The 144,179-nt window shown below is 37.6% G+C and overlaps 2 protein-coding genes across 4 annotated transcripts; both read left to right on the top strand.

Moving 5' to 3' along the window:
• The first annotated feature begins 23,133 nt into the window (after positions 1-23,133).
• On the top strand, positions 23,134-41,629 carry ZRANB2 (zinc finger RANBP2-type containing 2). Its single transcript, XM_060089964.1, is given in 12 exon segments — positions 23,134-23,379; positions 25,822-25,874; positions 25,965-26,073; positions 27,124-27,206; positions 32,548-32,624; positions 32,917-33,051; positions 34,220-34,389; positions 35,939-36,025; positions 37,977-37,992; positions 37,994-38,135; positions 39,192-39,265; positions 39,785-41,629. Coding segments are annotated over 11 exon segments (936 nt in total). The 5' UTR covers positions 23,134-23,323; the 3' UTR covers positions 39,200-39,265; positions 39,785-41,629.
• Positions 41,630-53,972: 12,343 nt separating this feature from the next.
• On the top strand, positions 53,973-136,100 carry PTGER3 (prostaglandin E receptor 3). 3 transcript variants are annotated; one of them, XM_060084512.1, is made up of 3 exons: positions 53,973-54,866; positions 96,961-97,140; positions 136,005-136,100. In XM_060084512.1, the coding sequence occupies exons 1-3, from the start codon at positions 53,973-53,975 to the stop codon at positions 136,098-136,100; spliced, it is 1,170 nt and encodes a 389-aa protein (XP_059940495.1). The 3 variants fall into 3 exon arrangements, with proteins under 3 accessions (XP_059940495.1, XP_059940485.1, XP_059940507.1); XM_060084502.1 differs by lacking the exon at positions 136,005-136,100 and adding an exon at positions 101,923-102,102; XM_060084524.1 differs by lacking the exon at positions 136,005-136,100 and adding an exon at positions 102,038-102,088.
• The last annotated feature ends 8,079 nt before the right edge of the window (positions 136,101-144,179 follow it).

Raw genomic sequence — 144,179 nt, 5'->3', positions numbered from 1 at the left:
TGCTGCAGCCACCAAGAAGCCTGTGTGCAAGCACAGGTCACTATCCACATCTCCCCTCCTGGGAGACTGTGCAGCCCGCCACTGCCAGGGTCCTGTGATGCAGGGACAACTTCCTTGGGAGAACACATGGCGCGCTTCAGGCTGGTGCAACGTCACACCGGCCTCTGCCGCTGCAGGCTCGCCTCACATTCCAATTATAACTACCTACATACCCCTCCCTCCCCCTGGCCTGAATGAGCCAGAGCCTCCTAATCAGCTGCCGCTTTAACCCCATCCTGGGTGGGTGGGAACATATGCCTGAGGGCGACCTACATGCAGAGGTGGGGCCAAACCCAAAGCTGAACCCCAGGAGCTGTGCGAACAAAGAAGAGAAAGGGAAATCTCTCCCCAGCCTCCGGAGCAGCGGATTAAATCCCCACAATCAACTTGCTGTACCTGCATCTTTGGAATACGTGAATAGACAATGAATCATCCCAAAATTAAGGAGGTGGACTTTGGGAACAACTGTAGACTTGGGGTTTGCTGTCTGTGACTGATTTGTTTCTGATTTTTATGTTTATCTCAGTGCAGTTTTTAGGGCCTATTATCATTGGTGGATTTGTTTATTGGTTTGGTTGCTCTCCTTTTTTTATTATTATTTTTTTATTTTAATATTAACTTTTAATTAATTTATTTATTTTTTCTTTTTTTTCTCCCTTTTCTTCTGAGCCGTATGGCTGACAGGGTCCTGGTGCTCCGGCCTAGTGTCAGGCCTGAGCCTCTGAGGTGCGAGAGCCGAATTCAGGACACTGGACCACCAGAGACTTCCCGGCCCCACATAATATCAATCGGTGAGAGCTCTCCCAGAGATCTCCATCTCAACACTAACACCCAGCTCCACCCAACGGCCAGCAAATTCAAGCACTGGATGCCGAATGCCAAACAACTAGCAAGACAGGAACACACCACCACCCATTAGCAGAGAAATTGCCTAAAATCATACTAAGTTCACAGACACCCCAAAACACACCACTGGACATGGCCCTGCCCACCAGAAAGACAACATCCAGCCCCACACACCAGAACACAGGCACCAGTCCCTTCCACCAGGAAGCCTACACAAGCCACTGAACCAACCTCATCCACTGGCGGCAGACAACAAAAACAATGGGAACTATGAATGTGCAGCCTGCGAAAAGGAGACCCCCAAACACAGCAAGTTAAACAAAATGAAAACACAGAGAAATATGCAGCAGATGAAGAAGCAAGGTAAAAACCCAGCACACAAAACAAATGAAGAGGAAATAGGCAGTCTACCTGAAAAAGAATTCAGAGTAATGATAGTGAAGATGATCCAAAATCTTGGAAATAGAATGGAAAAAATACAAGAAATGTTTAACAAGGACCTAGAAGAACTAAAGAGCAAATAAACAATGATGAACAACAAAATGAATGAAATTAAAAATTCTCTAGAAGGAATCAATAGCAGAATATCTGAACAGGTATTCAGATAGGAACAGAAGAACAGATAAGTGACCTGGAAGATAAAATAGTGGAAATAACTACTGCAGAGCAGAATAAAGAAAAAAGAATGAAAAGAATTGAGGACAGTCTCAGAGAACTCTGGGACAACATTAAACTCACCAACATTCGAATTATAGGGGTCCCAGAAGAAGAAGAGAACAAGAAAGGGACTGAGAAAATATTTGAAGAGATTATAGTTGAAAACTTCCCTAATATGGGAAAGGAAATAGTCAATCAAGTCCAGGAAGTGCAGAGTGTCCCATACAGGATAAATCCAAGGAGAAACACACCAAGACACATATTAATCAAACTATTAAAAATTAAATACAAAGAAAAAATATTAAAAGCAGCAAGGGAAAAGCAACAAATAACATACAAGGGAATCCAGATAAAGTTAACAGCTGATCTTCCAGCAGAAACTCTGCAAGCCAGAAGGGAGTGGCAGGACATATTTCAAGTGATGAAAGGGAAAAACGTACAACCAAGATTAATCTACCTAGCAAGGATCTCATTCAGATTTGACGGAGAACTTAAAACCTTTACAGACAAGCAAAAGCTAAGAGGATTCAGCACCACCAGACCAGCTTTACAATAAATGCTAAATGAACTTCTCTAGGCAGGAAACACAAGAGAAGGAAAAGACCTACAATAACAAACCCAAAACAATTAAGAAAATGGTAATAGGAACATACATATCGATAATTACCTTAAATGTAAATGGATTAAATGCTCCCACCAAAAGACAGAGACTGGCTAAATGGATACAAAAAGAAGACCCATATATATACTGTCTACAAGAGACCCACTTCAGACCTAGGGACACATACAGACTGAAAGTGAGGGGATGGAAAAAGATATTCCACGCAAATGGAAATCAAAAGAAAGCTGGAGTAGCAATTTTCATATCAGACAAAATAGACTTTAAAACAAAGACTTTTACAAGAGACAAAGAAGGACACTACATAATGATCAAGGAATCAATCCAACAAAAAGTGTAACAACTGTAAATATTTATGCACCCACCATTGGAGCACCTCAATACATAAGGCAAATGCTAACAGCCATAAAAGGGGAAATTGACAGTAACACAGTAATAGTAGGGGACTTTAACACCCCACTTTCACCAGTGGACAGAACATCCAAAATGAAAATGATCAAGTGGGATTTATCCCAGGAATGCAAGGATTCTTCAATATACACAAATCAATCAATGTGATACACCATATTAACAAATTGAATGACAAAAACCATATGATCATCTCAATAGATGCAGAAAAAGCTTTTGACCAAATTCAACACTCCTTTAGGATAAAAACTCTCCAGAAAGTAGGCACAGAGGGAATCTACCTCAACATAATAAAGCCCATATATGACAAACCCACAGCCAATATCATTCTCAATGGTGAAAAACTGAAACCATCTCCACTAAGATCAGGAACAAGACAAGGTTGCCCACTCTCACCACTATTATTCAATATAATTTTGGAAGTTTTAGCCACAGCAATCAGAGAAGAAAAAGAAATAAAAGGAATCCAAATCAGAAAAGAATAAGTAAAGCTGTCACTGTTTGCAGATGACATGATACTATACATGGAGACTCCTAAAGACACTAGCAGAAAAACCACTAGAGCTAATCAATGAATTTGATAAAGTAGGTTGCAGGATACAAAATTAATGCACAGAAATCTCTTGCCTTCCTATACGCTAATAATGAAAAATCTGAAAGTGAAATTAAGGAAACACTCCCACTTACAACCAAAAGAATAAAATACCTAGGAATAAACCTACCTAAGGGGACAAAAGACCTGTATGCAGAAAACTGTAATACACAGATGAAAGAAATTAAAGAAAACAAACAGATGGAGAGATATACCATGTTCTTGGATTGGAAGAATTAATACTGTGAAAATGACTATACTACCCAAATCAATCTACAGATCCAATGCAATCCCTATCAAACTACCAGTGGCGTTTTTCACAGAACTAGAAGAAAAAATTTCACAATTTGCATGGAAACACAGAAGACCCAAATAGCCAAAGCAGTCATGAGAAGGAGAAATGGTGCTAGAGGAATCAGGCTCCCTGACTTCAGACTATACTACAAAGCTACAGTAATCAAGACAGTATGCTACTGGCACAAAAACAGAAATACAGATCAATGGAACAGGATAGAAAGCCCAGAGATAAACCCATGAACAAATGGTCACCTTATCTTTGATAAGTGAGGCAAGAATATCCAATGGAGAGAAGACAGCCTCTTCAATAAGTGGTGTTGGGAAAACTGGACAGCTACATGTGAAAGAATGAAATTAGAACACTCCCTAACACCATATACAAAAATAAACTCAAAATGGATTAAACACCTAAATGTAAGGCCAGACACTATAAAACTCTTAGAGGAAAACATAGGCACAACACTCTATGACATAAATCACAGCAGGATCCTTTTGGACCCACCTCCTAGAGAAATGGAAATAAAAACAAAAATAAAGAAATGGTACCTAATGAAACACAAGCTTTTGCACAGCAAAGGAAACCAGAAACAAGACAAAAAGACAACCCTCAGAATGGGAGAAAATATTTTCAAATGAAGCAACTGCCAAAGGATTAATTTCCAAAACATACAAGAAGCTCACTCAGATCAATATCAAAAAACCAAACAACCCAATCCAAAAATGGGCAGAAGACCTAAATAGACATTTCTCCAAAGAAGATATACAGATTGCCAACAAACACATGAAAGGATGCTCAACATCACTAATCATTAGAGAAATGCAAACCAAAACTATAATGAGGTATCACCTCACACCAGTCAGAATGGCCATCATCAAAAAATCTACAAACAATAAATGCTGGAGAGGGTGTGGAGAAAAGGGAACCCTCCTACACTGTTGGTGGGAATGTAAATTGATACAGCCACTATGGAGAACTGTATGGAGGTTCCTTAAAAAACTGAAAATAGAACTACCATATGACCCAGCAATCCCACTACTGGTCATGTACCCTGAGAAAACTGTAATTCAGAGATTCATGTACCACTATGTTCATTGCAGCACTATTTACAATAGCTAGGACATGGAAGAAACCTAAGTGTCCGTTGACAGATGAATGGATAAAGAAGATGTGGCACATATATACAATGGAATATTACTCAGCCATAAAAAGAAATGAAATTGAGTTATTTGTAGTGAGGTGGATGGACCTAGAGACTGTCATACAGAGTGAAGTAAGTCAGAAAGAGAAAAACAAATACCATATGCTAACACATATATATGGAATCTAAAAAAAAAAATGGTTCTGAAGAACCTAGGGGTAGGACAGGAATAAAGAGCAGAAGTAGAGAAGGGACTTGAGGACACAGGGAGGGGGAAGGGTAAGCTGGGATGAAGTGAAAGAGTAGAATTGACATATATACACTACCAAATGTAAAATAGATAGCTAGTGGGAAGAAGCTGCATAGTACAGGAAGATCAGCTTGGTGCTTTGTGACCACCTAGAGGGGTGGGATAGGGAGGGTGGGAGGGTGATGCAAGAGGGAGGAGATATGGGGATATATGTATACATATAGCTGATTGATTTTATCATACAGCAGAAACTAACACAACATTGTTAAGCAATTATACTCCAATAAAGGTGTTTAAAAAATATTTAAGTAAAAAAAAACCCAAAACAATAGCAACAGTCACTTAGAATGTGTGAAAAGTCCAAGCCCTAACAATGGATGGTAATTTAATTTGAAATATCAGAAATACATTCTATGGTCACTTAGAAAATTGTGACTGGGTTACATAAAAGGAACATTCAACTATTCACTCCACAAAAATTTATTATCTATTATATGCCAGTAGACCATGGTTCCTGCCTGTGTAATAGTCTGTCTAGCATATGAGAAAGTGTTGTTGTTGTAAACATCTGTGATTATCATGTGTTAAATGGGCACCACACTTTAAGAAGAACATAATAAACATAATAATCATTTTTATTTAGTAATATAATTTCCAGAAAAGTTCATATATATATAATCAGTGATAGTATCCAATATATTTACTGACTGGTACAGCAAGGCTCCAACAAACCAAAATGGAAATAGAATAAGACTGATTTTGGATGAAATCTGTGGAGTACAGAATCTCAGCCATATGTCCACTTGTATGTGTGGTTTGAAAGTTTCCACAGAGCCAGGGACAGGACCTTAAAATGGAATGTGTCACCACACCATAAGCAAGATGAAGGCTAACAAGAATTCATAATATTGGCAAATAGAAATTGTTCATTAATTCGTATTTACTACATGTATACCATGTGTCAGAAACACATTTGGAGGTATAGAAGAAGTAAAATAAGTCCTAGGATGATGGCAGGAATTTGGAAGGAAAGAAACAGGATGATCCAGAAGGAGAAAGAATAAATGAACTTCAAGGAGATGTCATGAAGGAAATTTTTCACAACTATCACAGCTATTTCCTCTGTGAAATGTTCAAGGTAATCTGCTAAGAGAAAATAGTGCAGCATTAAGTGCAAAAGTTGTTAAGAGTAGTAAAAAATTACCAGCATAGGGAATGGGTAAGGATATGTTAAGATTTGCTAGACAATACTGAGAGTCAGTAGTTGGAAATCATAAATGTATAAGGCAGGCAATCGGCATGGTTATATGATTTGTTTCAGTATTATTCAATACCTAGTTCCAGGATCAGAACAAACAGATGGTTAGATTATTCTAGAATTGAGGATGAGGATAATGGAATAACAAGGTCACATGAGTGTTGAGAACTGAGAGTACTGGCGAGAGAGATTCAGCTGAAGTACCATGGGTTGACAGCTGGATTGAATAAGGAAATGAAGCCAAAGGAAGCTTATCGATCAAGAACATAGGAAGCAAACAAAGTAGAAGAATCAATGAGAGTGAAGAGCAGCTGCTTCCCAGCATAAAACCTGCAGAAGGGCATTCTGCAGCCTGGAAGAAGAGTTTAATTTACTTCTGATAACAAGGCTTTCTATAATCATGTTTGCCTAGCCAGTTCATTTCTTATTCCTTCTCCCAAATACTCCCAGGAATCCATGTGTCCTGGCATACCCAGTGACTAGGCTGCTTCCTGTTTTCAAGTCACTGCTGTTCTTTCTGAAGAGCTCCTTCTCTTCTCCTAAATCCCCATTCACCTGATGAACTTCTCAGCCTTCAAGACTCATCTCAAGAATCTTTTCCTTTGTAAAGTCTCCTGTGGTAATCTGTCTGCAAAAAAGAGCTACCAATTTTCATCCCATCCCAGTACACTCACGCCATTACTCCAATAAAAAACCCTTGATTATGGGCAAGCCAATAGAATGCTAAAGAACTGGCACTGTACCAGTTCCAGCTTAACACAACTACCATGCTATAAATTTCAGGCTATCCTGCATGGAGTATAAGATATCATGCAGAGAAGAAGGCCAAGGGAGGAGAGTTGACATATAGCACCCATACCCCCAGACATGTAAATAAGACCTTCCTGGCCCTTCCTGCCCGTTCCAGCCACCAGTTGAATGTAGGTGGAGCCCAGTCAACCCACAGAATGGTAAGAAATATATCAGTGCTATTTTAAGCCACTAAACGTGGGGTTTTAGTTATATAATTATAGATTAATGATATTCTCCCATTTTCAACTCAAGTGCAACTGCTCAAACTTTCCACTGTATCACACTACTGTACCTAAAATATACCTCTATTATTTTACATACCACACTAGGATTGCAAAAAATGTTTGCATACCCACTCCCTTCCTATTCTGTGAAATATCTCAGTGCAATTTTGTGTGTGTGTGTATATATATATATATATATATATATATAATCTCCTAAATCCTAGCACACAACATATGATAGATACTCAATAAATGATGTGAACTAAGTTGAATCTAAATTGAGTTAGTGGGAGGGAGAGAGGGAGAAATAAAGATGCTATGCTCAGTCATTGGAATTTCATGGTTAAATATTTCACAAGTGGAGCAGTTTCTAGAAAAATATGGAAACATGTTGGAGGTGAAGTTGGCTCAGGTACAATCTAGGAATTGAGGTAAGAGTGGGTGCATCATTGAGGATGTGGACTTGTGGCCTAGTATGGTGATGGAATTTGTGTAGAGTGGAAGATGGTGATCCTGAATGGGGAGAGATTGTGAACTTCAGAAAAGGAGAGGCTGTGAGTGACAGGTTTTCACAATTACAACAATGCTCTTAAAGCAACAGTGGACAATTAAGATGATGAGGGCCCAATCTTCTGCCCAACATACGCTCAAGAGAGAAAAAGTAAATCTGTACTCCGTAAGCGTACTATAAGTAAGTATATTATTCTGGTTTTCCAATAAGCCATTTGAGTGCACCTTCTCAGTCTCCTCCCCCTGAATCCTTTTGTTCCATAGCCACTGAAAGCTTTCTGCTCAATCCTCTTCCCTACACCTATTCTCTGGGCTATCTTGAGTCACTCTTGTGGCTTCAACCATCACTTAATCTGAACTTTCTCACCCCATATGTTTCATGAGCTTCAGGACTGTTATTTCCAATTCTCTTCTGAATATCTCCACTCTCTGGCCTTTCGGATATATCAAAGTCAAGATGTTAAAGCGCAAACTGATTATTTTCTATTCAAACCATTATTTTCCTCCTGTATTTCCCAGCCCAGTAAATGGCATCACTGCCCACTTGGTCAGTACAGAAAGAAACAGCACAATGTTGTTGTTTTATTTAACAACAAAAAATGATTTATTTGCAACACAGCCCAGTCCCCATCATTTCAATACAGCACAGGAATAGGAAAGAGTCACACTGCAAGCATCATTTAGTCCAAGGCAGAGCTCCATGCCTCCCAATACAGAAAGCCCACCTCCCCCAGAGACCCATGCCCGGAGCCCAGCTGAACACACAAACAGGCAAGCTCAGAATGAAGTTGGCCCCAGGCTTCCTAACTGCAGCCTTCTACCCCTCCACTTCCAACCAGGCCAAGTCCCAGCCTCCTAGCCACCAGGGAGCTTTCTTTGTGGGATCATTATCAGGGGTTTAAGGGTTACCTAAAATGAGAAAATACCCTGTGAAATCTATTGTTCCATAGAAAGTTTAAAACGACTCCCCCATACATAATCCTAATCAGCAATGACAGTTCTTCATCTCTTCACTATAGACACAGGCGATTTTGAAGTGATTGTCATCTCAGCTCCATACACATTTCCCTACTGGCCTTATTAAAGACTGCTCTCCTCATCCTAGGGTATAAAGGAAACCCAGGTATTTCCCCCAGGTTCAGAGTCTAAGAGGAAAAGCCCCGATGGCTTAGAAAAAGATTCCCTTCCTTCTGTTCCCCTCAAAAGATTTTTATGGAGATTATTGCCTAAAAGTTTTCTAGCTTGGGTTCTGGGATTAGTCAAATAGAATGTGCTTGAATCTGTCCTTCATAGATTACTACCCACATGATAACTGGCAAATTACTTAACTTTTCAAAGCTTCCATCTTTGTCATGTTATAATCCTCAAAAGCTTGTGAAAAGGATTAAATAAATGCCTATCCAAACCCTCATAACTAAACAGGCAAACTAGACCTCTTGAAGCCATCCTTAACTTTTTCCCCTTCCCTTAGCACCCACCTCTCCCAACAACTGACCACAAAGCTCTATTAATTGTTTCTAAAAGGTATCTTGGGACTTCCCTGGTGGTCGAGTAGGTAAGACTCCAAGCTCCCAACGCAGGGAACCTCGGTTCAATCCCTGGTCGGGAACTAGGTCCCGCATAAATGCCGCAACTAAGAGTCCGCATGCCGCAACAAAGATCCCGTGTGCCACAACTAAGACCTGGCACGGCCAAAATAAATAAATAAATAAACTTTTTTTTTTTTTAAAGGTATCTTAAAATATGCCTTTGTCCATTGTCACTTTCACTGCCCTAGCATAACACTGAAACGTACTTCAAATGTCCATTACTAATCTAGCCTAAACTGCCTTTCACACCAGTGTCAGAGATAGCTTTTCAAAAATACAAATCATATCACATCCTTGTCTTCACTTTCAATTTTTTTCAATTGTTCATTTCCCACAAAAGTAATGCCAAACAAACAAACAAAAAGTAATGCCAAACTCTTTAGAATCTTATATTTGCCATCTTTCCCTGATTTACCTTTACAGTCTAACTGTACATCATTTCTCACCATTCCCTAGATTTTACACTGTCATTCTCCAAACATACTCTTCTGCCTTCATGTCTATTTCCTTTCCTACATCCTCAGTCCTCACTTCTCCTCTGAGAATTCTTGCTCAGGCTCAAATATGATTCCCTCTGTGTTGTCTTCTCAAAACCCCCAAGGACATAGATTGCTCCCTCATCTGTTTTCCCATAGGACTGTATACAAACCTGTCATAGCCTTTATCACACTACAATATAGCTATTAATTTATTTGTCTATCTGTCCAGCTATACTCTGATCTCCTCCTCAGAGACAAGAATAGTGAAATATTTATTATGGCATTACCAATCTCTAACATAATTCCTGGAATATACCAGTACATGTGAGATGCTTGATAATTGTTGAGAGAATGGATGAATGAATGAATGAACAAAGAAACTATGTAGCCTGAATGGTTCTGACTCTACATTATTTAAATATGAATTAAATCCAAATAGTTCCAGTACATAAAAAGAGAAAATCCTGAAACTTAGGCACTAATTTGAAATACATGATCTACAAGTATTTTTTCCAACTCCAAAATTCTGTGATATTATCATAAACTGAGCTAAAGCTTTTCTCCAGGCAAGTAGGATTAGAATTTTGTCAGGGACACACAAATTTGTAGAATGAGATCTAGTGAGTTGTTTAGGGTGTGCTTCTAATTAATTCTATCATATTACCCTTAATAAATTATGTTTTGTGAAGTTTATACTTTTCAATTTAGCAAAATTGAATTATGCACAATAGTTGATCTTTCAAAATGATAACATAGGGAAGAAAGTGTTTTTTCCTAAAATCTTGTCAGTTTGAGTGACATGTGAGTAGCCAGCACTAAGCATCTGTTAGGGGAAGTCTTATTGTTCTGTGTCTGTCACTAGAAAATTGCAACAAACGTTGCAAGACCTAAACACTGAAAATGTTATGATGTGTTTTTAAAACTGCTTTCCACAGAAGGTCCTTTATTTTATTAGAAAATTATAAGCAAACAAGTCTTGTTTAATGGCTTTCAAAATATAAGCACATTTCATGTCAAAATTGTTTTACTCTCAACTCCTTACTTGTGTGAGAAATCTGTCAAGCCCTGGTGCCCAAGAAAATAGGGTACCATGGCAGAAGATTTTTTACTGAGGGAAATAATGTGTGCTCAATTAAACCAATACAGAGTGTGTAATGGTCTGATTCCATCTTAGGAAGAACTGTCAGCTTTCTGTTCTGGGATCAGAATTTTCCTAATGCCTGGACTTTTGGTGAATTCTATGTAACAAGAGACACAGTCTTGAACTTGTACCTCAGAGAAAGTTGGGCTTTTATTTTTTCTCCTTTCAATACTCAAATATTCTTGGGAATTTTACCTTTCTTCCTGATATCCTCTCTGTCTCTACTCCTTTTCCATACTGCTTTTAACTGGCTAAATATTTTAACAATTAAATATGCAGCCAGTTTTTCAGGGGAATCAACGGTTGGTTGTGGTGTTATTTTATTTGAGAGTCATTCCCAAGTGCTTTAGCTGTTCAAATATCAAAAAATGTGTGTTTCAAAATGAATAGATGCTAATAAAATATGGTGAAAAAAATCCTCGAGCACCCCAGTGTCCCCTTATAGTCTATGCTATTTGACAAGTTTACACCAATCTGTTTCTGTAAGCAGAGATCACTAACAGAACTTTCCCCCAAAAAAGATGACAATAAATATATAACACTTAAGATGCATGTTTTTCTAGATAGTCTTTAAAAAAGATGACTTCTAAACATAACATAATAATATTTTATGTTACTAAACTGCCATCTACTGTGCTTAATCACCCAGTACACAATACCATCTTTTACAGGCTTGTCTTTTCCAATGAATATGTGAATTTATCCTCCAGCTGTTTCTTGACATTCTTTCTTTCCCTTGTTCTAGCCATGTGTACTCCTTAAAGACCAGGAAAAAATTATTTCAACTAATTATAGTCCTACCAAAGCCTTTCACATCATTTAAGACTCTGATTATACACAGTGCCATGAAGACGTGTCAGTTTGAGACAAGAAGAGGTTTAGAGAGGTTTACACTCTGCAGAGTGCCACCTGTCTCCAAAGGGCACAGTCATTAAGAAGCTCCAGGTGCACGTTGTGGGAGCAAAACAGCATAATGAAGTCCTCTGCCTCCTTGTGCACCTTCTGATTAATAATGTTCCCCTTCAGTTGTAGCAGATTGTGCACCATGTTCACTGCAAGAAACCTGGAATACCAGTCTATTTTCCTATCTTTCTCTAAATAGAATAAATTGCCATTTATCTATGACATGAATCAGAAGAATATACAAAATAGGGTATTTCTGACACAATCTACTTTTATAAGAGCAGTTAATAAGCCAACTGAATGATATTTATTCAATAAGCAACATGTAATATGTATCACTGATCGAATTCTACCTAATCCTTTATATCTTATATCCACACGCATAGAAATATAATTGATATCTATACTGATAACCCGAAGGCATTGTAAAATTCCAAGTTGCTTCATGAATCATAGAAATGGGAAAGAAAACTGACATTTATCAAATACCTATTATTTACTAGGCATTTTCACTAGCACTATCACATTTTACCCACATAACAGCCTGGTCAGGTAAATATTGTTATCCTCATTTTCATGATTGAATGGGATTGAGGCTCAGAGAGATAATAAGAACCAACACTTATTGACTGCTTACTATTTTCCTGGCATTGTGTTTATGAATTTAAAGGTATTGCCTCAATTAATCCTCAGACCCACATTGTGGAGTAGATGCTATCATTATTCTCCTTTATTAGGGGTGCCTCAGAGAAGTTAAATAACTTGCCCAAGATCACACAAATAATATGTAGTAAAGCCAAGATCTGAACCCAGGCAAACTGTTTCCAATGCCTGTACCATTAACACCAACATTATGTGTGTGACTGTACTTTAACATTAAATGAGTTATATTATTATTTTGTTTTTGAAAATTGGGAATACATGTTTGGTACACGTGGTAACATTCAACTAATCTAACTCCTCTACTAATAGCTATTAATACTTGTTCCTTATTATGCATTTACCGTCAAGCATTTTACATGCGTCATCTTGTTTGAAATTCACACACATATGTAACATTATCCCCATTTGACTCTGATAAAACTGAAGTCTGGAGAATAACAATAAGAATAATCACAGCAGACACTTACATGGCACTTACAATGTGCTAGACACTCTTCTCTCAAAGAGTTTAAAATATAGTACTTATTTAATTCTGACAAGAACAAAATGATGTATTATTATTTCTACTATACAGATGAGGAAACTGAGAGGTAGCATTTTGACCTTTACTGTGAAAGTAAAGAATTGGTCCCGCTATGTTTTTTAAAATTACCTCTCCCGTATCCACCCTGAGGCCATGTCAGGTCGGGGAGGGGAAGCCATTGGTGCAGGGCCAGTTTTGTCAGCAGAGCAGAAATTCCAGTCCCCAAAGCAAATGATTTTAACCACTACTCTAAACTGTGGAACAATTTAAAGTAGTCATTCCTTGTTTATTGCAGCAAATGTTAGCAACATGCTTTAACTATAATAGCATTCATCACAATCAAACATTTTATTGCATACCCAGTAATATAAATTATGCACATTTGGTATGCAGTGGGAGGGAGTCAAGCCTGCACAATTTCACACTGGTCAGGCTTGTGCATAGTTTCAATGAGGGCAAAAAAAAAATTCCTTTCTTCATGTGTTCTACAAATATTGAGCGCTATGTTCCAGGTACTAACGTTAAAGAAATAAATAAGATTTATTCACTATCTATGAGGAATTTGGGACATATAAAACAAATAGGTAATTACAACCTAAAGGGATAGTTGCTAAAATAGAGTTTTGCTTTCTAAGCCAAAGCCAAAGCCACAAACCACTATGTGTTACCTTGCCACACAGCCCCAAAAGAGGTTACATACAGGATAGAGCTGACAGAAGAAGAGGAAGGTAGAAGAGCATTCCTTCTTACTGATAGGGAAAGATGGTTAAAAATACTGTTATAAAATGGTAGAGATGACCAGTTTGCAGGGCATAAATAGAGAACAAACGTATGGACGCCAAGGGGGGAAGGTGGCGGGGTGGGGGTGGGGTGGGGTGGGGGTGGGATGAACTGGGAGATTGGGATTGACATGTATACACTAATATGTATAAAATAGATAACTAACGAGAACCTGCTGTATAAAAAAATAAATACAATAAAATTCAAAAATTCAAAAAAATACTGTTATAACAGTTGCAATCATATTTAAAGTTCCAATAATGTTTATGTGTGAACAACTAGAGGTAGAATTCACTTTCTCTCCCCATCCCTTACCCACCCTGCCATCCCCAGCCCCAGCCCCCTTTAATTCCCTCCATCTATCAGCTCTCATTGTCTCTCCTTGACTTCTTTTTGTGAGTGGCTTCTCTCTCTATATTGGCTCTCACACTCCCATTTACCAGCTTCGAAACTCAAATGGAGAGAGAACTTCTCTCTCCCAACATTCCTAATCAAATCCTAGGTAATAATTCTGACTGGTCCTTCCTGACTCACATATTCATTCTTCAACCAATCACCATGACCAGGCAAGCTAACACACAGGATTGGATTATCAAATCAGACTCACAGAAATCAGAGATTTTTACCTAGCATCAAGCTTTACTAAAAATTCCAAGAGTACAGGCAATCAAGAGACAAAGATAAAGCAGTGAAAGGTCTGGGGCATTCTTGCCAGGTCCTTCCTATCCACTAGCCCAGAATAATAGACAAGACCTGTGTGAAGCTTTGCAGATTGTTATTTCACAGAGTGAAGCATGTAATTTCTAAAACATCTCCATTTTATACCTCAGAGAGTTGTGTAGCTTACATGACATTCTCTTGGGAGGCCATGTCCCATAAATCAATAGATTCCAGATCTACTTACTGTAAGCAATCCTTACCAAGGGAGAGCCTACTTAGGGCATTCTGCAGATAAGGCTCCTCCTCCTGTCTAAAATCATTACTCTATTTACCTGGAAGTCCAGTTGAGGAGATTAGACCAGATCACCTCCCTTCTTTGCTTTTTCCTAGTGCTATCTCTCAGGTAAAGTAAGGGAATGTCACAGGCCAGCTACTTTACTTCTTCCTCCCCTTCAGGAGACCAGGCATTCTGATTGGATGGCCTGGGACAAGAATCCCACACTGGGCTTGGGGTTAAGGGGAGCACCATGATTGACCTTCTCCCCCAGAAGCACCTGGAGTATGAGATTGCAACAGGAAAGCACATTAAGCTGATATAAACTGTGACTGCTTTGGTCCAGTCTACTATCTGTCCAGATAACAGACTTTTAAGATTTCTAGCAATGTACAACTTTCCTGATCCAAAACTTTATTTTTCTCTAGATTCTAGCTGTGAAAAACTCTCCAGTTATGTCCTGTGGCTCAATGAATGAAGGCAAAAGGACAAGTAGTGACAGCAAAGAATGGGAACAACTAGACCCAATCTTGTGGTCTGTGGGAAAGTCAAAGAAATGCCTAATAAAGCCTCAAAAGGAATCTTACAAAGAATATCTCAAGCAAGTATTTTCCATCCAATTCTCTTAATGTCCTCACATCCATTTGCCTACAGAAATTCTAATACAGCAACTGAATTTCTTTAACCTTAGGCAGGGGGCACAAACAGCTACCCTACTGACCTAATACTCCAACAGGCAATTTTTGTTTGGCTAAAACAGTATTTATTTTTAGGTTAAATTGGAATGTCTCTGAATAGTCTGTCACAGTCTCTTTCACTACCTAGTGTCTTTCACTGGCCTGCTCTACTCATTTATGCTACTGTCTTGTCCCTGTAAACATTTGAGGTTTTTGAGCCATGGTTTAAGGTCTTGACTTAGCTAAACTGAAAATTCCTTTGAAAAGAATGTATACTTAAATGGTTTTTAGTTATTTACATCAGTGTAATGTCCATAACACTCTCTAATTATGCCCATACTACACTTACAACACTACTTCCTATCTCTTTACACATCTGTATTCATTTGCAGTCTGTGAGTTCCTTAAAGAAAGAGGCTGTGATATCATCCTCTTTGTAGCTACATCTAGCCTTGCCTTGTTGAGTGAATGAATAAAGTAATGAATGAATATGCTGTTAGCATCAAGCATCCCATTCCTCCTGTGACATGGGACACCTGTGAAGTCCTGTGTCAGCTAAAACATCTTATCTTTGTCATAGATTGAGGGCAGACTTTAACAAATTTTTATTCTGATGTTTTTTCCCACAAATTTGCATGTAATCTCAGTAATTACCTACTTTTTTTTTAAAACACACGTGGTGTAGAAAGTACTGCATTAAACTTGCAACTGACACCTTATACTTGCTTTGCCTTTCAGCCTCCAGCAGGGCCAGCCTCCTTGACCTAATTAGATTTTCCACTCCCACATGGCTAGTAAATACTATAATTAATTTATAAAGGGCTCTGAAACACCAGCTGGCAATAATTTCCTATTGCACAGAACAAAAAGAGTATTTAAATTGTAGGATATCTGTGAAATGTATATGTGTGTATACTTACATGTTTTAATCCACTGAATTTCCAGGAATATCAAATTGTAAAGTGTACTAAGTAAACAGTGTTTAATAATTTCTTGTCATTTCTTTCAGCACATTAATTTTAAATTGTAGAAAGAAATCTGTGCAACCAAAAATTCCTAGAGACGTATGTTTGGCGCATGTGAGATTTGCATGTCTATGAATATTCACACACATCCCAAGCACTATAATAAACTATGTTGTTCTTAAAAGAATGTGAAGGAGAAAAAGGTGGACAGTTAGTTTAAGGATTTCTCAATGCTTTGAGATAGTGACAAGTGTAGAGACCATCTGCTGGAGTATTTGCCTATTCAAGAGCTGTGGTAGGCAGAATTTTTAAGATGGCTCCTAAGATTCTTGCTCCCTGGTACACATGCCCTGTATTATACCCTCCCTTTGAGAGTGGGCAGGACCCACTCTCAAAGGGAGTCACTCCTTTAATTAGGTATACTATAGAGCAAAGGTGATGGAATCATTTCTCCCAAGATTACATTATGTTATACAAGACTACATTTGTGGTGATGGTTGTAATAGTAATGGTAGTAGCAGGAGCTGCAGGAACAGACTGTAAAGAAATTCTCCTGCGGGCTTTGGTAAAGTAAGCTCCATGTTGCAAGAGGGCTGTGTGATCAGGGCCTGAGGGCCGTCTCTCAGAGCTGAGAGAAAATCCTGGCTGACATTTGGCAAGAAGACAGGGACCCCAGTCCTCTAGCTACTAGGAACTAAATTTTATCAACAACCTGAATGAGTTTGGGAGATGACCCTTAGCCTCAGATGAAACGGCACCCCCAGCTGATACCTTGATTACTATCTGGTGAGACCCGAAGCAAAAATAAGCCATACTCAGACTTGACTAACAGAAACTGACAGATAATGAACTGTGTTGCTTTAAGCTGCTAAATTTGTAATCTGTTAACATAGCACTAGAAAGCTGATATGAAAACCAACTGCCACCCCACAAGTGCAAGTCCCAGAGCTTCTCGGGGACCTGGTGGATCCCATGCACAGTGAGAGGGGGGTATTGTCGAGAGGGTCCTAAAAGGGAGAAAAAGGGACTGAGGCCAATAAAATCCTGGTACAGATTTAGGGTGTCCTGCCCAGAAGGGCCTGATAACTTGGCCAGTCCCCAGCAGACAATAGAACATTTTAGGGCTTCCATTTCCAGGACCCACACAAGACTAGGTTCTGCCTCCCAGGCCCTGCCAGATGGTCCCAGGCATCACAGAGGACTTAGAACATTTGGAGGAAGGTTCTCCAAAGTGTCCCCCACACCCCATCCCCCAGAGGTGTAGGGCTGGGTTAAATAGTCCCTATTGCTCAGGTCTAAGGGTGGTAACTGCATCTGTCTGTCCTGGAACTAAGTAGCAGGGGAAACTGGTCCGTAAAAAGAAAATTATGTGTAAGCAGAGACAGCGACAAGAGAGGAGAAAGCATGCTGCTTGGATGAGAGGTGACTTCTTTTAGTCTCCTTCTGAATCTGTGCTGTATTCTTGCCTTCCTATTCCATAAAACACCTTCTCTTTATAATATTAATTCCCTTTCCCCTTTCATGATTTAAGCCATTTTATTTTTATTTTTGTTACTTGCAAGCATACAGAGCTCTAACACAATATTCAAAGCCAGATTCTTAGCTTTGTAGATTTGGAAACTCAAGTTTATCATTTCCACCAGGGCACATTATTAACCTCTTGGGGATCAATACATTAAGAGGACCCATAAAAAACTAATATGCATCTCAGAATGTCAATTTATCAATCTATAAAGAGAGCTATATCTAGAAAGAAAAACTTGTATGGAGAATTCACTCTGGGTATTTCACCATGGTAGGTTAAATGCACTCAGGAGACGAAATTACCAATCACAGGGTTGTTTGGTGAGCATACACAGTTGTCCCCTGGTGCCCTCGGGGGTATTGGTTCCTGACCCCTAGGCAGATACTAAAATTGGTGGATGCTCAAGTTCAATAGTTGGCCTTCCCATCCACATCCGCAGATTCAACCAACCTGGGTTGTGTAGTAGTGCGTTTATTGAAAAAGAAAATTGTGTATAAGTAGGCCCATGCAGTCCAAATTCTTGTGTTCAAGGCTCAATGATAATTAGAAGAGAATGAGTAGTCTTGAGGGATTTTTCTTTCAAGTTAGGATAATTGAAATTCCTTCTCTACTCTAGGAATATTTTTCTTTGAAAAATTAGTTGTAGTCCTTGAACTCAAATACCTTTCTATTCTGGTCATTGCCAGATATATTCTTATATTTTGTCTACTGTTATCCTAGACTTATTTCAAGTCACCTTTCTGTTAACATATGATTCTCCCAGAAAAATTTTACTAACTATAGTTGATGAACTTTTTGGAACGTTAACTGCATGTTATTCACCACCTCTGGCTTCTATTGCCTGTGAGCCTTTAATTGAATAATAATAACCATTATTTATTGAGTTCTGTTTATCAGGCACCTAAGTGAGCTTTCTCACTTAATCCTTTTAGCAATTCTAAAATACTGACACTATTACCATTGTCTCTGTTTCCTAGATGAAGAAGCAAAATACAAATAGTTTAAGTGATTTGCCTAAGCTCACATAGTTAACAAGTAGTAGAGCTGAGATTTGAACCCAAGAAATCTGACTCCAGAGTCATCATATATTACAACTTATGGCCTTTCACAAGGTCCTTACAGTTTCTAAACCTTGATTTCTTATCTGTAAACAAAGCTAATAATATCTTTCCTAGGGGCTCCCCTGGCAGTCCAGTGGTTAGGATTCCATGCTTCCAAGGCGGGGGTGGGGTGGGGTCGGGGTGTGGGTTCCATCCCTGGTCGGCTGGTCAGGGAACTAGGGTCCCACAAGCCGTGCAGTGAGGCCAAAAAAAAAAAAAAAAAAAAAAAACTTTCCTAAAGACTGCTGGGAGTCTAAATGTGACAATGGATGTAAAGCTCTTAGCACACTACCAAATATACAGTAAACAGCTATTATTAAAATAATTCCCTCAGGAATATGGATTGGATTTGGGAGATTCCCGTTCACCTTAATATCACAAACACAAACCAGATTTTAGAGTGAGTTAATTCTATTTTCAGATGGCTGATCTAAACAATCACATGCTAATCCTTCCAACCTCAATTCTAAATGATACTTTATTACCCAATTTCTAATTCTGAGTGCCTTCTGAAGGCCACAGCCACCCAGCTCTCCATCTAGCACATATTGCTCTAAAACTCAGTCACAATTTCACACACTCCCCAACTTTGCCTAGGGTAACTGCTGTCCTAGTTACCCAAGAAGTGACTTTCACTTTCCACAAATTCCCAGATTAAAATTAGAGAATTACTTAGTTATGAGTATTAAGTTCACAGATTTATTTATTTATTTAAATTCCTTGTTCTTCTAAGACCTACTTATTTCAAGAACAAACATTTTATGGTTGCTTGTTAAGTTATAATTACAGATATTTTATAACACAAGGATTGATATATTATAAATTTTTAAAAAATTCTGGTCAGTTAAAAAAACATTATTTTAATATATTTCAATTGTAACTCATGCAGTGAATTTAAGATTTGGAACTTTATAAAGTTACTTTTCATTGGTTTTGAACAGTAGATTTTTTTCCTGCATGTGTCTGAATATACAAGAACAAAATCTGCTTGATTTTTCTGTATTTTAAGAAAATTCTCTTAGTTTAGAAATGTAAACCTCAGAAGTTAGATCATTGCCACCTCAAACCCCCAGTTAACTGTACAACTGAGAACAGATCTTTTCTTAATAGCTTTGTAACACATCTTAATATGAGTTATGGCGGATTCAACATCCCAACTGCAAGAAACCTCAATCGCCATTAGGGCCAGAAGTTATCCATGTATCAATCATACCCAGGATGTCACAGGGGGGTCTGTGATCATTCCCTTTGCCCCTAAAGTTAGTACAATATTTAGCCAGGATCTACTGAATGAGAAGGATAGGTGGGATATGTTGAAATGGGCAAACTTATTTGTTTACACTTATTGAAGTTTTAAGAAAATGCCTAAATCATAAGTGCCACAGTTAAATGAATTTTTATAAAATGAACATACCTATGGAACCAAAACCCAGATCATGACAAAGAATATTACCAGAACTCCAAAAAGCTCTTCATGTCCCCTTTCAGTCATTATCTCCTCCCCACTCCCTAGGGTAACCATCATCTTAGATTAGTCTGGCCTGCTTTTGAACTTCATGTTAATGGGTCATATAGCATGTGCTAGTGTGTATCTGGCTTTTCCAATTCAATATTTGTGTGTGTGTGTGTGTGTGTGTGTGTGTGTGTGTGTGTGTAACAGCCATACTCTTCAATGTGGTTGCGATTTGTTTATTGTCATTGCTGTATATAGAATTTCACTGTGTGAACATATAACAGTTTATTTACCCAGGCTACCATTCATAAGCAATTAGGAACTTCTAGTTTGGGGCTATTATGAATAGTGCAGCGATGAACTGCACTGCATTATATACATCTTTAGTGAACATATGTGCCTTTCCGTAGGGAATATACTTGGGAGTCGAATCTTATGGTCATAGGGTATGCATATGTTCAGACTTAATAGATTCTGACAAACATTTTCCAAAGTAAACGATCAACTGACACTTCCACTAGCAGTGTATAAGAATTCTATTTGTTCAACACCCTCTCTAACACTTGGTATTGTCTAAATTTTTCATTTTAATCATTCTGATGGATGCATAGTGGTAATTCGTATTTCCTTGACTTACAGTACCAGCCAAAATGGAGTAAGACCACTACCACCTATCTTTCCTACTGATTACAACTAAAAGTTCAGGGCAAAATACAAAAAGCAACTACCTGAGGACTCTGAAATGTAAACAAAAACAGGCAGATTGGGGAGGAGAGTGAAAACTTAGAAAAATGCCCTGTGTGGTTTTTTTTCTACTTTCTCTCACAGCTTTGACCTGAGGTCTGGCACCCAGTGAAACTGTGGTTTCACAAAGGAAGCAAAAACAGACAGAAATCCCATATTTCTAGCCAGATGAATGGGGAAAGGGAGCTTCTGTGAGCTGAAGTCTGTGGGGGAATACTTGGCTTTTTTCCTCCGTTTTTCCCTCTGGGCTTGACCTGAGAGTTAGGGCCTAGGCTTGGACAGCTACAACCCCAAGAAAAACCCTGTCTTTCTAGACAAGGAAACTGGGAACAGGAGCTTCTGTGGTCCAAAGAATTTGGAGGGAATTCATGTTTTGTTTTGTTTTGTTCTTTTCTCTCACCTCTTTGCTCCAGTGTGGGCCCTAGTCAGATGCTGTAGCTATGGCACAAAGCTAAAACTCCAAGAGAAACCTCATATTTCTAGCAGGAAAAGGAGACCCTTCAAAACAAAGAATATGAGAGGAATATCAAAAAGGGGCGAGCTGGAGAAGGGAACTCCTTAATTCTATGTATGAATCCACATAAGTCCTGTGCTCACACCTGAACTGACCATCTGCAGGGCAGACAAAAAGCTGCACAGCAAAAGATATGTTAACTGAACTACAATTCAAATTACTACCCAAGTTCCAAAATATTCCTGAGTGTTCTATGTATAGAACAGACTCAAAGAGCACAATAAAACCTTTGAAAACTGAACTGATATGGAACCAGCACCCACAAGTGAGACTCAACTTGAGATTCGAACTGAACTGGATTGACAGCCTCCTAAAACAAAACAAAACAAAAATCAACATTCCCCAAAGACTTTTATCAGGACCCAGAGTCTATGCAACATAAAATCAAAATGTTTTGGAGAAAAATCACAATTACTCGGGAATTCCCTGGCAGTCCAGTGGTTAGGACTCCGCACTTTCACTGCCAAGGGCCTGAGTTCAATCCCTGGTTGGGAAACTAAGATCCCCAAAGATGCGCGGCAGAGGGGTGGAGGATCACAATTTCTCAATATTTAAAGAACTGGAAAAATATGGCCAGCTTTTAAGGAAAAATCAACAGCTACCAACTGCTAAATAACCAAGATGTTAGCTACCAACTGCTAGATAACCAAGATGTTACAATTACCAAAGACTTTAAAGCAATTACAATTAGAGTAGATGAAGACATTGTCTCTAGATATATGCTGTACTCTAGAAAAATTCTTGCATTTTTGTGTCCGAATTAATGACAAAACCTGTGACCCAGAAGGGATAAACTGTCACAGAAAGTAACATTACCAGTGTAGACCAGTAAAAGTAAGTACAGCTACCTACAAATGTATGCAACAACCTAGGATGATTTAAAAGCACATTGCTGAACGAAAAAAAGTTGTAGACGATTACATAACAATAAACTATCCTTGTAAAGCTCAACCATTTATCAAAGTTAACATACATGTACACAAACTAAATTTTTAAAAGCAAAGGAATAAACCCAAAATACACGAGAGTGTTACCTCTGGAGGAAAGCAAGGGAACAGAATGGGAAAAGACAATTTTAACAATACTGGCAATATCCTAGTTCCAAAATTGCTGGTTGGTTCCCATGTGTACAATGCTTATCTGGTATACCTATTTACGTACCCCAAAACAATAAGTGTCTAAACGACATCCTGTGTCCATGGTGACAGAACAGAGTTCTCGAGCCTTTATTAAAATAACTTCTCCAGAAACACAAAAAGCCCACTACACCTCAACCTCTTAACGCAGGCAGAGAAACCCGCCTTTGCCAGCGGATTACCGTCACTTCCGCCCCCGCCTCCCTAGCTCCGCCCATCTGATCAGAAGTACTTTCCTTTCGGGTCCTCCCGCCTGTAGGGGGCTCTCGAGGCTCCTAGTGCCACGGAGGCCTCCCGCCTAGGCTGTCCCGGCGGCGCCTGTTAGTTTAGCTCAGAGAATTTATTTGCATTGTAAGTCTTTCGGCTAGGAAAAAATCTCACAGGCATATTTTTCTGGAAAATAACGTTCAAACTCAATCCCGGCCGAGTGTTCTCACTGTCAAACCTTGTCGCAGTGGTGGGAAGGAGTCAGGCAGCGTGGGGACAGCCCCGGAGTGCCAAAAGTCCCTGGCCCTCTTCCTCCTGTGAAGACGCAGCTGCGGGTGATTGTGGTGGCGGCGTCCAAGATGTCGACCAAGAATTTCCGAGTCAGTGACGGTGACTGGATTTGCCCTGACAAAAAGTGAGTTTATGAAGGTTTCCGAATTGGAACGGGGTTGATCGGTAGAGGCTTTCTCGAGTCGACTGGGCATCTTCCGTTTTTACGGTCTCTGGTACCACCAACCGGGTGGAGGCGGCGAATTGCTGGCTCCCGGGCGGGAAGGAGGCTCTTAGTCTCCTCACTATGAGGTCTTTCGGGAGCCTTTGTTTTGAGTATTTCTCCAGCGTTTCCTAGATCATGTCTCTCCAAGTCAGCCCGTCGTTTTCTGGAGGGAGATGGCCGCCCTTTTGCCCCACACTCCACCCCCCGCCCCCGGCCAAGTTTCAGCTGTAAGGAAATCTCCCTAACCGTGGCCACCTCGGTGTCTGATCTCCCCCACGTGACTTTTCCCTGCAGAACTTGACTCTTGTTCGCGGAAAGATTTCTTTTCTTGAACTCATGTTTTTGCTTCTCATAAATCACCTTTTTTTCCCTCCAATTTAAACTTTCCATACTGTTGATACTTTTTCCTCCCGAACACTATCCTCTTTTGGTTGGTGACATTCTGATTTTTTCTTTATTGACCTTTAATTACCCCACAAAAATTGGACCTTTCGCCTCGTTAGAGCCGAAACACATGAGGCTTGTGTTTTTGCCTGCTCAGCCCTGGAGAATGCCTGCTTCAAAGAAGCACGTGTTCTAGTAGCTCTGCTGAAACCAGTGTGCTTTGTTAAATCGTTAGTACTATTTTATTGACGGGTCCTCAAGTAGGTCTACCTATTTGGAGAGATACGAAAATTACTACGGAAGGTAATTGTCAAAAAAATGGAATGCACAACTCGTTCCAAAAAAAAAACATTTGATTTCTTGTCTCTAAGCTAGCCACAGATAGCATGTGGAGTTCATGGTAGTAAAGAAAAACTTTGAAGCAAATAAACCTAGGTTTAATTCCAGTCCTATTGCTTATGGATCATGGAACTTTAAATAGGTTATTTAACTTTGCTTTAAAAAAAAAAAGAAAAAAAACCTAGGGTGGAAGAGCTCCCTTATAGTGATATAACATAGACTGTATGTGTAGAGCAATAAAATGTAGCAAATACTGATTGATAGCTATGGATAGTAGTTTTAAAATCAAATGTCAAAGGAGAGTAAGTCCTTATTTCCCCAGCATTTGTCTTCTATTCATATTTTGAGGAGTTTAAGTGAAACATCATGTTTTTTTACATAAAAAATTGATGGCTCTCGAATGCATAAAGATTAAGATGACTTGAAGGGTCTCAAGTCTAACCATTTTGAATAGAACAAACAAGTGACTTTTGTGTTGTTGGTTACTTGTAGAATAATGTGCTTTTGACAGTGTCATTAATGACAGTATATTCAAATATTTGAGACAGGTTTTTGTAAGAGAGTGCATTTCAACTCAGTTACAAATATATGAACAGGGTAACTTCTACAATGTGTATAAATCCAGAAAACATTTTCAGAATATATTTTCAATGCTTATTGGAGTCATAAAGATATTCTTTAGGAGGAAAAAAACAACCTAAAAATTAATTGGAGTGCTTCAGTTTAGTGTCCATTCTATATTTCACAACTTTATTTCATGCTAGTATAACACCTAAAAAATAATCAACATTTTAAAATTTAATCTGTACATGTTATTCAGAGCATTTAGCATGCTTTTACTGACATGCAGATGCACTGTGAAGACCATGTTAGTGAACCCAGTAAGTTTTTTGGTTTTGTTCGTTAAATATCAGTATAAAGTGATAGGTCACTTGATGTGTTGAGATTATTGGTTGTAGTTTTTCAACCAGGTTTCAGAGGTTGATAAATATCCCCGAAAACTCAGTTTTCTTTTAATTATTGAACCTATTTATATTTTAATCAGTACAACCTATCTCCCTTTGTTTTTTACCATCCCACCTCCTATTTCTAACAAGAGTATTTTATTAAGATCTGTGAAGCCGTATCTGACTTAACTCATTTTCTCCCCCTTGGTTCACCCTTAGGATTTTGTATTTCTTATAATTCTTATTGTATAATCTTATTTTCTATACGAAGAATTACTTTAAAGTTTTTTTGAACCCCTGGTGCTTCATCAGTAATTGCTCAAGTGGACTCACATCTCACTTAAGCTTTGTGAGGGGATTTCATTATAATTAACGATATGTGCTAATAGGACACTGAGGCACAGAGATCCACAGTGACTTACCAGGATCACATAATTGGTAAGTGAAAGACTGGAGTTTCTTATTCTCGACTTGTGACTTCAAATCTTGTATTTTTTTCCACCTAAATTGTGAGGGTTGGTTTTTGGGGGTTTTTTTTTGTTAACATTGACATTAACATGAAAAGAGATGGTGGTAGAAGTTCTGGACCCAGGTATATAGCGAGGGCACATTAAAAAGTTGTGTAATAAGATTTTTAAAATTATATAAGTTTAGTAGATGTCTGTATAAATATTTTTTACTTTATTTTCAGATGTGGAAATGTAAACTTTGCTAGAAGAACTAGCTGTAATAGATGTGGTCGAGGTAAGCATTTAAGGAAGCTTCCTTTAAGACTGTGTATACAGATCATTTCTTTATTTTCCCAGATTCATACTTCATTTTTCTATTCTTCAGAGAAAACAACTGAGGCTAAGATGATGAAAGCTGGAGGCACTGAAATAGGAAAGACACTCGCAGAAAAGAGCCGAGGCTTGTTTAGTGCTAATGACTGGCAGTGTAAAACGTATGTGTTTCAAATTATCGTCCTCACTTTTTCCCATAATAATATATCTAGCCACTACTTGTAAATACTACCTACTCTCACTAGTCACATTGACAAGCCAAAGTAACCTTTAAATTAAAGGTCTGTTGATTATTATTAAGTCTATATCTGACATATAGTATAAAGAACTTTTAAATTCTATTGTTTAATGGTAATATCAGTTGTTACTAAGATGAATTATGTATACCAGTAAACAGATGCTTAAGGTGAGCTAACATTCAAAAAAAAAGAAGAAGAGAAGGGTATTTAAAAGCACTAAAACGTTTCTTTCTGTTAAAAAATCTCAAAAACTTTTAGCCTGTATCATTAGTGTGAAATATACCACAAAATTTATTTTGCCTGTTTGCACAGTAATTTTAGAATCATAAGTTGCATACCATAGATAATTATTCCTAATTAGGTAGGTTTCTTAATATTTCTGGTTTTCACATGCTGTATTGATTTTTCCAATATCCATCTTTTCTGTTAAGCAGATGAACCAAATACACATGAAAGAAGACTGAATCAGAAGAGGGTCTTACACAAATTTCTGGTCTTACAGATACTAAGTTAGTATTAGATAACTTTCCAGCAAGATTAGTTGCTGAATTTGGGATCCAGTGCTTGAACTCATTATGCAAAACAAAAATTTTTTAACATTATTTGGAAGGTATAACCTAACTCTTGAGGTGAATTTGGAGACTGGGAAATTAGTAGAACCTTTCGTTTAAAGTGGTATTTTTCCCCCCTATGATGGCAGACTCTCTATAGATATAATTAGTCATTGATTTCTCATAAAATGACAATGGCAGTCTTCATGCTGTGTAGGTTTTGCTTCTCTGCTTAAGTAGTTCAGTCTGTTGGAACCATACTCTCTCCAGAATCCGTACATTGGTACATTTTCTTTGTAGCATCCTTAGTACACATTCCTTTGTGATAGTGAGTTCACCCTACTTTTTATTTTAAAATTTAAAAAATTTACTATTTGTCTTATGTTATAGTCTACTAATTGGACATTTTTCACTTTTAAAGTTGCAGTAATGTGAATTGGGCCAGAAGATCAGAGTGTAACATGTGTAATACTCCAAAGTATGCTAAGCTGGAAGAAAGAACAGGTAATATTCAAACACAGTCCAACTAAATGATTTTAAAAGAACTAAACATTGAAATTAATAATTGTATCACTTCATAAGAGCACAGTAAATGAAGATTGTTTATTCTGCCCTTTTTTTCCGAGGGGGGGCCGCTGCGTTGGGTCTTCATTGCTGCATGCGGGCTTTCTCTAGTTGCGGCGAGCGGGGGCTACTCTTCGTTGCGGCGCACGGGCTTCTCATTGCGGTGGCTTCTCTTGTTGCAGAGCACAGGCTCTAGGCACACGGGCTTCAGTAGTTGTGGAGCATAGGCTCAGTGCTTGCCGCACGCAGGCCCTAGAGTGTACAAGCTTCAGTAGTTGCGGAGTGTGGGCTCAGTAGTTGTGGCTCGCGGGCTCTAGAGCGCAGGCTCAGTAGTTGTGGCGTGCAGGCTCAGTTGCTCGGCATGTGTGATCTTCCTGGACCAGAGGTCGAACCCGTGTCCCCTGCATTGGCAGGCAGGTTCTTAACCACTACGCTAGCAAGGAAGTCCCTGCCCTTATATTTTTTTACCTTGTTTTTTTTCCCCTCATCCACAAAGTCATCTTTTGTTTGATAATTTCACAATTTACAAAGTACAGTGTCAGGAGGCCTTATCCTTACAAGTAGTCGACATTAGGATAGTTTTAGAAATGCTTTATTCCTCACTCTTTCCTCTGCTGGTCTAAATGTTTGTTATTATCAATGATAGGGTAGTACCATTTTTTTAATTCATTTGATATCCTAGTATGACAAAAAAGAGCATGGGGCACCATTTAAAGTAATTGTCTAAAGTTTAGGCAATAATTATCAAATTTGGCTATACATTAGAATCATTTGAGAAACTCTAAAAATCCAGATTCCAAAACAGAGCTATCAAAGCTCTTTTGGGGTGAGTCCCAAAAATCTGCAGGTGATTCAGATAGTGTTTGGTAATCATTGGCCTAAATAATAACCTATCATTGGCTCTGTGTGTTGTCAGTGGTGGGGTGAAAATATTTGCTAAATAGAATATAGTTTTCCCATTATCATCAATTAGTGCAACCACATTATCAGTGTACTTCACATCCGATTTTATCATTCAGCAACTTGTACAATCAAAGGCTCCATTCTATATATATAGTCACCTTGTCAGACCTAGACTTAGTAAACTATTTCCCTGTTTTCTTTTCCTCTCTGACTTTGGACAATTCCATGCTCTGTATAGACTAAGACCTTTTAAATAAGGGTCTCCCTTTATTTCCTTCCCTTACCTCTTTAAGGTTTACATTTTTTTCCCCTGTATTTTTAATCTATCCCCCCCACCCCCTCTGGTTGTTTATTCTGTCTCCTTTTTGGTTTTATTTTCGTGGCCACAGAATGTTGGGGTTCTTCAAGGTCCAATTCCTGAGCTCTCTTTTTTGCTCTATATTTTCTAGGCATTTTCTTCTAAGCCCTAAGTTTAAGTGAGCATTGGCACACCAGTGAGAACCAAATTTATGTCTCTAGCTCAGACTTCTTTGACCTGTATATTCAGCTGCCTATTCAGCATCACCATGTAAATGTCAAACTCATTATATCCAAACTGAATTCATGATCTTCCCCCAGGACGTGGCCCTCTTTTAGTGATCTCTTTCTCATGATTAGTACCACCCACCATATGCTTGTTACATAAACCAGAAACTTAGGTGTCCTTCTTAATAACTCCTTCATCTCTCCTGTACCCCCAAAAGTCTTTTCCATCATTACCCTAGGCAGAGATACCACTATATCTTGTTTCTTGGAAAAAGAGCCATCTTGTTGGTGTCTGTACATACTCCCCTCCTGCTCAGTTGCAGCCAGGGGTTTTTTGTTCCAACCTAAAACTCCATTTGTGTAAAACCGTTTTGATTGCTTTTAGGATAAAGTCCAAAATCTTCTAACAGTTTTAAAAATTGTAATTCCTAAAGGCCTTTTATTTATTCACATTCTCTTTGACCTATTTTGTGACTCCTTTAAAAGTTTCACTAATGCAGGAGCTATAGTCTAACAACTAAAGTTGTCAAAGTTTGTTTGATAACCTCACTTTCCTTTACTCATTATCTTTTTTCTGTCATTCTGGTGTCTTGACTCTTTCCCATTTCCCCATATATAAGTAGTTGTCTTTTGCTGGTCACTGTTGAAGATGTGAGCTAATACATACTGTTGCTCTCTAGTTTCTCTTTACTATTTGTTCTGTTTACTAATTAATCAACATACAGAATAATAGAATTTTCAAGGTAGTATCTCAGTTCTTCCTTTGAAGTACATGTTATATTCATCCCCTTTTCTCTTTTCATTTCCATTGTCACAACCCTAATTCAGGCCAGTTTTAAATCTGTGTTTGATCCTTTACTGGTCCTTGCTCATATTTTTCATATTTTGAGACAAATTTTAAGATATGATTTTTATTTTAACACTTGCTAAAAACATACAGAGGTTCTTGGTTGCTTGTGTCATCTAAATTGTATTATTTTTTAAAAAAGCAAAACTCATTCTTTAAATGGTACCAGAATTGTGGCATTTCCTATACTAATATATTGAAGAAGTATTTTTTGGCCATTGGGCAAGGTTCTGGGGATACTTCAGTGAGCAAAACAGACATGTAAAGGCAAGGATTAATGAAGTCTTTGAGAGAGCAATGTTTAAGCTAAGAAGTGAAAGTAGCAAGTTGAGAGATCATTCTAAGCAAGAACAAACAGTTTGTGTGAATCAGGCCCTGAGACTTGAAAGAATTTAGCATATTGGATGAATTCCTAGGAGCTCCAGAAATCACTTCAGAAATAGGCAAAGGCCATGTAAATCATGGTAAGGAGTTTTATTTTGTTCTAAATATAATGGGAAGTAACTGAAGGATTTTTACCAGGGTGACACGTCTAATTTTCTTTAAACATTACTGGTTTATGGAAAAAGAATTAGGGGGTGGGAGTGGCAAGAGTGGAAGCAAGAAGACCAAGTTTTACAATATTCCCTGAAGAGCTTCAAACCAGTAGAATGAAGGAAACACACATAAAATTTAAGCCAGTTATTCCTGTAACTCACTTATTATTCAGTAGAAATGATGCTGAATTTTTTTTTATGATAGAGCTGCTATATTTCCCACGTATAGGGAAAGAGTTCGTGAGGTGTATTTGTTGTATGGGTTCAAACAGCATACCTTAATAATCTCTTTATTGTTAGCAGATTGTTTAGGTTCTTTTTCTATGGCCTATGTGAGAGAACATGAAAATAGCTTTGTATCTGCTATCAAACTCACTTTAAAGTAATTTTACTTACATACCTATGCAAAATCTACCTATATGAGTTACAGTTCACTTTCTAAATCTTGGTATAATTGATTCTTTAGCTCCCCATATTTGCCGTACCATTTTTTAGCTTTAGGTTACAGACTAAACAAAGACCTGTACTAAAAGCCTATTGATTTTAAATAAGATTGTTTTAATATGTTTACATTTCCACATATAAATATTTATATTTACATAAATATATATCCAGTTTATCAGGCATTTTTCTGCACTGGCCTTAAAAACAATCATTCTGTTGTATCGTATTTTTCCTTTTTTTTCTTATGTGAATCACTTTCCATCTAGATCCCATGCATTTTTTTGTCTTAATTTTTCACCAACTTCGAAGTATTTTGAGGTTTAGGTCTTTACTATTAGTCATCTCTTACAATTTGTTTATCAAATTACTCGTACCTTAGTCTCAGGACATACTGATATAATATTAAACATATATGTAGAGACAGGAAGTTATAATGTTGAATTATAACTTTCTACAGTGTTTATATTCCAAAATTAACATTGAATTTGAGCTGTTTTGAGGTGAACATATACCCAGTTGTACTTGTTTCTGTTTCTGTATATTTGATACTCTGAAAAACTAGAGCCACGATTTTACTAAGGAAAAGTTGTTATTGGTATTTAAGACACTTTTCATTTTTGTATCATATGCATAGAAACAAAAGGAAATTCTTGTGTATTACAGTTGGAGTCTGTTCTGTCTCCAGAACAAGGTAGGAGGAGGAGGAAAAAAGGGATGATATCAAGTGATATCCAAGGATAAACACTGATACATTGCAGTTTTCACTGGTACAAAGTACAGTGAAGAAAGGAAGGATTTTGTATTAATGTGATTTTTTTTTAAGAAAGTTAATTTTATTACATTATTTTATTGGGGCAATTACATGCTCTCTACTGTTTGTTTGTGGCTCTTTTACGAAATGATGAGAGGGTAAGTGATGAGTTTGTTTTTGTTTTTTTTTTTTTTTTTTTTCTTTTTGCGGTATGCGGGCCTCTCACTGTTGTGGCCTCTCCCGTTGCGGAGCACAGGCTCCGGATGCGCAGGCCCAGCGGCCATGGCTCACGGGCCCAGCCGCTCCGCGGCATATGGGATCCTCCCAGACCGGGGCACGAACCCGTATCCCCTGCATCGGCAGGCGGACTCTTAACCACTGCGCCACCAGGGAGGCCCGAGTTTTTTTTTTAATGTCCGTGATTGACAGATTTAAAGTCACAAATCTTGAATTTTTAAAAATACTTCTTTGTCTGTAAGTTTACTTAACGTTTTGCTGGTTCATTAAATCCAGGAATCACTCTTTATGTGCTGGTACTGTTCTGAAATATGAGGTAGTTAGATTACATTACTTTTAATCACATCTCGATCTGTCAGTCTAAATTGTAGATGTTAGTTGTGACAGCAAACAATAATGGTTTGCTGATCCTGATTGCTTTTTAGTAGCATATTTTCAGTTGAGAAGTTACTGGCTTCTTCAAAAACCTGAGTGACTTTTAACTGTATTTAAAACCAGTTTGGATGTCCTTTATTGTGTCATTATATTTGTCTATATAATTAAAAATTTTCCAAGCTCTAGCTACATTTTAGCCCAGCAAAATTTCAGTGTATCAAAAGATTTCAGACCATTTTCAACTAGCAAACAGTAAAATTTGCTAGTTGGTTCTTATTGAACCCTCTTTTCCCAGAATAATTAGGATAAACTACAGAGGAAAGTCCTTTTAAAACTTGGTTATAGCAGAGGTTTAAGGAGATGTTTTCCACCTATATGTTCCATGCATTACTAAAGTCATATAGGACATTTTGAAATTGAGAAGAGCTATAAGTGTAGCCACGGGACTTTTCCAGCTATGGTATGTAACTTTTAGACTGTTCTCTATAGTGATTTGGTGGTTTTTGGGGTTTTTTTTTTTTTTTGAGACCAGTAATTTATTAAAGGGTAGACAAATGTCTTTGATAAGATTTTCTTTTTTTCTGTTGCTTGTGATTCTGACATGTTTTTGTTACTTTGATGAATTGTTATAAGATAACAGTATATGCCCCCCCCCCTTTTTAGGATATGGTGGTGGTTTTAATGAAAGAGAAAATGTTGAATATATAGAAAGAGAAGAATCTGATGGTGAATATGATGAGGTAAGCATACATTAGTGTGCAGGTTGAAAGCAACTTAGAGAAACATGTTAGAAAATACCTTGCAAAAGGAAAACATTAAATGTATCTCATTTTTGTAAGTACACTTTGAGTCTTTTACAGCAGCTTACCATTTTGTAGGAAATCCTAATGGACTTAAACATATAATTGACATAAAAATGTATATTAACCAACATAAAAATGTATATTAACCTAAATATATAAAAGTAATTTCTTTGAAAAAAAGTATTTAACAGTTTCAGCTAACAGAAGTATTATGAAACTTTTTCTTTAGTTTGGACGCAAAAAGAAAAAATACAGAGGGAAGGCAGTTGGTCCTGCATCTATTTTAAAGGAAGTTGAAGATAAAGAATCTGAGGGAGAAGAAGAGGATGAGGATGAAGATCTTTCTAAATATAAATTAGATGAGGTAAATTATTTCCTTATATTTCCCCTTTGTCTTACTCAGGCTATGGGATAACATATGAATGTCTTTGACAACCTTTGGCCCATGGTGAAGATGTGTTCTCCAATGTAATCATTTGTTTTCACAAAGATTTTGAGCTTCTGCTCTGCCAGGCATTATTCTGACTCCGGAGATACAATAGTGACTGAGACACAACCACCCTTCTCTTAAGGGAACTTAAATTCCAGAGGGGGAAAGACATAAATGAACAAGATAATTTAGATAGCAGTACTGTGGTGTAGACACATGGTGTGATAGCAGAGCATTAGAAGAGCTACTTTGGTTTTAGTTGTTGGGGGATTTCTGAGGCAGTGGAATTTGAGCTGAAATTTGAGTGACAGAATGATATGAAGGAGCCTGCTGTAAGAGCTGGGGTCAGAGCACTTTTAAGGCAGGGAGAACAGCAAATAAAGTTTCCCCTAGCAGGAAACAAGCCAGCACCATCCAAAAAATCATACATAGGCTAGTGTGGTTAGAGCAGAGGGGAGAATGTAATGGGGGTGGGGGTCAGCAGCCACATTAGGTCTGGTGATGTTTTTTCTGTGGGGCCTGAGTGTAAAATTTTATGGATGAATAGATCCAGATTAAGGGTACTCTGGGGACTGAGCATAAGATGCCCTTGAATGCAGCTGAACAAATCAATGCGAAACAAGTTTTAAAAACAAACAAACAAATGTATATTTATCTGATCTGTGTTTTAGAGTGATGACTGTCAACATATTGAGATACTTGGGAGGCAGAATGGATTTGCAGTTAGGGAGACTACCTAAAAGGTTATGGTAGTATACTAAAGAATGAAGTTCTGAACTAAGACTAAGGGAGCTGGATTCAAGAACTTTTAAGGGAGTAAAACTGAAAATTCTTGACAGCTCATTTGGAAATACATTGTGATGAAAAAGAAAATGAGTATGACTTCTACATTTACTTCTTTTACTGTCTGAGACAGTCATTAAGTCTCTTTAGCTGAGGTGAGGAATTAGTAGTCAGATTTCAGGACTGAGAATGAATTTGCTGAGGTGTTAGCTATATAATAAATCCATATGGAGATGTCCAGTACACAGAACTATTCATCATTCCTAGATAGCATGGATATCTAAATGTCTAAATATAATTGACTCTGAGTTTTCGTTAGGATGAGGATGAAGATGATGCTGATCTCTCAAAGTATAATCTTGATGCCAGTGAAGAAGAAGATAGTAATAAAAAGAAATCTAATAGACGAAGTCGCTCAAAGTCTCGGTCTTCACATTCACGATCTTCATCACGCTCATCCTCCCCCTCCAGTTCAAGGTCTAGGTCCAGGTAAACGGGTACAGGTCAAGGGTAACACCAGTCAAAATGTCAGTATCTAACTTCTTTACTTATAAATTTTGTTTTTCTTGACTAAATAAGCTTTCCTTTTATTTCAGAGTTTTCATTCAAGTCATCTTTTTATAAGATAATTTTTTCTGTCTTAGTGCCATGAAGTTATTGTCCAGTATTTTCAGAAATACAAAATTTTAATATGAAACTACCTTAGTCCATTTTAACACCATGCCTTTTATTAAAATAGACTTTAAAATTCAATTAAATCATTATATATAGTGATATTGAGTTATCTAAGGAGATGGTTTACATTTAGAAATTTTAAAGTAAATAAAGTGAAGATTTATATTTCCACTGATGATTTTAAACACTAGTACAAAAATTTTCTAGGCATTTAAGTTGTTGCTTACTACACAGTGTTTTATTTGGTATATGTGTTCTGAATAAAGAAGCAAATTCAGCTGTATTCTATTGTCTTAATGCTCATACTTTAGAGCTGTCCAGGAATAAATCAGAAGACTTAATTTGTGTTGTACTTGAATATTATTTTGTTAGTAATGTAAAGTTTTAATTGAAAAGTCCCTCATTGTGCAAGCAACAATAAAAATGAAGTTTTGGTTGAGAAAAAGCAATACCTTATGTAAGCAATCTTCCCTTGAAGAACTCCTATTTAGTTAGGTGAAACTATGTGCAATGAATTTTAACTGTATTTGGGAATAACATTAGCTAATTGAGTAATTAATAATTAGATAATTGTTAATTGAGTACTGTAGAGCCTGAAAGCTTAAAAGAGTGATTATAAAGATAATTTTAAGGTAAAAATTATTGTTTTTCTGCAGATTATTATTTTCAGGGACAAATTAAGTGTATAAATTAAATGAAATTTATTTCATTTGTTGACTTTTTAAATTCACATGGACCATTATCTCCCCTATGTCGTTTTTCAGTAATATATTTATGTAAAACAGTGACAGGATTGTCAATACAGTTTCTCTTTAATTCTCTAACCTTTGAGTAGACAGAAAAACCTGTGGATTTAAAAACGTACACATATCAACATTTAAGCTTTATGCTAGATAGTGACTAAGAAAATAGAAGGATTTTTAAATTGGAAAAGCGAAATTGATGGAAATACTTCACAGAAGTTAAATATAAACTGCAACATCCAGTATTCCTGGATGTGTAAGTCCCGGGATACTTTTAAATATTTGTGAACATATAAAGTATTCAGTGTTAATAAAGTGATAATGCTGGACGTTTTTATTTGTACAATCTCGAATGATTTTTAGAGAAGTTTTGTCAAACTTGGAAAGTATTAGTTGATTATTTTAAAAAATTATCTATTACCTTAAGTTTTGGCATAAGTATTAATACAGAATAAAAGTTTAAAATAAACCTTAAAATACTGTATTTTGAAAATATATGTCCCAAATAGTATTCTTAGTATATGAAAATGAATTCTAATACATATTTTTCTTTCAGTGTTCGTATCACAAAGCTTAATTAAGTGGTCCTGGAAAAAAAAAATCCTTCCATGTTGTTCCAGGTCCCGTTCAAGAAGTTCTTCCAGTTCGCAGTCAAGATCTCGTTCCAGTTCCAGAGAACGTTCGAGATCTCGTGGGTCGAAATCAAGGTGAATGAGGTAGCATCTCTCTGTAAAGCAGAGAGAAAAAATATTTAAAGGCTGCAGAAGGCGTTGCTTTTTTTCCTCTTATTTTGCTTCTACTTGTCAATTTTATTTTAGCATTAGAAAACTAATGCACTTGCCTCAGCTTAATTTTCTCACCGTGAGACGTTTCCATTGCCAGCAGTGTGCCAAGACATTCCCATGATTGAATTAACATGGTTATTTTGCATTATGCAAGGTTTGCTATTTTTGTGCTAAACTGTGATGAAGTAGGAAGATGGAGCCAAGTCTTATCACCAAATGTCTGTTCATTAAAGTTATTTTGCAGTAGTAGTTAAATTGAGATATGCAAATAAAAACTTTACTCCATATTTTAAAAGGAAGAAAAATAACTGCCTCAAAACATTTTGTTTTGCATGGCAATTGTTTCAACATTTATAGAAACAATTTTGTCATTTATATTAGGTGAAGTTTCTGGAGGGTTTTATTTTCATTTATCTGTAATATAACACAGAATATTGTACACAGTATGTATAGTATGTAAGAAATATAGACACTTTTTAAATTCCACAAATTAAATCAAGAAGTTTGGTTGGTTAGTCTAGGTAGGGTGTGATGTTAAAGTAAGCATTCTTATTAACTTCAGGTTGCATTTAGTTAGACGTGCAGAGGGAAAATAATTTGTAGAGAAGCAAGTGAGGAACTAGCTTTTAGCCTCTTGAAGTTTTTTCTAGTCTTGGTCAAAATATACTGCCTTTCTTTTTAATTTAATTTGTTTATCTATTAAAGGCAGCTAACGTGAATAAGAGAACAACGAAAATTCCACTTGTGTGGAACTACACTGAAGTGTAGTGGTAGCTATTTTGGTAAAAATAATTGCTTAATAGCTTATTTTAGAGCCAATCTGTAGCATTAGAGGGCAACTGTAAGTTGAGAACATTAAGGAGAAAAGAATGATATGCACACTTGTATTAAGCCAATACAAAATAGAGAGCAAGTGAGATTATTGTTATTATTATGTATTATCAATGTTTCATTTCTTTTATTTGAGTGCTTCTTAGGTGAAGATCCTTAAGTCCTAGTTCCCTTTGGGAAGCACTTTAATTAAGGTTTACAGAACAGCCTTCATATTCTTTTCAAACATTTTTTTCATTGCTTGTAACTTTCCAAAGAATTCTCCTTTTGGGCTTTCTGATTTTATTTTAAGCCCAAAGGTGAATTTTTTGGGAAGTTTGAGCTAAATTACTTCAACCAAAATATGTAAATGAAGAAAAAAATTGTATTTAAACATTTGCGCATTTACCTCTGCCTGAAACATGTGAATGTCAACACTTCATACTTCATGGATAGTAATCCTTCATAAAAATAAATATTGTTAATATAAATCAAGTTTTAAAGTTATTCATTTTATTTTCCTTTGAATACTTAGCGATTTAATAGCTACTGTTCTTTGTCATTTTGTCCCCCTATTCCTGCTTTTTCTACAGCAGCTTAACTAATTAGTTGCATAATTCCACAGCGAATTGTTATGCTTACTTTCCTCAGGAAGTTGTATGATACATATTTTTTCCCCAAATGGAAGGATGTAGTTTCTAGACATAAAGTCATGCAAATGCCCACCTGTTAGCTTTGCTATTTATGTATACTTTAAAATGAAAGCCTTAAATTTTAAAAGAAGTATTTAATTCTACTTTAATACATTAAGCTGGTTTTTAATTGTAAGTAATGAGCACTTATCTTAGAATTTTTTAAAGTGATGAAATTAAAGTAAATTATTTAAGTAGAATTATTTCATGGTTGAACCAGAAGTCTTCTGTTGAGTAAGCAGTAAGTATTCTTTCTTATAAAATTTTTATAGTTATAAATTCTGTTTGTTTATTTTTGGAGCTATTAACTAAACCATCTGCCTGATTTCTTCTTTTAATGAAATGTTTGATTTGTTTCTCAATCAATGAAGATCCAGCTCCAGGTCCCACAGGGGCTCTTCTTCCCCACGAAAAAGATCTTACTCAAGTTCATCATCTTCTCCTGAGAGGAACAGAAAGAGAAGTCGTTCTAGATCTTCTTCATCTGGTGATCGCAAAAAAAGACGAACAAGATCACGGTCACCTGAAAGGTTTGGGTTTCTGTAGAAATAAGAATGGGTGTTCTTAAGTGTGTTTAATAGAGTAACTGAACTTCTCAGTCAAGGATTAGATTTTCATTATCTCCTTCGTTCCCACTTTAAATTATTCTTTTCAACTTTGGACTTCAAAAAACAGATAATTACTTTGTTTATCCTTTGTGCTTTGATCAGGTTGTTTAGAAAAGATCAAACCACTCTCTTCCACTATTTGATCATTTTGTTTCAATTTTTATTTTCATATATAATTATTATAGCCAACTCTCGGTTATTTCTGTCTCTTAAGATTTTAATTCAGAAGCTGTGTGTTGACGTAATTTAGAGGTTGATTTTTATCAGTATTTATGCTCTTGATTTTACATTAAATATTAGAAACCGTAGGATTCTAGGGCATCTAATAAGAAAATTAACTATTACAGATCATTGGAAATCTGTCCTAATTTAAATATGTATAAATGCATTTCCACAACAAATTATTGTTTTGTGACCTTTATAAGGAAATTGTTCTTGTAGCTAATACATTTTTCATCTTTCAGTCCAAATCCTTTTTTTTTTAGTAGAGAAAGACCTTTACTAGATTACTTAATCTGTGTTGACATTTTTAAAAGTGGGAAAGTGTGTCATCCGTCAGCCTTTTCTGCAGCAGGCTAATTAATTATTCGGATTTATTATTTTTCTCTTGGTTCTCAATGTCTACATAGTCATTTTAATGGCTTCCTTAATAATCTTTGCAAATTTTTATATCCTTTCAGCTTGTGAAAGTAAGGATTAGATAAAATCTGATTTTTGCTGTGTTCAGTGCTAGGATTACCTCTACTTGTACATAATGACTGGTTTTGCATCTTCCCATTTTGTAGTTTAGATATTAAGGTTACACACAAGTAGTCTAATTTCTGTGCATTTGTTCCTTTGTAAGAAAATTACTCCATACTTCAATGAAACTCATTCTGTTGCTTTTTTTCCACGTCTGCAAATTTTTATCTTAGCCACATATAATCCCCCTAGTTTGTTGTCATCTAAACTTAATGAACATGTTCTCTATTCCATAAGCCAGGTGATTGGTGAAAACACTAAACAACCCTGAGCCCAGGGCCAACCCCTCGGAACACCACTACTTTACCCAGGTTGATATATTGCCTTATTCATATTAGCTGCATGAATATAATCCTGTAACTAATTTGTACAATCATCTTGTGTGACCTAGATTTCCAAAACATAATTATTTATGGATATATATTTGCATACACAGAAGCCTTGCTATATCTGTTTTACATATAGATTACCACATTATATACAGTGTATCACAGAGAACGATTAAGTCACGCTGCCATCACCAAGTTTATATGTCTTTGTTGTAGTAATCTGTAGTTTTATACAATTTTGCAAGGCTTTCTTTCATTACCTTAAATAATTGAGAGGTGGCTATATTGAGAGATTTTTTAATTATGATTGCACTGCTACTGGGCTCATATCCAAGGTCTAAGTACTAGTTAATTTTATGTGTATAAGTTTATATCTCAGATTTTAATTATTCCTCTTACCAGTGTAATGAGGTTTAATTTTTCATATTCTCAAAGTCTTACGAATGCTGATATTCAGCTCCAGCTTACCAGATTACCTGCTTTCTCCATTATGTCTTACAGGCACCACAGGTCACCTTCTGGATCATCCCATTCTGGTTCCCGTTCAAGTTCAAAAAAGAAATAATGAATTAAAATTTACATCTTAAAAAAAAAAAAGTCTAGTACAGTGCATGAAGCGAAGCATATTTTTTAAGAAGTTGGTGTCTTACTTGGTCAGAAGTGCTAAATCTGCTAGTAGAGGTGCATGCCTTTCATTGCTTTTCAGAACAATACAGCTGTGTTTATTTGTGAAATTAAAAGTAAATGGTATTTTAAGCCATAATGTCCCAAAATAGATGCTTTGTTTATCATTTGTTATTTACAACCATCTCAGCTATAACAAAGTACTTTGTTTTTTAATTTGAACTCTTGTTTTTCTCATCTCCAAATATGAGCATTACCTAGGCTTGTCTGGACTTTGGGCACGGAAGCAAGACCGTGGTAAAGTAGTTGGAAACAATCTGTTTATGTTAATCCGGGAAAAGGAGTCAACCTGTTTATGTTAACCTATGTCGAAGTGATTCTTATTAACTAGTTGTAAAACAGCCAACTGGAAATGTCTTTATTTTGAAATTCCCTATGTTAAGGGTGCCTTAGAATCATTGTTTCTCTTTTATCCAGTTTTACTTTTTGCACCACCAAGTTTAATACAGAAAAGTTTTGTGAATTGGAGAGGAGAAAGGTGTTATTTATTTCTCCTTTTCTGACACGTAATTTTGAGCAAGAATGCCAAACAGTTCATCTCTACTAATATGGTTGATGAGAAAAACATCTTATTTTTAAATGTTTAATATTTTTAGGAGCTTTGTGTGATATCCTTTAAAAATCTAGTTATCACATTATAGGGTAGACAGTTAAATCATAGTTAACGAGGAACAAATTGAAGAAAGTTTTTGAAGTATATTTCTCTTTGGGTGAAAGACCAACAGACGTGAATTTAAGTGAACATTTGCTTTGAGATGTTTAACTTTAAACACATTGCGTAAAATTTTCTTCTGAGTTATAAATGAATGCTTATTTCCTCATGACAAGCAGGAATAATTGTTCCTATTCACTTGAAATTACTTATGGCTTAAAATACTTTCAAGGTTTATTTCTCAAAATTAAAATCTGGTCATTTGAGCTCTGTTCTGTCTTCTGGTTTTAAAAATGGTTTCTCTTAACAGTATCTTCAGTGACAATGCAAGGTAAGTATATTAAGGGAAGTTGACAATTGTGCTTGGGAACTTATTGTCATGGGGATCAGTATCAGTATCCACATTTTTTGTTTTGGGTGGGGGGTTTGTTTGTGTTTCCTTAATATTAATGTCTACTGCAACTAAAAATTAAAATGTTTTAAGGTACTTAGTAGACAGAACAAAATTATATTTGTTTTTTTATTTTGAAATGAGTGATTTTTCTCTTCAACTCATCTAAAGATGAAAGCGAAATAGCTTACCTAGAAATATTTTGATAATATTTTTACAATGAACTTCCCCTGCTTTTTTTATGTCTTAAAATTTTCTTTGCTACATTTACTGTAGGTTGCACAAGAACTTTACTCTCTTGTAATTGTGCCTCAGACTTCTTGAAAGTCCACCTTCTAAATTGCCCAGATGATCTTCTAGATTCTACATGTTATCGTTGGTTTATTCTTGTGCTTTCTGTATTTAAAACTTTGGCTGTACTAATAAGTAAATGCAAGGTTATAAATTTAGCTAATAGTAGTTTACAGACAATTCAAATGATGATGATTTTATTTGGTTTAACTAAGCTGTACTAGTTCATTTCATAAGGAAATGATGCTGTAGACAAATGTAAATAAAGCTTGTGAGTCAAGCATCAAGTGGTGTTTGTTAGAAATAAATTAGAATTTTTAAGCTCTGATTTAATGTTCATTTTTAAGCTTTTTACAGTCTGGTTTGTTACTTTTGATGGTGCATCTTAAACTCCCTATATTCACTTACCCTTTATGTAAGGTCGCCTTATTTTTATATATGAATGCTTGGTTTAAAACATTCCAAAGCCATGATCACTATAACCTTGGGCACTGAACAATTTTTGTGACTTTTTTAAACAGAAGAGTACCCAAATTTGTTGAATATTTTATACCAGAACATAACCTTTTTCCATGTGGCAAAAAACATGCCATAGTGTGCTTCCATTAAAACTGTCACTTTATAGCACTCAACAAGTATCCCTTTTAACTGCCAAGGGTTCTTAAATTTCCATGTGGAATCCTTCATCTAAACAACATTGAATGGTTGGTATCTGGTAACAAATGTCCAAGTTCAGAGCAAGCTCTTAGCATAAGACCATCTCTAGGCATACTTACCAAGGTAAAACTAATCTTCGATTTTTTTTTTTTTTTTCCTCATGTCTTCTTGACATTTGGCATCCACAGCTAGTGTTGTAGATGCTGGTGAGAAGGTAGGGAATTTCTCCCTTCTGCCCCACCTAACAATCTTGACATAATCGTTAGTTGTTTTGTTTTGTTTTTTAATAGAAATAGCATTATAGCTTTCCTGAACTGGAAATAGTTTTATTTCTGGAAAACAGTGGAGAGTTTTAATTTAAGGACAATTTAAGGTATATAATAGTGATTTGCAGGCTAATTCTTCCTGTCACCTTTACATACTGTAGTATATCATCCCCTGTTTTACAAAAAGGAAGATTATAGTTTAAGGAAATTAAAAACTTGCCCAAGGGAGCCATAGGAGTAGCATAATGGGGATTCAACCCCAAGTCTGATGGCAGATTTCAGTATTACCTCTAATAACAACCAAATAACATGTTTGAGAAGATAGATGTTAAGCCAAAATGGTCAGATGTTTTTTAATCTGATTTAGTAAGAAGGTGTTAATTTCAGTCATTTACAGGTAGGTAGATTGGTAGACAGGCATACTATTTTGAAATAACTTTAAATATACAGAAAAGTTGTGAAGGTTGTATGGGGAGTTCCCATATACTCCCACCCAGTTTCCACCATGGTTAGCTTATTACCCTGTGATTTTGTCAAAACTAAGAAACCAACATTCATGTATTACTATTACTTACAATCCAGATTTTGTTTGAATTTCAGCATTTTTCTGTTACTCTAATCCAGGATACCACATTACACTTTTTTGTCACATTTCTCCAGTCTCCTCTGGACAGTTTTTCATTCTTTCCTTGATTCTGATGACTTTGACAGTTATGAGGAGTACTGGCTGGGTATTCTTTAGAATGTCCCTCATTCTGGTTTTTCTTGTGATTAGACTGGAGTTGTGGGTTTTTAGAGCAAATACCACAGAGGAAAAGTGCCCTTCTCACCACATCATGTCAGGGATACATGATATTCATATGACATCACTGGGTATGTTAACCTTCATCACTTGATTAAGGTGGGAATTGCCTGAAATCACCATTGTAGTTCATTTTTTTCCCTTAATTTATTCCATTCTTTGGAAGCAAGTTACTAAGTGTAGCCCACCTTCAGAGTAGGGATAGGGAGAATTCAACTCTACCTCCTGTGGGGGAAGGCTGTCTACTCATATTTGTAATTCCTCTGTTACAAAGATTTGTCTCTTATTTATTTACATCTGTATGGACTTCCTCATATTTATCCTTTAAGTGAAAGTTCAATGCTATGTTATTTTATTGCTCAAACTGTTTCCAGCTTTGGCCATTGAGAGTCCTTTGACATGCCTCCATTCTCCAATCAAATGGAAGGAAGGAAAGGAAGAATTGTTAAGAGGGAGGTTTATCATCAAGTAGGTGAGGGAATAGAATCTAGACCTGTGGTGGTGGTAGTAATGATAGCTTTGACCTTATAGTATCAGGAAGGATGAATCCAGGTAGCATTAGAGCCAAGTTTATAGTCACTGAGAGTGACCAGTAAACACAGTTCTTTTTTTTTTTCCCCAGCCACATTGAACCACATGGATAACTTACAGGAGGGTAGAGGGTGTTGTAGCATTGCACACAGATAAAAGATGAACGTGTGATAACTCATAGTTCCCAAATGCCTGTATTTAGCAAAATAAAAGGTTCTAGCATAAGAAAAATATTTACAATAACTGGTAACTTCCTACGTACGTAAATGAATGATTAAAGTGTATCTAAGATGAAGAATGCTATACAGCATTATCCAAGAGAATAAGAAGACCTGGGGTTTGAAGCTAAACTATATATACGACAACCCCTTTCCCATAATCTCAAATCTAGTGGGGGAGTGCTCTTATAAAAATACTTCACGGTAGAAATAAAGTCTGCTAAAGTGGCAAGAAAATCAGTCTTGTCTGAATGAAGACGCAAACTCTTAAGGAATTGACTTGAGCAGTCTTGAAGGACAAGTTTATTGATGAATAAGGTGAACTTTAATTTCTATCTACACTCTTTCCCTGGAGTCAGAGAACCAGATTTGAATTTTTACTTCGTGGTACCTGTATGACCTTGGACATCTTTATGCCTCGCACACAAGTATACAGCAAATATTGGCTATTAATTTCACTCCCTACTTATGTTTTCAGTTATTTCATATATACTAATACTCAAATGTTTATTTCCTACTTCTTTCTACAGCACCAGATCCATTTCTCTCACTGCCTACTGTGTATCTCCTTTTAAATATCAATTTCACCATACCTAAATTCTCCCCGTGCAATCTGTCCATCAAAACTAGTATATTTCACATCAATAAACACCATTATCAGTGACTTTGGGGATCCTCTTAGATTTCTCTTTTGCCTCCCAACTCCATACCAAATAAATCTGATTTACCCTAGAATCGATAGTTCTTAACCCTCCAGCCTGCACTGCTCCATTACTGCTATCACTGCTTTGGTTTATGGGCTAAGATAACTACAGTTGCCTCCTAAATGGTCATTTGGCCTCCAGTCCTGTCTGGTATACATAGTAGGTTTTCCACAATATTTGCTAAATGCTATTTAACCAAGCAGTGATCCTTTCATTACTCATACCAGAGTGGTCTTATTAACAAGCAGTTTCTGTTCATGTAATTTCCTTGCTTAACATCTTTCCTATGGGTTTCAGGATTAAACTGAAATCCTTTGTGTCACCGTCCCTGCCCCCAGCCCTGTCAATTCCAGCAAGCTTGGGCACATAGCCTATATAGCTAGCCACATGAGCCATGCTGAGCTACTTGTGATAGATTTTCATCCACGTACAGGCTTCCTATGCCTGAAATGCCCTGCACACTCCTCATTACCATCCCTTTTTCACTTGGCCTTCATGACAATTCAGAACACTAGGATGCCGTCCCTGGTTCCTGAGTTTCCATAGGAATTAGGTGAATTTCTTGAAAGGCCTTACCCAGTATTTCTAGCCCTTTCAGTGTTCTCTCACAGCAAGCACTGGGTGTTTGACAAGGGTGTCAATATCTGTCATGTTTCTTAAGAGGTTTTAATATTTTTTTTTCCTCCAATGCTACTAATAAATGCTTATTCTTTACTGGAAGCATTAGATTGCAGGAGTTTTTTCCTGAAGTTATTTCATGACAGCCAGTTACCAAACAGGTCTCATTTTTTTTTTCTATTGAAGTTTAATAGGTCCATTTCTTCACAAGCTGATAAGGTTTGAATTTACTTATCCAGCTATGTTTCAGTGTAGTATAGAATCTAGAATTTGCATGTAAACACTGTTCTTTGTCCTCAATGTTCTATTTAAAGTATGCCAACTTACATTTATTGTAAACAGCTTAGATAAGGTTGGAAACAAAGCCTCACTGGTATACATTTTGAAATCTGTTTTAGTTTCTTTTTATATCACCAAGGACAGAAGCACTAAAAATTATTCTGGAAGTAAGATTTTTTGGTTAATTATTGGTTTTTTCCTAACATGTCTCTGCAAAAATACAAACCTAAGCTACTTTGCTTATGAATTGGTAAATTGAGTTCCTTTAGAATGTATGACCCTTGAACGAAGTGCATTGGGGTGCATCATATGCAAAATAAGCAGTGAATTTAAAAAATAGCCTTAGTGTTCTGGTGTAGGACCAGATAATAGAGGTCAAAATGGTTTAGTGTGTATTAAAATAACTGTCATAAATGTACTTGGGTCTTTAGAACAGTAAATGTATTACGTACTACTAACCATGTTTAATAAGTTTGGCTTTAAGGCCTTAAAAGCTTTTAATAGAAGAAAATAGCATAAAATACTATGCATTGATAACTATACCAGTGAAGTTCATTTTACTGGCAAAAATGATTGGGACATTTATATGAGAAAAGTAAATTATGAGTTATTTGCTCATTAGTGAAATGAAAACCTGAAAATCAAAAATGGAAGTGGTTTGGATGAAACGAGTCTGACAAATTAACCTTTAATTATATTAATCCTCCTAGTGACATTATTACCTCTGTATACAGTCTACCTGTTGACTTCAAACCTGCTGAAAATGTTGCCTTTTCAATGATTAAATACTTCACATCAGAATTCTGAGCAGGGAAGATAAATCATCTGCATTCTTGTAATTTGGAATCTGTGGCTATTAGAGCTTAAGAATTTTAATGTGATTCTAGTGACCATGATCAGAAAATGAAATATTTGCAACTCTGTAAATGTTGTGGTTGGAATCACAAAATTGCATTGCCCTTTATTACACTGTTCTTAATACATTAGAATCACCAAAAAGGAAAGGTCAAAAAGTGTTTAGTTCATTTTCTACCAGAAATGAAGACCACGTAAGTACTTCTCAGGCTACACATTCAGTACTGCAGTACCTGTAGTACTAAAACCCTACAATGGAAAAAATGCTGAGAGAAGATTGGGACGTTTCACTTGTAATAGTTACGTTTTAATATTTTCCCCAAATTAATAAATGAGTTTAAATCCTTTCAATTAAGTTAAATCCTTGAGTTTAAATGCTTCTCAAAGCATTCCGTATCAAGGTCTAAGCATAGACATGAAGAAAATTAGAGCAGAACTATTCATAATCAAATTGTTTAAAGCCTGTGATAAAGATGGAAAGCAGGGCTTCCTTGGTGGCACAGTGGTTGAGAGTCCGCCTGCCGATGCAAGGGACACGGGTTCGTGCCCCGGTCCGGGAAGATCCCACATGCCGCGGAGCGGCTGGGCCCGTGAACCATGGCCGCTGAGCCTGCGTGTCCAGAGCCTATGCTCCGCAACGGGAGAGGCCATAACAGTGAGAGGCCCGCGTACCGCAAAAAAAAAAAAAAAAAAAAAATACACACCTATATAGGAATTTTAAATGACTTTATTTGGGGAATAATTTTAGATATATAGAAAACGTACATACCCTTAAAGTGTTAATATTTTACATTACCATAATACATTTGCAAAAACCAAGAAATCAATATTCAAACATTACTGTTAACTCCAGAGTTTTTTTGAATTCCACCAGTTTTTCTACTAATGTCCTCTTTCTATTCCAGGATCTAATAGAGGGTGGTACATTGCATATAGTTATGTCCCCCATTTTCTTCCTGTTTGTGACATTTTGTCGTTCTTGTTTTTCATGACCTTAACAATCTGAAGGAGTACTGGCCAGGTATCCTGTGGAATGACCCTCATTTGGGGTTAATCTATTACTTTCTTTTCGTGATTAGACTGGAAAGATTACTACAGGAGTGAAGTGCCCTCTCCTCATCACATATCAGGAGGTGCATAATATCCACATGACATTACTGGTGATGTTAAACCATCACTTGGTTAAGATAGTGTTTGCCAGATTTCTCCATTGCAAAGATACTATTTTTTTCTTTTCATACTATATCATTTAGAAGTACAGGCATACCTTGGAGATGCTGCAGGTTCGATTCCAGACCACCACAATAAAGTGAATATCACAGTAAAGTGAGTCACACAAATTTTTTGGTTTGCCAGTACATATAAAAGTTACATTTACGCTATACTATATTAAGTGTGTGATATCATTATATCTAAAAGACAATGTACATACCTTAATTTTAAAATACTATATTGCTAAAAAGTACTAACCATTCTCTGACAATGCAGGATTGCCACCAACCTTCAATCTGTAAAAAAATGCAGTATCCGCAAAGCTGAATAAAACAAAGTACAATAAATTCCTGAAAGTCATGAAGTCAAGCATACCCTCAAGGCACAAGGGGAATTATGCTTCAGTTCTGGAGGTGGGGGGGGGAATATCTACATATATTAAGGAGGTTTACCTCCTCTTTCCCATTTATTTAATCAATCAGTATGGACTTAATGTATATTTTATATTTGGATTACATTTAATTTTTGGTAATACAAGATGCTCTAGGCCCATCTTATATTTTCCCTGCCACAGCCATAAATCAGCCATTTCTCCAAGGAGCCCTGGTTGGTCTTACTGGAGAATGATATTTAGAAAGCAAGATCTAGATTCTAGGCTATATGGGAATTTATTATTTAATAAAATGGTATTTCAATTAAGAGAAGAATTATGATTTAGCTAATAAATGGTGCTAGCTATTCATATGATAACCCATCAAAAAATATTAAACTTCCGTCTTATTACCATTTGCAAAAATGTACGAATTTAAATCTATCTGATTAAAAGGTATGACTATTAAAGCAATATTTTCCAAAATGTAACTTGAGTGTAGAAATTAAGAAGGAGAAACTTTCTTAACTTTCTTAAGCAGTAATCCTAAACATAAAGGAAAAGATGAACATTTTTCTGAATAATTTTTTTTTACATATGGTAATAGACATTACACAAAAAGTAAAAAGAAATGATAAGGTAGGAAAATGAGAAACAGGCGGTGTCTAACTATCCAAGGAGCTCCTGCAAATTAATAGCATAATGATAATCCAATAGGAAATGCACAAAGATCAACTAGTCAAAGAGGAAGTTAATAGACATGTGAAAATTGATTTAACTTCACTAGTTAGGGAGATCCAAATTAACAGTAAAATATTTCATTCAGATTGTAAATATTTCAGACAGCAATAATATAGAGAGCTGGCAAACAGAGAAGCAGAAATCCATGTATTTTGAGTGCATATATCTTTTAGCATAAAGAAAAATCTGAAGGAATACACCCCAACCTGTTTATATTGGTTAATTCGGGAGTGAAAATGAGGACGAGGTAGAAGATATCATTAACCTTTAAAAATGTAATCTACATGCTGTTTAAACTTTTCTTGCTTAGCTTATTTTGTTAAAATTTAAAATGATAAAATCAAGGTAATTAAAAAAAAAAAAAGATTGCAGTAGATTAGGTAAACGATGGTAGTGGCCTGAACCAGGATAGTAGCTGTGGAGATGGAGACAAGTGAATGTACCTGAGATATATTTTGGAATTAGAACTAATATTACTGGATGATGGATTGGAAGACAATGATAATGGAACACAAAGACTCAAGGATGGCCGTTGGATTTCTGGCTTGAGTAAGTGGATGGTATTATTATATACTGCAATGGGGAAGCCTCAGGTAGAACCAGGAGTGGGGAAGAAAATTTGAAGTTCCGTTTGAACATATTGAGGTGTCAATGGGCTATCCAAATGGGATGACAAATAGTCAATTGGATATATGAGGCTGGAATACAAAGGAGAAGTATAGGCTGCAGATATAAACTTGGGACACATCAGTCCTCTTCTAAGGATTTATCATGTAAAAATAAGCCCCACAGATATACACACCAATATATACAAAAATGTTATTGTACCATTGCTTCTTATAGCAAAAATTATAAATAAGCCAAACATTCAGAAAAAAAAATTTAGGTGATTCTTGGTATTTAAAAAGATTATGAAGAATGTCTATACAAACTGACCAAAGAGATAATCACATTTTGTTAAATTTTTAAAAGCAAAAGACAATAAGTTGCAGGAGTACTTCCAGTAACAATAGGTAGGTAAAGAAATCACAAGGATTTTTCTCCTGTTTTAATCTAGAAGATTTATAATTTTAAAATTAAATGAAAAAAAAATTAAATGTAATTATACTTAATGTATAATCCATTTTGTGTGTGGTGTAAGATAAGGATTGTATTCATTTTTACTTGCATGTAGGTACTGTATCCAGTTTTTCCAGCACCATTTGTTGAAAACATTTTTCTCTATTGAATTACCTTAACACTTTGCTGAAAATTAATTGAATTTGTATTTACGTATGTGTGTATACATATCTTTGTATCTATATCTCTGTATATATGTATCTATAAAAACAGATATACTAAGAAACAGCAGCAGCTGTCTATCACAGGAGAGAAAATGTTAGCATTTTGAATTCAGGCACTGCCAAAAGAAGCCCCCCAAATCAATAATCCTCAGAAGATAAAAAGTGAAATCCATGGTCACTACAGTATACGAACTTCAATGTCCAGTTTTCAATTAAAAATTACTAGGCATGTAAAGAAACGAAGAAAAGTTTGCAGAAAAGGCAGTCAATAGAAAATGACTCAGGGTACCCAGATGTTTGATTTAGAAAAGACTTAAAGTATCTCCTTTATTTTGTTGAAGTGCTAATTATATTGATTAATGTTTGAGTGCTACATCTACCTTGGGTTCCTGAGATAAATCTTATTTGATCATGAAAACTGTACATATTTTTTCCACTTTTTCATGAAAACTGTAGATTGTTTTTAAAATTGTGTTTCCTATAAGATCCTACCTCCATGGCAAATCACAAAAGCCACTGAGATTAGCATTCTTTCGTTTATTTTGGGTAAAAAAAAAAATCAAGGGTTTTGCACTAAAATATAAACTCCATAAATGTAGAAACTTTTGTGTTTTTCTTTTGTATCCCTAATGACTAGTATAGTGTCTGACATAAGAGTAGGTGCTCAATATTTATTGAATAAATGACTTAAAAACATGCTGAATTTAGTAGTTGGCTCTGTGGAGTAAGAATTGCAGAAAAGGGCCTGATTTTATGAAACTAGTTATTAATTTTTTATCTATATCTATTTTAAGATTTCTTAATAGAAGTTCAGTAGAAGTAAATAGAATAAATTCATCAACACTAGCTAAATATTGACATATGTCGTGAATTTTTATATTTATTTATTTATTTATGGCTGTGTTGGGTCTTCGTTTCTGTGCGAGGGCTTTCTCTAGTTGTGGCATGCGGGGGCCACTCTTCATCGCGGTGCGCGGGCCTCTCACTATCGCGGCCTCTCTTGTTGCGGAGCACAGGCTCCAGACATGCAGGCTCAGTAACTGTGGCTCACAGGCCCAGTTGCTTGGCGGCATGTGGGATCTTCCCAGACCAGGGCTCGAACCCGTGTCCCCTGCATTGGCAGGCAGATTCTCAACCACTGCGCCACCAGGGAAGCCCTGTCGTGGATTTTTAAATGTAAGATACAAGAGGGGATTTAAATTTATGGATTAAAATTACTTCTAGGGCATAATATCAGTTAAAAATATATAATGGGTGAATACATGCTTTAAAATCTTTTAAAAAGTTTTTGAATATGTGGTCTTTCAATTATCTGACTCTATAATCTTAATCCTCAGTGGTCTATTGATTAAGCAGACACTCAAAGGAAGACAGAATGACCACAGTTACGTATTAATGATTTAGGCCCCTGCGAAAGATATCAGAGGTCCCTAAGCAAAGCATATATTTGTTATTTACAAATTGCATAGCATGTTATTAACCTTTTGGTCACTAGAGGGTACTGGTGTTTCAGACCAACACAATTCAGACGTTTTCTACTCTGACACCAAAAAAAATGCCAATCAGAATCCAACTGCCAGCATTCTATTGTGTGACTCTTCAGATCCCCCAAATTACTTGTTTACAAAGTGAATAGCTACAACTTAGGATGGGATGAAGCAAAACACCAAAAGGAGGAAAGTGTTACACAAAAGATCTTAAATGCAACACATTTAAAGCATTGGTGTAGAGGTGAGTTAAGAGAGGCTAACACTAATTCTTCGATAACTGTATGTCCTTATGCTTGTAACTCTTATGAAATCTAAATTGTGTATACTGCAATGGGGGAAACAAAAGTTTCAAAGAAGTCAAATATTCATAAAAATGAGAATAATTGTTGATGTAACTGGAGATTAGCTTTGCTTTCTTTGATGTATGAATCATAAAAAGGTCTTAAATTTTAAAATAAAATACATAGTTACACTAGAATTTTATTGCTGTAACATTAAATTTTGACATGTACATTCATCCCATTGTTTTGGATAAAGCTTGTATCTAAAAATACCATCAAAATAATTTTACTTTTCAAAGGACATTTTAGAAAAACATTTTCCCAAGTGTGGGTTTGAGAGTAATTAAAACTAATAAGACAAAAGTTTGGGGAAAGATTTAAAAGGTAAACTACTTCATTCCTTCCTAGCTATTGTTCTCATTAGAAACATGACATTTTAAAAGAGAAATAAATTTCAAAAGGGTTAAAAAAATTTAACAGTAAAACACAAAGTGAAATTAGTGATATGATTAATGTATGTTGTTAAAATAGAGTTTACATTACATTTTTGCTTTTTTCTCCTTTAAAAACTATATAGCCCTATAATGATTTTTTTTTTCAAACTCTCATACAGAATCAAAGCAACAGCATAGAAAGAAAGAATGCAGGGGAACATATTACATTCTCATTTCTTACCACTGGTTTACACCCAATAAGAATATCAACATGAATAACTGAACTGACCGGGGCTTGCTCTGAAAGTCAAGCCGAAGTCTGAGTAATGGTCTTCATAGTGCTATATGATTAGGTCTACTTTCTTAAATATGAGGAAAAATGAAGTTTGTAAAATTTTAAATCTTTTCATTTCCCGGTCAAGATGAAGAGGCAGAAAAACCAGGCTTTCCCTAGATTTGAGAACAGCTGGTCTTACCACTGATTTTCACCTGTTGAGAGTGGTTATGGTACCTATGTAAAGAACACTATGCTTCAAATAAGAAGATGGAGACTGGAGAATTGCTGAAAGACTTGGGCACATCCTTTAACTTCATGGAGCCTCAGTTACCTCACCTTAAAAGGGGAATAATAATAATAGCAACAGGACCTTGGAGGATGTCTGAAAAAAAAATGGGAAAATTGTTGTGAAACATAAAATATAGGCTTAGTAAAAGATGTTACTAGGCGATTATGCCCATTTTCACTAAATGTGAAGGCCTACATAACATCTAAATGCAGTTTCCAGTCCTAATTGCATAGGAATGGGCCAGGGGTGGAGAAAGGTGGTTGGAGACCTTGTAAGAACTTGCCTTTTTCCTCCGCCCCACCCCGCCTTCACTCCCAAAGGCAAGCAGCCTTTGATTTCAATATCTCAGATGCACTGAGATAGTGAAAGAGTGAGGTAGTGAGTGGCTGCCACCTGCCTCTAGCCACTTTTGCCCTAGCTAACTTTTTTTTTTTTTAATGAAAGGGAAGAATTTAGGCGGGAGATGGGGGTAGGTTGGTAGTTGGGATTTCTTTATTTTTGAATTCGACCGTCTGACTTTATTTTGTTTTCCTGTACCTATCCCTTTAAATCTCGAGGCACTATTAGTTTTATAGTTTCAGTGCGCCCCTGGGGAACTTGGCCCGCTCATGATCATGCTAGAGTCCCGAAGCAGAAAGGGAAAAATGTTCAGGCTCATCTATGCAACGGGAGAGTGGTCTGCTTAGATTGCTCAGCGTCAGGTGAATGACACTTGTCAGGGTTACAAAAGAGTTTCAGGAGGAAGACCTGGTCCTTGCACAAGCGTCTGTGGATGGAGAAGGAGGAGGGCCGGAGCTCAGGTTCGCCTTGGCAACTTGGCTGAGGTGGGGTAGACCAGGGAGACACTGTAGCCCCCGCCGCCCACGGACGCTCCTCTGGCAGAGAACCGGAGGAGGCACGGAGCCGGGCACGGCGGCCTGGCTGGGCGTCCGCTCCGGCCAGGGGTTGGAACATTTCGAGAGGAGTCCTCCGGGGGGTTTGCCGAGCCCAGGCGGCCAAGGCATTGGTCGCGCAGCAGCTGAGAGAGGCGCTCAGTTTCTGCCGCATCCCCTCCCACAGCACTTTGGCCGACACCCGCGGGCGCCCCGCCCCCCTCGGGCTTATAGAACCTGCCGGGCACCTCCGCACGCCTGGAAGCCGGACGATTCCCGGAGCCGACGGCGCGCCTACCTGTGTCTCCTGAAAGCCCCGCCGCCGCCGCCGAAGTGGCGAAGTGAGGCGGCGGCTGAGCCCCGCATCATGGAGGGCAGCTCCGCCGCGGCCCCATCCCCAGTCGCCACCGATAACCTCCGCCTCCCGCGTCCGGTCTGCCGGCTCTCGTCGCTGCTCTCAGGGCTCCGTTCCTTCCTCACCTCGAAGACAGTATGAAGGAGACGCGGGGCCACCCGAGTTCCCCTTTCTGTACGCGCTTCAACCACTCCTACCCTGGCATCTGGGCGCCCGAGCGCTCCGCTGAGGCGCGGAGCAACCTAACGCATCCCGCGGGGTCCGGCGAGGGTTGCGGCTCAGTGTCCGTAGCCTTCCCGATGACCATGCTGATCACTGGCTTCGTGGGCAACGCGTTGGCCATACTGCTCGTGTCTCAGAGCTACCGGCGCCGGGAGGGCAAGCGCAAGAAGTCGTTCCTGCTATGCATCGGCTGGCTGGCGCTCACCGACCTGGTCGGGCAGCTGCTCACCAGCCCGGTGGTCATCGTCTTGTATCTGTCCCACCAGCGCTGGGAGCAGCTCGACCCGTCGGGGAGGCTGTGCACCTTCTTCGGACTGACCATGACCGTCTTTGGGCTCTCTTCGCTCTTCATCGCCAGCGCCATGGCCGTCGAGCGGGCGCTGGCCACCCGGGCGCCGCACTGGTACTCGAGCCACATGAAGACGAGCTCCACCCGCGCCGTGCTGCTCGGCGTGTGGCTGGCGGTGCTCGCCTTCGCCCTGTTGCCGGTGCTGGGCGTGGGTCAGTACACCATCCAGTGGCCCGGGACGTGGTGCTTCATTAGTACCGGGGCAAGGGGCAATGGGACTAGCACTTCGCACAACTGGGGCAACATTTTCTTCGCTTCCTCCTTTGCTTTCCTGGGGCTGTCAGCGCTGGCCGTCACCTTCGCCTGCAACTTGGCCACCATTAAGGCCCTAGTGTCCCGCTGCCGGGCCAAGGCCACGGCGTCGCAGTCCAGCGCCCAGTGGGGCCGGATCACGACCGAGACGGCTATCCAGCTCATGGGGATCATGTGCGTGCTGTCGGTCTGCTGGTCGCCGTTGCTGGTAGGTAGTTCCAGGGCGTGGGGAGTTCGGGGTGGGAGCGTGCGCGCCGGCGGGCAATGGAGATTTTTGGAAATGGCAGCACCTGCAGGGATGTGTTTGCAAGCACAGAACTTTGGAGAGGGCTCTGCCTGTGCCATCCTGGTCGCGGCTTCAGAGCTGAGCTCCTCACTTACTTGCTGAGCCCCTTCCAAGTGCCAGTCATCGCATTAGGCTCTGGTTGTACACTCATGGAGACCACAGGGCTGCTCACGTTCTAACCGGAGAGAGTAAGAGGATACCCAGGTATCATTTCAGTGCTCGTGCAGAAATAGAGGTTTCTCCTGGGTGCATTGGGAGCAGGATGGCGATGACAACGGTAGCTCGGTGCTCTGGGTTTTCTCCTGTTTCAAATACCTCTCGCATGTTGAGTCGATTTTCAATCTGCAGAAGTACTTTACCTGCGACCCACTGCAGACAGGCACAGCCGTCTTGCAGTCTCTGAGCCACTCCTTGCCCTCCCGGAGCAGCCGGCGCTCACGTTGCTTACAGGCTCACTCCTGAAGGGAGGCAGGAGAGTGAAGAAGCATCCTGCCGCTCAGGCAGCCTCAGCCCTTTCGAATTGTGCTCTACCCTCTCCCTCTAGGAAATGCTTGAACCGACAGTCAGCCAGTGGGCCCTGAGACCTGGTAACTCCCCCTGACCAGCCTTTGCTTGTCCTTGTGGCTACCGCACAGGGCTGATGGCAAGGCCAATCCTGGGATGGGAAGTAGAGGTTCCTGCACTTCCCGGCTCCCCACGGGGGCCACAGCTTGGGAGCAAGTGAGTTTCCATACCCTCCTAGTCTAACGCTCTCTCTTACTTTTGTACTTTCCATGTTTTCCTCTGGGATACTTTTAGCTAGACATTTTGTATAAGTGCTGTTTACTAATTCCTGATGAATGGTTGCTTTTTTAGGCCCCAAGCAGCCTGGCTTAGTAGATGTTCCTGAAAGAGCGATCTGGTCACTGTGACAGGGTTAAAACAGATGATATATTGGACCTGGAAATTTATTAGACAGTTGTGAAAAACTCCTGAATCCCATGGCACGGTTTTCAGAACCCACCCACGTATATTTTTTCTCTTTGTTTTCTTTTCTTGTCTTCTGTTTTTTAAATTTTTTGGACGGGCCCAGCGGCACCCAAGATCTTATTTCCCCCCACCAGAGATGGAACCCGTGCCCCCTTCACTGGGACCATGGAGTCTTAACCACTGGACCGCCAGGGAAATCCTGTAGTTTTCTTTTTTTAATTGTGATAAAATACACATAACATGAAATTTGCCATTTTAATGACTTTTAAGTGTACAGTTAAATGGTATTAAGTACATTAACATTGTTGTGTACCATGTATAGTTTTAAATCCCTGGTATTTTATAAGAGAACTTAGTTCCTTTTCCCCCTCACCCTCCCCTGCATTTGACAACAAAGATATTACAAAATACCTGTATTTAACTGGTGTAGTATATTTAGAGCAGGAGTCTTGGCTCCCAATCAGTAATAGGTGGTGACAAGGAGAGTTATGTTGGAATCTCATAGCCCACAAATCGCTGTAAGGTCTCAGTTCTGCATTCTGGGAGTTAGAACTTAGACTGATGTCATCACCATGGCTTATCAAAGCCAGCACCAATTTTAGACATATTTACTTCTGTGGTGTGTAGGTGGCCAAATAGAAGGAAAAAAAGTTCTAAATAATAAGCACTTTGCTAAAGTTGATAATTAACATAACCTTAAAGGCAAACAGAGTATTTGAATTTTTCACAACAGTCATTTGAGTCCAACATATCTGAGTTTGTTCTATCACACTCTTTATATCTGTACTCTATATATCCAAGAAAAAAGGTAAATGATACAAATAAAATGCTTACTCATACAGTTAACCAGACTTATAGTTGATTTTTTTTAAGTAGAAGAGAAACTATGTAGTGTGGTTTTTATTTCAAAACTTTGATCCTAATATGATGAGCATAGCAGCCTTAGGAAGACTTTAGATCAGTTCTGAAAACTGCAATCTAGGACGGCCAAACTCACTCTCTTAAGAAAGACTGTATTTGGAATTCATCTTATTTAATTTCAATTAATAGCTGCAATTAAAATATTTGTTGGTTTGCTGCATTTTATCAGATACTTTATTCATTCAGTTCTCATAAAAACATTAAACAAAATAAATTCAACATGTCATCATATCAAAGAGAAGAAATTCGTGGTTTCCAAAATAGGTATTTTTTAAACTAAAGGAAATTATTCTGTCTTCTGTTTTGTTCACCATTGAAATTAAATCTCCAACTATCTTCAGAAAGATCTACAGTACAAAGTTGGAATTTTTTCAAAGGAAAGAAACTGGCAAAACTGCTTTCTTAATAGGTTAGGGAATTATAAGAATGAAAACACTAGAATTTAGTGAATTGAATTTTCAGTGTATTAATGTTGAAGTGAGAGATTGTCTTTTATACTTTTTTCCTAACTATAAAATATAGATTCCCTATTAGCTTTCTCTGAATTGGGCATAGGATGCTAATCTAATTATCCAAACTCCTTACTTAAAAGGACCCTGAGTATATCTTATCTTTGAAAACTATCATGACTATAATATTCAGTTGTCATTGCTGGAAAACTTAGCAGAATAAAGATACCATAATAAGAAAACATCCCAACTGCTACAAGTTCCTGCTATGCAAATACTTAAATTGAGAGTTTATCTATGTTGCAAACAAAAGCTTTTTTACCTTTTTTTCCCCAGAAACTTTACAAAGTACAATAGAAAATGTGAAATTAAGTGAGACTACAGTGGGAAATGATGTCACCATTGGTAGATGAACTACAGTTCTTAGTCGATATTTATGTGAGGCATCAAATTCTGTTGGAATCAGACAGTTGACTCAGCAATGCAATCTGTTTGACTTATTATTTTCGTTACATTTTTTTATGAACTACACTTACCAAATAGTCCAGTTGTTTGACATGATAGACAAGTTTCCAGAAGCAGGAATAACCTGAAGCTGTTGTTCAGAGGAAGCCATGACTACATTTTATACTTTTGTACACCTGGTACTCCTCAAACAGGTAGAACGTGGCTAATACTGTAGCTGTCTTAAAAATAGTAGATATAAAGCTAACTATCAACATTGTGAAAAGAGAGGTATGAGGAACAGAGTTTCTTGTCTACAACTTTGGAACTGGATAAAAGCAGTCTTAGAAACTTTTGCCTTTAATCTTGAACCAGCAAACTCCCTGCTCAACATCCACAGATGCCGACAGGGATGTTTTGATTCAAGGAGATATTTTGCAATATAGATGTAAGTTTTCTTTTAATTTAAGGATATATTTTGACAAAGGAAATTTGTCTTAAATATACTTCATGTGATAAATAGATGCAATACATTATTTTACAGAAGTAATGCATTTTATAGTATTAAAAAGTATTATTAAATTGCTAATTTTCTCTGCCTATTAATTTCTGCCATGTTCAGGATGTTGCTTCAGGGAAAATGATTAAACATGTGAATCGACATTATAGGAAAAAACTTCTATAATTTGTTTTTATAAGAATTGAGATTACTCAGACTTCTTTTTTTTTTTTTTGGAGTTTACTACAATTTAAGCACTGTGGAAGGGATATTAAGTAGACTTATTAACAACTGGTCAAAGCATTATAATCTGTTCAGAGAAGTAGAATTCCCACATTTATGAATGAAAAACTTAGAGAACAATACAAGATTGGATGTAATTAATAGTGCCTTTGGCTCTGGGAAGAAAGTCTCTCTGAATTTGCCAGAGTAGGCTTCCAGGAAGAACTGGGATGGCATAGCTTGACCTCATGGCTGAGAATGTGCGTGTCTGTGGACCCAGCCCATGAATACAGAGGGTGCACAATGGAACCATGGGAGGAATGGTTTGAAAAGGTTCCTGTGGCCGGATTGAGGTAGTTAGGATGAACATAGGATGAGGACTGTGTCCTTTTGCCAGTAGGCCATAGAACCTCTATTTTGGGTTTTTGAATAGGGGAATGAGATTTAAAAACATTGGCAGGGATGTAGTGTGTGGATAGATTTGGACTGGAAAATGGGAAAGTGAGATCAGTTACAACTTGCTTCTGCAGGTGGGTTAGGCTCTAAGGGTAGATACTTTGGGAAGAGATAAGTCAGAGAAAGAAAGGTAAGAGAGAACTAATGCTGTTAGAAATGGTCAATTTAAGGAGTGATTGATTCACCGAACATTTCTTACACATCTACTGTGTCCTATTCTTTGCAGTAAATATTTTCACATATATTACCTCATTTAACTGCATGCTGTGAGATTGCCACTATTTTCTACATCATTCAGATGAAGAACTCAAGTATAAAGAATATTAGAACCAGATTTCTAATTCAAGATATCTGACTCTGAGTTTATTTTTAATTTTTTGTTGTTGTCATTGATCTGTTTGTTTAGCTTAGATAAAGGCCAGGAATTCTAGTCCTAATAGTAGTACTGGGCAAGTTATGTATCCTCTTATGTATCCTCTACCTGCAAAAGTAGAGATAATAGATATCTAAGGTCTTTTTCCATTTGTTATGCTCAGGAGAATTATGAGAGATTTGGGAGAATCATGGTTTAATGATCCAGAATGAGAAATTTGGGAAGGAGACTGCTTGGTCAATTGTTTTTTTGTAAGAATGGGGGCTTCTAGGGTTTTGGGACACCATGCATATGGAGATGGCAGATTATCTAAATGATATATCCAGAAGCAAATATAACTTGAAAATTAATGGCATAAATCAGGGCTTAAAAATGTAGATTTTTAAAATTTTGAGTTTGTCAGAGAGAGCCAAGAATTAAACAAATTCTTAAGCCATCATATTTGAAGAAATTCAGATGGTCTAGAGTTGTAGCATAATTGTGACTCATTAGCCTTTCTCTTTTGAAAAAGCTGTAAAGGTCAATAACTCAATTATGAAAGTTTCCTTAGGATCAGTTTTCTGGGAATAACACTCAGGAATATGTGCTACAGGCATTTGTAACAGAGGATGATTGATGATTCGTCTGGGGGAGCTGAGAGGTAGTAGTGAGGGGTACTGGGTGTCATGTTTAAGTTTTTAGTCCTTGCCTTACAGTGTGGGGAAGCAGGGAGGGAAGTCCTCCCTCAAACTCCTCACATATGGGTAGCATTTTTATAATCCACCATGGTTCCACATGCATCTCATTCTTGTCTCGCAACTCTTAAGATCTACAACTGTAGCATGTCACATTCCGAATCCCCCTTTTCCCCTCAATTCCTTATCATAGAGGTAAGTAAGAAGTTTGTATTTCAACTCCTACCATGCTTCTTGAGGATTATTAGATGGCCTCTCAAGTCCCCCTTTTCCCTAGAAAATTCCAGTTTTCATAGATTAATGAAGGTAACTAAAGAAGGAACCTAATTTTGGGGATTCCTCTTATATCTTGTCTCTTGAGCACATGTCAACATTTTATAGTAAACATAGTAATTCATTCTTTTTTTTTTTTTTGTGGTACACGAGCCTCTCACTGTTGTGGCCTCTCCCGTTGTGGAGCACAGGCTCCGGACGCGCAGGCTTAACGGCCGTGGCCCACGGGCCCAGCCGCTCCGCGGCATGTGGGATCTTCCCGGACCAGGGCACGAACCCGTGTCCCCTGCATCAGCAGGCAGACTCTCAAGCACTGTGCCACCAGGGAAGCCCAGTAATTCATTCTTACATAGAAATGACAGTTGAACAGCGTGTGACTTTTTTCATGAGAGGGACACATGCACACGGAAGTAGCACTGTGGAATGGTGAATCTGTTCCCTTTACTCAGAACAATTTTGTCTCCATTTTTCCACTTTACACTTCACCACTCAATCATTCAGCTATTGCTGCCGAGCAGTCACCCATCTTGGACTGGTTAAGTTCCCAAGTTAGCAGTCACTTTGTTAGAGGAGCCTTGCTTGATCCTCTCTAGAGGATCTTATTAACTGAATATCTGAGCACGTAAATCAAAAGACAGCATCTGGTCCCAGTGACATACGTAATTCATTGTGTGACCTTAGACAGTTTACTTGATATCTTTGGGAACTATATTCCTTTTTTTTTGTAAAATAAGAGTAAAAACACCTACTCAGCCTATTTTACAGGATTGTAATGAAAACCAAAATAAATGTATGTGAAAATAATAGGGAATATTTCTTCCATATTAGGAATACTAATATGATGTTTTACTGGATGATAATGTTGACTTCTTGTCTTCAGAGAGACCTTCCCCCCAGGAAACTGGAGAAAAGAGACAAGTGATGTTTCACAGCTTGATTAGTTATAGTTAACTGGTGGGGAAATGTGGTGGAGAATGTGACTTTTCAGAAAAAAATAAAATAAGAAAAATGGTGCATAAATTTTTACAAGGTACTGTAATTCATTCCTCCTCTTCTCCCCCTGTCGCCATCACTCTTCTGCATTCTCTCAGCTCTGGAATGCTTTCCCCCACACAGCTGCCAGGTAACCCTCTAAATCTAAAACATGCTGGATCCCATCTCACCCTTCTCTTGAACCTGGAGGAGTGCCCACTACCTCGTGCTCTGAAGGCCTCTGTCTAGAATGCATCTCTTGTCTTTCCAGTCAGGGACGTGGTGTGCTCAGACCTGTCCTCGTGTAAATGAGTCAAATTAATTGTGCATCTAGTTGCTGTCCTAGGTCAGATTACTCTGCAGACCTCTTAAGGATAGAGCCTGTGCCTTGGTTGTCCTCATCTCTTCACAGGTGATCAGGAATGTTGGGATTGCACAGAATCTCCACCACTGACTCACAGCCCAGAACTGAGTTCACACAAGCCTTAAATCAGACCACAGTGTGAGAAACACAGAGCTGTAAACTGCCTCACAGTTAGACCAGGTCCTGACAAGACATTAATATTATTTTCAATCTGCAAGTAGCGCAAAGTGTAATTTTCCCATCCAGTGGCCCTCCCAGACTCTTGGGCAACATTTATAAGGAGGACATTTCAGTGGCTGATCTTGTCACTTATTCAAAATCTATATATTATTTTACCATACTGATTTTTATGATAGGTGTTTGAGGACTGTAAATCTAAAAATGAAAGATGGTGGCAGAGACAGAAGAGGAGGCTCGATTTTTCACACTTTAATTCTGTTAGAAAGAAGGAAATTAGATACTAATTAAGGTAAGAGTCATGTAATATAAGTATAGGATAAATTCTACACCAAATAGCATTACTATTTTTAAAAATCTTGATAATACAAAGACAGAAGGCCAAATTGGAACTGGAAGCCTATTTATTTTAAGCAATTATTGATCTAATAAAAATAAAGTATAATTTTAAAAATACACTTTCTACTAATCTTTTATTTCCTAAAAGTAAATTTGATTTTTCTGACCCTCTTTCTGAATACTCAATGTGTCATTTTCTGTGGTTGAGAATATGCTGCTGTTGGTGAAATTCATGAAAATTTGGAAGAAGGAGTATGTTGTGAATGCTGAAAGAGAGATTCTGAAAGATACGACACGTCTTGAAAAATTCACCGGACAGTAGAATGGAGCTTTCATTGTGGTCTTGATGTATGAAATTTCCCTGATAACATCCTGCTACCACCACCTTGTTTGGGTCAAGTAGAGCACACACATCCGTATTTCCCCAAATAGACTAGTGCCTCAGCAGTCAAAGGCACAAACAGCAGTTAGTGATTAAGTGACCTCTGCCTGTGTTTCATAAGAAGAGCAAGAGAATATGGTTGCTTTCATGTCCTGGCTATTGTAAATAGAGCTGCATGGACCTAGAGTCTGTCATACAGAATGAAGTAAGTCAGAAAGAGAAAAACAAATACTGTATGCTAACCCATATGTATGGAATCTAAAAAAAAAAAATGGTTCTGAACAACCTATGGGCAGGACAGGAATAAAGATGCAGATGTAGAGAATGGACTTGAGGACAAGGGGAGGGGGAAGGGTAATCTGGGATGAAGTGAGAGAGTGGCATTGACATATACACACTACCAAATGTAAAATAGCTAGTGGGAAGCAGCCACATAGCACAGGGATCGCCTCGGTGCTTTGTGACCACCTAGAGGGGTGGGATAGGGAGGGTGGGAGGAAGAAGCAAGAGGGAGGAGATATAGGGATATATGTATATGTAGAGCTGATTCACTTTGTCATACAGCAGAAACTAACACACCATAGTAAAGCAATTATACTCCAATAAAGATGTTAAAAAAAAAGAGAGAGAAAGTGATTGAAGAAGCAGGTGAGGGCCATAGAATAAGGCACTGGAAGGCAAGATCCCAGGGTTCTCGTCTTGGCTTTTTTACCACAGGATAAAAGTCACTGTATCTTTCTGGTTTTCCCTTTCCTCATCAGTAAGATAAAACAGTTATCACTCTAAACTTCCTTCCTGTTCTGACTTCCTGTGGCTCGAAATAAATAAAATTATTCCTTTTGGACATACTATATTAAATATGAGGGGGAACATACCCAAAGACTTCTTAAGAAAAATCATAGAAATGTATGCAAATGGACAGAGTAGATCATGCATTCTGTTATACAATTATTCTGTGAATATTTACTGCTTGCTACGTGCCTGCCACTCTGGTGATATGGTGGTGACCAGGGCTGATGCGTACGGTTCTAGGTGCTGAATGGTTATGTGGCTCTAGGGGTCACTCTTCACATCATGTTCTATGTGAATGACAGTCCTTGTGGAGCAGGGTGCCATCTGTGCTGTACTTGGTAGCCCTGAGAGTAAGCCGAACAGACATGTTAGCTTCTTCCATGAAGCTTTCAATCCACTAAGGTAGACCAACCGTGAATAAACAATCCTTCCAATAAACAAATGTAACCAGTCTGATGGATCATTACCCTGGTTGCTTTCACTGCCACGTGGTACAGCTTTTGCAGGTTGGCCTTGTCTGGGCTGAAGGGCAGTGCTGGTCCACTGCCACTGTGAGGCCCTGATGGAGCACGTGCCTGTCCAGGCTGTAGTGGGTCCGTGCTTGGGCGCAATCATTAGAGAGAACATTAATTCACACCCATAACTTCAGCCCTGAAGCTCATCAGCAATTCCCTGGAGTGCAACCACTGTGCTAGAGGGTAAGGACCCAGAGAGTAACTGACCTCAGGCCACATACTGCCTGGAACCAACCTTCCCTCTTGCGTCTTTAGGCTCTGGGTTGTACTCAGATCATCCCCTCACAAGTCTGTCTTTCTCTTCCAGTAAATATTCTTTTAAGGCTTTGCATGTCTTTTCCCTCTACTGAATGTAGCCAGAGTTACTGTGCTTTAAGTTTCTTGGCTTCAGATATTGGGAGAGGAGGTTAGATTTCTCAGCCTCTTTTTTCCATAAAATATGATGGTCTACCTCTTCCCAAGTGATCAGTTTATACCAGGTGTGTTGCATGGATTTTTCTTTGTTGTACCACACAAGTTTCCAATGTGTAAATCTACTCATTCTACATTTACCAAAGTAAATGTTTCTTACTTCTGTAACATCTGCTCCAATATGACTTGCTCTGCCCACCTGAACAGAGAAGAGGGGGGGCAGCTTCTGACATTCACTTACATACATCCTTAAAACAATGGGTGTGTTATGAAGGCAAGAAAAATGTGCTTTGGGAAAGTGTCAAAGAGCACCTTCTCTTGATGCATTGGTGGATGCAGGTGTGGTTAAGGAGGGCTTCCCTAAGAAAATGACATTTATTTTGAATCTTGAAAGATGTTACTTGAGGAAGAAAGAGCAGCTTGCAAAGCCATCAGTGTAGGAAAGAGCTGGAAGCGTTAGAGTAACTTAAAGAGGGCCAGATGGGTACATTAGAGAGAGTAAAACGGGCAGTGCCTTTAAGGTGAAGCCAGGGAGGTAGACAGGGCCAAACCATGTAGAACCTTGTCATTTTTGTTTGGGAGTTTATAGATTTTTATCTCAAGTATGATGGAAAACAACTAGCTTTGAGTAAGGGAGTGATTTGTTCTGTTTTGTGTATTAAGAAGATCACTCAGGTTGCCTTATGAATTAGAAAAGTGAGGCATCAGAGCCCTTGAGTACTGAGGTCAGTTGGAGATGTAGAGACATTAATAAGGATAAACTTTTTTCCTTAAGTGTTGCTTTGAAAGAAGGAGGGACATAGCTTGGTATAGAATTGGCAGTGGGAGTGAGAGTCAGTGCAGAAGCACAGAGGGAAAAATTGAGCCAGGTGTGCCGGGAATGGTAAGTTAATCTGTTTTTGTTGAAGTATGCTTGAGAAAGTCAAGAAATATTATGAGTTAAATAGGGACTAAGGGTTAAGGGAGGGAGGAGTGCGTTGGTAGATTGCCTTGAAAATTAGAAATAGGAATTTGTATTTCATCTTGCACAAGTTGTATTGCTTGTCTATACTTCTGTTGTACGTTTGTAAAATAAGAAGGTTGACCTTATAAAATCTCTTTGTTTATAAAATGTCATTTAGTAAAACAATTGTTTTGTTTGATTTCTTTCTAGAATATTCTTGGTGAAATTGTCCAAGCTTTGTTTGAATACCTTTACTTATAGGAAATTTATTGCTTTTTAAGGGGCACAAAAAATTTTCTTAGAAGCAAGCATTGTGCTAGGCTTTCTTTCTTTCTTCTCCTTTCTTTCTCTCTCTCTCTCTCTCTTTCTTTTATGGTCAAATGTAATAATATATGTAAAACACTTAAACATCATATCACACTAATAAGCACTTAATAACTGTTAGCTTCATTATCCTACTTCCAACTTGTGACAGATACTTCTTCTCCTCAGTTTCCAGAAGTCACCACTATTATGATTTTCCAGAACACTGTTTTAGTATTGTTTGTGTGTATATGACAAAATGGTGTCATATTATACATATTATTCTGTAGTTTGCCTTTTTTCAATTAGCAGTGATGTTTTGTGATTTATCCATGTTAACACAAATGAATCTAGTATATTCATTTTAAGTGTTTTTAATATATTATATAAAATATAAATACTATATATTTATTGTATAATATAATATATACAATATAAAATACTACTGTGTATCATTTCCTTTTTTCTTCTATTTTAAAAATTTATTTATTTATTTATCTATCTATTTATTTATTTTTGAGGATCTGGAAACAACATTAGGCACACAGTAACTTCTCACCCTCTAACATATTCTTTTATTATATTATTAATTTTTTTATTTTACCTTTTGACCCATTTCTCTCACCTTCACCCTCACCTCTCTTAACCACCCATCTGTTCTTTCTGTCTCTGAGCTTGGTTGTTGTTATTTTTTTAGATTTTACATGTAAGTGAGAACATATGATATTTGTCTTTCTCTGACTTATTTCACTTGGCATAATGCCTTGGAAGCCCATGCATTTTGCCACAATTGGCAAGTTTTATTCTTTTTTCATGGCTGAGTAACTGAGTAATACTCCATTGTGTGTGTGGGTGTATCTTCTTTATTCGTTCATCCATCAGTGGGCATTTTGTTTCCATATCTTGGTTATTGTAAATAATACTGCAGTGAACATGAGGGTGCATATATCTTTCCAAGTTATTGTTTTCATTTTCTTCAATAACTACCCAGAAGTGGAATTGCTGGATTGTATGGTAGCTCTATTTTTAATTTTTTGAAGAACCTCCATACCATTTTCCACAGTGGTTGCACCAATTTACATTCCCACCAACAGTGCACAAGGGTCTCCTTTTCTTCACATCCTCACTAGCTCTTGTTAATTCTTATCTTTTTAATAATAACCATTCTAAGAGATGTGAGGTAATATCTCATTGTAACTTTGGTTTGCATTTTCCTGATAATTAGTGATGTCGAGCATCTTTTCATGTGCTTTTTGGCCATCTGTATGTCTTCTTTAGAAAAATGTCTATTCAGATCCTCTGCCCATTTTTAAATGATTGTTTATTTGCTATTTAGTTGTATGAGTTCTTTATATATTTTAGATATTAGTCCCTTATCAGATATATGAATTACAATATTTTTTTTCCATTCAGTAGGTTGCCTTTTCATTTTGTTGATGGTTTCCTTTTCTGTGAAGAACTTTTTAATTTGATGTAGTCCCACTTGTTCATTTTTGCTTTGGGTGTCAGATTCAAAAAATCATCATGAAGACCTATGTCAAAGAGCTTACCACCTATGTTTTCTTCTAGGAGCTTTATGGTTTCAGGCCTTACATTCATGTTCTGGGCTCTTTCTCACAAATAATTTTCTTTATTTCTTACAACAACCCTATGAGGTTCCAATATACAGGTAATGAAGAAACCAAAGCTAAAAGAGGTTGAGTGATTCATTCAAGGTAACACTCAATATAAGCAGTCAAACTGGGAATCAATGGCCAAGCTCTTTTCTCCAAGTCATGGTGACTCAATGTAGCCCAATTCATCTTGAGTTGTTCTTTCTATTAGAAAATTTTAATTTCCCTTATATTGGTTGAATTGGAGTGTTGCTAATTCTAGTCCTTGGTTTATGTGGAACAATACTAAATTTAATTAGAAATATTTTTTATTTTTAAAGTTATATGACACTATACTTCTAAGTTAGGTATCAAGGAGTTCTACCAAATCAATGTAAATAAACAGTAAAATAACATGAAATTATCTTGACAATGTCAGGGGCAGGAGCCATGATGTGTTAATTCATTTAAGTGACACTTTATTGAATATCAGTTGTGTGCATGGCACTTTGCTACAACCTGAGAGAACAATGGTATGGTCCTTGTCCTCAAAGAATGTGTTGTTTACTGAATGATTCCCTGGAGAAACTTGAGGTTGTGACTCAAAAAAGCAACATTATTTTCCATTGTCAATTTTGAATATAGGAAAAAACCTGGGGACCATTCAGAATTTATCCATTCATGCATTCAGTGATTGTTTATTGAGTAACTACTATGTGTTAGGCAGAGTTCTAGGTGCTGGAAATATAGTAGTTAAATAGGCAGACTAGTTTCCTGCTCTCGGGGAACATGCATTCTAGTGGAAGGAGAAAGTGAATCACTAAATTAGATGAAAGCCAGATTGTGATAAATACTGTTGAGAAAATAAAGCAATGTGATGTGATAGAGGGAGCCTGGGAAACTTTTGTAGATGGGGTTTTGAGAGAAAGCTGCCTCTTAAATGAGAGGTAATATTTAAGCTGAGATCTGAGTGAAAGGAAAGAACCAAGTATGAATGATCACCAGGAAGAACATTCTAAGCAGAAGGAACAGCAAATGTCTTCACCTCAAGGTGGGCTCAAGGGATAGAAAGAAGTCCAGTGTGGCTGAAGTGAGATGAGCAGGGAGAGAGTAGAGTGCCATGAACTGAGGTCAGAGACCGTGTTGGGATCCAGATTGTGTGAGGCCATGCAGAGGAGTTTTGATATGATTTTAAGAGAACACTGGAAGACTTGAAGCAAGGGAGTGACATTATTGGATTTACATTTTTAAAAGATCCTTCTCAAAGCTCTGTGAAGACTGGATTGCAGAAAGGCCAGAGTGGGAGCAGGGAGACCAGATAGAAAGTGTTGAAGTTCTCCAAGTGAGGGACGATGACAGCTGAGGTTGGAGTGGAGAAGTGGATATATTCACATAGAGCATTTTGGAGATAAGAGTTTACAAGACATTCTGTGATTTCTCTAATCCTTGTCCTGTAACTATGACAAGAAATAGGGTCCTGTCTTGCTCTCTGAGCCTCTGGTAGGGAGGTGGCTATCTGTCCACAAATGACTTTCCTTGTGACTCCTTAAAATGGAAGTGACCACTCCAGGCTTACACAGCTAGCAATGGGCAGATTTAGGATTAAGTTCTATCTAATGGGCGCTATTTTTTTTTTTCTGAGATGTGAATTGGAATAGTCATAGAGAAAGGGAAATAAGCAAAGTTTGCTTATACAATAGTAGGATGTTATAAGAATCATCCTCAAAGAAGATCCAGACCAAGCTAAAGCAAACTAGTTTAAGAAAAAAAAAAAAAAAAAAGGGTGGGGGGAGGATTTCTTGATTTACATAAATTGCTGGGGGTGCCCAGAGTGGAGGAGGCCTTGTGGAAGACAGAAGCCAGGACTCTCTCTTTCTGTATCTCTCACTTTGACTTCTTGCCTATGTCAGAATCTCCAATTCAGGCTCTGCTTCTAAGGAACCAACATAAAACATAGGTTTGCAGCTCATTGGCCAAGTCCCATATACTTTTTTTCAGAGCTTTAGGTTAATAGGTTTATATTTACAGCCTGCATGTAGGGGTTTAATTTTGCCTTTGTAGCAATACAGTATTTCAGTGACAATGTCTTCTTGAAGGACTGTCAACAAATTTCTTTTCCTTCCTTCCTTCCTTCCTTCCTTCCTTCCTCCCTCCCTCCCTCCCTCCCTTCCTTCCTTCCTCTCTTTCTTTCTCTCTTCCTCTCTTCCTCTCTTCTTCCCTTTGGCCCTCCCTCCCTCACTCCTTCTTTCTTCTTTATTATTTTTTTTTTGTAAGTACAAGGAACAGTTATACATGACAAAAAGTTTCAGGACAGCACTTCATCTTCAAAGACTACTGTGAGTTTTGTTAAGCTATGATAAAAGATTTAGGCTCAGAGAATTGTCCAGAAGTGAGTTAATAGTGTAATGTGAAGTTTCCAATGGAACAGAGGTAGCTGTATAAGGCTCTGAAAGCTCACAAATAAGCCATCAACACCACAGTGAGGCAACAGGAGAAGAAAAAAGAAGCTCTTTCTTGATTTTTCCATAAAGGGTGAATAGCAGTCTGGGTTTGATGTTAATCTGGCGACTTTCTCTTTATAAATCAGTGGATGTGCTAACAGCCCACAGGCTGGGTGGCATATTTTTGAGTTTACTTAATGGTAATAATTTCCTCCAGAATAGATTAAGGACTTGCCTGGATCCAGAAGTAAATTTCTTAATTTCTTCGCTTTTGTTCTATAAAAGATATTAGGGAACATCTTGATTTTTTTTCCTTTAGCATCTATTTGTAATTAAATTCTGCTGTAGATCAATTTCAGGAAGTGCGGGAATATTCTCTGACATCAGATCTCTTGTCTTCTCCTTCAACTTGATTCTTGGTCGCAAACAACAGAATCTGACTCCAAGCACAAAGAGCCTATGTGAAAAGTATAACGGAGGGAAAGCTGGCAGGCCAGATTTGGAAGAGGCAGGACACAAACTATTCTAGATACTGAACATCAGGCCGCACTGCCAAGATCCTGCTGCAAAACAGTTTGCTGCATGCTGCTAGGATGAACTACAAGCTCCATTGCTCTTTGTGTCTCTGTGTCCTGGGGGCAAACCTGACTGCTTTTTGCCCACCAGCTATATGAAGGGGTCACTAGAAGAAGGATTAGGCACATGTAGCAACTTGTTTTTGAAGTAGGAACTGATAGTGAGAGGTATATGCTGAGATTTCTCTCCCACCCAGAATATATAGAAAAAGTTTGTCAAAATTGGGGCACTAATAATAAAAGATGGGAGTTCACTGTTATCATCAAATTCATCCTTAGAAACATTATGACAGTAATGTTGTATCTTTCAAGTCCTGTGTGTATTGTGTGTATGTGTGTGTTCATGTCACTTATTGAGGAGTTGGAGTGTAGTGAGACTGGTGGAGAGGAAGCTGAAGAGACCCACAAAACAAAAGGACATATTTATTGAATGCCTACTATATGTAAGTACTTGAGAATTAGTTTATTATCTTATTTAATCTTCACAAGTTTATCAGTTTGGTATTTTTATCCCCATCTTTCAGTTGCACATACTAAAATTTAAACAATTAAAAAATTCTCCCCAATCCTACCCCTAGAAATTGGTAGCAGCTAGATTTTTTATGCTATAAAAATCTCTTTCACATTGGTTGTCTTTTCTTTATTAGTTTACTAAAACGTTTTCAAGTTACTTCATTGAAAATGTCACACAAAAAACAACAGATTGATTGAGAATAGTCAATAATCACAGAAACTGGATGGGTCACATAATTAAAGGTTTCCTGCAGTATCTTCATTCATTCATTAATTGATTGCCCTTCTTAGGAGCTTGGGTTTCTAGAGAACATACTGTCAAAATCCCTGTAGAAATGACAAGAAATTTTGCTTGTCCTACAACAGACTGTTAAAGGATTCCATTCAACATGATACCTAAAATTTAGGAGGTTTTTTCCGTTAAGGGGCAGCATCAATTTCATCCTCTCTGTCTCTTCAGGTTTAGAACACTCACATACAGTGGTAAAGTTTTACTAGGCAAACATTTTTCAGCTAGTACAATTCACAAATATTATTCTTTTTACTAAACTATTTATAAAACAAATAAAACTGTTTATTGAGTTCTCATTGCTTAGTGGGAAAGTGTTTGACTAAAGTCAAAATTAGAAAATTTGTTTTGACAGTCTTAAAACTTCTAGCATGATACAGTACAATTGGGATTCTTGCAAACCCGCTTTTGTCTTTTTCTTTTTTTTCTTATAATTATAGAGAAGAAAAAGAGCCTGAACCTTACTGAACCTTAGTGTGTTCACAGTGACTCTCTAACATGGAATTCAGGCATGTTTCCATCCAGTACCCTCTCACCCAGATTAAAAGGCTTCAGATTCCTTAGTTTAATCCTTAAGATCTTGGATTTGGCCACATTTACCTCTCATTTTCCATTCCTCCCCCAGCATCCCTATCTTCAGTCATAGAAATCAATCTGAAGTTCCTAGAATGACTCTCACAATTTCACACTTAGAAGTGTGAACTCCGTATTTCAAAACTCTCCAGAAACTTCTGCTGTTTTAGGGGACAGAGCTTCCCTAATCCTGGAGACTGATTTAAATGCCCTGCTTCTATACTCCATAGGGCATGCACATACCCTATTTACTTAATTATGCACAGTTATATTTACAATTGTCATAGTGTTTATTATGACAGTGAGGATGATTGCCCACAGTAGACAAGTGCTTGCTTTACAACAGGCACTGAGCTTAGCATTTCACAGACATAATCTCATTTTCTTCTGTCAACAACACTACAAGAGGATACTCTTATCTCCTTTTTCAGATGAGGAAATTGGTTTTGAGATGTTAAGTAACTTTCCCAAGGTCACAAAGTTAACAAAAAGCAGAGCTGACCTTAAAATCTAGATTTGTCTGACTTTATAGCCTATGTAATGAACCGCTAAATGAAATGGCCTCCCTCTTGTTAATATCCATTTATTTGTCTGATGTACTATAAACTGTAAACTGCTAAAGAGCAGAGACCTTGCCATATTTGTCTATAAATCTTCGTAGTCCATAGCAGGCACTCAATAAATGATCGTGGAATGAATGAAGAATTGAAGTTGCAATAAACTGAAGAGGACGCTAGATTTGGAATCAGAAAATTGAGGTTTAAATTTGGCCTTAAGAGTTTTACATATGTTACATGGTTTTTAATCTTCGCATAAATTTTTCAAGGTAGAAGATATTTATCTATTTTATTTTATTATATTATTTTTTCATTTGCTGGGTAAGCAACTTGCTTTAAGTCCCACAGTTTGTAAATGGTATTGAGCAAATCAAACCCAACTCTTTTTTATTCCAAAGCCACCAGTGCAGCTTGTTTTTAATGAATAATGGTACTAATTTATACAGTAAAACTGTGAGCATTTTTTAAAAAACATTACACCTTTCCTTTTATTTGTTAACTTTTATTGTTTCCACATTGTTCTTAATAATAAAAATTCTTAGAAAGACTGAAAAATACAAGGATGGGAGAAACAGCATTGTTTTTGTAAAACAAGAGAGAAGTTAATTAGAAGCAGTGGGTAGAAGCACTAGAAAACAGCTGTTCTAATGCCTGGTGTCCAAAGAAGAAAAAAACAAAAAGGATATTTGGAAAAGTGCCCTGGGGATAACAATTAAACAATGAGGAATTTTAGCAACAATAGGGAAACAGTAAAACTAACAAAGGAGGGGAAAAACTTGCTTCAAAATATGCTCAAAAGTTTCAGTATATTTATGTTGCCCTCAGTTGTTATTAGAGATGGTATAATATGGTGTCTTCAGAATAAAAAACATAACTGCAAGCCCAGAGTTGGGGCAGCCTTCAGAGTTGATTAATCCAGAAGCTCAGCATTGTCATCCAGCTTGCCCCTTCTTTTGCAGTCTGGCCTCATCCTATGGCTTGTTCCCCTCAGGTAGTAGGATGGTTGCTAGTACATGCTTCCTAGTTCACCTCTAGCAGGAGAGAGAAGCCATGTTTTTTTCTATGGCTCTCCCCTAAAAATGAAGAAACTTTTCCCCAAATGTCCTTAGGGAACTTCCTCATGGGACTCATTTCCTAGTATGGGGTCATATAATCATCCCTGATCCAGACACTTCCAGTAGCTAGGGATGGGGTCAGCCCTGAAGCACTTAGTCTTCAATGAAAATAGATGTGCTGGGAGAAGCGGAAATGGGAGACTGGATTTTGAGCAGGAAACCAATAATGGACACTATAGTGATGACATTTATGCAGTTTAATTGAGAGGAAACAGGTGGAAGGCCATCAAAAAGTATAAAGCACTAGACCTGCACTGTCCCATATGGTAGCCCGGAGCACTTGGTTATTTTACATTTGAATATCAATACTCCAAATTGAGATATAAGTGTAAAATACATATCAGATTTTGAAGATTATGTACAAAAAGAAAGTAAAATATCTCCTAATTTTTATATTGATTACATGTGGAAATAATATTTCAGATATATTTGATAAATTTAAAAATATTAAAATCAATTCTACATGTTTCTTTTTACTTTTTAAAATGTGGTTACTATAAAACTTAAAAGTATACATGTGGCTCACATTTGTGGCTTGAATTATTTTCTTTTGGACAGAGCTGCATTAGACCAATGATCTTCCAATTGTTTTATCTGGGAAAACTACTTCAATAAGTATCTTTAGAGTAACACAAACAAACAAAGCTGTTCTGGTTCAATGGAGTGGGGAGCTGGATATTTCCAAGTCCCAATAATATCTGTTCACTAATTCCTGCAAAATTATTCTTGAAAATATTTACATCAAATATAGGTTTTTAAATGAAATCAACAAAAGTCCCTAAGATAATAACAGGAATAATTTTACAATTACTCCTATTAATTTTTTAAGATCTCCCCTGGGAGATTAGTACTGCAATAAAATTCCTCTCGGAACTCACAGGTTAAGGAGAGAGGGAGCTAATGGATTCAGGTGTTGGGATCTGTTTATCTTCCATAGAAGCCTATAATTCTCATAAGAGTTTGGCATTTGAGTCATGGGAAAAATAGATTTCTTCCTCATGTTTGCTTAATTCTGGTTCCTATTATTTACTTTGCTGTTGGACCAAATGGTATGAATCCAACTAAATCAACAGATGAGAAAAAAGCAGCTGAATGGGGGAAAACATAGAAGATGAAGAGGTTACAAGTTCCATGTTCCTGCATTACATATAATATGAATTTAATCTTCTTCAAACTTTGCTCAAATCTGGTAAAAAAATTATAAGTGTTAACTATAATTTATGTAATTTTGTATAATCTGATTTCCTGAAAATGGAAAGCAGAATCTTTTCAGAAGAGCATTTTGAAAAATAAAATGTATCACTTGTAATGCAAATATCACATGGTACTTGATGGTGTTCATCTGCCATCTATACAGTGCCTGAAAGGAAAGAGTGATTGTGAAGATGTATTACAAGGGTGCTACATAAACCTTAATGTATGATGGAGTCAAAAAGGGACTTGTACCTCTACTGGACATGGCAAGTTACCATTCTGTCATGTGTCATAGCCACATTCTTCCTCATTGGAATTCATGTACTAGCTAAGAGGTGACAGTGAAGGGACCTTTTATGCTTCTTTTTATTATATTTAACATCGGAATATTAATAATACCAAAACAATAACAACTAATACTTACACAGTACTTACTGTAAGTCAGGTTACAATATACGTCCATATCTGTTAACACAGCAAACCTGGAAGGTGAGTGGGTTGCAGGAATCAATATCTTCAGTGCTGCTACTTGGAAACCCAAAAGGATAGTCATCAAAAATTTTGGTTGTCACTTTCCCCCCCTCACAAAGGCCAAGCAATAAAAGTGGAAGTTAAACCCAGTTAACACAGTTCTCTTTAAAAAGGTTGAGGCATTGGAGGCTGAGCTTCCTGTCACAATCAGGAAATCATAGAAAGTTCTTCTTAATGTCAAAGAAAAAGGATGCCACTGTGTGACACTTTACTCCCCTCAAGTTGTGGATCTGGCATTGCACAATTACCTAGCCCCTATTTATAGTCAACAGAACGAGAGTTAACTATAAAGAAAGCTGGTAAATTTTATAAGGGAGTGTTTTGTGTTGGGAAAAAGAAAATAATGTCAGGAAGTTCCCATGCTAATACTAAAAGAATATTATATATTCTTTTTCAGATTCTTTTCCATTATAGGTTATTAAAAAAATTTGAGTATAGTTCCCTGTGCTATACAGTAAGTCCTTGATGGTTATCCATTTTATATATAGTAGTGTGTATATGCTAATCCCAACCTCATTTATCCTGCCCCTATCCCTTTTGTAACCATAAATTTGTTTTCTATGTCTGTGGGTCTATTTCTGTTTTGTTTTGTTTTTATATTTTTATTTTATATTGGAGTATAGCCAGTTAACAATGTTGTGATAGTTTCAGGTGCACAGCAAAGGGACTTAGCCATACGTTACATGTATCCATTCTCTCCCAAACTCCCCTCCCATCCAGGCTGGCACACAACATTGAGTAGAGTTCCCCGTGCTATACAGTAGGTCCTTGTTGTTTATCCATTTTAAGTATAACAGTGTGTACATGTTGATCCCAAACTCCCTAACTATCCCTTCCCCCCATCTTCCCCCCCTCATAACCATAAGTTCATTCTCTAAATCTGTGAGTCTGTTTCTGTTTTATAAATAAGTTCATTTGTATCTTTTTTTTTTCAGATTCCACGTATCAGTGATATCACATATTTGTTTTTGGCTTACTTCACTTAGCATGATAATCTCTAGGTCCATCCATGTTGCTACAAATGGAATTATTTCATTCTTTTTTATGGCTGAGTAATACTCCTTTGTGTATATATATATATATATATATATATATATATATATATATATATATACCACATCTTCTTTATCCATTCATCTGTCTTTGGACATTTAGGTTGCTTCCATGTCTTGGCTATTGTAAATAGTGCTGCAATGAACATTGGGGCACATGTATCTTTTCGATTTATAGTTTTCTCCAGATATATGCCCAATATTGGGATTGCAGGATCAAATGGTAACTCTGTTTTTAGTTTTTTAAGGAACCTCCATACTGTGCTCCATAGTGGCTATACCAACTTACATTCTCACCAACAGTGTAGGAGGGTTTTCTCCACACCCTCTCCAGCATTTATTATTTTTAGACTTCTTTGATTTTTATTTATTTTTTTATTGAAATATAATTGACATACAATATTATATTAGTTTTAGGTGCACTACATAATGATTTGACATTTTCATACATTAATAACCATCTGTCGCATACAAAGTTATTACAATATTATTGACGATATTCCTTATGCTGTATATTATATCCCTGTTACTATTTATTATATAACTGGAGGTTTGTACCTCTTAATCCCCTTCAACTATTTTGTGCTCCCACCTCCCTCTCTTCTGGCAACCTATTTTTCTCTGTATTGATGACTCTGTTTTCTATTGTTTTTTTAGTCTCTATTTCATTTATTTCTTCTCTAATCTTTATTATTTCTTTCCTCCTAATAACTTTGGGTTTTGTTTGTTCTTTTTTTTCTACTTCCTTTAGGTATAAGTTTAGATTGTTTATTTTAGACTTTCTTTTGTTTATCTCCTGAGATAGAATTGCATTGCTATAAACTTCCTTCTTAGAGTTAATTTTATTATGTCCCACAGATTTTGAATTGTTGTATTTCCATTTTTATTTGTCTCCAGGAATTTAATTTCCTCTTTGATGCTTCAGTCCCCCATTGGTTGTCTAGTAGCATTTGTTTAGCCTCCATGTGTTTGTATTTTTTGCAGCTTTTTTCTCCTAGTTGATTTCTAGTCTCATTCTGTTGTGGTCAGAAAAAATGCTTGATATAATTTCAGTTTTCCTAAATTTATAGAGACTTGTTTTTTGGCTAGCATGAGATCTATCCTGGAAAATTTTCCAGGTGCACTTGAAAAGAATGTGTATTCTGTGGCTTTTAGATGGAATGATCTATATATATTAAGACCATCTGGTATAATGTGTCATTTAAGGCCAGTGCTTTCTTATCAGTATTCTGTCTGGCTGTTCTATCCATTGATACAAGTGGCGTGCTAAAGTTCCCTACTATTATTGTGTTACTGTCAATTTTCCCCTTTATTTTTGTTAATATATGCTTTATGTTTTTAGGTGCTCCTATGTTGGGTGCATATACATTTTCAATTGTTATATCAATCCCTTTATCATTATGTAATGTCCTTCTATGTCTCTGCTACAGTCTTTTTTTTAAAGTCTATTTTGTCCCTTTTATAAGTATTGCTACCCCATATTTCTTTTTGTTTCCATTTGCATGTGTGTCTTTAGATCTGAAGTGTCTTTTACAGGCAGCATATATATGGGTCTTTTTTTTTTTTAATTCATTCAGCCACTATATGTCTTTTGATTGAAGCATTTAGTCCATATACATTTAAATTAATTGATAGATACACTTGTTAATTGTCTTCTGGTCATTTTTATAGGTTTTTTTCTTCTTCTTTTGCTCTTTTCTGCTGTTATTTAATAACTATATTTAATGTTATGTTTAAATCCCTTTCTCTCTTTTGTGAGTGTATCCATTATAGGTTTTTGGTTTGTGATAGCCACAAGGTTCGTGTTTATTATGTTATACATGATTATTTTAAGTTGATGACCTCTTAAGTTCAAACACATTTTAACAACCCTGTACTTTTACTACCCTCTACCACTTTTAATGTTTTTGACATCATATTTTACATCTTTTTGTTTTGCGTATACCTTAACTACTTATTGTGGATATAGATGATTTTACTATTTTTGTCTTTTAACCTTCCTACTAGCTTTATAAGTAGTTGATCTACTACCTTTGCTGTATATTTGCCTTTACCAATGAGATTTTTCCTTTTGTAATTTTCATGTTTCTAATTGTGAGTTTTTTTTCTTCTTAGAGAAGTCCCTTTAACATTTCTTGTAAAACCAGTTTAGTGGTGCTGAACTCTGTTAGCACCACTAAACTCTTTATCTCTCCTTCAAATCTGAATGATAGCCTTTCAGGGTGTAAGTTTTTTCCTGTCATCATTTTGAATATATCATGACACTCCCTTCTGGCCTTCAAATTTTCTACCAGAAAGACAGCTGATAGTCTGATGAGAGTTTCCTTGTACATACCTGGTTGCTTTTCTCTTGTTACTTTTAAGATTCTCTTTAGATTTAATATTTGCCATTTTAATTATAATGTGTCCTCATGTGGACCTCTTTGGATTCATCTTGTTTGGGACTCTCTGTGCTTTTAGGATCTGAATGTCTGTTTCTTTTCCCAGTTTAAGAATGTTTTCAGCTATTATTTCTTTAAATAAGTTTTCTGTCTTTTTCTCTCTCTCCTCCTTCTTGGACCTTTATAATGTGAATGTTGGGATGCTTGATGTTGTCCCAAAGGTCTCTTGAACTATATTCATTTTTTAAAATTCTTTTTTTCTTTTTTATGTTCAGCTTGAGTGATCTCTACTCCTCTGTCTTCCAGTCCACTGATCCTTTCCTCTGTATCATCTACTCTACTCTTGATGCTTTCTAGTGTATTTTTTATTTCAGTTATTGTATTCTTCACCTCTGTTTGGTTCTTCTCTGTATTTTCTAACTCTTCATTAAAATTCTCACTATGTTCATCCATTCTTCTGAGTTTGTTGAGCATCTTTATGATCATTATCTTGAACTCTTTACTGGGTACCTTGCTTATGTCCATTTCTTTCAGTTTTTTTTTTCTGAAGTTTTGTCTTGTTCCTTTGTTTGTAATATATTCTTCTGTCTTCTCATTTTGCCTAACCCTCTGTGTCTTCCTACTCCATCATCTTACCCACACCTCTGTTTTATTCTAAATATTTGCTTCTTCTGTTGATTTTATAGCCCAACTCTCCAGCCTCTTCCAAGTTACTGCTGTAGCTATGAACATTCTAGTTAAAATTATGAGTAATAAGATGTGCTTAGTTCTATTAATACCTAAATTGAAGCTGTCATCTTGGCTAATTATAATAACAGAAAGGAAAAAAAGAGACCAGAGTCTTGAAAAAGGATAAATATTAGTGAATTTGTTCATTAAGTGAAACTAAAATCTGTTACCCACAAATGGATAGGATACACTCTACTATTATTATTCATTCATTTGTTAATTCAAAACTATTTATTTATTTTTTTTAAGATTTATTATTTATTTATTTATTTATTTTTGGCTGTGTCGGGTCTTAGTTGCGGCATGCAGGATCTTTGTTGAGACATGCAGGATCTCTCATTGTGGCACGCAGGGTCTTTGTTGTGGTGCACGGGTTTCTCTCTTGTTGTGGCGTGTGGGTTTTCTCTTCCCTAGCTGTGGCACACAGGCTCCAGGGCATGTGGGCTCTCTAGTTGTGGTGTGTGGGTTCCAGAGTTCATGGGCTCTGTAGTTTGTGTCACACAGGCTCTAGCTGAGGTATGTGAGCCCAGTAGTTGTGGCATGTAGGCTTAGTTGCCCTGCATCATGTGGGATCTTAGTTCCCTGCCCAGGGATTGAACCTGTATCCCCTGCATTGCAAGGCAGATTCTTTACTGCTGGACCACCAGGGAAGTCCCTCAAAACTATTTATAAATCTACAGAGTAATATATTCTAGGCTAGGCCTGTCCTGAGATATACCTAAAATGATAGAAGTTAGCCCTACTCTTGTAACAATTTTCATCTACTAGAAGAGGCTGGCAATTAAGCAACAATATAAAGTGTGTAGGAGTGAAAAAAGTAGTCAAGAATTTTGGGAGTACATATTGTGAATTATCTGCTAGGCTTTTGGCAGGGGAAACAGCAGATAAATTGATTTTTCAAATATACACAAAAAATAAGTTGGAATTAGTCAAGAAAAGAAGAGGAGAGTGAGAGTTATAGGACCTAGGGATCCACATTTATAAAAGTCTAGAAGAAAGAAGAACTGGCACTTTTAAAGAACTCGAAGAAGTTCAAAGGAATTGGAATATAGATGTGGGAGTAACAAATGGTGAGAATTTAAGCTAGAAAGCTCTACAGGGGCCAAATGATAATGAGCCTTCAATGCCCATTTTAAAGGGTTTAGACTTTATACTCAGGGCAATTAAAAGCCATTGAAAAAACTTTTCAAAATGGAATAACACAGTCAAATTTTCATTTCAGCAACATCTTGTAAACAGCACGGAGGGGCCCAGAATGGAAGCTAACGAATCATGTAATAGACTACTGTGGTAGTTTATATAAGAGATGATGATGGTCTGAATTTAGGGTCAATGGGAGTGAAAATGAAAGAAGTGATAGATTTTAAAAGTATTAAGAAGTTAATTGGAGAATTTGTGATTCATTGGATGTGAGGAATATGACTAATGAGGTGGAATGAGAGAGCAAAAGCTAGACAGAGAGGAGCATACAGAGATAAATAAATCAAGATGAACCAAGGATAACTCTTCAGTTTCTGTTTCAGGGGACTGGGTTTACTGAGACAGAGAAGATTAGTGGAGGAGCAGCTTTGAAGAAGATAATGATTTCAGTTTGAACCTGCTGAATTTGATGTGAGACACCTAGGAAGATCTGGGCTTTAGGCAGCTAAATCAATCAATCTGGAGCTCAGAGAAGAGGTACAGCCTAGAGCACATAGATGGGTTTTGAAGTTATTGGGCTAGAAGAAATCACCCAATGAGTTTATGCGTAGAAGCTCCCTCCCATTATATGATATAGGACTGAAAAATGCTAACACTTTCAGGACAGATGGAGAAATAGGAGCCATAAAGGAGACTGCAAAGGGGCACTCAGAGAGGTACCAGGAAAATTAGTAAGAAAATCAGAACAAATGGTAATCTGAATATTTGAGAATATTTTGGTAATGGCAACCTGAACTTATTTGGCAACTTGAATCTTAGGGAAGAGAATGTTTCAAGAAAGGCTGGTAAGTGTCTGGTGGATTTCAAAAAGCCCTTCTTGAGGATTTATGGGCACTGAGGTCAGGCTATAGTAGGTTTAGAAATAAACTTGAAGATAAAGAGGATAGACAACTCTTTGGAGAAGGTCAGCTGTAACTTCTGAAGCAGTATGTGTAGGGAGGTAAGAATTCCACAAGACGTTTTATTTTCTCAAGGTAAGATAAATTTAGATATGTTAAAATGATAATGGGAAAAAGCCAAAAGTTAAAGATAAAAGAGGAAGGAGATAATTGAGAAAATAAGGCTTCTAACATTCATGAAGGATAGGATCCAGGGCACAGACAGAGGTTGGTCTTAGCTAGGAGACAGGACACGTCTTCTGTTTGAACAAGAGGAAAGGAGGAATGGAGAGCTACAGATGCTGAATTTGGTCCTAAGAAGGTGAAAAGACCCTAAGCAGCTTTTTTTTTTTTCTGTGATGTGAATTAGGACAGTAGAAAATGTGTAAAATAGCCACTGTGGTGAATGAAAGCCCGCGCGCGCGCGAGAGAGAGAGAGAGAGAGAGAGAGGAGCTACCTAGGGAATGAGATAAGGAGGCTGGGGATCATGGCTTCAAAAAGAGATCCCAGTGTGCCCATATTTACCCAGTGCCCATCCCAAGCACATCATGTGTCTATTTGGATCCCCCTATGAGGTAAAGTTCTCCCACAACACAGATCTAAAAATGAGTGTCATTTTGACACAAAACAAAGTTAAATAAGAAGTTATATCAGGAGAGACTTCCGGGTAAGATGGCGGAAGAGTAAGATGCGGAGATCACCTTCCTCCGCACGGATACACCAGAAATACAGCTACACGTGGAACAACTCCTACAGAACACCTACTGAACGCTGGCAGAAGACCTCAGACCTCCCAAAAGGCAAGAAACTCCCCACATACCTGGGTAGGGCAAAGCGGAGAGATTCCCGCACAGACGATCGGTGCCGAGTGGCACTCACCAGCCCGAGAGGCTTGTCTGCTCGCCCGCCGGGGCGTGCAGCGCTGGAAGCTGAGGCTCGGGCTTCGGTCAGAGCGCAGGGAGAGGACTGGGGCTGGCGGCGAGAACTCAGCCTGAAGGAGGCTAATGTGCCACAGCTAGCCGGCAGGGAGTCCGGGAAAACTCTGGAGCTGCCGAAGAGGCAAGAGACTTTTTCTTCCCTCTTGGTTTCCTGGTGCGCGAGGAGAGGGGATTAAGAGCGCTGCTTAAAGGGGCTCCACAGACGGGCACGAGTCGCGGCTGAAAGCGCGGAGCCCAGAGACGGGCGTGGGACGCTGGGGCTGCTGTTGCCGCCGCCAAGAAGCCTGTGTGTGAGCGCAGGTCACTGCCCACACCGCCCTTCCGGGAGCCTGTGCAGCCCGCCACTGCCGGGGTCCCGGGATCCAGGGGCGGCTTCCCTGGGAGAACGCACGGCGCGCCTCGGGCTGTTGCAACGTCACGCCGACCTCTGCCGCTGCAGGCTCGCCCCGCACTCCGTGCCCCTCCCTCCCGCCCGGCCTGAGTGAGCCAGAGTCCCCGAAGAGGCTGCTCCTTTAACCCTGTCCTGTCTGAGCGAAGAACAGATGCCCTCCGGCGACCTACACGCAGAGGCGGGGCCAAATCCAAAGCTGAGACCCAGGAGCTGTGAGAACAAAGAAGAGAAAGGGAAATCTCTCCCAGCAGCCTCAGAAGCAGCGGATTAAAGCTCCACAATCAACTTGATGTACCCTGCATCTGTGGAATACAGGAATAGACAACACATCATCCCAAATTGAGGAGCCCAGAGTCAGTGCTGTGCCTCTGAGGTGGGAGAGCCAACTTCAGGACACTGGTCCACAAGAGAACTCCCAGCTCCACATAATATCAAACGGCGAAAATCTTCCAGAGATCTCCATCTCAACACCAGTACCCAGCTTCACTCAACGACCAGCAAGCTACAGTGCTGGACACCCTAAGCCAAACAACTAGCAAGACAGGAACACAACGCCACCCATTAGCAGAGAGGTGGCCTAAAATCATAGAAAGTCCGCAGACACCCCAAAACACACCACCAGACGTGGACCTGCCCACCAGAAAGACAAGATCCAGCCTCATCCACCAGAACACAGGCACTAGTCCCCTCCACCAGGAAGCCTACACAACCCACTAAACAAACCTTAGCCACTGGGGACAGACACCAAATACAACGGGAACTACGAACCTGCAGCCTGCAAAAAGGAGACCCCAAACACAGTAACATAAGCAAAATAAGAAGACAAAAAAACACACAGCAGGAGAAGGAGCAAGATAAACACCCACCAGATCTAACAAATGAAGAGGTAATAGGCAGTCTACCTGAAAAAGAATTCAGAATAATGATGGTAAAGATGATCCAAGATTCTATTTCCCAGATCCAAAATCTTGGAAATAGAATAGACAAAATGCAAGAAACAGTTAACAAGGACCTAGAAGAACTAAAGATGAATCAAGCATCGATTAAAAACACAATACATGAAATAAAAAATACTCTAGATGGGATCAATAGCAGAATAACTGAGGCAGAAGAACGGATAAGTGAGGTGGAAGATAAAATAGTGGAAATAACTGCTGCACAGCAAAATAAAGAAAAAAGAATGAAAAGAACAGAGGACAGTCTCAGAGACCTCTGGGACAACATTAAACGCACCAACATTCGAATTATAGGGGTTCCAGAAGAAGAAGAGAAAAAGAAAGGGACTGAGAAAATATTTGAAGAGATTATAGTTGAAAACTTCCCTAATATGGGAAAGGAAATAGTTAATCAAGTCCAGGAGGCACAGGGAGTCCCATACAGAATAAATCCAAGGAGAAATACGCCAAGACACATATTAATCAAACTGTCAAAAATTAAGAACAAAGAAATCATATTAAAAGCAGCAAGGCAAAAACAACAAATAACACACAAGGGAATCCCCATCAGGATAACAGCTGATCTCTCAGCAGAAACTCTACAAGCCAGAAGGGAGTGGCAGGACATAATTAAAGTGATGAAGGAGAAGAACCTGCAACCAAGATTACTCTACCCAGCAAGGATCTCATTCAGATTTGATGGAGAAATTAAAACGTTTACAGACAAGCAAAAGCTGAGAGAGTTCAGCACCACCAAACCAGCTTTACAACAAATGCTAAAGGAACTTCTCTAGGCAAGAAACACAACAGAAGGAAAAGAACTACAATAACGAACCCAAAGCACTTAAGGAAATGGGAATAGGAACATACATATCGATAATTACCTTAAATGTAAATGGACTAAATGCTCCCACCAAAAGACACAGATTGGCTGAATGGATACAAAAACAAGACCCATATATATGCTGTCTACAAGAGACCCACTTCAGACCTAGAGACACATACAGACTGAAAGTAAGGGGATGGAAAAAGATATTCCATGCAAATGGAAACCAAAAGAAAGCTGGAGTAGCAATTCTCATATCAGACAAAATAGACTTTAAAATAAAGACTACTGGAAGAGACAAAGAAGGACACTACATAATGATCAAGGGATCGATCCAAGAAGAAGATATAACAATTGTAAATATTTATGCACCAAACATAGGAGCACCTCAATACATAAGGCAAATACTAACAGCCATAAAAGGAGAAATCGACAGTAACACACTCATAGTAGGGGACTTTAACACCCCACTTTCACCAATGGACAGATCATCCAAAATGAAAATAAATAAGGAAACACAAGCTTTAAATGATACATTAAACAAGATGTACTTGATTGATATTTATAGGACATTCTATCCAAAAACAACAGAATACACATTTTTCTCAAGTGCTCATGGAACATTCTCCAGGATAGATCATATCTTGGGTCACAAATCAAGCCTTGGTAAATTTAAGAAAATTGAAATTGTATCAAGTATCTTTTCCGACCACAATGCTATGAGACTAGATATCAATTACAGGAAAAGAGCTGTAAAAAATACAAACACATGGAGGCTAAACAATACACTACTTAATAACGAAGTGATCACTGAAGAAATCAAAGAGGAAATTAAAAAATACCTAGAAACAAATGACAATGGAGACACGACGACCCAAAACCTATGGGATGCAGCAAAAGCAGTTCTAAGAGGGAAGTTTATAGCAATACAATCCCACCTTAAGAAACAGGAAACATCTCGAATAAACAACCTAACCTTGCACCTAAAGCAATTAGAGAAAGAAGAACAAAAACATCCCAAAGTTAGCAGAAGGAAAGAAATCATAAAAATCAGATCAGAAATAAATGAAAAAGAAATGAAGGAAACGATAGCAAAGATCAATAAAACTAAAAGCTGGTTCTTTGAGAAGATAAACAAAATTGATAAACCATTAGCCAGACTCATCAAGAAAAAAAGGGAGAAGACTCAAATCAATAGAATTAGAAATGAAAAAGGAGAAGTAACAACTGACACTGCAGAAATACAAAAGATCATGAGAGATTACTATAAGCAACTCTATGCCAATAAAATGGACAACCTGGAAGAAATGGACAAATTCTTAGAAATGCACAACCTGCCAAGACTGAATCAGGAAGAAATAGAAAATATGAACAGACCAATCACAAGCACTGAAATTGAAACTGTGATTAAAAATCTTCCAACAAACAAAAGCCCAGGACCAGATGGCTTCACAGGTGAATTCTATCAAGCATTTAGAAAAGAGCTAACACCTATCCTTCTGAAACTCTTCCAAAATATAGCAGAGGGAGGAACACTCCCAAACTCATTCTACGAGGCCACCATCACCTTGATACCAAAACCAGACAAGGATGTCACAAAGAAAGAAAACTACAGGCCAATATCACTGATGAACATAGATGCAAAAATCCTCAACAAAATACTAGCAAACAGAATCCAACAGCACATTAAAAGGATCATACACCATGATCAAGTGGGGTTTATTCCAGGAATGCAAGGATTTTTCAATATACACAAATCAATCAACGTGATACACCATATTAACAAATTGAAGGAGAAAAAACATATGATCATCTCAATAGATGCAGAGAAAGCTTTCGACAAAATTCAACACCCATTTATGATAAAAACCCTGCAGAAAGTAGGCATAGAGGGAACTTTCCTCAACATAATAAAGGCCATATATGACAAACCCACAGCCAGCATCGTCCTCAATGGTGAAAAACTGAAACCATTTCCACTAAGATCAGGAACAAGACAAGGTTGCCCACTCTCACTACTCTTATTCAACCTAGTTTTGGAAGTTTTAGCCACAGCAATCAGAGAAGAAAAGGAAATAAAAGGAATCCAAATTGGAAAAGAAGTACAGCTGTCACTGTTTGCAGATGACATGATACTATACATAGAGAATCCTAAAGATGCTACCAGAAAACTACTAGAGTTAATAAATGAATTTGGTAAAGTTGCAGGATACAAAATTAATGCACAGAAATCTCTGGCATTCCTATATACTAATGATGAAAAATCTGAGAGTGAAATCAAGGAAACACTCCCATTTACCATTGCAACAAAAAGAATAAAATATCTAGGAATAAACCTACCTAAGGAGATAAAAGACCTGTATGCAGAAAATTATAAGACACTAATGAAAGAAATTAAAGATGATACAAATAGATGGAGAGATGTACCATGTTCTTGGATTGGAAGAATCAACATTGTGAAAATGACTCTACTACCCAAAGCAATCTACAGATTCAATGCAATCCCTATCAAACTACCACTGGCATTTTTCACAGAACTAGAACAGAAAATTTCACAATTTGTATGGAAACACAAAAGACCCCGAATAGCCAAAGCAATCTTGAGAACGAAAAATGGAGCTGGAGGAATCAGGCTCCCTGACTTCAGACTATACTACAAAGCTACAGTAATCAAGGCAGTATGGTACTGGCACAAAAACAGAAAGATAGATCAATGGAACAGGATAGAAAGCCCAGAGTTAAACCCACGGACATATGGTCACCTTATCTTTGATAAAGGAGGCAGGAATGTACAGTGGAGAAAGGACAGTCTCTTCAATAAGTGGTGCTGGGAAAACTGGATAGGGACATGTAAAAGTATGAGATTAGATCACTCCCTAACACCATACACAAAAATAAGCTCAAAATGGATTAAAGACCTAAATGTAAGGCCAGACACTCTAAAACTCTTAGAGGAAAACATAGGCAGAACACTCTATGACATAAATCACAGCATGATCCTTTTTGACCCACCTCCTAGAGAAATGGAAATAAAGACAAAAATAAACACATGGGACCTAATGAAACTTAAAAGCTTTTGCACAGCAAAGGAAACCATAAACAAGACCAAAAGACAACCCTCAGAATGGGAGAAAATATTTGCCAATGAAGCAACTGACAAAGGATTAATCTCCAAAATTTATAAGCAGCTCATGCAGCTCAATAACAAAAAAACAAACAACCCAATCCAAAAATGGGCAGAAGACCTAAATAGACATTTCTCCACAGAAGATATACAGACTGCCAACAAACACATGAAAGGATGCTCAACATCTTTACTCATTAGAGAAATGCAAATCAAAACTACAATGAGATATCATCTCACACCAGTCAGAATGGCCATCATCAAAAAATCTAGAAACAATAAATGCTGGAGAGGGTGTGGAGAAAAGGGAACACTCTTGCACTGCTGGTGGGAATGTGAATTGGTACAGCCACTATGGAGAACAGTATGGAGGTTCCTTAAAAAACTACAAATAGAACTACCATATGACCCAGCAATCCCACTACTGGGCATATACCCTGAGAAAACCATAATTCAAAAAGAGACATGTACCAAAATGTTCATAGCAGCCCTATTTACAATAGCCCGGAGATGGAAACAACATAAGTGTCCATCATCGGATGAATGGATAAGGAAGATGTGGCACATATATACAATGGAATATTACTCAGCCATAAAAAGAAATGAAATTGAGTTATTTGTAGTGAGGTGGATGGACTTAGAGTCTGTCATACAGAGTGAAGTAAGTCAGAAAGAGAAAGACAAATACTGTATGCTAACACATATATATGGAATTTAAGAAAAAAAATGTCATGAAGAACATAGGGGTAAGACAGGAATAAAGACACAGACCTACTAGAGAAGGGACTTGAGGATATGGGGAGGGGGAAGGGTAAGCTGTGACAAAGTGAAAGAGCGGCATGGACATATATACACTACCAAACGTAAGGTAGATAGCTAGTGGGAAGCAGCCACATAGCACAGGGAGATCAGCTCGGTGCTTTGTGACCACCTGGAGGGGTGGGATAGGGAGGGTGGGAGGGAGACGCAAAAGGGAGGGGATATGGAAACATATGTATATGTATAACTGATTAAATTTGTTATAAAGCAAAAAAAAAAAAAAAAGAAGTTATATCAGGTTAGAATCACAGTATTAGCCTGTGTTGTATACTTACTGTGGCACAGGAGGGGATGCTTTTGCATATCATGGCTGTACTGTCTATGAATCTCAGATGCCAGTACTTTACCACTAAACATCACATTCCTTTTAATAAACCAAAATGAATTTTCTATTAAGTTAAATGTTTTGACCCATTGTAAGAGTGTCAGACTCTTTACCTATTAGTTGTTAAATTAGTAACACATTGACTACCTAAGAATTCAACTTAAAATGACCACGTGATGGTTCTAGGATGGATTGTGATGCTAAAATTTTACCAATAAATTATATAGTAGGTTATTTTTTATACCTAAGCTTTCAAGTACTCTAATATTAATGCTTCTTTTCGAAGTGTGAAAATAACACATTTGTTGTGGAGAATTTGGAAAACAAAGAAAAATATAGATAAGAAAATAGAAATCACCCTAATTTCCTAGTCAGAGGTAACCGCTTCTAGTATTTTTCTATATATACACACAGAATTGTTATTTTAATTGGATTATATTATGTAATAAACATTTGTTTTCACTTTTAACATCCTGAACTTTCCTTCATTATTAAATATTCTTCAAAAACATGATTTTAAATGTTAACATTGGAAAACATACTATATATTATGCACATTGAGAGATGTTCCATAATTTGAACATTGTCCTGTTGTTGGCCATTTAAGTTTTTAATTTTCTTTTATATTGAGGAGAATGTCCCTGCACACAAAACTTAGCCCATATGTCTGATTCCTTCCTTAACCATTTAGCTGCTCTTAATTGTCACTAATACTGTGGTTCTCTCCGAGTGTAAGATAGTAGGATAGAGCATTTTGGGTTTAAATGAAACTATATTTTGGAAGGAAAAAAAAACTATCCTAATTCTAAACATTTTAAACATTAATGTTCCTTAAACCTTGACAAAGACATGTTGTCTAGACTCTCTCTTGACACCTGAGATACAAAAGTTTGAAATATAATAAAGATACCTCTTCTGAAATGAGTATTACAAAGCTAATCTATCATCCATAATCCAAGAAATGAATGTTTTTATGGAGTAGATTTTGCCTTCCCCCTTTCAGCCAGAATTTGAATACTTGTTACTGACATTTTTTTACTATTCTAATAGAAAAATAAATATTTTTCTAGACATATGTATTGAGCTATACTGAGCCACACAGATTTTACAATTCATACTAATTGAGAGAAGAAAGTAATTCCTAGGTACCAAATAATGTGGTGGCAGGCTGCAGCCTTCTTTACAATTTTGAGTTCCTTTGTGTAGTGACTGGATAATAATTCTGCATTACCAAATATTTTTAAAGCGCAAATTTGAAGGTTTTTTTGAAATAACTTTACTAGGTAGAAATTTAAGGAAAGCAGACTTATAGATCATACATTCATTTCCTTGCACTATTCCCTTAAGTGTCCCCTATTCTTTCTTTGAACTTCAAAGCATTCTGTTCTAGAAACCTATACAGTAGTGCAGTAGCCTGGGACTTGGGGAGAGGTATGCTGTGTAGATTGAAGGTGTTAATTATCCTTACCTCATTTTAATTTTCGCAACTGCACTACTAGATGGAGAAGATGCTTAGTAAGCATGTATTAATCATGTTTTAGAGAAGAAGAGAAATCAAGATTCAAAGTTAGGTAACTTGTCCCCAAACTAGAAGCAGAGCTGAGTCAGATTTATGGCAGGTCTTTAACTCTTTTTTTTTTTTTTTTTCATGGTCTTTCTTTTTTTTTTTTTTTTTTTTTTTAATTTGTATTTTTTTTATTTTACAAATTTAATCAGTTATACATATACATATGTTCCCATATCCCCTCCCTTTTGCGTCTCCCTCCCACCCTCCCTATCCCACCCCTCCAGGCGGTCACAAAGAACCGAGCTGATCTCCCTGTGCTATGCGGCTGCTTCCCACTAGCTATCTACCTTACATTTGGTAGTGTATATATGTCCATGCCGCTCTTTCACTTTGTCACAGCTTACCCTTCCCCCTCCCCATATCCTCAAGTCCATGCTCTAGTAGGTCTGTGTCTTTATTCCTGTCTTACCCCTATGTTCTTGATGACATTTTTTTCTTAAATTCCATATATATGTGTCAGCATACAGTATTTGTCTTTCTCTTTCTGACTTACTTCACTCTGTATGACAGACTCTAGGTCCATCCACCTCATTACAAATAGCTCAATTTCATTTCTTTTTATGGCTGAGTAATATTCCATTGTATATATGTGCCACATCTTCTTTATCCATTCATCCGATGATGGACACTTATGTTGTTTCCATCTCCGGGCTATTGTAAATAGGGCTGCTATGAACATTTTGGTACATGTCTCTTTTTGAATTATGGTTTTCTCAGGGTATATGCCCAGTAGTGGGATTGCTGGGTCATATGGTAGTTCTATTTGTAGTTTTTTAAGGAACCTCCATACTGTTCTCCATAGTGGCTGTACCAATTCACATTCCCACCAGCAGTGCAAGAGTGTTCCCTTTTTTCCACACCCTCTCCAGCATTTATTGTTTCTAGATTTTTTGATGATGGCCATTCTGACTGGTGTGAGATGATATCTCATTGTAGTTTTGATTTGCATTTCTCTAATGAGTAAAGATGTTGAGCATCCTTTCATGTGTTTGTTGGCTGTCTGTATATCTTCTGTGGAAAAATGTCTATTTAGGTCTTCTAGATTTATGGCAGGTCTTTAACTCTTGATCAGTGTGTTTCCCTAAGCCTGAACTTCTAAAATATCTCCTCCTAAAGTTTCATGAATTCTTGTCCCTTGTCTTCTTACACTGTCCATTTTCTAACTTTGTAGTTTTCCTCTCTCTTCCATTTCCCAAAAAACACATTTGGGGTTTTCCTGCAGAAGAGTTTTGTCTTTTGTTCCACATCTTTTACTTTTCAGTTTATTTTCTTTTTCAAATTAAATCCTTATTCATTTTCCAGTTTTGCCCCAGAATTCATCAGAAAAAATTTAGCCATAGAAGTATATGTAAGAGACCATCCAGTCCAACCCCATGGTTTACTAGTAAATTTAATAATGTACAGAGAGTAAATGACTTGCCTAAAGTCATAATTGGTGACAGAGCCAGGGTAGGATTTGCTTCTTCTGATTCTTAGTCCATTGTTTTTTTGAAACATTTGATAAAATTGCATAATAGTAAAGATGAAGTAATGCAACTTCTAGTAACTTTTCTTAATGTGTATGAACTGTTTATTTCCAACTTTTCCAGATTAGATAAAGAGGAGAAGCTTCTGAAACAGTCTATAATGCTGAGATGATTTGGCAATCTGAGAACAGAGTTGTAACCAGATTGAAAAGACTACAATTATTTCTTAAATCTACAGTGAAACTTCTTCTTATGAAAGTCCTTCAAATTATGTGATTAAGTGGTTCAAAGCTCCCAGACTGGTTTCAATGTATTATAATGTAGCACATTTATCAAACTATACAGGGAGTTTCCAGTGGAGCAGGTTATTCTCCCATAGCCTGACAACCGGAGATTATGGAAAACAAAACATCATAAATAAAAATTGGCTGTGAGGAAAGTTCTCTTACATATTATATTAGGAATAATCTGGAAATGCATAAAAACCATGTAATGGAGCCTAAGAGAAAATAAAAATTTTACTCCCTCCCCACAAATTAATTTTTCTGGGTTTTCTCATTATCATTTTCAATAGATATATGTGGCCTATAACCCAAGGCATTTTTGAACCAAGAAATAAAGTACTGAAGGTTTTTAAATGTGTACTTTTAAATCCTACTGCAGTAAAATAAAATCCAAATGCAGAATATTAAAAACAATCTTCCGGGGATTCCGGTTCAGTGTTTAGGACTCCATGCTTTCACTTCCAGGGCCCGGGTTCAGTCCCTGGTCGGGGAACTAAGATCCCACAAGCTGTGCAGTGTGACCAAAAAAAAAAAAAAAAAGTCTCCCTGGTTAGTGTTTTGTACATTTAAAAGATCATTATCACTGGGGAAGGGACAAATCGGACAAATCTTCCTTTAGGATGGAGAAAGGTAGTTGCCCTTGACACTAGGCAGGGATGGAGAATTTAGGGGTTACTGATGTAGTTGTGTTCCTTGCTATCACGGTACAAAAAGAACTCTCTCTTCCTGCTGATAACCGGAGGAGAGGCAAGAGGCCTGGGAGAGTCACATGGAGCCTGGAGAAGGTGCTGACAGAAGAGGGGAAGCTCTGTTTAACCACAGCTGGTCTCACGGCTCCCTTGATCAGATTGTTATATGAGGCTGTTTAGAAGGAGCAATTGTGCAGCGTGTTTGCTGAAAAAATAGCTTCAGTGGTGGCCAAGAATCCTGGTTTTTGTTTGTCCCTTCTCCCTTGTAGAACGGGACTAATAGGAATAATCTACCAGAAGTCTATATATTGATGCCAAAGTTTTGCTCCCAAAGTCTGATCGTCTAAAATATATTTGAAAAAATTCTCATCACTGTTCAGCTCCTTAAATAGAAGGACGTCTAATATAGGACACCTAATATCAAGGTGTCCACAGGGCTCTATTCCCTGCTGGAAGCTCTACAGGAGAAGCGGAGACTCCTTTCCTTGCTTTTTTCATGGATGTTAACTTGCATTTATGTTTAAAATTAAACAAGGAATTAAGATTTCTACTTCCATCCCTGCTGCCGTTTGGAAATGGCAATATCATGCTCACTGCCTCTAATTCCAATTATCTTCATACTACACATCTCATGAGTTCTGGGAAAGCTCGAATGTCTCTTCCCATGTGCCAGCTATTGCTTACAGAGCTTGGTTTCATAATTTCATAATCACTGCATTGTCAATAGGAAATTACAGTGAACTAGACAATGTAAGGCATATGAAACCTGTATTAGCCTAATAAAAATAATTTTAAATTGTTGGCCTCACATAAAAATTAATTTTTAAATAATCAAGGACTGTGTAAAATAACTAAAATCCCATTTTAAAAAGTAATTTTGTGAATTTTCCTGATTATAAAAAGTTGGAGAAATCCAATACTTTATTTTGTAAAAGAAAATGAAAATGTAACTTAAGTGAGTTTTTAAATCATTCTAGATGAGGCTCAGAGCACTTCCCGAAAGATGGTAAGTGGTCAAATATATTTAATTATTGGATGAGGTAAGGGACTGAAAAAGTTAGCACCAATATCTTATAAAAAGAAGATGAAAGAATTAATAAGCATGTGTTTTTCTTAAAGGCAACTAAACTGAAAATATAGTTTTATACCTTTTGGTCAAAGACTGAGCTCTAACTGATGTAACTTGAATAACAGGAATACATTTTTACATGTTGCAAATATAGAAATTGAGATAATTTAGATAAGAGTTAGGATGAAGTTTACTTTTACATTATTTATGTTAAAAAAAAGTTTCCTTAGAAAGTGCACAAAGTAAGGAAAATTGCTAGGATGTTTTATCTGTGAGAGAGAATAAGTCGTTTTCAAGCTCATACCTCCCCATCCCCTTTCAGCATTTGTTGAGAACTCACTCTGTGGGTGTATTAGTTTTCTACTGTAGCTCTTTAACAAATTACAAACTTGGTGGCTTAAAACAATACAAATTTATCTTACAGTTCTGTAGGTTGGAAGGCTGACATGGGTCTCACTGGGCTAATATCAAGGTATGCACAGGGCTGCATTACTTTCTGGAAGCTCTGAAGAAGAATCAGACTTGTTTCCTTGCTTTTCTTTTTCTTTTTCTTTCAATTTCTAGAGGTCGTCTATAATTCCTTAACTCGTGGCTCCCTTCCTTCATCTTCAAAACCAGCAACACTGCATCTCTCTGACCGTTCTTCTGTGGACCCATCTCCCTCTGACCACACCTGGAAAGGTTCTCAAATTTTAAGATCCCGTGTGATTACATTGAGCCTACCCAGATAATTCAGGATAATCGCCCCATCTCGAGGCCCTTAACATTCATCACATGTAGGAGGTAGTGTTCAGTTCACAGGGCTCTGAGCCAGCATCAGAAGATACTACTGTAGATATATTTATTTTAAATAATTTTGGTGTGTTTAGTGTATTCATATTTATTAATGAAGGGAATAATCAACTCCCTTTAAACAAAAGACTTTCCTAAATTGCTTGAAATGTTTTTATGTACATAAAATTTTTTAAATAATTTAATAATTGTTTAATAATAATAATTCCATTGCCTTCTGCAAGTCTACATATTTTACATAATTTAATTGTAATAACAATATAATTTAATATACATGATAGTATCTTACATTCTGTTCTTTTCACTTACTTCATATATATATTATTAGGCAAACAGGCTGTATTTGATTAAACTTTACTCCTGATACTAGAGATTTATTTGTTTGCAGTTTCTTACTAGATTAGATAATTCTTCACTTAGAATTCACTTATTTGTCCAGCTTTTTCCTTTTATTGAATAAATCCCTTGGAAAAAATTTCTTTGAAAGAAATTACAGAGTCAGAATGTATGCCTACCCATTTTTCTCTTCTTATTTGTTTATAGAGCCATAATTTTGTTCAGGTATTAGGTGGTAAATTGGTCAAGGACCAGGGTGTAAGCCCCAGAGAATGTATTTGTCTTATAAGCCAAATCTGGAAATTTCCATCGCCTTTGCCAGTGATTGGTTTAAGAATTACCTGTGACTCAATTCTGTCCAGTAAGACCGAGCTGACGTTTTTATAGCTGGTGAGGATTTGATCAGAGGCGAGATTTAGAATGCCGAGAATCTGTGTAGTGCTGACATCTATTTGCACCATCTGGGTGTCTGTTATCACTATAATTCAGATGAGAGGATGAGACTGGAACAAGAGCAAATGGCAGTGCAGAGGACAAGGCAAAAGAAGGATTCGAAGGTGACTCTGACGTGTTGAGCCAGGGTGACTGTGTAAGAAAGAAAGTGCCATTGTTGGGATAGTAGGTATGTGGGTGTTTGGGATGCCCAGGGATGTTGGGACCCCTTCAATCTGGGGTGTGTGACCTGAGGACAGAACATTCAAATAAATGTGAGCCTTAAGAGAGAGACATTTGGGGTTCAATAGAAATGTACCGTGAGCAACAAATACAAGCCACATATATAATTTTAAATTTTCTAGTAATGTCATTTTTTAAAAAGTAACAAGAAACAAGTGAGACTAATTTTAATAGTGTACTTTACTTAACACACTATATCAAAGATAGTTTCATTTCATTAGTCATTACATATCCCAGAATCTCAAATTTCTCCAGCCATGTTTCAAGTGCTTAATAGTCATGTACGTCTAGAAAGACCAGTTTAGGAGCTGGTAATAAAGTCAGCACCTTTCTTTGTTTGCAGGTGTGAACCCATGTTTTGGTTTTTCCTGCTTTTTTTTTGCTGTTATGAACAATGCTGTAATGAACAGTCATACACACAACTTCTGGTGCAGCAGTTGGGGCAGTGTACCCTTGGGAGTGGGCCTTGTGCACAGCAGCAGCGGAGACGGGCCTCCTTGTCTTCCCAGGTGGCTGCTGCAGCTCACGCTCCTGTTAGTAAAATGCAAAAGCACTCACATGGCTCCACATCCTCACTGACATTTGCAAAAGTCACGTTTCATTTTTGTCGAGTTAGTGGGTGTAAAATGGTTTCTTACTCTGTCATAATATCCATTTCTCTGATGATTAATGAGCTTGAATACCTTTCCAGATCCATTTGAACGTCATCTTTTTCTCTTCTGCAGAAATCACAAATATTTATTCATTCAAATATAAGTATATATACATTATGTATGTTATAGATGTCATATTATATTTGTATATGGGTCGTATATTCATTTACAAATGGTTATTGAACACCCTCTGCTAAATACTGGTCTAGGTACTGGGAATGAACTAGTGAGGACAAAATGATATAGTCCCAAATTCTGCCTTCATGGAGTTTACATTCTAGTGTGTGTGCAGTGACCAGGGAGAGACCAAAAAAAGGTAAAATGTTGTCTGACGTATGTCAGTGAACCTGGGTTTAAGTCTGGCTCAGCCATTTTACGGCATTAAACCTTGGTTTCTGCAAATGTAAAAAGGAGATGTCAATAATATTTATCTTCTATTGTTTATTAAATGCATATAAAGAACTTGACACAGTGTCAGGCAAATTGTAAGGATTAGGCAAATGCTAATGACAATAAGAAGAAGAAGAAGAAGAAGAGGAAGAAGAAGAAGAAAAAGAAAATATAACTACTATTTTCCCCTTTCTTGCTTCTATTTTTTCTTCTAGGTTTTTTTTTTTTCTTTTTTTCCAGTTACAACTACTGAAGTTTCAGATTACATATGTTTTGTTTTTTTTGAAGCATTGGCTCTCATGTAGGTGTCAACCTCCTGGTATTTTCTGCAGCAAGACAGATGACTTTGGCTAATTTTGAGATGTGTTGTTTTCTAACTTCTTAATCCCAAGAACCAAGAGCCTGAGTACATGTACTTTTAAAAAATCTGCATCACGTTGGATAGGCAAAAATGTGGGAAAATCCAGAGGAATATCTTATATAATTCAGGGCTGTGTTCTGTGAGTATAAATCTTGCTTGAATTAGTCATTTCAATCCAATAACCAAGTTATTGTTAATTTATGTGCAAAATACCATGTAGGGGAGTTGCATATGACTTTATTAATCTTTGGAATAATAATTTGTCCCTTTTTCTTAGATAATGATGTTGAAAATGATCTTCAGTCGTACATCAGTTGAGCACTGCAAGATGTACACAGAAAAGCAGAAAGAGTGCAGCCTCTTCTTAATAGCTGTTCGCCTGGCTTCACTGAACCAGATCTTGGATCCCTGGGTTTATCTGCTGCTAAGAAAGATCCTTCTTCAAAAGTTTTGCCAGGTAGCAAATGCTGTCTCCAGCTGCTGTAATAATGGAAAGAAAGTACAGACTATCTCACTATCCAATGAAATAACACAGACAGAGGCATGAAAGAACTCTTAATCAACTTGCATGTTCACAGCTTTTGACAACAAATAACCCTAAACCTTACAGTGAATTTAGGCATATCTGGCATGCCACTGTTTATGCATTGAAGTAGAATTTTTGATATCAGGCTAAATGGTCTCAGAAGCATAGATAATCTCCTATGTGCCAGAAGTATTCAAACACAAAAAAAGGAAAATAGATTAATAATAGTCTAGTGTTTGGGTGACTCTGTCATTTGTAGCTGAATATGTGATTATTTATTAGGTGAAGACTTTTTTTTCTATATAAATGATCTTGGTCTGTGATGGGGGCGGGATGGGAATAGTTAATATTCTAGTATTCTGAATACATGGGGAATTTAACGCACAGATCGTTGAAGACAAGGTTTGTTTTTGCTCAAAGACCTTGGCCTTCTGCTTTCTCTTTTACTCTCTCTCTTTCTCTTTCTCTCTGTGTCACTCTTATTCCTCTTATACTTTTTTAAAAAGTTGAGTTAGGATAAAAAAAAATCTGTAATGTATCCACAGTGTTCCTTAGTACTGATGTTATTTAAATATTGCTCAATATGTAAATTAGCTGCTAACCTTACAAAGTTTAAGTTTTGGTTGGGTTGGTAATTAGGTTTATTCATTATCTGAATCAGAGTCAATTCCATTTATTTCAAAAATGGTAGAGTTTGTGACCATCCAAATTGCTAAATGTTCTTCCTTTTGATTACATTTTTAATTCCTACAAGCCTGCAGAAGATTCGTAAAACTGTGCTTGGGAGTCAGTGAAGTGATTTTTCAAAATGCTATTTAAGGACTGATTTGAGCACTAAATATAGGTACTCTGGCTAATTATCTTCCCTGATTTTCCACCAAAAGTATTCTCTTCAGTATTTTGGGTATTTAAATACTAACTCTGATTCTAAGACCAATAAATATTTTGAAACTTCTATAAAGACTTTCCATAGTTTGACCTATTTATAGGATTAGTAAATTAATAATATTGATCCCTCACAGCACTTTCTCTGCCCTCTTCTCAAAGTAGCTCTATCTAAATATTTATTCTTAAAATGTTTCTCTCAGGGTCTACATGTGTACAAACCTTGATAGCTAAGCTTGATATCTTTTTGGCACAAGTAGGTCACTACATTAAGTTTTGAGAATTACACTTAAAAAGAAGATTTCCCCAACAAACACAACAATCTTTCAAATCAGACCTACATAAAATGGTCTTCATACTCTTTAGAGCATTCATTTTGCAAACTTACTAACATTTTCTCATGAAGATTTTAATTTGATTTTTCCTTTACTGCTTTCCTAGTTTTAAGAAACTTGAGATTTATTTATACTCCTTTATAGTAACTACATTTGTGTTTGTGTTCAGTAAGCATTTGGGGAAGAATTAATTTTAAGAGGTACAAAATATCTATTAGATTAATATGTACACCACTCTAAGTCAATCAGGAGGAATCAATTTAAATGACCATGTCAAATTGAGTGAGAAGGCAAGATCTGCTGGGAGCAGAAATAGAGACACAGATGTAGAGAACAAACGTATGGACACCAAGGGGGGAAAGTGGCGGGGATGGGGGGTGGTGGTGGGATGAATTGGGAGATTGGGATTGACATATATATACTAATATGTATAAAATAGATAACTAATAAGAACCTGCTGTATAAAAAATAAATTAATAAATATAATTCAAAAATTCAAATAAAAGAAAAAATTTGCTAGGAGGACTTTTGTAACTCATGATCATTCCACTAGTCTAGGTTTTGGAAAAAATGATGATAAATAACCTATACTAAAACCCCATTATAAAATCTCTCTATGCCATAGAATTGGATTATCCTACAGGTCACCTCATGGAGGATGAAACAAAACTACATACTGTTTTTTTCAGGAAAAAAAAGTGTACTTAAATGATCTTATAGTGAATAGGTTTTACCTCTTGAGTGGTCCTCAGACCCTAGGTTTAGATATACACATAGTGTAGACCCAAGTGGTATGAGCTTGATTGGGTTATTTCTTCCAACACCTACTACAGCACTTGGAATATAGAAAGTGTTCAATGACTGTTTGTTCAGTGAATGAATGAATCATTATCTGCAAAAACCAAGTGCACATTGGTGGGGCCCCACAATATGGTTGAAGCGCTTCATGCCATTACAGACCATCAAGCTGATAAAGTGAATGATCTCTGCTTGTTTAATTACAGAAACACAAATTTATCTTCAGATGTGCAGTGTCATATTGCTGCATAACAAAATGCGTTATTTGTATTAATAATTTAATAGACTGCTACTCCCAAGTGGTAATTGAGATTATTGTCAAAGAAATATCACTTTTCATCAAACCACAGAAATGCATAAAGACAAAACAGCCTAAAACTCATGCTTAACTACAAAACAAATTCCTGCCCAGGGATACACGGTAGTTGTGGATGATGGCATTTTTTGAACAAGCTTGAAAAGGAATCTAAAAAAAAAAAAAAAAAAAAAAAAAAATGGTTCTGAAGAACCTAGGGTCAGGACAGGAATAAAGATGCAGATGTAGAGAATGGACTTGAGGACACAGGGAGGGGGAAGGGTAAACTGGAACGAAGTGAGAGTGCGACATGGACATACATACACTACCAAATGTAAAATAGATAGCTAGTGGGAAGCAGCTGCATAGCACAGGAAGATCAGCTCAGTGCTTTGTGAACACCTAGAGGGGTGAGATAGGGAGGGTGGGAGGGAGACGCAAGAGGGAGGAGATATGGGGATATATGTATATGTATAGCTGATTCACTTTGTTATAAAGCAGAAACTGGCACACCATTGTAAAGCAATTGTACTCCAATAAAGATGTTAAAAAAAAGAAGAATTAATGAATAGGTAAATAGTTGAAACAAGTAATTCTGGAAGAAAGATCTGGACATAAGAGGCTATCTTTTTAGTAGAGACTTTAAAATATAATATTGTTGTCAAAAAAAAAAAACAGGAGATGGAAAAGGAAGAATTATGTAAGCAGCATGTGAGTTTTGTTATGTAGGCAGCCCTTTGTTAGTACATGGAAAACCTGATAAGAAATATAAGTCCTAAATGATATCAGCCTTTAGATGATAGCTGAAGTTAGATTTCAGAGATGTTGTTCAGAGGCCCTAGATGTGGTTAAGAAGTAAACATCTAAAGTCACTGCAGAGGAGTATGTCAGTTTCCACGTTTAAGTTCATTGGCCTTTAAATTCACTCGCATATACTTAGTTTATCCATGCATATATCTGAGCAGGAAAAAAATGCATGCATAAATTATGAGAATTACAAAACTTCTCAGTATTGGTTAAAAAAATAAATAGAGACCTAGGAAACTAAATAGAAAGTAGTGAGTGAATTCAATATAGAAATATATGTAATGTCAGCTGTCGTAGATTTTACGAAGCAGTTTTGATTTTCCAAACAGTGAATTTATACCGCTATGTTGTGTCACAGAAGAGAATGATGACACATCAACCAATTAGAACAGTTTACTTTTCAAATAAAATAAGTATGGTGGATATCTTTAAAATATTTTAAATTGAAGAAACAAAATGTGTTATCCCAAGATTTATCAAATTTACCTAATGCTATATATGAAGTTATTTTAAGTAAGCGTAAGCATTTAATCATGCCAGATTTAAATGATTGTCAATTTTTTTTTTTTTTTTTTTTTTTTTGCGATACTCGGGCTTCTCACTGTTGTGGCCTCTCCGCTTGCAGAGCACAGGCTCCGGACGTGCAGGCTCAGCGGCCATGGCTCACGGGCCCAGCCGCTCTGCGGCATGTGGTATCTTCCCGGACCGGGGCATGAACCCATGTCCCCTGCATTGGCAGGCAGACTCTCAACCACTGCGCCACCAGGGAAGCCCCCATATAGTCTCTATTTTATAATTCCTAAAGTGATGATTCTATTAAAGGCTTATAATTTATACAAGTTGAGTTGTAAACCATTACATTATGATACCACAAGCCAAGTACATTTTGATTCTCTAGAAATGCAGTTCAATCAGACATATACCATATTTATTCATATATAAGTCACACATTTTATCTATTGAGAATGAAAATTATTTTATTTTCAGAAGTTTTACATCAATCTGTTTCAAATCATAAACAACTCAAATATCCACTGGAATGCTTATTTCTTCATTAGGAACGAGACTGTTCCCCGAGTGCCCTTGCCTCCAGCCTGTTTTTTCCATTTTCTCACAGAGAAAAAGTAACAGAAATATTTACTATGGTGAAGCTGGGATTGTTTTTAAGAGAGAGAATGGTTTCACATTTCTAATATGCTAACGTCCTAATATATGAAACGTCTGAGTCTGCTTTTTAATATCTGCTTTGATGAAATAATTTTATTATGGGAGTAAAGATAAGAAGGAAAGAGATTACCATCAGATACAAATTAGCCTTTTCAGGCTTTTTGAGCATTTTAGAGATGATAGCACTTCTAAATTTTTTAAAGCAGATCTTAAATTCTTTTTTTAATTGTTTTAGAATTAGAATATTTTGGCTTTTTAATTAAAGTGAATCAGATATCTAGCCAAAAGCTAGCCAATCACCAGACTTTAATAGTTATTTAAAAATAGTTTATTTCTATGGTTTTCAGTTTTTGTAGAAATCAAAACTCTAATGTTCAGCAGGAGAAAATGTGTATGACTTACTGATGGACTTCAATGTTCTTTCAGCTTTTGAGAGGACACTCATATGGAGCCAGCATGGAGGGTGGGACAGAGAACAAAGAGAAAGAAGTGAAGGAAAACCTGTGTATTTCTAACTTGTCAAGATTCTTCATCCTTTTAGGCCATTTCACAGAAGCAAGGAGAAGAAGAGGCCACATTTATCTTTTCATAATTAAACATCAGTAGGACAAAGCGAGGAGTGGCCAGTGTTCTTTTCTGTAAGAGTGAACGTTAAATTCACTCAAGTCATCACTGACTGCTAAACTCTTTTTCTTCCCAATCTTCCTGCATACATATGAAATATCTTACCTTCTCCCTCTTCTTTAACCAAACAATTTTGTACAACTAGCATAAAGTTGAACATTTCTTTAAGGAAACAGATTAAAAATAGGCACTGATTATTTTGATCTGTTTACAACAAATGAATATATTATTTTCAAAATGTATCTAAGTAAGAATTGAAATCATTGGCACTTTAATCAATCATGAAAAGCTCAGTATAGAAAGTGTACATTTCTCCACCTCTCCTACTCAGCATCCCATCCCTACACACTTGGTTAAATGGGAAGGTATACTGTTGTCACCTTTATGTAGTTAGTTATCTTAAGTGTATTTAAACATATCTTCCAGTATGTTTTTAAGGGTAGTCTTCAATATGGTGGAGACAAAAAATAAAAGAGACTATGAAAAGTACATCAGAATTTTGATGGCATTCTAGTCATAGCTAGTCTGTGTACTTAACAAATGTACATTATTTATGTTGTGCTTGTCAATGGAAAATAAAGTCAAATGTTTTGAAATGTCCCTGTCTTTCTTTCCTGATGCCAACTCATGTCAGGAATGTTTTACTTATAATCACATTAAGCATTTTGCTAAAATCCTATTTGATGTGCTTTGTCAAAATAACAGCACAATGTAATGCAATAGCATCATCCTATCTGTAACATTTAAATCATTTTGTTTTATATTCCATAATAACATATAGTACAAATTATCACTGATGTGCTATAAACTTGAGAGGTGATTTTTTTTTTTTTTTCGGTACGCGGGCCTCTCACTGTTGTGGCCTCTCCCGTTGCAGAGCACAGGCTCCAGACGCGCAGGCTTAGCGGCCATGGCTCACGGGCCCAGCCGCTCCGCGGCATGTGGGATCTTCCCAGACCGGGGCACGAACCCGTGCCCCCTGCATTGGCAGGCGGACTCTCAACCACTGCGCTACCAGGGAAGCCCGAGAGGTGCTTTTCAATATGATACCTAGTCATGTTATAATCTCAGAATTTTTGTTTTTAATACAAAAGCACATTTATAAATTATTCTAAACTTAGTTCTACTTTCTTGTGGATTTGAATATAATCTACAGGCAGCTAACATAAGAATTTCCCTTGTTCATGGTCAGCTCCTTCAGCAGACTTGTACCTGTGTATTGATGTGAGCTGATTACTGATAGAGATGTGTTGGGCTACCCCACTACCCTATTCCTGTGCTTATTCAGCTCAACTCTACTTCTTCCTCCCTCAGTGATGGGAGAAATTCTGTAGAACATAGATTGCAAAGCCAAGCTCATTATAAGTAACACACCGAGCTCACCCTCCTTCCTCCTAAGAAAAGGCATTTAGGGAGAGCTCTGCCATAAACCCCTGACCAAACCTTTTTTTTTTTTTTTTTTTTTTGGCTGCACTGGGTCTTCATTGCTGCACACGGGCTCTTTGTTGTTGTGGTACATGGACTTCTCTAGTTGTGGCACACAGGCTGCAGCACACATGGCCTCAGTAGTCTGAATAGTTGCGGCACACTGGCTTAGTTGCCCCGTGGCATGTGGTATCTTAGTTACCCGACCAAGGATCAAACCTGCATCCCCTGCATTGGAAGGTGGATTCTTAACCACTGGACCACCAGGGAAGCCCCCGACCAGATCTTATGATCTCTACAGTCTTTGTCTTGTAGCATTTGAGGTAAACATCATGGCTATCTTCTGGTACACCAAGAATTTCTACTACAACGCTGATGAACCTACATGCCATGGAATGACATTGCCCAGTTTCATGTTCTCAGAGGACAAGGAGTCAGGCATCTTTAGATATCTAGGAGGTTGTTGTGCTCACCTAAAACAATCTCGAGTAAACCTATTTTGGAGGAAGGTACTCAGAATCCAAGCCAATCCTTCAGACTTGTTATTTTCTTCAACATATATTTGTTGTGTACGAATTATGGGCTAAGCATTCTGGTAGGCACTAAGACACAGGACTTTAAAAAACAAACAACAAACCCAGCTTTCAATGAATTTATAATCTAGTAGGGGAATAGCAAATCATTTGAACAGAGCTGCTATTGGGGTAAGCCTATGGTAATGAAAGCATATGGGGGAGGTGATGCTGAAATAAGAAATAGTTTCTTGTAGGAGTTGACATTTAATCTGCATTTTGGAGAAAGGAGTTGGTATTAACCAGGAAGGTGGAGGCACATTTTAGGATATTTTTTCACTCCACTCTGCCCAAAGCAGTACAATTTCCAGGGCATTCAAACTGACTAAATTCTAGTGGCCCTGTAAAAAATGTGGGTCTGAATCGTGCATACCTCTGTAATCTCACAGAGTGGGGAAAAGTGACTTGGCCTTAGGGCAGGATTTCTGAACCATGGAACTCTTGACACATTGGGGCAGATAATTTTTTGTTGTGGGGTGTTGTCCTGTACATTGTAAGCTGTTTAGCAGCTACCCTGGCCTCTACTCACTGGATGCCAGTAATACCGCCCTAGTTGTGACAATAAAAAATGTCCCCATACATTGCCAAATGCAGCATGGAGGACATATTGGCCCCTAGTTGGGACCCTCTGCCTTAGGGCAAGGGCCATGGCCACTAGGAGGAAGCTATGTGTGAGGGTTTTCAGGACAAGGCCATCTGTGGAATCTTGGTCCTGACAGGCACCATTATGGCATTTCTCAAGGAAGCAGGCATTAAAATGTCAGTTTGTGTCTGACTGCACAAAAATGTGGCACTACCACTACAGCAGTGCCCTGATCACCATGGGCCCTGATCCACTTCTGTAATCACATAAACCTATTCACAGACAAAGAGGTACCATTTCTTAGAAAGTATCATCTTTCTATTGATGCCTCCAATCCCTATTTTGTTCTTGATAAGAGGCCCTAGGGTTATATATCTCTCAAAGGGATATCTAAAGATGGTCCATTTCTCTCAGGACCTCGAAAACCTGTTATAATTCCTCTTAATTAAGTTCACATTTCCAGGCAAGGTGCGTTAGTAAGAGAGAACTGATTTACCAAATTCTGTCTTTTATGGAATTTTTGCATGTCTGATCTGTGTTACAGAGTTGTAAGAGCTTTATTTAATCTGAGACATAATTTTTATCAAAGAGCAGTCAAACCTGGGGCAAATGTCTCTTTACAGCCTGTGCTTTTCTGAGTTCGTGCCAGTCTGTAGTACCTCAGGTATAGAGCTATTACCATACATTTTGCTGACAGTTCAAGTCATGATCTCTATAACTGACATTTAAACTCTAGTTTGCATGAAATGGGAAGTTGAAAAACTTAAACCACAAATCTGACACAAAATTAAAATGAAAACAAAGGTACTCATTAGTTTACTGTAAATTTCTGAGGCAAAGTAGGGAAGGTCTATGGATAATCAGTGCTTATGCTTAATATTATTATGCAATTTTTAAAAAGAAGTCTTTGAGTGTAACATGCAAGGTTGTTTGAATTCAATTTTGAAAAGAACATTGGAAGAAAATAATTCTGAAACCATCACAACCCATTGAGGCCTTTTAAAATTAAATTTAACTAGAAGTACCCAGTGGAACACTGGTTCTTAAACAATGTGGGGTCAGAGACCCCTCTGATAATCTGGTGAAAGTTTTGGATCCCCTTCTCACAAAAAGCACAGAGAATTTTTTTACAGTGTCAGAGATTGTGCAGTCCTCCTAGAGTCTGTCTACAGATGTCTTGGAAATTTATACACACAGGTTAAGAATTCTCACTGTGAGAGAATCTTTGTGATTCAAGGAACCTCACAAGTGTCCATGTTTGGTTTGAAAACTAAAATCGAAAACCGCAGCTAAATCAACATACTTACTTCCCTGTGAATGCCAAAATTCCTTGACATCTCATGTCAAGGAATGACATGCCCATAATAGTCAATCAGCATAATACCCATAATAGTAAATCAACATAATGGGGGGTAGAATTATTAAAAGGAACTGCAATCATTTTTAAAAATTGTCATCATGTGGGGAAAAGAAACAACACAATCCCAAACAGAATAGGGGCAATATAGGTTACTTGCCAAAAACAGGTTGAAAAATGAAAGGATCATTTTTTGAAAAAGAATTACAAGTTATCCAATGACACATTAGCCTTACACAGAGTTTTAGTTTTGCCTTGTGTTGATCCAGCAAGAGAGATTTAAAACCAACTATTTAAAAAATCAATTAAAATAAATTACACCTCACCTGAAAAATGCAATCTCTAAAATGGTTAGAATCTAACTTCCAGTTACTTTCTGTTACATGACTTTATGTTATGTTATGTATATGGATAAATATATTTTTACACTTCTGCCTGTACTATAGTTTTGTGTTGCTATTTAGAATGAAAGCAGCAAGGAGGACCTATTGATTGAAACTTTCAGTAAGATACAAGGCATACACCTGCAGACCTTCTTACAAATGTAAAATTAATGATGCTTTAAGCCAATTCTTGAAGCTATTACTGGAATGCAGTATTGATGTTTATAGTTTGTACTTCTCTAGAGGGAAACATCTGGAGCAATTAATGACATTTATCTTTGCATTTTTCTTGCCTTATTGAGGAAAAAAGCGCCATCTTAGAGCACTGAAATATTTATATTTTGGAAACCTCACACTTTGATACCAGAGCATCCTACATTCTGGATGTGTGTATGTGAATTGGACGTGTACGTATGTGAATTGGACAGCTGTACATAGTATGCCTGAAATTGCAGGTTGATTTTCATAAGTCAGTGGTTTGGAGTCTTCTCCTTAGAAGATCCATGAAAAGCCATTTTTAGAGGAAGAGCAATTGCTCTTTGTTACTTATTTTCAACATTCCTTGACCATTAAAAACATTTTTTTTTTTGCCTGGCCTCTTTATTTTAAGAATTGCAGTGACAGAATTAATTTTTACTTGAAAAATTTTGGAGAGATAATATTCATTTACTGCCAAGCTCTGAAGGGGAACCACTGCCTTAAATGTTTTGCAGCCCTAGTTAGACATGCATGGCTCCTCTCCTTATGACAGATTTTCTCCCACCATAGCCATTTTGCATATTTCTGCTACTATCCCTTCAGCAGAATTGTCATTGAAACCTAAAATAATTCATTTATTAATTTTATTAATTAATATTTGAGCACTACTAGCAGATTGCATGTTTAAAGTATTTTAAAGCTTTTTTTTTTTTCAAGAAGATGTTGGGGGTAGGAGTTTATTAATTAATTAATTTATTTTTGCTGTGTTGGGTCTTCGTTTCTGTGTGAGGGCTTTCTCTAGTTGTGGCAAGTGGGGGCCACTCTTCATCACGGTGCGCTGGCCTCTCACTATTGTGGCCTCTCTTATTGGGGAGCACAGGCTCCAGACACACACGCTCAGCAGTTGTGGCTCACGGGCCTAGTTGCTCCGCAGCATGTGGGATCTTCCCAGACCAGGGCTCGAACCCGTGTCCCCTGCATTAGCAGGCAGATTCTCAACCACTGCGCCACCAGGGAAGCCCCCTTAAAGCATTTTTAAAGCAACATCATTTCTCTAAAATGTTCTCTAAATTTTAGTGGGTCATAATGAAAAAGAAAAACTCCCAGTGTTGGACAAGGAGTCAGAACACTTAAGTCTGTTTATCTAATTTGCTATTCAGTGGTTGTTTTCCCTTGACAATTTAGTAAACCTCTCTGAACTTGAATTTTCTTATCAGTACAGGATTATTAGGATTAAATAAGAATGAAGATAAGGACACTTTTGAAAGCACTATACAAGTAGGTAATGGTTAATATTATTTTATTATCTGGATTTCATCAATGGAACATTAAATTTAATTATGATTTTTCTCATCTCAAACCACTATAGTACAGTCTGGCTAACTTAGTATTGGGCATTCACCAGAACACACAAGTGATATTAGAAGTCTAGTTCTGGTCCCACATAGGGAAAGATACATAGCTTCTTTTAAGTTTATTTATCTCATCTGTACAATCAGAGGTTGGTTAATCTATGTGTTATCTTGTAGCTGGAAAACCATGATTTTCCTTTCTTTCTGGAATGTCATGCAGCTCATCTTGTCAGCTAAACACAGACAAGTTTTTCTCTTTTGAATTTTGATAAACAGCTCATAGGAAATCTCTAGGTGACATAGACAGAAGTGCCTATAAAAGGTTTCTGATCCTTTTCTCCCTAAAAAGAATTTTTAGTTTTCCAACCTCCTTCTCCTATGAGATTGTCCTCTTACCATACTGGAGGATCATTGAATTCAGGGGTCATGGCTTCTATTTCTTAAGTTTTTCTGCCTCCTTTCCTTTTCCTCCTCATCCAAACTACCAAATCCGATAATATTGATTGTTAGATGACAGATCTCATTTACTTATTTATTTTTGGCTCAGGAAATATTACAAAGATTAGATTGTGTAGATTTTCATACACTTGGGCTTATCAATGTGTGTGTGTGTGTGTGTATGTGTGTGTGTGTGTGTATGGGATGTCCATTATATCTCAAATGTGTATTTTTTTCTTCAATGTTTCATTTTTAATCACAATGTTATGTTCATCCCTTTAAAAAGTCAAGTAGCACTAAATGCTTATTATGGCAGCTGAATGGATAAAGAAGATGTGATACACACACACACACACACACACACACACACAATGGAATACTACTCAGCCATTAAAAAGAATGAAATTTTGCCATTTGCAGCAACATGGATAGACTTGGAAGGCATTATTCTGAGTGAAATAAGTTAGACAGAGAAAGACAAATACTGTCTGATATCACTTATATGTGGAATCTGAAAAATACAACAAACTAGTGAATAAAACAAAAGGGAAGCAGACTCACAGATATAGAGAACAAACTAGTGGTTACTAGTGGGGGGATGGGGCAATATAGGGTTGGGGATATATAAACGTGTTATGGGATTATATGAAATCATGTGTGTGAAACTTTTGAAAATTGTAAAGCACTATAGAATTTAAAGAATCTTTCATTCAGTTAAAAAAAAGCTTATTATGATACCCACACTCCTCATTCTAACCCTCCCCCCACCAGCCTGCTCTCCAGCTTTTTTTCAACATTTCTTCTGAAATATACCATCATATTTCTAAATAACATATTTATGTTTTTGCATCCTGCATAATCAACTTTGGACCTTGTAGGCTGATTTTCTATTTTGCTGGATTTAACTCTCTCCTCACGCATTGTCCCATTACGGTTCTAACACAATTTTATTAAACCAGAATTCAGTGTTTGAATTTTTATGATAATGTAAATATTCTTAACTGTAGAATCAGTAGAAGTGTCATCATGTTTCTTTTCTTGGACACATTTTTTTATTTTCTAGAGTTAAGAACTTATCAAGTTAAATTTGCTTAACTTTCTTTGTGTTAATGACCAAATCTTAACAGTTTTCTAAGTGCTCAAACCAATCAGATAATCTGTACCTCCTTTAGAGCCTAAGATTTTTTTTAAAGTTTCTCTTCTATTCAGCCTATTGCTTATTTTTTATTAGATACGCTGTTTCCTAGATTCCATGTCTTGATGTATTTCTTTAATAATTCACTCTTTTGATCACACCAGCTTTAAAATGAGATTTTTAATAGAAAAAAAAATAAATGTAAGAAACCAAGCTCCTAGAAAAGAAAATGATTTTAAATACACATGAACACTAACAATAATAGTGATAATAACAATAGTGGCAGATATCATTTTATGAGCACCTATATATTATATATGTTATCAGATTCTCATGTCAATGCCACAAGGTAGGTGTTATTACCACTACTTTCCAGATGAGAAGTCTGAGGCTCAGGGAAGGTAAATTGCGTGGCCAAGTCCACAGAGTTAGTGAGAAGTGTAGCTGGGATTCTCACCTGATTTCAGGTTAGAATGTAATTGTTGTGAATTCACTTAGTGAAGAACTACTACTATGATTATTTTCTGAAGCATCAAGTTTATCTGGGAGAAATCCTCTAAGGCCCCATGAAAGAAAGGCTTTGACTCTGTTCTGATGCCTGGGCATTTTTCCTCAGCCAGAAATAATCTTGGGCAGCAGTGGGAAGGTGGTTTTTCCAACAGTACTGATTAGATTCAGCAAACAAGATTTTCAGCAAAAATGTAGTCCTTATGTCCAATTTGGCATGTGCACACTACTGAGAATATTCAGACCTTCCCTGTTGGATGCAGAGCTGCTTCTGCAGTGGAGAGAATATCACCACTGGCAGCAGATGGCTGCACAAAAAGAGGGCACTTCCGCTTGCTGCCCATGCCTGTGAGTTTGGCTAAAAACTAAGAGCTTATCATGATCTGGGTTACTAAGTAAGCATCTCTTTCCGTCCTTTTGTGGGTTTTTTTTTGTTTTTCTTTTTCTGTTTTTCCTTTCATATTTTCTCTCCTGCTTGTAAGGTAACTTAGGATCAGGCTTAATGAGAAGGTGTTTTTGCTTCCTAATGACACAGTGACTCCTGGGAGAATTTGTAAAATTCAAGATGGGCCAGAGGGAGAGCCGGCCATTTGTCTGCAGTGAAACCATTCTGTTTATCACCTCCTCCTGTTTAATTTTGAAATTTGCTCTAGCTTCTTCCTGCAAAATACTATGCAATTTCATAGCAGAGCATATTTTATCTTTGAGAAAGAGAAAAGCTGTCCCCAGTTTTTGAGTCTTTCTTCCCTTGTTGCTAGCAAGCAAAATCTATTTGGTATATTTGACATTTTATCCCTTCACAAGTTTTCTCTTCAACTGGCTGCTCTGTTTTCTTCAGAACTGGTCAGGCTGATTAGAACAGTGCAGAACATTTTGCTCAAGGGAATAAAATCTCAGCATCTCCAAAACTTGAATTCTATGTTTTCAGATGAATGCAAATGGCAACCCACCTATAGCAGTTTAACTTGAAAAATCAAAAAAAAAAATCAGTGCATCTTGGAATTTATCTTTGGTCTAATTTTGCACTTTACTATTTCAATTGCAACAATAGTCAGCAATTCTCAGGCATCTCAAGGGTCGATTAGCATCTGTTCAGAACAGGTTTAACCCAATTACATGTAAACCTTTATTAATTTTTTTTTTTTTTTTTTTTTTTTTTTACTGACCCAGTAGTTAATTAAACCAAATCAAATGAGCCACTGCTTAAGGCAAATGTTTGAAGGGTAAATTCCTTCTGCCTGCCAACTTCTATGTAATTTGCATGAGAAACGGAGCCTGAAGATCTTCATAATGGTTTGTTGTTAATAATAATATAACTTTTAAAATAATGTAGTAATTTACAGACCTCATTTTAGGAAAGTAAGTTTTAATGAGAGAATGGGTTCAGAAAGAAAAAAAGTAAAAACCGTGGATGATTACATTGCTTGAAGTTTCTTAATGGGAAACACCATTCTCCGTTTCATTGGATGGAGAATGATACACTCATACTTAGGGGATCTTTCTCATTTGCATGAGGCCACCATTTGGAAGGGAGAGAGTGATATCCTTGGAGAAAAGCAAGAGGCAACTAGGAAGCCAACTAGATTAGTAGGAACTTCGTTTGGAAGAGAAGTGTCATGGTCAGATTACCTTCAGGGGTATAAAAGTATGTGTTTCAGAGTCAGACCTGGATCAAAGTTTGGGTTAATAGCTATGGAACTTGAAAGTAATTCTTTAAACTCTCTAAGATTTTGAATCCTTATATGAAGAATTGGGATTTTTGCACTTACTTTATAGGGTAGCTGTGAAGATTAAATGTGTAAATATTCCAGAAGAGTGGTGGGTATGATAAATATGCAGGGGTCGTTGTTATTGATGCTGTATTAATAGTAGTAATAGTAACCACAATAGCAATCTTAACTGCTTGAGGAATCCATAAACCATATTGGGAATGTGGAAAAAGACATCCCAACCTCTGTACTAATTCCTTAATATAATTTTGGGACACCCAAACATATAGCATTGTGTTTGAGAGGATGGGAACTGCTATTAGACTAAATTTGGTGGCATATCCTAGTTCTGTTAATTTATTAGTAGGCTGACCTTAATCAAGCTAATTAACCTAAACTTTCTAGACCTCAGTTTCTTTAACTATAAATGAAGATAATAATGTTATCTAAAGTTTAACAGATTTATTGCAAAGATTCAATGAAACAATGTGTGTACAAGTGTTTACCTAGCACCTGGCACATAATAAGCATTTAATAAATGGTTATTATTATGTTATAAATTATTATCACTAATATCAAAATCAAGCTCAGTTTCCAGCTGAGGCTGAATGTCTTCACAAGCATACAAATTTTATTCAAACTTCTCAAGACTTAGGGTAAGAAAATAAGGATGTGAGGCAATTCCCTGGTGTCCAGTGGTTAAGATTCCATGCTTTCACTGTCAAGGGCCAGGGTTCAATCCCTGGTCAGGGAACTAAGATCCCACAAACCACACAGTGTGGCAAAAACAAAAAAAAAATCCTTGGTCAAAGTGATTTCATTGCATGAAACCGGTTATGAAGTGGCTAAAATATTTGAAATGGTAGAAAGAAATTTGTCTGAATTTAGCTGTTGAGCGTGCTCTGCTTCAAACCCCATTCCTATGTGCTTTATATTCTGCCTTATGTGACACTAACTGAATCATAGTTGGATCTAATCTCAAAGCCAGCCTTTCGAGGTCTGTGTTTACCTTATTAGTTTACAACATTTTTTGAAAACTCTACTCAGGAAAACAAGAATGTGATATTAAAAAAAAAAAGAGCAACAACAATTATTTTCCCATTAAATTGGAATATCTGGTGGCCTTATTATCAATGATTTTATTGCCTAGGGTATCTGATTGTCCTCATTAAACATGAAAAACTGCCAAGATTATTAATTTGGTCAAAGTCAGCTTGTTATCTACTCTGATAATTTTTTACTATGTGTAAAACATATATTTTAGAAGAATAAACTGAACATGAATAATAGTCATCAAATTTTTGTACATTACCAATCCTACTTAGTGTTTCTTTTTAAGTTTCTTGACCAAGAAAAAAGAGAAATATACTTTAAAATATAGAAACAAATGATTGAGTAGGTGTTTAAGGAAGCTTTTAAAATTTGAAATAACTATAAAAAATCAATACAATTGCATCAATAAGGAGTTTTGTTTTGTTTTTTAAATCAATTTTTTTTTAAATCAATCAAGAGGAATTGTTCTCAAAGAAAGACTTTATTTCATTTTCAGAGGGTGGGACAGAATAGGTCATGTTTTCCAGTTAAAATTAAACCTAAAGGAAACATATTCCTTATTTATTCAGCATGATCCTTAACTGGGTTAGAAATAGTTACATCTTTTTTGAAACACAGAATCAGACACTGCCATCCTTGTTGGAAGTGTTGAAATCACTGGCAACATTAATTGCTTCCTGAAGACGTCATTTCCATGTGCCACTGCCACCTGAAAGGTTTATAACATCATCAGTGGGAAAGCAGTAGGCAGCCTTATGAAGAGTTTGGGGATTCAAAGACATAGATTTGCAGCCTAGTTCTTGACTTAAAGGCTACATGACTGGGCAATATTTTAATCTCTTTCCACCTCTGTTTATTCATCTGTAAATTGGAAATAATGATTCCTATCTCACAGTATGGTGAAAGGAAATAAGATAATACATGTAAAAAGCACAGTAGAACTCAATCACTTATAGCCAGTACTGACATTAAATAACACTACTTGCAGTTGCAAAAATGCATTTATGCTACCTTTAGGAATAATATTAGTTGTAAGTGGTAACAATAAAATAATACTAATAAGTAATACTTAAAGAATTCTTTTATAATTTCTAAAGCATTTTAGCATATGTAGTTTTATTTGATCAAACTTTTAGGTAGGTAGAGAAGTACTGTTATTATTATCACTTTATAGGTAAAAACTAAGACTAAGAATGGATGGATATAAACTTCCAGTTATAAAATAAATGTCATGGGGAGGTAATGTACAGCATGGTGACTTTAGTTAATAATACTGGAATGTATATTTGAAAGTTGCTAAGAGAATAGATCTTAAGAGTTCTCATCACAAGAAAAAAAATCATAACTATATGTGGTGGTAGATGCTAACTAGGCCTATTGTGGTGACTATTTTACAAAATATACAAATATAAAATAATGTCTTACACCTGAAACTGATGTAATATTGTGATCAATTATATCTCAAAAAAAGAAAAAAAGACTAAGTGTAGTGTTTGGGCTTTGGAGTTAAGCTTCAGTTCAACTACCACCTCCACACTTGACTAAGAGTGACTTTCATGCCCTTTCTAAGTCTCAGTTTTCTTATTTGGATAGTGGAGATAGTAGCAGTGCCCTCAAAAAACCTTTGATGCTTTCCCAGTATCCACTGTACAAAGTATGAATGTTTTCACTTCTTCAAAGCTCTCAGTAAGCTAGTCCCAACCCACCTTTCCAGATTTATCTGGCAACACAGATTCCCAGTCTTCTGGGAATCCTTTCCTCACACACATTATGTACTTTCACAGTTCTGTTTCTATGTTTTCTTTGCTTGACTGGTCTTCTTCTTTTTTTTTGTGGTATGTGGGCCTCTCACTGCTGTGGCCTCTCCCGTTGAGGAGCACAGGCTCCGGATGTGCAGGCCCAGCGGCCATGGTCCACGGGCCCAGCTGCTCTGTGGCATGTGGGATCCTCCCGGACCGGGGCACAAACCCGTGTCCCCTGCATCGGCAGGCGGACTCTCAACCACTGTGCCACCAGGAAAGCCCCTGATATTCTTCTTAATGGAAAAAATTCTACTCATTCATTAGGGCCCAGCTTAAATGACACCTATTCTAAAAATTCTTTCCTAATGCCTCATTTGGAATTACTAAGTCCCCCTTTGTGCATCTACAATACTTTATTTATGCCTCTGTGATTACTTCTCCCTGCTTGACTTGTATTATAGTCAGTTATGCATGCTTCTAGCTCTCCTACTGGACTATTAGCTCCTTGAATGAGAGACCACATCTTTTTAACCTTAGCGTCCCAGGCCCTTCCATTTCCTCTCCTCCCGCAAACTTTGAAGTGTAGACACATAGTAGACATAGAAATATCTTTTAGATTGATTTAAACGACCACAGTACAAATAGTACAAATCAAAAATGCAAGAATTTCCAAGGAGGAGTTTTAAAAAAATTAAGGCTTACATAACTTATCACAGTGGTAGATATACAGTACATGTTTCAACAGATATTTGTTAACTACATTAGGGACTGAAATTAGAGATGATAGCATCCAAACTTTTGGCATACATGTCATTCAGAATGACCCTTATTCCTTCCCAGTAAAAGGTCCCTTGTTGCCATCATTGGACAAAATATTAAATTGGAGAGACCATTAGTCTCAGTGGGTGCAACACTTCTTATACTCATGATAAGCTTGTAAGGTAATGTGAAGGGAAAACCTTGCCTGTGTTGATTCACCTATCTGTTGATTCATCTGTCTGTGGAATAACCCAGGGAATAGGCCTGCTGAGAGGCAATCGTCCAGGCTGGCAGAGAGAAGAGAAGGCAGCTGTGGTTAGCAAGATAGTATGAGAAGCAGAGCAGCCCTTGGCTGCATGGTCTAAATAGTCTGAGCTTTGGATCCCACACGCTTGCTCCTAGCCCTTTTGGCAACACAGCTGTGGAGTCAGAGGCTGATAAAGAGTGAAAGGACACTTTCTTTCCAAGAATGGAGAGCTTTTCAAGAGAAAGAAATTCTGACCAAATTCTCCTTTTGACCTCCAAGGAAGCTGAACTGGGAACTATCAGCCCAGCTCCAAGGCTTTGTTTGTTTAACACTTGGAAACACTTTTCTGCTTCCTCTTAGTACTCATATCACTAGACCATAGTTTCCCCATCAATTCTACTTCTCACTCACTTCATCTTTCATTCACCCACTCACTTCTGTCTGCCTGTTACTATGCTGGGCCACACATGGATACAGATTGCCCTCAAGGAGCAAAGCATGAATGTCACATGAATGTCACCTCAAACACTGAAAAACCCAAAAACACACCTGAGCAGCCGCCATAGGTCATTCCTGAAAAACTCTGCCCTGAGCCCTTCAGACAGAGACAGCAGATCTTACTTCCACTAATGCTCCTCAACCACACCCAGGCTTATTAAGGCACTGCAGCAAAAGGAGAGTCTGTTGAATGTTCTAGCCTAACCATACAAAATGTAAGTTGCTGCCTAAGACTGGCTCACTTGGCAATTTGTAGTGAATTTCTAAGAAAGAGTATGACACTAGGGGTCCTCTAGCTCAGGTACCAGAGGTGTGTTCACCAGTGACCCACGTGCAGGCAGGCACTTTACAAAGCAAACCAAAACCACGGGATCTTCCTTGGTTTCTCCAGGATCTTTCCCTTTAACAGAGACATCATCTGTTACATCTTCTGCTTTTTGGGAAGAACACGTAACAAAGATAGGACAATGACACTGAAAAGTAAATGAATTAAAGACAAATGTGTTCCACTGTGCAGAAAGGAAGTATGAGGTTCTTTTTCTTTCTCTTTAAAATATTTATTTATTTATTTGGCTGTGTTTGGTCTTAGTTACAGCATGCAGCATCTTCTTTGTGGCATGTGGGATCTTTCATTGTGGCACGTGGGCTCAGTAGTTGTGGCGCATGGGCTTAGTTGCCCTGTGGCATCTTAGTTCCTCGACCAGGGATCGAACTCACATTCCCTGCATTGGAAGGCAGATTCTTAACCACTGGACCACCAGGAAAGTCCCAGGTTGAGGTTCTTAGAGACTACCTGGAGGTGGGAAGGAAGTATATCCAGCTCTAATATCTGAATTTGCTGTTAGAAGAGGGAGGAGTTCAACACTGAGGGGCTAACTATGTACTTTAATTGAAGTAAAAGAAAAAATAAAGTCAGTGGAATTTATTTTCAAGTATCTAATGGAATTAATCTCAAAGAGTTCTACCCACAGTGATGTTGGAACTGTTTATGTTGTGAGCCTTGGACATATTTTGCTATAATATTCAACTCAGCCTCAATGATCATTCATCAAATGCTTCCAAGATGCCAGTCACTGTGCTAAGTGCTTAGAAACTCCATTTCTCATTCCTGTTTCCCTGAGTGGGATTCATAGCATAGGGTGAGTCTTTAAATTTCTTTATTTGCTTGAGACTTAAAGGAAATCAAATGAAATGATGAAATGCTTGCTTGCCCTCTTTTCTGACTCTAACTTGGGTTGTTTCCACTTGAGAGCACTGTAGAGAGGAAGGCGTATTTTTGAGATTTTACTGCTAGGTGTGTCTACACAATTGGTTGCATAGAATCCTACAGCTGGAAGAGGCAGAAGAGATTGGGAGTCAAGAGAATTTCAGTTCGGTTCAACAGAGTCCTATCTACAGGGATGACCCTGTGTGTGTGTGTGTGTGTGTGTGTGTCTGTCTGTCTGTCTGTGTGTGTGTAAGGTGGAATTAGGGGCAAGGGGTAATGGGTTGGACTTTGGACAGTACAAGACCAGCTATCTGTATAGCCTAAGCTCAAGATCTCTCTTTTGTCTGTCATGTCTATTAGGCTTCTAATTGGAATTTCATTAAAAAATTGTTCTGCTTCTAAAAAAACCCCAAAAAACAAAAAGAACCTGTTTCTTCTACACGCTACTCTTAACACTTATGACACAAAATATGAGGTTTTTCTCCCCATATCAATTTTTCAACACCAGCTGGGTATCCTGCAATTCAATTATGACACTAAAGATTTTTAAAAGCTCTCGTGACCCTATAGGACCCATCATAGGATCTAAAATCCCAGAATTATTATTCCTTTACCCAAGAACATGGAAGACCCCATCTTAGGAAGTAAATGCATTATCTGGGTAAAAATAAAATAGTAAAGCGCTGTCATTCTCTAATATCTCAGAAACAATTATTTCCTTTGGCTCTAATTACTTAGTAGAGCCTCACAAGAATGAGACTTAGAACACCTAAGCTTTATGGTGAGTTGGGTATAGGATTTCTTTAGAAAACTGAGGAAAGCCATGAAGGCTAACAGGGGCCAAGTTTGTAGGGAAGGTACTGGTGAGAGAAAACATAGGCCTGAAACAAATATGGCCCCTTTCAAAATCCTCTTCTGGACACACATCAGAGACTGAGGCACAGAATAAATCTCCCTACAATTCCCAGAAAGGACTGGGGCCCAGTCTACGTGTGCTCACTCCCTGGGTAGGTCGTCCTCTCCTTTCTCACTCCACATACATCCCCTATTCCCTCACCTTCTGGCTCAGATACTATATTGAAAGTCACAGTGAAAAAGAAAAGAAAAAAAGCAAGTTTATAAGGGAAGACAGAGTTTGGAGAGGAGACAGGACAGGGGATGTCCTATCAGTCAGCCTTGATGATGGTGAGTGGCAGGTGGGTGGGTTTTCAAAAAAAAGCAGTTAGATGACTGGTCAGTTCCTCTTCTCCCATATGTTTCCTTGTACTCTAAAATATGAGGCCAGGGCCAGCCCCCAAGTTCACATCCTTGTAGAGTGTCTCATTTTTCAAGATCATATTGAAGAGGGAAAGTTCTAATGGTGTGTGTGTGTGTGTGTGTGTGTGTGTGAGAGAGAGAGAGAGAGAGAGAGAGAGAGAGAGAGAGAGAGAGAGAGAAAGCAAAGAGAGAGGTAGAGTTGAAGTTAGGTGACTTTCACTGCTAATCACATGGCAGCCCCACTCATCTAGTTTGAATTGGAAGGGAGCCTATGAAGTGAATCACAATCCAAAAGGCAGCTCTTGACAATCAAATTCAAACAAGCTACTTTCTTTTGGGCAAGAAGTTCAATCTCACTTTTACTACCTGTAAAATGGAATTATAACCTTTGTTATTTTGCTCCATGAAGATCTCAGATAATCTAATCTTTTTATTGCTATGAACCTTCCTGCTATATAAATAAGATAGTGGTGTGGTATACTTCAGCTAGTTAAATACATTGATTCTTTGATAGTTAAGAAAATGCTTCAGTATTTTGTAGGTCCAGAGTCTTTTTTTGTGTGTGTGGTACGCGGGCCTCTCACTGTCGTGGCCTCTCCCATTGCGGAGCACAGGCTCCGGATGCGCAGGCTCAGCAGCCATGGCTCACGGGCCCAGCCGCTCCGCGGCATGTGGGATCTTCCCGGACCGGGGCACGAACCCGTGTCCCCTGCATCGGCAGGCGGACTCTCAACCACTGCACCACCAGGGAAATCCCCAGAGTCATTTTTATGACCATTGATAGTTGCTCAATGCTGTGAAATGTTCTGTTATGTGAAACTCCTCGATGCTGAATTCCTGGTTAAAGGGAATTTGCTGCACAGAACACTTAGATTTCAATCAGTAAATGATATATTTTAACTGCACAGTCTTCTGTAATTAGTTAATAAATTTATTTTTATTTTCAATGTCTGTCCAAGTGCTTCTTATATGCTGGTTTCAAAAGAAGCAGTTGTTAAGTTAGCCAAACACCCATTCCCAATAACATCATTTTAGCTTAAATTCTTGCATACATGTAGCCCTTAAAAACTCAAACATCATAAAAACAATTTTTTTTATGCAGAATCATGAAAATGAGACAGTTAGAGAAAGGAAGTTAATGTGGGAAAAGAGTCACTTTCTAAAGTTAATTATCCTAGAAAGTTGAAAAGAAAGTGCCTCTCCCAGTGAAACTTAAGTAAATACCAAAATGATTTTAGTAACACTAACACTTTGACATATATCGATTTCATTTGATTATCCCGAATTCCCTATGGGGAAAATGGGGCCAACGTTATCATTATCCCTATAACATAGATAAAGAAGTAGAGATTTATAAAATTTAAATAAGCTTGTCCAGGTTTAGAGTGAGTTAGGATTCAAACCCAGCTCTTATGATTTCAGTTTCTGAGCTCCTTCCAGTGTCACCATCAGTGTTGTAAACACAGTACAGGGAAGGAGAAGATCTGAACTATGCAGTCTTATGATGCTATGCCACCTTTCCTCTTTGAAAATGCAGAAATACTGTACACATTTTGGGAAAATTACCTGCAAATTATTTGAAGTCATCATTGAACTGCTGCGTACATCCTATGTTAGGGCCAAAAAATCAGTCTCCTCATGTCAACTCCTGAAGCCTTGAGGATTGCACATTTTAGATAATGGATTCATTTTAGGCTAGACATGATGAAAACACTATTAATCTCCTTTTATTAGTATGCCTTCTCTCTGCACCACTTCAGGTTTTCTCTTGACAATTGCCTAGAATTTACACTGGCTAATGCGATGGCTTTATGTTATGCATGTTAGGTTTCGATGGGCTGCAAAAAAAAAAAAAAAAATTCTAAAATAACAATAACTAAAAAAAACATAGAAGGATATTTCTCTCCTACTTATATAAACTCCGTATATAGTCCATCCAGGGATGATCTGGCCACTTCCTCATCATCAGAGATTGATGTTATTTTTAGCTGTCATTCTTAGTATACTGACTCATGGCGCAGTATGGTTGCTTGAGCTCTAGCCACTAATCTGCGTCCTCCTTCCTGCTTTCATATAATTGGCCAGAGTTTAGTCACATGGCCACACCTAACTGGGACAAAGATGGAAATGCAGTATTTAAATTGTTTCTCAGCTAATAATCAGGATTCTATTATAAAGAAAACAACTGGCAATCTCTGTCACAGTCAAAGAATGGTTCCTTATTTTTATGTACCTTTTAAATTATTATTATTATTATTATTTTTGCGGTACATGGGCCTCTCACTGTCGTGGCCTCTCTCGTTGTGGAGCACAGGCTCCGGACGTGCAGGCTCAGCAGCCATGGCTCAGAGGCCCAGCTGCTCCGCGGCATGTGGGGTCTTCCCGGACTGGGGCACGAACCCGTGTCCCCTGCATCGGCAGGCAGGCTCTCAACCACTGTGCCACCAGGGAAACCCTAAATTATTTTTAAATTTTATATTTATTGAAACATATTTGACATATAACAAAGCATAAATTTAAGGTGTACATGTTAATTTGATCCATTTATATATCATGATATGAGTGCCATTGTAGCAATAATTAGCACCTCCATCACACTACATAATTATCATTTTTTTAATGGTTGCAATAACTAAGTTCTAGTCTCCTAGCAAGTTTGATGATTATAATACAATAGTGTTGTCTAGTACACTATACTGTGTATTAGATGTCTAGAGCCTGTGACTACCTGTTGCAAGTTTGTACTTTTAAACATCTCTCCCATCCCCATGACCACCATCCCCTGGTAAACCACCACTTTACTCTCTGTTTCTATGAGTTTGCCTATTTTAGATTTCACATATGAGTGATATCATACCATACCTTTCTCTGTCCGACATTTCATTTAGCACAATGTCATCGGGGTCCATCTGTGTTGTCACAAATGGCAGGATGTCTTTCTTTCTCGTATTACATGACTTTCTAAATGTCTTTTATGTGTGTTGGTTATTTTATGTAAAAGAATCTATCAAGGTTCTGCCCGAGGATCATAGTTATTATATTATTCTACTATATATTATACTATATTATTATTATATTACTAAGAACAAAAGAAGCTGAATACTAAATAATTTGCTATATTATTTTGTATTTAAAGATAAGCAACTGGCTTTGAAACTACTTTTATATAAGATCCAGATTCCAATTGACCAAATTGTGACTAATGAGACTTTAGCCATTTTTCTTTGTTGTCATCACTTAGAGAAATGGGAATGTGTCGAGAATTTAGACTTATCATAACCATTAAATATGTATGACTTACAGCACATAATGAATACTATTTAATTATATACAGCTTATAACATTTTTATTGATGAGTCAAGATTTTCCTTCAATGCCTCGCATGGTGTCTTACGCGTAGACAATACACAATCAGTGAGTGCTGAATTGAATTAACCTTCACTACTCTATGGAATTTACTGGCCTGTTGGCTAAAAGACCCTTGATAGCATCTGCTAGTATCCAATCATTAGCCTCATGACAGTGTTATTCTGGTGCTGATTTAATTTGATTGTATTGGATGGTTGTGGTGGTCCCTGTGCATAGAAGGGACTGCAGGTGATCAGGTAACTTCATAAGAATGCAAGTGTTTTACCTCAGACAGTGACCACACCTGTAGCTTCAGGGACTAGAAAATCCTCCGGAATGCCCAAGTGCGTAGAGATCAAGCAAAACAGCTCTGAACTGGAGGATCAGGATTAATTTTTCACAAAATCCATTACCCAGTGCAATTACCATATTTATGATAGTTTTTAATCTTATTTAATCTTTCCCAGCTATCAATTTGGTAATATACGATAAGAATGCATTTGATTATTTTCTTTTTATTTGAGCCATATGTCCTGTGATTTACCTTTTAAAAACTGGATGTAAAATTGCAATGAGACCTTCCATTGACTGTCTCATTACAAGTTATACAACAGAACAACACTTGCAACTATTATTAGATTTAATTTGTCTTTAGTTGTATACTCCTGACTTGTTTAGAATTAAGATGGGCTTCTTTTATTAGTCATCTGGACACTGTTTCAGCTTCCTTCTTGATCTCCTTTATAATGCCTTAAACTGGAAAACAAAGGCCCATAGTCACAGATTTAAAAGGTGGTCACTGTATTTATTTAGTGCTATTTGCATTTGTTTGACTTTTGGAGTCTCTACTTTTGCTAAAGTCTAGGGTGATAATTGTACAGTCTAAACTTAGTTATTTTTTAAATGTCTTTTAAAATCTTCTGTACAGAACAAAACTTCCTTACAAGACTATGTTCTCTGCTGGCTGGGTCAGAGGCTGGGAGGTGGGACAGTAGAGGGTAGGTTCTTAAACTTACAGTTGAAGGTATGTTGTCCATCTGTTTTCTCAGTTTGCATTAACTCAGTCTCTTTGAGGGATGTATTCTTCATGGTTTCTCCCAGCTCCTTCTTTCCTTAGCCAAGTTGGCATCTGTGTGAAGAAACTTATATTCCTTCATGGCAATGGGGGCAGATAAAGAGAGGCAGCTTGTCCACACAGAGGACCTGGTTCTGTCCGCTGGGTCCTCCCTACCCTCCCTAGAGTTGATTTTGGTCTTCCTGGTTGCTGGGTAGCTGCTAGCATCCCCCGTTGATTCAGGGCTGCTGAAGCCTGTGAACTGTTTCCTCAGCACACTTGAGCCCTGTGGTCCTATTTTGCTGACTCGGCCCCATTGCTGTCTCACTGGCACAGCAGACTCTCAAGGCTCTGCCACTTCCTTCCTCTGGAAACTGCTTTGGGCTGTCCAACCCATAGGAACTGCTATCTCTGCCAGGGTGTCACTATGGTCCTAAACATAGCAGCTCCATGGCAGCTCCTCTGGCATTTAGCTTTTTTCTCTTTTCCATGAATCCCAGGGAGACTCTGGGGTACCTTCTCTACCATGCGAGGGCTGGGGGCACCAAGACAATCATCATGGCCTCTCTCTGCTATTCCCTTCCCCAGAAGTATCCATACATGTGTGCCAGGGCACACTCTGAGACTGTGTCCTCAAAGACTTGTAACCATCCCTTCTTTCTACTTGAGGTTTCTATTCTTTTGTCACCCTCCCACTTGTGGGGTTTGATGCTGAGGCAGTTGTGGTGGAGAAGTAAAGACATCTCTCCTGCTTCTCTTCCTATATCATCCCCACCTCCTAGCACTAGAAAGGCTTTTGACTGCCTCCATGCCATTTCTTCCTTCTTAAATTGGTCTCATTTGCCTGGGGCTATGATGATGGACCGGCTTCCATGGCTGTGGGGAGGAAATGGGAAACAATACTTTTACTGATCCAAAAAATAATTAGGAGGTATTTAAAGCTTCAAAGAATATTGTTGTTGTTTCATCAAAATACTTCCCCTATTTTTCTGAACTACACTACTTCATTTTTTCCCATCTTTGAAAAAATAAGTTTAAAAAATATTTTCCCTTCCTTTCAATTGGAGAGTAGGTTGTGAGTTCCTAGGTTACCTTTATTTTCTCAGTAATTTTGAATACTTAAAATAATTTTGTTATTTTGATCAATCTAAATAATGTTATTATATAAATGAGTTAGCAACATAACAGATAGCTACAATAGCTAAGCCATACAGTACTGTATACCCAGTAACAACAAGTTTTCATTGTTCAAACCAACAACTATGGGCATTAATAGGCCCCTGTCCAGCTCAAGTTCTCCATGACAATAAATCCCTGCAGGCCAGGATTTTTCAGGAACCAGGCTCAGATTAAAGTCCATGTCTGGGTATAGGGCTATATCCTCCTGGTTCTGAGAACCAGAAAACTCCAGATGTGGAACAAACCAACCAAATTCAATGAACCATAGAGCAGCAAGGATGATGTAGGAAAGGGTTAGTCTCTAGTCTACTATCTTGTTGATGCCAATCAATTGTTCTTCCTTTTGCATGGTTTACCTTTATAGACCTGGGGAGTGCATACAAGATAAGGCAGGTTGTGAATTTGACCAGGTGTGCATGGTTATCACCAAGCTTAAAGAAAAAAATCTCCCTTATACATACATAGTGCATCATAAGTCAGGCAGCAAATACTGACTAGTGCCACTCTGTGTCATACATCATGCTGGGCTCTTTGGAGTTAGCTAGAGACTATTTACAGTACAGGCCCTGCTTTTAAAGGACTAGAATCTTAATGGAAAGATCATGCATTCATTCATTCACTCAGCAAATATTTATTGAGTTCATCCTTTGTTCCAGGCACTGTGATATGTGGGCACGATGCAGAAACAAAATAGATGTGAACCCTGCTTCCATGGAACTTACAATCAGGAGATACTGATACTTCTAAGTGACTTTGGCTATGTCTGAATAACCCCAATTCTAGCCAAGTAGAAGGAAGAATGCTGCAGCCCACTCACAAATGATGTTCCCAAAGTGGGAGGCCAGGTGTAAGACTGTAATAATTTATCTAGCAGCTCTGTGTGATTATACAAATTGCTGTAAATGTACCTGGTAGAATAATCTCACTGAGGAAAAGTTCCTCCTGAGTTGGTACCAGAAGCAGATGTATGGTTAAGCTAATGAAGCTCAGGCCTCAAAGCCCCTCATTTCACAGGCCTTTTCCAAGGTCTGGTTTTATATTCATTTCATTAAAGAAAGTTGTATATTCTTCAGGTTCTGCAAGACTGGATCCAGTTCTGTCTGCTATGATACCCAGGTATGCATGGAGAAAGTGGAATTTGACCTAGCTCTTGAAAGAAAAGTAGGCTGTGCATATTCCCCAAAAGAATGAGAGCCCAACATATATACAATGGACTATTACTCAGCCATAAAAAGAAATGGAATTGAGTTATTTGCAGTAGGTGGATGGACCTAGAAACTGTCATACAGAGTGAGGTAAGTCAGAAAGAGAAAAACAAATACCATATGCTAACACATATATATGGAATCTAAAAAAAAAAAAAAAAAAAAGATTCTAAAGGGCCTAAGGGCAGGACAGGAATAAAGACACAGACATAGGGAATGGACTTGAGGACACAGGGAGGGGGAACAGTAAGCTGGGGCAAAGTGAGAGAGTGGCATGGACATATATACACTACCAAATGTAAAATAGATAGCTAGTGGGAAGCAGCTGCATAGCACAGGGAGATCAGCTCAGCGCTTTGTGACCACCTGGAGGGGTAGGATAGGGAGGGTGAGAGGGAGATGCAAAAGGGAGGAGATATGGGGATATATGTATATGTCTAGCTGATTCACTTTGTTAGAAAGCAGAAACTGGCACACCATTGTAAAGCAATTATACTCCAATAAAGATGTTAAAAAATAAAACCCAAAGCAGCCAAAAATAAATAAATAGAAATTAAAAAAAAAAAAAAAAGACTGAGAGCCCATTCAGGATGAGGAGAATTGTAGGGACAGTGTACAGGGTGAATTGGAGGGCAGTGAGTTGATTGACGGGCAGTAAGAATTGCTAAAGTAGGGATCCGATTACCAACTCATCAGCTAAGGTCTCTGCAATGGCCAATGTTGTTATTTAGTCTCTTTGCGATGTAAGAAATGGAGTACCACTCAGGTTAGCTCAAGCAAGGGGAGGTTTATTATAATGGAATATCATGTCCTGGAGTATGTAGGCTGGAGTTGGAGGGTAGATCAGGATCCAGAGAATCAACTGTTGGAATAAATGAGTTCCTTGCTAATCCTCCGCCATCATTGGACCTAGCTATTTTCTACATGTTTGATCGTGTTTCCATTACCAACTGCCAAGTCTTTCTCTCCACTGTCAATATAATTTCTTAACTTTATAATTTTTCTTTACTTACAATATCTGCTTCCTCGTGACACTGGTCCCGCTGCTAACTTCCTTATTTTTTCAACATTTCCAAATTCAGATTCTCAAGAGAGGAAATATCTGCCTTGTCAGCTCATTGTTCCTTGACTGGCAAGGCTATGTCTTAGGTTTATATACCTTGTCCAACTGGGTTTTCCTGGGATATGCAGAATCCTTGTACAAAATATGGTAGCCTGTGGATGTGGATGCCCCTTCAGTGGGGCTGTGAGCAGAGGAACTTTCCTTATAAGGGTCTGTAGGTGCAGGTGGTACAACGAATGACATGTCCAATGTAGCTGAAGTAGCTAATACTTCCTGAGAGCTTACTGTGTGTCAATTTCTATTTTAAGCACTTCCTATACATTCTCCCTTTTAATCCTACTGATAATATTATGGGGTAGAACTACTTCTGTTCCCATTTAACTGAGGAGGAAACTGATGCCCTGCAAATTCAACTAACTTCCTCAAGGTCACACAGCTAATAACTATTGGGACCAGGATTCTAATCAGGTATGTTTTAGAATCCATTTTTTTTCGATGCCATAGGCTGAATGTGGGATTTTATGAGGGCTGGGTTATAACAGAGACTAGAGGCAGAGAAATCACTTAAGGGACTAAAGAAGGTTGCAGTGACACTGTGCGTGAGTAATAAAGGAGGAACTAAGAAAGATGCAGAATGGTTAGGGAAGAAAGGATTTCCTAGATACATTAAAAAAAAAACAAACAAACAAACAAAAAAAAGAATCACTTGGATTTGGTGATAAGTTGGAATTGGAATTTTGAAATAAATATTCAAGTAAAATGCATTATAAGTGCCCTCCTAATGAAAAAAAATCTAGTTGGAAAAGAGATTTAAATTTTCTTAGCAGTGGAAAAATGACTAAATTGGCTCTTGGAAAGTATAGTATCCAACGATTTTATCAAAGCTGTGGAAGAAACTATTATATTCTTCTTACAGAGAAGTAGTATTCCATCAAAATTTCCCCGCCTCTGGATATTACCCACAAAAGGCTGGCTAGATTTCAGGGTACTGAGAAACTCTCATATTTCATTTATATAATGTAAGCCAGATTTCTGAAGGGAAAACGTCCCCCCCACCCCGTTACTTTGTAGCATGAAATAAAGAAAATTTCGGGGTGAGGTATAACCTCAGTGTTGATATTCCAGCTTCTCGGAGTCTCCTGAGAAGCCAGATGTGAGAGCAGATGTTGCAGGCACTGTAGCAGGTGTGGCAGAGGGGTGGATAATATTCCCTGGGAGCCAGAGGCTAGAGCAACCATTGCTCCCTGTAGAGTCTGGGAAGCTCCTCCCAGAATGGGATTTATTTATTTTTTTTTGAATTTCACTTTATTTTTTTATACAGCAGGTTCTTATTAGTTATCCATTTTATACATATTAGTGTATATATGTCAATCCCAATCTCCCAATTCATCACACCACCACCATACCGCCCGGCCACTTTCCCCCCCAGCCATTTTCCCCCCTTGGTGTCCATACGTTTGTCCTCTACATCTGTGTCTCAATTTCTGCCCTGTAAACCAGTTCATCTGTACCATTTTTCTAGGTTCCACATATATGCGTTAATGTACGATATTTGTTTTTCTCTTTCTGACTTACTTCACTCTGTATGACAGTCTCTAGATCCATCCACGTCTCTACAAATGAGCCAATTTCGTTCCTTTTTATGGCTCAGTAATACAGAATGGGATTTTTAACATTTAGCCTTCCTTCCTGCATGAGGTTTCTGGCTACCAGTTATCAGTCTGTAATCCCCCAAATTGTGTCAAAGTCTTAGACTTCTCTGAGGTGGGAAGCCGTTCTGCCTCCTCAGCTGCTGCCCAGCTTTACCCAATCTTAGTCCCAAAGTGAAGTGCCCATTACTGCCAGCTGCACTTGTGCTTTTCTTTCGTTCTTTCTTTCTTTCTTTCTTTTTTTTTTTAAATTTACTTATTTATTTAACTTTGGCTGCATTGGGTCTTCGTTGCTGCATGCGGGCTTTCTCTAGTTGTGGCGAGAGGGGGCTACTCTTCGTTGTGGTGCACAGGCTTCTCACTGTGGTGGCTTCTCTTGTTGCAGAGCACGGGCTCTAGGCACGCGGGCTTCAGTAGTGGTGGCAAGAGGGCTCTAGAGCGCAGGCGCAGTAGTTGTGGCGCACGGTCTTAGTTGCTCCGCGGCATGTGGGATCTTCCCGGACCAGGGCTCGAGCCCGTGTCCCCTGCATTGGCAGGCGGATTCTTAACCACTGCGCCACCAGGGAAGCCCACTTGTGCTTTTCTGACTCTTGTACATTCAAGCATCTCTTTGTTCAAGCTTTCCCCCTCCTCCCTACCAATTCCTTTCACACCTTATACCTCTTGATGAAACCTCACCTCCCCAAAACAAAAGCCACTTTTATTTCCATTTCTCTGAATTCTTAGGGTTTCTACGATCTGTACTATTGTGAGGAAACCAGTGTGAATTACATTTAAGGTCTATTCTCTTTAGAACACATTTTAATGTTTTAGAAGGAGAAAAAGGCAGAATGCCTTTAAAAGACTAGGTTAAAACAAAAGCATTGGAGGTCACATAGCCGAGTTTCAGTGTAATATTTTTAGACTGTAAGGCTGTAAAAACCTGAAGATGAAGTTCTACTGAGGAGGAGATTGTCAGACATTAGAGCCTTTATGTAGCCTTAGCTGCTCAGTCTCAGTGAGAGCATGAGGACCATCGTTAGAAAAAAGGCGCTGCACCTACCTCTTTCATTTCTCTGAGAAGAGAAAGATGAAGGGAAGGAAAGCTTTGCAGAGTAAGAAGCAAAACTGTTTCTTCTTCTTCTTTTTTTTTTTTTGCGGTACGCAGTCCTCTCACTGCTGCGACCCCTCCCGTTGCGGAGCACAGGCTCCGGACGCACAGGCCCAGCGTCCATGGCTCACGGGCCCAGCCGCTCCATGGCACGTGGGATCTTCCCGGACCGGGGCACGAACCTGTGTCCCCTGCATCGGCAGGCGGGCTCTCAATCACTGCACCACCAGGGAAGCCCTGTTTCTTCTTCTTGCTAGTGTGGAATAGGAGGACCCAGAGTAGAAGCGATGCCTCATTCCGAGACCAGCAAGTGCATAATGACAGTAGATAATGCACCAGCGGTACACATTTCCTTAGAATGTTGCTGACGCTTCCATATCTATCTTTATCCCTTATACAGAATAATGAACTGATTTTTTAAAAATCAGAAAGCAATATTTTTACTGTTAAGTAATGAACTAGGAGCAAAAGGCCTAGTTTCTAGTCCTGGATCTAGGTCTAGACCTGAGCAAGTTACTTAACTTTGTTGAGCTTTTATTTATTTATTTATTTTCATCTGTAAAATGGAAACAATATCCACCCACTTGCAGGCACTCTATGTAAAAACACATAGAAATCATTCATTTAAACATTAAAAAGTAATTAAGCTGCATTGTGGCAGGCTCTGGTCTAGTCACTGGGAGTGCATCAGTGAACAAAAACAGGTAAAAGTCTCTGTCCTTGTGGGGTTCACTGACTAGTATAATTGGCCAGGTCACATTTTAATTTTTCACACTGCTCAGTTATCCACCTCTTTCTTTTTTTATGAAACAAGTGTTTGCTGAATAACTGTTATCCACTGGGGGTGTTTACAAGTTAATCAAATCTATAGATTGATTATGGGGCCTTATGATGGAACAGAAATAAGGAGGCTGAATTCCAGACAAGACTTTGCTGCAAGCTAGCTAGCTCTATTTTTTAGTTATAAAAAATAACTTTGTCACATATTTGCACTTCAATATTCTAAAATTATATTTTTTCTCCTGGAGTAGGTCAAATTCTGCCCCTACTGACTTACATGCTTTACTTATTTCTTTGATCGATTAACCCCTTAAAAAATTACTTATTTTATTTATTTATTTTTGGCTGTGTTGGGTCTTCGTCACTGAGTGCAGCCTTTCTCTAGTTGAGGTGAGCGGGGGCTACTCTGTTGCAGTACGTGGGCTTCTCTTGTTGCGGAGCATGGGCTCTAGGTGCACGGGCTTTGGTAGTTGTGGCACATAGGCTCAGTAGTTGTGGTTCACGGGCTTAGTTGCTCTGCGGCATGTGAGATCTTCCCGGACCAGGGCTTGAACCCGTGTCCCCTGCATTGGCAGGCAGATTCTTAACTACTGCACCACCAGGAAAGTCCCCAATTAACCCCTTTTTATACATCATGAAAATACATTTAGTTCAGCCCTCATCAGAATGAGTTGTTCATTCCAAATTAATGAAGTTTCATTATACTTGTATAAAAAGAGGACAATCTTGTAAATATTAGATCTTAGTATGCAGCATAGGTGTATCTAGCTCAAGTACTACAATACCAGAGATGATAGTAAGTTCCAAAGTTTCCAAGAGACTAGTTTTACTGTCATTGGGATGAAATCCAATTATAGAGGAAGTGTAGAATGTAGTTAGCATGTATTCTGGAACCAGAGTGTCTGCATTTGAATCCAAGCTCTGCCACTTACCTGTGGGTGACCCTGGACAAGTTATTTTACCTTTCTTTTCCTCAGTTTCCTCATCTGTCAAGTGGAGAGACAATAGTAGCGCAAACTTCAAAGAATGAACACTTGTCAAATGTTTAGAACAGAGCCTGACAAAGGGAAAGAACTTTATAATTTGAGGCTGTCTTTTAGGAGGGAGTTGAAGGGAGAGGAAATAAGAGTAGTGGATGTATCATGTAGAGAAGCTGGTGGTAAATGGAGCGAGAGATTGGACCACACTTACAGAAAGGGGAAGGAACAAGCAGTCAAGAACAGGTGTTTGTTTATTTCCCAAGATAAGGGAAACCTATGACTTTTGAAGGCAGTTGAATAGAACCAGTGAACAGTAAGTTGGAAGAGGGAGGGTTAGGTATAGGGGCAGGGTGATCTATAACAAGGACACAGGTAGTTAGAGGTGATGGAAGGTAAGTAATCATCAAATAGTTTTCTCTGTGTTCCTCAGGAATTCAGCTAGCCTTTATAATATATTACAGGTCTGGCATTGAAATTCTGAAGACAATAGATCAGACCATACACCTCAGCTGTTCAGGATCAAACAGTGGATGGGGAGAAATTAGTGAGATGATTCAAAGTAAACAGAGGGAACTTTAGCAACATGCTGAAGAGTAGTCTGCACTCTGTGGTGCATCTGGGTCATTCTGGAAGGAACCTCACAGACAGACTAATGCAGGGTTCACCAGACAGAGGCAGGGTGGCTCCAGGAACACAGGCATAGGGCATGCTCAGCCAAACCACTAACAACTAGGGTCCACCCACAAGCCATGGCAGCAGACCCAACAACTGGGTTGTGTTCAGGTGACTGGAGTGGCCACTTATACATCTATCTTTTTATTGCAATTGCCACAGGAAAATAATTTGGTCCAAGAGTCAAATTCAAAATGAAGGTCACACACACACACACACACACACACACACACACACACACACAAACAGAGTCTTTTCTATCTTAACAGGAATCTTAAAAAATATCCTGTAATAAAGCTGAGTAAATAAAGCTGCTTTAACTGAAAATTTGGGGGTTCTCATATCCAGAGAGAGGACCAGCTTTGCTAGCAGCTTGGGTATTATACGTATTTGGTAATTTGGGAAGAACACACAAAGCTATAGGCTTAGCTAAAACAAGAGGAAGAGGACTTATTTTGAGCTGGACAGTATCTTCATGGTGGTAAGAGCTAAGATGTCTAAGAGAGGCCCATTAGCGCCTGTACATCCTACACTCTCAGGAAAGACTCATGCTTTGATGTAGATGAAATTCAGTGTCCTAAAGGGGTAAAGCATTAAATGGATTAAACGTAAAAGAGTTTGGCATTGCCTGACATAAATATTTCTACCTTTTTCCCCTTCCACCCAAAGTAATTCCCTTTTAAGTATTGCTTCTCAATATAGGTTAAGAAGTTTTATCCCTAGCTAAAGGGAGTCCAGGCATCAGCAGCAGGAGTGAAGAATACTATTTTTAACAGGACACCCCGCTGAACAGAGCTCCCCAATCTACACACATGGGCAGACTCCTCCACTACCAGCTAAACTTAACTTGCCAAATATTTGCTTGGAGTCTATCCCACATGACTGGATCCCTACGCAGAACCTGTCAGATCCCATACACCAGTTCTATACCCGTCTCCAGCTTCTGCTTGTTTTGCTGCTAACTGCTCACACCAGTACCTTCAGAGACTCACCCACAGGCAGAATCAGCATAACCTATGAGTTTTACTCCTCCCCAAAGCAGCAATGACTTATGGGTATGGGAGTAGGAAAGCCCAGTCCCTTCGTATAGAGATGGGATAAACTCTGAAGTATAGTTTACCCTCCAGAGTTTCCCAAAGCTTCAGACTGAGACTGGAATTACCTAAAATCTCACTACATCATGGCTTCTTCTCCTTCTCTATCCTACTTTCCCACTCCCTTACTGTTTCTCCTGGGAGTACATCCTTAATAAGTCACTTGCATACAAGCCCTTGGTTCAGGGTCTGCTTCTGGGAATACTCAGCACAAGACAGTCCTCACTTATTATTCATTGATTTATTCATGTATTCATTCAAAAAAGTGCACTGAGTGTCTAAGTGCTTTCATCCCAGTCCAGTGAGTTAGAGTGATATATAGTTAGGTGAAATGTAACCATGGATATTCTCAAGTATTATATGGGACATACAGAGACTACACATTTCTAGAGTCAAAAGAAACTTAAAATATGAACATATCATCATGCCTGATAAAGTGATTTCTACCTAGTAGGTTCTTATGTGTTCCAAAAGATTTGGTTAGTCCTTGGCCTCATAATGTTGACCACTGAGGAGAGCCAATCATTCTTAGAATGCTGTTTTACACACAAACATTTATTGGGCTCCTGCTATGAATCAGAAAGTGAGAAACCGACACACTCATAAGTATTGGGTTTGCCAAAAAGTTTGTTCACGTTTTTCTGTAAGATGTTAAGGAAAAACCAAATGAACATTTTGGCCAATCCAGTACAATATAATGAGATAATTACATCTTGAATAATGTATACGATGCCATGGTAATATGATAGAAGGAAAGATACTTTTCCAAGAAAACAAAAGACTGGATCTTGGAGGAAAAGTACAATTGATTCTGGACAGAAGTAGAGAGAGGCATTTTAGAAAGGGAATAGCAAACTCCATAGTAAGTAGGTGTAAAAGAGCATTGGCGGGTTTCTGGAAGTGTGAGTAGCTTACAGGATTGAATCAAGGGTCACACGAAGAGGAGAAGCAGGAGATAAACCCAAAGGTGGAGGTTGGAACCACTCAGTGGTGCACCTTAGGTACTTCAGAACTTTATCCTGTAGCAGTGGGGAACCTTCAAAGATGTTTAGGATTTGCCAAGGTTTGCCTTGGAAACAATACGAAGGATGTGTTAGAGAAAAGAAAGACTCCAGTCAGAAACACTAGTTAGTTAGAAGGCTGTTATTAGGTTAAATCAGATATAATTTCCAATATCCAACCATTTTTGATCCAACAAAAATGTGAATTTCATATAGTTCAAATTGATACACCAGACAAGAAGAATGAGGGTGAGAATCTGAACAATGACGTGAAGACTGGAGAGAAAGAGTGAAATAAAAGAGACACACAGGAGAGAAAATTGGCATGAAATGCAGGGGCAGAGTAAGCTGCAGAATTAGGTGTGACCATGAAGCAAAATTTTGTAATGTGAATGACGGAGTGAATCATGGAGAATGTCCATAAGGGAGATGGGTTCCACCAGGGGAGGAGTTTAGGGAGTGGAACAAGGCACCATACTATGCTTCAGAACTCACGGCTCTTCACCTATTACCTTGCAGTGCCTCATTTCTCTTTAGTTCCTTCTTTTCCTGTTACTTGACATTGGACAGGCATATGATACCCAAATGCCTACTGTTATATTTGCTCTTAAAGTTGGGCCAACAAATAATGCAATCCCAAGTGTATTTACTTAGTTAAAGCAGTCCTCTAAATGAGAGCCTAAGCAGCATGACAGCAGGAAGAGAAACTTAGCGGTCCTCTAGTGAAGGGACCCAATCTAACCAGATTGCTCTTTAACATATGAAGGGTCTTCTCATACAGGGGCACACAGGGGATTCTGAAAGTCTCAGAGAATGAAGAGGAAAAACCTGTTTTGTTTTCTTTTCTACTTTGACCTCAACCCTGACCACTCTTCCAGATCCACAATGTTTCTATAAAAAGTGTCACTGAACATCTTCTGTTTGCTCTGAAATAGATATTGGCCAAATTATATTTTTTTGTTGCAATGAAGACATGTCATTTTATTGTCCTTCAAGTAACACTGCCTTCCTAAAACAAAAAATTGTCTATTTGCTTAACACAGTCAAGAACTGGAGAACCACATATCTGTCTGGACATTTTATATAATGTCACACCACTTGGGTTGGACATGCTATTAAAGATGATCTTAACTATACTCTTGAGAAAAAAAGGACTCTAGCAATCTGATAAAAAAGACTAAGGATACATTGAATTCAATTTCTTTTTGTTCTTTCTTGTAACAATTTCTTATAAGAATTTCATTTCACTTTGCTAGTTCTTGTAAGAGAATTACTAAGAAATGTATAAAAAGGAAACATTTTTCAGGTATGTTTTCTTTTTATGTATTTCAACTTTGTCAAAATGTGTATATTTCAATATTTTATTGCATCGAATGAATTTAAGCGATTATTTGTAGAATGCTGTTGAGGGATGGGCCTCAGGGCAAATTATGCAGCATTGTTCATTCAGGCCACAAATACTTAAGGACCGTCAGCTATGTGCCAAGCATTGTGGTAGCTGTTGGAGATGCAGTGATAAGCTAAACCAGGCATAGTTTCTGCTCTCATGAAGCTTGTAGCCTAGAGAAAAGAACTCATGTTAAACAAATAATCACACAAATAACTAGTCGTTACAAACTACAATGAATTCTTGAAAAGAAAATAATAGGTCACACAGTGGGAGACCAGTCCTAGTCAACGGGGTATTCTCTGAGGAAGTGATTTTCCAAGTTAAGACCTGAAGGACAAGTAGTAGTCAGCCAGGTGATGAGGGGACGGAAGAGCACTCTGGGTAGGGGAAGCTTCAAGTGCAAAGGCCCTGAGGTAGGGAGGAGGATGACCCTGTTTGTGATGTTCCTGGACGGCTAGTGTGGCCTGAGCACACAGTAGCAGAAGGTTCAAAACAAAGCTGGAGTTGCAGCCATAAGCTAGATCAAGCAGATAATGTTAAGAATTTTGATCTGTACCCTAAGAGCAACAGGAAGCCACTGAAAGCTGGAGAGTGGTAGAATTAGATTTACCTATAAAGATCATTTGAAGTCAGTGAGCTTTCATTCGGCATTTAACAAATGCTGTGATAAATGCTCTAGGACTCCCGAAGTCACATTAGACCGATTTCTGCTCTCAAGTAATGTCTGGTGTGTCAGTGTGGGAAAAAATAGAGTGTGGGTCAAAGCACAGAGGTAGGAATGAGACAGTCTCGGGGAGATAATATCTAAAACATCTTTGTTTACTCGGTAATAACCGATGGGCATGGATGTATGGATTGGGGCTCTGCTGTTTTTTTAAAAATGTTCAGGGAAGTGTCATCTGATGAAAGGAGTCATAATCAATAATTCGTCCACTGAAACCCTCTGTCTGTTCACAGATCAGGCACCACACAAACAACTATGCATCCAGCTCCACCTCTTTACCCCACCAGTGTTCCTCAACCTTGATGTCGAGTGACCACTTGGAAAGGTGAGATGTAGAAGCGGTCTGGATCTACAGCTTAGCCCTCCCTCATCTCTCTGTTCTGATCCGAGTTCATGTTACAAAGGCAGAATACCTCTAAGAATTAAAATGCAAACTAAGCACACACAACTGATTAAGGAGGACTAGGTTCCCCAGAGGAGCTACTGTTGTTTTTTACAACTTCACTTACATTTCCTCCAATTAAGAACTTTCTGCTCTTGGAACTGACCAACTCTCATGTAGTGAGGGAGCCTGCACGTCACTTACTTTTCATAGTAAGAACAGTCTCCAGGAGTATTTCTTAATTTTTTTTTAAATTGAAGTATAGGTGATTGACAATGTCATGTTATTTTCAGATCAACAGCACAGAAATTCAGTTATACATACATACATATATATATATATATATATTCTTTTTCAAATTCTTTTCCCTTATAGGTTATTACAAAATACTGAGTATAGTTCCCTGTGCTATACAGTAGGTCCTTATGGCTATCTATTTTGTACATAGTATTGTGTACATGTTAATCCCATCCTTCCAGGAGTATTTTAAAGCTAAGTGACCCCTGTTTTGCTTAGGCACCAGAACTCAGCATGTTCACCATATGTTTAGCACACTCTTACTTGCCCTTTCGATTATATCTGTTTTGTATAAAACATATATTTCAATGAATGAACATTACAGAAAACAGAACATAATGCCAAATGTGATGCAAGTTTGGTCAGACTAAATTTCGAGCATTAGTTTCCTCCCTCAAACATTTCCTTTCAATATTCTTGTTACTGACGGTAGGGTAAACTGAATGAATAATCTTCTGTGTATCATTGCATTGTATGATCATTTTTGCTTTAATGAGAGCATGTAAAAAGTTTTAATTTATTTTCAAAGATAGCACATGTCTTTTCAAATAAGTTGAACTCTTCATTTTTAATGGAAAGTCAGCATGTTCATTTTGTTTCATTCCCTGGGTACAGCTGGGTACAATAGCTCCTCTACTCAATATAAGTTGTTATGACATGTGGACATTCAAGCAGCTCAATTTCTTTGACCATTTGTTTTACCATAGTGGCAGTAACTGAAAGATAATCAATTCTGTTCTTCAGGGCAAGATCTAAGGGTGTTTTCCAATAAATACTGTGCAACAATGCCCAAAGGATAAGAATAAGCCGGTTGCTTCTGGAACATACCTCAAAAATCACAAGGCCAATAAAATTTTTACTCAACTCACTTTTATGATCTTATATCCTTCCCCTGGATATCTGCCTGTAATATACATATTACAGGCATTGTTTTGCTATGAACACAGATCCCTTGGAACACAAAAGAAGGGAAAAGAAGGGAGATAACCAGCTCCCATCTCATTATTGGTACGTTCATGCTAATCCCACTTTTAATTTTTTAAAGTAGATCTTATCATACTTCCCCTCATTATATAAATAAGGCAGGCTCTCTATAGAAACTTTGGAAAATAAAGAAAATTAAAAAGAAAGGCAACTTACTAAACTTTACTTCCACTACTCAAGAAAAACCCACCATCATTTTAGTGTATTTCTCTCTTCACTTTCCCCTACACTTTCCTTGACTTAGTTTTACATACTTATGATAATATATACTCATTATTGTGTCTTGTTTTTTTTACTTCATTTAACATAAAATAAGCATTCCTCAGATTATTTACAAATTATTTTTAAAGTAACTTTAATATTTATGTAATAGCCTATTAAAAGAATATACTATAGTTTACTTAATCATTATGTGTGTTTACATTTGGCACCATGATGAATAGAGTTGTATCTATTACCCAAAGACTGAAACGCAGAATTAAAAAAAAAGTATTTGTGATTGTTTTTACCAAAAGTATACTTTAAGGAATAAATAATGTATAAATTTTTAATATTCTTGAAAGATGCCTATCATCTGTTTTCAAAAAGAATTACTAGAGATTTAAAATTTCTTCAGCAATGTGTGAGAGTTTCTACTTTGCTTTATTCTAACCAACACTGTATGTATCTTAAAACACACACACAATATTTTGTTGTTTTGATAGGAGAAAAATTGTATTTCATGGCTCTTTTAATCAGTACTCTTCCTGATGTTTTTAGAGTGTGGTTATATACTGATTAGGGCTTGTTTTTAAGACAAGATTATTTGACCATTCAATGTTTATACAATTGATATAGTTTTATAATTTGATTATTCTTCTGGATTATAATCTTAGAAACCAGAAAAATTGCTCAGAATGAAGGCATACACTTGGCATAATTAAATGATCCAGAGGCTAACATGATCCAAAATCCAGAATTATTTAAATCGCTTTTATTTACAAAACACAGATGTAATTACTTCAAACGAGAATGTTTTGATATCTAAGACATTATATTTTGCACTTACATCTTAGTCCTCATACCATACAAAAACAAAAGTATTCCTATCCATGCTTATTATATCTTTTTTTCTTTATTCTAACAGATAATGAAAGAACGGAGTTGGACTTTTTATTGCAATTCCTGCTTCCCTGAGTTTCTGTATTTCTTCCTACCTGAGAAGGAGAATTTTATATTTTGATTTGTTTTGATTGTTTCTTCTTTTTCATCTTTTTAAAAATTTTAATGTTTTTTCTTGTCAGTAATATCCACTGAGACCAAGTTTATTACTGTAGTATGTGTCTTTGGTATTAAAAATTGGTTTCTGGGACTGGATTTCGAGTATATATTTAAGAAGCTGGGCACGATTGCACAGATGGTGACTGGTGAAAAAATGAGAAAAAGAAAACCTCATCCTTCAGGAGTTTTTCCCCCAACTTCAAACCATTATGTGAATCTCAACTGATGTGGATATCTTTACATTTTATGGTAGTTTTGATTTTACAATATGAGTTTGAAAAATCAGTAAAAGTTTTTCTCAGTGAAAAGTCAACTTACTGAGAGGAAGAATTCAACCAATAAAACATAAACTTCACGAGATAGAAAAGGATGCCAAATGAAGGCAGGAGGGTACCATGACCAAAGATATTTATGCAAAATGTGTGATTAATGTTTTGGAGATATGTTCTTCTGGGCTAAGCTGGGAACTAAAAGTCCTTAAGTCTGTATTCTGGTTATGTGTCATTTAGTAACTCAGGAATCAGCATAATTGTTATTTCTCTGTCTTTGAAGACTGAAAGGTGTGATGCAATGAAGGGCTGTCTTGAAATGTCATAGAAAATAATAATGAAGCTAAGGGGTGAACTGTTGAGTTGGAGCATTAAAAAATCCAGGTGCAGCCTCTGATCCACCACTATCAATTCAGCATTTCTTACAATTTCTTCTTGGGTGGCATACAAAAGAAAAAATTAATAAATGACATAGTTATCAACTATCAAGTTTTGTTACTTTTTTATGAAATAAAAGGGTCTAGGGCTTCCCTGGTGGCGCAGTGGTTGAGAGTCCGCCTGCCGATGCAGGGGAAACGGGTTCGTGCCCCGGTCCGGGAAGATCCCACATGCCGCGGAGCGGCTAGGCCCGTGAGCCATGGCCACTGGGCCTGTGCGTCTGGAGCCTGTGCTCCACAACGGGAGAGGCCACAACAGTGAGAGGCCCACATACCGCAAAAAAAAAAAAAAAAAGGGTCTAGTTTGTCTGAAATAAGAAATTCTGTGAACTTAAAAAAAATACTTTTAGTCATCTACTATCTCTCAGCTAAGGTGCCCTTACCTGCTCATAAATTCAACCAACATTTCTTTCTCTTGTCTTTCTTTCCCACTCCCTTCCTCCTTCTTTTCCCTCACCCCATTCACTTAATTCAACACATATTTATTGAGTGTCCCTTCTTTAGGCACCTAAAGGCCATGCTGTCACCTACGAGGATATCTTGGAAAGAGATGATAATATGGTATCAGTAGTTTTGCAATAGGAGCCTATAATGTGACTCCATTGACATTTCTGTCAATAAGATGAAATCAAAATAGTTGAATCATTCCTTTTGGCTAGTTGAACCAGTGTGAATTAGCTGCAAACTACAATTATTTTCATTAAATATGTATTGAAATTCAAGCACCATGTAACTGGCACGAAACTGATGCTGTACACAATCCCTTTATTCAGGTTTAAATTCAACATATTTTATTGAGCAAGTAGAATTTGCAAACCATCATAGGAATATCCATACTCCTGTTACTTCTATCTGTCCATCATCCAGCTATGTGGTTGTCTAGCTGTCATCTATTTACTATTTTATTTTTACAAAAGAGGGTAAAGTTTACAGAGAGCTTGCCCAATGTCACTTAGCTAACATAAGTAGGAATTCAGATCCAAGTTTAAGTTTTTTGATTCTAGGTTTACTCTTCTCCCTACAGCACAGTGGGATGTGAGACTTATTACAATGATATTCCATTTATAAGACAATGTGATCTAGTAATAAAAGTATGGGTTTTGGAATCAAACTTGGATGTAAATCTGGCTGTGCCACTCATTAGCTCTGTGAACTTGAGAAAGTTAATTAATTTCATTTAGTCTCAATGAATTAATCTGTAAACTAAAGACAATAATACTTACCTGTGGGGTTATTGTGATAAGGTATGTAAAGTGAGTGTAACACAGTAGGTACTCAATAAGTATTAATTTTGATTAATTCTTTTTTTTTTTTTTTTTTTTTTTTTTTTTTTTTTTTTTACGGTATGCGGGCCTCTCACTGTTGTGGCCTCCCCCGTTGCGGAGCACAGGCTCCAGACGCGCAGGCTCCGGACGCGCAGGCTCAGCGGCCATGGCTCACGGGCCCAGCCGCTCCGCGGCATATGGGATCCTCCCAGACCGGGGCACGAACCCGTATCCCCTGCATCGGCAGGCGGACTCTCAACCACTTGCGCCACCAGGGAGGCCCTTGATTAATTCTTTATCTAGGCTTACCTGCAACTGTATAATACGAGTTCTAACTTTCAACTATAAACTGGCTTCCTGACTGTGTGGGTTGAAATGTCATGGACAGAATCAACATTATGTAACAACAAATCCCTGGATGCTATTCTTCTTGATTCTAATACCTCATGGTTATTTTTGCCCACACAAAACCTACTCATCTCCCACATGTTCGAATCTCACCTTGTCCTTCGACCTTGGACAATTTAAGTACAGAAACCCCTCCTTATCTGCGATTTCAGTTACCAGTGGTCAAGAGCAGCCTGAAAATATTAAGTGGAAAATTCCAGAAAAAAACAATTCATAAGTGTAACTTGCATGTCATTCTGAGTAGCGTGATGAAATCTCCTAGGGTTCTGCTCTGTCTTACCTGGGACGTGAATCATCACTTTGTCCCCCGTATCCCACTCATTAGTCACATGGTAGCCTACTCAGTTATCAGATCCACTGTTGAGGTTTGCAGTGCCTGGGTTCAAGCACTTAATATGCTTTTTACTTAATAATGGCCCCAGGGAATTCCCTGGTGCTCCAGTGGTTAGGACTCCGTGCTTTCTGCCACCATCCTGGGGTTCAATCCCTGCTAGGGGATCTAAGATGCCCCAAGCTGCGAGGTGTGGTCAAAAATAATAATAATAATAACAATAATAATAATAGCCCCAAAGCCCAAGAGTAGTGATGCTTGGCCATTCGCATATGCCAAAGAGAAATTGTAAAGTGTTTCCTTTAAGTGTAAAGTGCTTCCTTTAAGTGAAAGTTCTCGATTTAATAAGGAAAGAAAAAAAAATTGTTGAGGTTGCTAAAATCTACATAAGAAGAAATCTTCTATTCTTGAAATTGTGAAGAAGGAAAAAGAGCTAGTACAATAACTATTGGTTATTATTGTTAATCTCTTACTGTACCTAATTTATAAATTAAACTTTAAAAGAGGTACTTATGTATAGGAAAAAACATACTATATATAGGATGCAGTACTATCTGTGGTTTTAGTCATCCACTAGGGTCTTGGAATGTATTCCCCAAAAATAAGGGAGGACTACTATGTCTTTGTTATCTGCTTACCTCTCTCCCCAGTTCTGAAGCTATATAGTGCTCATTTCGATAATTACTATATTATTCCTTAAATATTTTCATTATGCCTGTCTTTTTCCCTTGACAAAATTCTATTTCACGGTTGACAGACACATTTCTTATATTTTCTTCATGGGTCTCATAGCACTAGTACAGAATTTGACACAACAAAAAATGGGCTGTATAGACCTTGTTCCTGACTACATATAGACCTATGACTTTTGCATTAGAAGAAATAAACTCCTGCCTACTTCTACCAACATTCTATTGCAGAGCCAGTGATTTCATTTAGCACCACTGCAACCCAGTGTGAAACAAAATAAACAAAAGCAAAAAAAATCCAGCTATGCTGTTCCCAAAAGAGGTTGGGACAGGGTAATGTGAAGAGGCATGCCAAGCCATGCTGAGATCTCAGAGCCAGGGCAAGGAAAGGAAACAGGGAATATTAGGGTTAGAAGACTGAGCTTCCATCAGAAATTATATTTATCCGGGCTTCCCTGGTGGCGCAGTGGTTGAGAGTCTGCCTGCCGATGCAGGGGACGCGGGTTCGTGTCCCGGTCTGGGAGGATCCCACATGCCGCGGAGTGGCTGGGTCCGTGAGCCATGGCCGCTGAGCCTGCGCGTCCGGAGCCTGTGCTTCGCAACGGGAGAGGCCACGACAGTGAGAGGCCCGCGTACCGCAAAAAAAAAAAAAAAAAAAAAAACAGAAATTATATTTATCCAAATTCTCCCAAGGAAGGAGGAAAAAATTAAAGTCATTATCTTTTGTATGTAAATGTGTATATGTATCTTACAAGGGGATCTTTGTCCATGAAGTATATGAAAATTCAGACAGTGTTGAATTGGTCTACATTTTTAGTGTCTACAAGAACGACTTTTAAAAATTAAATAAATAACGAAAACTAGGTTATAAGGAAACCATATAAGCTACTTAAAAGAACAAAATTTTTTTCAACATCTTCAGTAGTTGGAAGCACATTTAAAAGAAGTCTATTGTTAAGATAATTGTAATTATTCAGACACCTTAAGGATCTGAATAAAATATACCTTGCTTGATATGCTTTTAATTAATTACTATGAATACTTAAATGTTTAACAGCTGTCTCAAAAAATATTTGTGCTTATGTGTTTCATTAATCCAGGCTTTTACTAAATATTTTACTTCAAAATATGTCTAGGCTTACCCCATGGATTAAAATGTTTCTCTCTTTATTCATGTTCTAAGACTTTATTTTATTGTTGTTATCTGAAATACTTTTTTATATAAAAATAATTTGTACAATATGCATTTTTAAGAGCTTTTGTAGTTTTTTTTTTAATACTCAACCATATTGTAAGCCCCTTGTGGGCAGGACTTCTGCTTTTGTACCTACAGAGCCTAGTACTGTGGTAAGCACATAGAAATTGCTCAATAAAAACTTGATGGCGAGTCTAAGTGGCCAGACTGCAATCTACATGAGTGATGCCTATGACACTAGGTATGCACAATATGGGGAAAGGTAGCATTTAGTTGACAGTTGATTCTTTTTTTACTTTTCCTCTTTGGTGTGCTGTTTCGGTCAGTCTTTAAGTCTGAGTTATGCAGAGAGTCTTCTTTAGACTTCTTGAAGAAAACAACTGTAAATATTTGTTGAATATGGGGTGATTGCTGTTAGAAAAAAAATAAATGAGATAAATAGAAACTACATATAAAACTAGCTTGGCTTTTGGTTAGCTAAGTTATTTCTTACGTTGGTATATGAGCTGAATTTTACTACACTTAGAAGTAAATGAAGGTATTGCTGAAGATATATAGCCTATGGAATAAAATGAACATAATTTGCACATATGAGGGCAGTAGAAAATTTTCATTTTATGACTTTTTTGAGCAAAGTATAGTGTTTTCCTTTTCGAACTAAGTATACCAGAGGCATAGTAAATGAATAACTGTTATTAGCTGATTTCTTAAAGAAAGTTAGTGGTTGCTGATCATGGTTTTTTATCAGTGTATTTAACTTATAATTGAAATATTAAATCTTTTAAAATGCTTTGGAAATTGACAAGAAGCACTTATTCAGAATTACTTAGAGAAAATAATAAAGAATAAAATTGCAGGTATACATAGAAAACATGAGAACTTAATAAACAC

This window comes from Mesoplodon densirostris, chromosome 2 (assembly GCF_025265405.1).
Source record: "Mesoplodon densirostris isolate mMesDen1 chromosome 2, mMesDen1 primary haplotype, whole genome shotgun sequence".
Classification (NCBI taxonomy): domain Eukaryota; kingdom Metazoa; phylum Chordata; class Mammalia; order Artiodactyla; family Ziphiidae; genus Mesoplodon; species Mesoplodon densirostris.
The sequence above is the reverse complement of the archived record's forward strand: the minus strand, read 5'-3'. Positions and strand labels throughout refer to the sequence as shown.

Bases quoted from the DNA above. Each gene is read 5' to 3' on its own strand.
- PTGER3 (XM_060084502.1), top strand. From the start codon at position 53,973: ATGAAGGAGACGCGGGGCCACCCGAGTTCCCCTTTCTGTACGCGCTTC. The intron at 54,867-96,960 runs GTAGGTAGTTCC...CCTTTTTCTTAG, and splicing joins TCTGCTGGTCGCCGTTGCTG to ATAATGATGTTGAAAATGAT. The intron at 97,141-101,922 runs GTAGCAAATGCT...ATGTTCTTTCAG, and splicing joins TTCTTCAAAAGTTTTGCCAG to CTTTTGAGAGGACACTCATA.